The 144,179-nt window shown below is 45.4% G+C and overlaps 1 protein-coding gene across 2 annotated transcripts; it reads right to left on the bottom strand.

Moving 5' to 3' along the window:
* Window positions 1-26,453: 26,453 nt before the first annotated feature.
* On the bottom strand, window positions 26,454-141,829 carry tnfrsf21 (tumor necrosis factor receptor superfamily, member 21). 2 transcript variants are annotated; one of them, XM_072499138.1, is made up of 7 exons: window positions 141,311-141,829; window positions 105,269-105,914; window positions 102,696-103,127; window positions 77,075-77,340; window positions 31,483-31,548; window positions 29,612-29,819; window positions 26,454-27,876 (listed from the first exon to the last, which is right to left on the bottom strand). In XM_072499138.1, exons 1-7 carry the CDS (start codon window positions 141,392-141,394, stop codon window positions 27,647-27,649), a joined length of 1,932 nt encoding a protein of 643 aa, XP_072355239.1. In that variant the 5' UTR covers window positions 141,395-141,829; the 3' UTR covers window positions 26,454-27,646. The 2 variants fall into 2 exon arrangements, with proteins under 2 accessions (XP_072355239.1, XP_072355241.1); XM_072499140.1 differs by lacking the exon at window positions 31,483-31,548 and having other exon boundaries at window positions 141,311-141,827.
* Window positions 141,830-144,179: the final 2,350 nt, after the last annotated feature.

The raw sequence follows: 144,179 nt of genomic DNA, 5'->3' as shown, positions 1-144,179 counted from the left end.
ATTGGCTGCACAGTGCTGTGTGCTTACTGGTCATCCTGTGTGTCAACCACTGCTTGACTGCATCTCATTATATACATGAGTGGATATTATGACATCTCCCCCTTTATTTTTAGATAAATAAATACTAAGGTGTGCGTGCGTATATGCCTGACTATATACAAAAGGTGTGTAAATGAACGTATATACATAGGAAGGTGTCGATAGTGCAGATACATGGCAAACGAAACAATATTTACAGAGGTTAAATCGATGAAGTCACAAAATGTACAAAAGTTCAGTCTATAGATTTAGTCTTTGTGGTGGGCGATGAATTCTTGTCGATCACCGCAGAGGTGGATCAGGAGCCGCCTGCACATGGATAGGCGGGATCGCTGCCATCGCAGTGGTTGCATGGGCCGGCAGGATTGCTGGTAGATCGGTGGCCTCATCCGGAGGAAGCATCGTAGGTGGCGGGGCACTTCGGTCAGGTAGCGGGCGTGGAACACTTCGCAGTGCTCGTCTGTTGCGCCGTAGCAGGGAGCCATCAGCCATGCGGACAAGGAACAATCTTGGGGCCACTTGTCTGATCACAACAGCTGTAGCTGACCAGCCGCCCTCAGGCAACTTGACACAAACATGATCAGTTGGAGCCAGCTCGGGTAGATCCATGGCATGAGCATCGTATGTGGCCTTCTGTTGGGCCCGTGACTGCTGCATTTTCTGTAAGACCGTGAGATGGTCAAGGTCTGGAACATGGATGGCTGGAACTGTGGTCCTCAGAGTGCGATTCATGAGCATTTGCGATGGAGACAACCCAGTGGACAGTGGGGTCGTCCTGTATGCCAGCATCGCCAGGTTGAAGTCGGAGCCTGAGTCTGCAGCTTTGCCAGCAACCGCTTTACAATATGGACACCTTTCTCAGCCTTCCCATTTGACTGCGAGTAGTGGGGACTGGAAGTTACGTGACGGAAGTTGTAGGACTGTGCGAAATCAGACCATTCCTGGCTGTAAAAGCAAGGACCGTTGTCGCTCATTACCGTGAGCGGAATCCCACGCCTGGCGAACGTTTCTTTGCAGGCTTTGATTACCGCCTTCGACGTGAGGTCAGACAGTTTCACCACTTCTGGGTAACTGGAGAAGTAGTCGACCAGGAGTACGTAGTCACGCCCCTTGGCATGGAAAATGTCTACACCTACTTTGGACCACGGAGAGGTCACGATCTCGTGCTGTTGCAGCGTTTCCTTGGGTTGAGCTGGTTGAAACTTCTGACAAGTAGGGCAGTTGAGGACTGTGTCGGCAATGTCCTGGCTGATGCCCGGCCAATAGACCGCCTCCCGAGCTCTGCGTCGGCATTTCTCGACCCCAAGGTGACCCTCATGGAGTTGGTCCAGCACCATAGCCCGCATGCTCTGAGGAATTACGATCCTGTCGAGTTTCAGAAGGATTCCCTCCATCAGGTCGTCTTTTACGTTATAGAACTGGGGACATTGTCCCTTCTGCCAGCCATTGGTAAGGTGCTGCATCACACGCTGCAGCAGAGGATCCTTGGCCGTCTCCTCACGAATTTGGACCACCCGTTCGTCAGAGGCCGGAAGGTTCGAGGCACACAACTGTACTTGCGCTTCTATGTGGTAGATGAAGTCACTTTGTTCACACGGTGTGGTAATGGACCTGGATAGGGCATCTGCAATGATCAGCTCTTTGCCTGGCGTGTAGACAAGTTCGAAGTCGTAGCGGCGTACCTTAAGAAGAATTAGCTGTAACCGAGGTGTCATGTCATTTAAATCCTTCTGGATTATATGGACGAGAGGCCTGTAGTCCGTTTCTACTGTGAATTTTGGCAGGCCGTAAACGTAGTCGTGAAACTTGACTATCCCTGTCAGGAGGCCCAGACACTCCTTCTCAACCTGAGTGTACCGTTGCTCAGTGCGCATCATGGCCCTGGAGGCAAACTCCACTGGAGCCCAGGACGAGGAGTCATCTCGCTGAAGGAGCACCGCCCCAATGCTGTCCTGGCTTGCATCAGTCGATATCTTGGTTTCCTTGGTTGGGTCGAAGAACGCTAGAACCGGGGCTGTGGTGAGCTTTGCTTTCAGCTCACGCCATTCCTCTTCATAGAACATAGAACATAGAACGATACAGCGCAGTACAGGCCCTTCGGCCCACGATGTTGCACCGAAACAAAAGCCATCTAACCTACACTATGCCATAATCATCCATATGTTTATCCAATAAACTTTTAAATGCCCTCAATGTTGGCGAGTTCACTACTGTAGCAGGTAGGGCATTCCACGGCCTCACTACTCTTTGCGTAAAGAACCTACCTCTGACCTCTGTCCTATATCTATTACCCCTCAGTTTAAAGCTATGTCCCCTCGTGCCAGCCATTTCTATCCACGGGAGAAGGCTCTCACTGTCCACCCTATCCAACCCCCTGATCATTTTTTATGCCTCTATTAAGTCTCCTCTTAACCTTCTTCTCTCCAACGAAAACAACCTCAAGTCCATCAGCCTTTCCTCATAAGATTTTCCCTCCATACCAGGCAACATCCTGGTAAATCTCCTCTGCACCCGCTCCAAAGCCTCCACGGCCTTCCTATAATGCGGTGTCCAGAACTGTACACAATACTCCAAATGCGGCCGTACCAGAGTTCTGTACAGCTGCAACATGACCTCCTGACTCCGGAACTCAATCCCTCTACCAATAAAGGCCAACACTCCATAGGCCTTCTTCACAACCCTATCAACCTGGGTGGCAACTTTCAGGGATCTATGTACATGGACACCTAGATCCCTCTGCTCATCCACACTTCCAAGAACTTTACCATTAGCCAAATATTCCACATTCCTGTTATTCCTTCCAAAGTGAATCACCTCACACGTCTCTGCATTAAACTCCATTTGCCACCTCTCAGCCCAGCTCTGCAGCTTATCTATATCCCTCTGTAACCTGCTACATCCGTCCACACTATCGACAACACCACCGACTTTAGTATCGTCTGCAAATTTACTCACCCACCCTTCTGCGCCTTTCTCTAGGTCATTGATAAAAATGACAAACAGCAACGGCCCCAGAACAGATCCTTGTGGTACTCCACTTGTAACTGAACTCCATTCTGAACATTTCCCATCAACCACCACCCTCTGTCTTCTTTCAGCTAGCCAATTTCTGATCCATATCTCTAAATCACCCTCAATCCCCAGCCTCCGTATTTTCTGCAATAGCCTACCGTGGGAAACCTTATCAAACGCTTTGCAGTCGGGTTGTCGGGCTCGTTGTCCACTCGGTTGTGGCGCGCATGCGCAGGGACCCGGGAAAAGCGCACGAAACGGCCACTCTCCTCGACGCTCAGGCCCTGCATTTGTGCAATGGCCTGCACCCGTTCCGTGGGAGGCCAGCTTTGCAATTTCTACCGCCCTGATGTGGGAGTAACGATTCTGAGCATGCTCATGGACAACGCACGTCTCGATAGCGACAGAGGGTCAACTGTTTGACTTTCAGGAGCTACTGCCGAAGGGAGTCGGAGTGGATCCCGAAAACGATCTGATCCCGGATCATGGAATCAGCCGTCGAGTCATAGTTACATGATTGCGCTAGGAAATGAAATGAAATGAAAATCGCTTGTTGTCACAAGTAGGCTTCAAATGAAGTTACTGTGAAAAGCCCCTAGTCACCACATTCCGGCGCCTGTTCGGGGAGGCTGTTACGGGAATTGAACCGTGCTGCTGGCCTGCCTTGGTCTGCTTTCAAAGCCAGCGATTTAGCCCTGTGCTAAACAGCCCCTGTTTAGGATGCGGAGATGGGTCACGAAGGACTGAAAAGGTTCATCCTTACCCTGAAGCCTCTGCTGGAAAACGTACCGTTCAAAGCTCTCATTCACCTCAATGTCGCAGTGGCTGTCAAACTTCAGCAGGACTGTTTTGAATTTTGTTTTGTCTTCGCCGTCAGTGAACGTAAGGGAGTTGTCGATGTGGATGGCGTGGTCCCCCGCGGTAGAGAGAAATAGCGCGATCTTCCTGGCATCCGATGCTGCTTCGAGGCCGGAGGCCTCGATGTACAAGAGGAACTTTTGCTTGAAGATTTTCCAATTGGCGCCGAGGTTGCCGGAGATGCGGAGCTGCGGAGGAGGCTGTTGTTTTCCATTTCACTGGATGGCTGCTTGCTGGTCGATGCTGATTCACTCGAGGTAGGTCCGTCAAGATCAGTATCACTCTGGTACCATGATGTGTTAGGCAGGTAGATTCGATGTGGACTGCACTCGATGCAGGGAAGTTAGAAACAGACATCTAACACTGGAGAAGATCCAACACTGTTTTATTCAACGATAGAACTGCTGTACATATTCAGCTGTGGGTCGACACTATACTGAACTGACTGGAGACCTTGTAGTAGCCTGACCAGACTTAGTAGCTACCGCATGGTGTTTGCACTGTGCTAGCTCGTGGACTCTGACAGTCTCAGTAGCTGGGTCCCGAGAGAGCGGGAAACCTAGTGCCCTCTGGCTTTGTTGTGGTAGTGTCCTGTCTGGTGATTGGCTGCACTGTGCTGTGTGCTTACTGGTCATCCTGTGTATCAATCACTGCATGTCTGCATCTCATTATATACGTGACAGGGGGGAGCTCTAGAAACAAGAGACACAGTCTCATACAAAGAAGTGAGAGCCCACTGCAATGCAGATGTCCCTATAGCAAGTGAGTCATCCCTCTCCCACAGACCAGCCCTTCCCAAGATATCACCCCATATCTTTTTGTCTTGCAGGATCCCCATCAGACAAGAGCCGGCAATCCGGGCCAGCCAGGATCACTGCTCCCCCATCTTGAGCCACAGGACACCCCAGAGCACCAGTTCAGGGAAGACACTGATGTCTCTCCTCTGCTGTCACCGGCACCCTTCAACATCATAGAAACTATCACCTCAGTGGAGCATTTTAGTGAATCTCCTGGGTCATCCTCTGGTGAGCATTGCACACATGGTGCAGCACATCAGGTGGAGGCAGGGACTCCCGAGGACATGGATGGTCAGAGGGCTGCCCGAAACCAGGGAATAGCTGTTGACCAAACAGATGATGCGCTTTTGGAAAAGGTAATCCCATCACTATTGCCGATGCAGAACCAGAGCCAGTATCTATAGGAGGGTGTCAGCAACTTTCCAGCTCCTGCAAGGACAGCTGGAGGAGTCCAGCTGCCTTCAGGTGCAGGGGATGCTGCCGACAACGCGTGGCACCCGGATCATCCATGGTGGAAGGCCTGGGGCAAGACATCAGGGCCGTGACTCAGGAGTCTAAGGCTTGGGCCCAGTCACAGGTGGACATGTCTCGAGTGCAGATGGACATTGCTGCGACACTCCAGAGTTTGGCCCATTCAAAAAGCGTCATGGCTGAGGGCATCAAAAACATTGGCAGGGAGCTGACTGACCTTAACCAGTCACAGAGGCACATGTCACAGGCGCAGAGGGACATGTCTGAGGCAGTGAAGGACATGTCTCACTCACGGAGGGGCATGTCACAGTCTCAGTGCGCCATGGTGAGAGCATCAAGACCATGGGCGGGCCTCCAGGACTGGCAGTGCCAGGTGATGATGGGGCCTCCAGAGTTCATTCTGGCCTCTCCTCCATCCCGTGGAGTCGCTCATGGGCCAGCAAGCACCCCAAGGGAAGACAAAGTGGTGGAGCCCATCCTGGCACTGGAACACCTCAGCCCTTCCAAATTCCCCCCCACCTGACACTGGTGCACCTGCTTGGCAGCGGGCAAAACAGGCCGACACGCCATCACCCGTTGCATTCGAAAGTTGGATGGGCCCTTGCAAGTCCAGGACTCCAGAGGATGCCCACCAAGGGCATCATAGGGCAGAGGGTGAGACAAGCAGCAGGCCACCTCCACTTGTGATGTGCTGGCTGGGATAAAACCTAGAAGGAGGGTTGGCCACGAAAGATTAGAACGATAGATGACATGTAAGATGGTACTGTAATGCAGAGTAGATAGTAAGGGGGAAAAGACACACATCTTGTAAATCGTCACAATTAAACACTTTTGCACCACCAGTCTGATCTGCCTCTCACCTCGGTCTCAAGGCTGTGAACTGTGAAGGATGGGCTGGAGCTGGCTATTGTATGGCGGCCGGGTAGGCGGGGTGGGGGTGGGGGTGGGGGTGGGGGGGGGGGCTAAGGGCAGGGTTTGCATGGGTGACAAATGGATGAAAGAGGTGCCACCGATGCGGGAGTGGGTGTAGCTTCCTACCGCCGCTGAGGACCCAAGCATCGGAACGGGATTGGCAACCAGCGCTGATCCCATTTTTCAGCCGACGTTCCATTCTCCACCGGATCGGGAAACCCGCTATCCTTGTCGGTGATGCACGATCAATTGCACAAAGACCTGAGTTGGGTACAACTGAGGCTTTATTGCTCTAAGATGTGTGGCCTCCCACAGCAGCTGGCGAAATGGCTGCAGCATGGCAGACACACATATCTATACTCTGCCTACTGGGTGGAGCCAGCAGGCAGGGACTACCAACGAACCTGTAGTACAGGTCCTACCATACATCACCTAATAGAGGTGCAACAGTGGTTTACCACAGTCGGGCATTGGGGAATCCAGCCCCACGTGTTTATCAATACTTTGTTATGAAAGCAAAGCTGCTCTTGTAATGCTTCTTTACATCCTGTTGGTGGTGCCCTGCATACAGCATGAATGCTATTAAAGGACTGCAACTCTGCAGAAGCAATTTATAACATCAACATCAACATTTTCTGGAATCATCTACAGCTTGGGGCTTCCCACAGTGGGAAGCCTCATTGACCGGCTGCCGAGAAGGAGAATCACATGAGCCCGCCGCACCATAAATCTTGAGGCTGGATTCTCCTAGCTCCCCCAGCGCCACATTTCTGTTTCAGCACACCGGCGGGATGCTCCATTACGCTGGAGGGTCAATGGGGTTCCCCATTGTGGGGCAGCCCCAGGCCATTGGGAAAACCCCAGGCTGCCGGCAAAACGGAGCATCCCGCTGGCGGAGAATCCCACCCATGAACTCTTTTCTGCTCTATAATCACCCTTTCTTTGGTTCTTTCGTCCTCTCCGGAAAGATTGAATTGCTTTATAAGTACAAGTTCACAAACATCAGGGAACCTCTGGTACATGACCAACTACCAATTTTCACGTAAGATTACAAACTGAATGTTGGCAGACTTTATTCATGGGAGGCATTGTAGAAAATTGAATTCCATTCTCTCCAGACAGCCGCAACACATTTCCAGAAATGATCAGCAGGTCAGGCTAATTATCCTCAATGATTCAAACATGCTGTGTCCATTAGTGCCATTTAACTCCTCCCTGCACTCCTTGGAGACTTGGGCACAGAAAGAGCAGATGGAGTTTAATCCGGACAAATGCGAGGTGATGCATTTCGGAGCATTAAACCTAGGTATAAATTATACTGTAAATGATAGATCCCTTAGGAACATCAACATTCAGAGGGATCTGGGCATGCAGGTCCAAAATTCCCTAAAAGTGGCAACACAGGTGGTCAAGGTGATTAAGAAGGCATATGGCATGCTTGCCTTCATCAGCCAGGGCATTGAGTACAGGAGTTGGGAAATTATGTTGCAGCTGTACAAAACCTTGGTTATGCTGCATTTGGAGTATTGCGTGTAATTCTGGTCACCACATTATCAGAAGGACGTGGAAGCTTTGGAGAGAGTGTAAAGAAGGTTCACCAGGATGTCGCCTGGTCTCGAGGACGTTGGCAATGAGGAAAGATTGAATAAACTAGGACTGTATTCACTGCAAAGATGGACACTGAGGGGAGACCTGATAAAGGTCTACAAAATTATGAGAGGCAGTGGATAGTCAGAGGCTTTTTTCAAGGGTGGAAGTGTCAATTCCAAGGGGGCAGAGGTTCAAGTTTTATTTTAATATATTTAGAGTACCCAATTAATTTTTTTCCAATTAAGGGCCAATTTAACGTGCACATCTTTGGGTTGTGGGGGCAAAACCCACGCAAACACGGGAAGAATGTGCACTGTCCACACGGACAGTGACCCAGCGCCGGGATCGAACCTGGGACCACAGCGTCGTGAGGCAGCTGTGCTAACCACTGTGCTGCCCTCAGGTTCAAGTTTAAGGGAGATGTGTGGGGGTAGGTTTTTCACACAGAGGGTGGTGGGTGCCTGGAACGCGCTGCCAGAGGAGGTGGTGGAAGCAGGCACACTAGCATCTGGATGGGGAGAAAGTAAAGGGATACGGGCCGATTTAGGGCAGAAGATTTTGTTTTTATTTAGGGCATCATGATCAGCACAGGGCATCATGATCGCCACAGGCTTGGAGGGCTGAAGGGCCTGTTCCTGTGATGCACTTTTCTTTGTTCTTTGTTCTCTTGGATATCTGATGGCCATTTTAGCTGCCCTGCTACTTTCTCAAAAGTGGTGAAAAATGACTCCAAGTCACTCTCTTAAAATTTGGGAATGAATTTGGCCTACGTGAGGGCCTGAGAAAGTGGTTCTGGGGTAGGGAGATAGGGGGTGCTACAAGGTAGAGAGAGGTTTCCCTCGCACCCTCCAGCTGTCATGCATCTCTCTCCTTCGGAGCTGCTAGCTCCATATCCAATTTTCAGAGCTGGAATTTTTCTTTCATTTCACTCTCATCCTTTTCTCCCACCTGAAATTCTAGCTGCATCCTGAGCTTTTCCAGCTCAAAGTTAGCTAGGGGAAGGGACTCAGAAGGTGAAGTTCCTTATCTAACTGCTCTGTTAGATACGCGAGCTCAAAATACCCCAGCAGTAACTGGATCAGTTCACTTCTTTTGAGCTTACTGGGAAATTTCAACCATCTGTCCAGCTGCAGCTCCAGCTCCAGCTGTTTTATGCTTAGGGGTGCCAATGTCTCACCACTTAGATGTCCTTGTTTTACCCACATCGATGCATTAGTGCTAGGGAAAAGGAATTTGCAGTGGTAATTTCCTGTGTTGTTAAAAAAATAATCATTCCAGCCATGGAGTTGGCAACCAATTGGCTCTGGTCTTAAATTTGGACTTGGCAATTTTCAATGGGTCATCTTGGACTTGAGCTCCCAATTTTATTTTGGAGACAGAAGGAGGTCCATTCAAATGGCACTAATTTCCTCTTACCTCCTGTCCAGCGTTTTGAATTAGTTTTTTGTTTTAAGAATAAGTGGTGGCATATTTTTCTAACCCCTCTGATTTTGTGAGATTTAATTTTACTAATAATCCCACATCATATCCTAGTTAGGATTGACTCAGTGGGTTAGCTTATTGTGCACATTCAAAACCTGAGAAAAGGAGTGTTAGCCACGTCCTACTCCACATTCAGATAGTAAAGGGAAGGATAAAGAAAATTAAGTTTTATCGCACAAAGACCTTTTAGGACCAGCCTCAGACGAGGGGCGAAATTCTCCGACCCCCCGCCGGGTCGGAGAATCGCCGGGGGCTGGCGTGAATCCAGCCCCCGCCGGTTGCCAAAGTCTCCGGCACCGGAGATTTGTCGGGGGCGGGAATCGCGCCGCGCCGGTTGGCGGGCCCCTCCGCTCGATTCTCCGGCCCGAATGGGCCGAAGTCCTGCCGATAAATTGCCTGTCCCGCCGGCGTAAATTTAATCACCTACCTTACCGGCGGGACAAGGCGGCGCGGGCGGGCTCCGGGGTCCTGGGGGGGGCGCGGGGCGATCTGGCCCCGTGGGGTGCCCCCACGGTGGCCTGGCCCACGATCGGGGCCCACCGATCCGCGGGCGGGCCTGTGCCGTGGGGGCACTCTTTCCCTTCCGCCTTCGCCACTGTCTCCACCATGGCGGAGGCGGAAGAGACTCCCTCCACTGCGCATGCGTGGGAAACTGTCAGCGGCCGCTGATGCTCCCGCGCATGCGCCGCCCGGAGATGTCATTTCCGCGCCAGCTGGCGGGGCACCAAAGGCCTTTTCTGCCAGCTGGTGGGGCGGAAATTCCTCCAGCCTCGGCCTAGCCCCTCAATGTTGGGGCTCGGCCCCCAAAGATGTGGAGCATTCCGCGCCTTTGGGGCGGCGCGATGCCCGTCTGATTTGCGCCGTTTTAGGCGCCAGTCGGCGGACATCGCGCTGTTTCCGGAGAATTTCGCCCGAGGTTCCCCAAAAGTTGTTGATCTGGACGAGACCCCTTAATCTGTCCCATCCAGCTGGGATCCCCCCAAATTGTAAAACCTGGGTGAGAAAAATGACTGGCTCCGTGTCTTTATTCAATCCACCCTCTGCTGGTAGCAACAAAGAGTTTAATCTAACAAGGTTCCCTTTACATACCCAGTAGTTGTGTGTATGAAGTAGTCAACTAACTTAACTGGGCCTCCTTAGAGTTAAGATAGTAAGTTCAGTAAGTGCTCGGGGGCAGTGCATGATGGGGTGCAGGGGGTTTCCAGGTGAACTCCTTTAGGCTTTTACTCTAAGTGTAGAACTATACGGCAGAGAAAACAACCATTGCCTTCGACGGCAGCTTCAACGCTGTTTTGTTTGGCCGACATCTTCCTTCGCCAATTTCTCATTTGCAAAAGATGGCACTTGTGCAGAGGCCCTGCCTTGGTTACTTATCATCTGCAGTGTGACAGAGTTACACATGCGTCATGGGCACACACACATGCACGAGCCTGGTCCAGTCTTTGGATGGTTTTTCGAGTACTCTGTCCGGAAGCACTGGTGAGGAGGGGGTTCCATTGTTCCTTCGAGAAACACCCTGCAGCCATTCCTGTCAGTGACTAGTCTGTACATCCTCACCCATCTTTGGGGCTGTGTCCATTTTGAAATATAAAACTCAGGTCTACTGAGTCCAATTTTTCTATGTATAATTCCATGTTTTTTTCCTTTATCCTCATAACTGACCACAGAGAAAATGAATATTGGTTCACGCGTGTTCCAGAATCCCAACGTCAACGTCCAATGAGGAAGACTTTCATGTTGGCATTTGATGGTCGGCTAGCTGGGGACCAGTATTGTAAGATTCACTTTTCCGGATGACATTGATGTCGCAAGATGATGTAGGCATGCAGAGATTGCATACGTTCTGTAGGCAATGATGTCAAATCTTCCAATAGTCTCAAGATAATTGGGCCGGTGTTCCAATCTGGACAGAACTTCTGTATGGCCTGCCAGTTGGATGTTAAACAACAGCTCAGAAGGCTAATATTGAGCTGCTCAAAGTCTTGGGTCATGTGACCTTTTTTCTCCATAGGGGCTTCAACAAAGAATGTTTCTCCAGCATCTGGGATTTGGCTTTGATTTCAGGACTGATAATGGCTCAGCCATTATGGGTTGAAAGGGGTGCCAGTCATGTTGAGGGCCTAATGTTGGGAAGCCATTGTCTCAACAGTCCCCCAGACTCCATTGGCATATCTGGCTTATCAAATGCAAATGGCATTCATAGAAATATAGAAAATAGCAGCAGTAGGCCATTCAGCCCTTCAAGTCTGTTCCATCATTCATGATTATGGCTGATCATCCAACTCAATAGCATGTTGCCACCTTCCGCCATATCCTGTGATCCTTTTCTCTCCAGTGCTGCAGGTAACTGCTTCTTGAAAACATACAAAATTGTGATAGAGAATTCAACAGGCTCACCACTCTCTGGGTGAAGAAATTTCTCCTGAATCAGTTCTAAATGGTCTACACAGTATCTTCAGTCTGTGACCTCTGGTTCTGGACACCCCCATCATCGGGACATCCTTCCTTCATCAACCCTGTCTAGTTCTGTTATCTAGATTTCTATGAGATCCCCCCTTATTCTTCTGAACTCCAACAAATATAATCCTAACCGATTCCTCATACATCAGTCCCGCCATCCCAGGAATCAGTCTGATAAATCTTCTCTGTATTACTTCCATAGTAAGAACATGCTTCCTCAGATAAGGAGACCAAAACTTCACATAATATTCCAGGTGAGGTCTCACCAAGGTCCTGTATAATTTCAGCAAGACATCCCTGCTCCTGTACTCGAATCCTCTTGCTATGAAGGCCAACATACCATTTTCCTTCTTTACAGTTTGCTGGCTTAGCAGATTGGAAAACTGCAAACGTAACACTACTATTCCATTGTAGCCAGCAGAGTGCCGCAGGAAGCAGTGCTGGGCCCTCAACAATTTACAATCTATATTAATGGTTTGACTGAGGGGAACAATATTTTTGTCACTGAATTTGCCGTTAGAAAGATAGGTAGAAAACAAGTTGTGCAGAAGATACAGAAAGTCTGCCAAGGGATAGAGATAGGTTAAGTGTTGTCAAAAATCTGGTAGATGGAGTATAATGTAGGAAAATGGGAGGTTATCCACGTTGGCAGGAAGAGTAGGAAAGAAGAATATTATTTAAATGGAAAGTGGCCGCAGCAAGCTGCAGTGCAGAGGCCACAGGATGTCCTTGCAAGAGATTCACAAACATTTAGCATCAAAGTACAGCAAATAATTAGGAAGGCAAATGGGGGTAGCACAGTGGCGCAGTGGTTAGCACTGCTGCCTCACGGCGCCAAGGTCCCAGGTTCGATCCCGGGCCTGGGTTACTCTCCGTGTGGAGTTTGCACATTCTCCCTGTGTTTGCATGGGTTTCACCCCACAACCCGTAGGTGGATTGGCCACGCTAAATTGCGCCTTAATTGGAAAAATTTAATTGGGTTCTCTAAATTAATTTTATAAAAGGAAGGCAAATGGAATGTTGACTCTAGTGCAAGGAGGGAAGTCTTGGTTCAACTGTACAGCACAGTGGTAAGACCACCTGGAGTACTGTGTACTCCTTAATTAAGGAGGAATTAACTTGTATTGGAAACAGTTTAGAGAAGATTCACTAGGCTTATTCCTGGGATGAAACGGATGTCTTATGAGGAAAGGTTGAGCAGGTTGGGCCTACACTCATTGGAGTTCAGAATAGCACGAGGTATCAATTAAGCATGTAAGATTCTGAGGGGGTTTGACAAGGTATTTGTTGAGAGGGTGTTTGCCAACGTGTGGAAATCTCGAACTGGGACCACAGTTTAAAAATAAGAGATCCCCCATTTAAGGGAGGAAATGAGGAGGAAAGTCTTCTCTCAGAGGGTCATTAGCCTTTAGAATTAGAGAGCAGTGGAAGCTGCATCATTGAATATATTCAAGACTGTGTTGAACAAATTTTAAATCTGCAATGAGTCAAGGACAGGCAAAAAATGGATTTAAGGTCACAATCAAATCAGCCATGACCTTCTCGAATGGCGGATCAAGCTCAACGAGCCAAATGGTTTACTTTTGCACCTATGATGAAAACCAGGTCAATATTTTGGAGAATTTGATTTTGAATGGCTGGGAATAAAATTTAAGAAAAGAAAATGAGCAATGACAGTGACAAATAATGAAGTAGAACAATAATGAAAAACAGCCAGAATTGTGTTCAACAAATTGAAGGGAAAATATATTTTGCCCAAAGGTAAAAACAAACTAAACACTAGTGAGATTCGATCAATGAACAAAAGCATAAGGGAACAATTGTGGGCAGCACAGTGGTTAGCACAGCTGCTTCGCAGCTCCAGGATCCCAGGTTCGACTCCCGGCTTGGGTCACTGTCTGTTCGGAGTCTGCACGTTCTCCCTGTGTCTGCGTGGGTTTCCTCCGGGTGCTCCGGTTTCCTCCCACAGTCCAAAGATGTGCAGGTTAGGTGGATTGGCTCTGTAAATTTCCCTTAGTGTCCAAAAAGGTTAGGTGGGGTTACTGGGTTACGGGGATCGGGTGGACGCGTGGGCTGAAGTGGGGTGCTCTTTCCAAGGGTCGGTGTAGACTCGATGGACTGAATGGCCTCCTTCTGCACTATAAATTCTAAGATTCTATGATTAAGTACAAAGAATTTGGAGAACAGCATGATAAGAGAGTACAAATAGATTAGCAAAGAAGTCAAAATCAATTAGGAAGGGAAATTATCAAGGAACATAAAACTAAATAGTAAAATATTTTACAGGCCCATCAATAAAACAAGGAAGGCTATAATGAGAAAATAATCATTAATGAACAGACAAGATATTAGCACAGATAGAGACAGCAGAAATATTAAATCAATATTTCACTTCAGTGTTGGCCAGGGAGATTAAACAGGTAGACATGACATTGAACGATGAGATCATTGCATTAAAAAACGTTTTAAATAAGCTAATGAAACTCAAAGAAGGTGAATCCAAATGGATTGTACTCATGAATTTTAAAATAATCTAGGGACAAGATATCAGTGGCATTATCACGCTTCTCGAAAAACACGCAGCGCCAGAGAGCTGTACAGTTTCTACGTTAATCAGAAATTGAGTTTCACCAAGTTTGTAAACCTATGAAATATACCTGGGAATGGAGGTAGGGAAGGCAGCAAATGAGACCTTTTACAACTATTAATAAACAAAAATAACAGGCACGGTGGTACAGTGGTTAGCACTGTGGCCTCACAGCGCCAGGGACCCGGATTTGATTCAAGCCTTAGGTGACTGTGTGTGGTTTGCATTTTCTCCCCATGTCTGCGTGGGTTTCCTTCGGCTGCTCCAGTTTCCTCCTACAGTCCAAAGATGTGCCGGTTCGGTGGATTGGCCATGTTAAATTGCCCCTTAGTGTCCAAAAGGTTAGGTGGGGTTCCTGGGTTACAGCGATAGGGTGGAGGCATGGGCCTAGGTAGGGTGTTCTTTCAGAGGGCCGGTGCAGACTCGTAGGCTGAAAGACCTCCTTCTGCTCTGTAGCAATTCTATACATTTAAGGAGAAGCTGATGAGGGAGAGTTCCAATGATAGATGAGGAAAGATGGGAGAAGTAAATACCAACATGGACTAGCTGGGCTGAAAGGCCTGTTTCAGTGCTGTATAACCTCAAATTCAGATTTTCAGCCTATCTAGATTTACAAGGAATGGCATAATGGAAAGTTGGTGGATTCTCTCAAATTAACAGAATCAAAGATGATAGTGGCTCCTCATATCAATCCTATAGAGTGAATTTATTAGTTCATAGGTTGGGAGTGTCACTGGTTGGTCCAGCATTTATTGCCCACCTCTAGTTGCCCTTGTGTGGGCAAACTGAGTGGTTTGCCAGGCCATTTCAGAGGGCAGCTGAGTCAACCACAGTTCTGTGGATCTAGAGTCTGGATGTAGGCCAGACCAGGTAAGGACGACAGCTTTCCTTTCCTAAAGGACATTAGTGACCCAGATGGGTTTTAACGACAATCAACAAATTCAAATTTCACCATCTGCCATGGTACGATTCGAGCCCTGGTCCCTAGAGCATTATTCTGGGCCTCTCCTTTACTCGTCTAATGAAAAATACCACTACACCGTCCTTTGTATGAACAGAATGAATGAACAGCGAGGGTTTGAACTTAATTAATCTACAGACAAGATCTGACCAAAGCAACACAAGTATGCCCAGAAGTGGTCATTAGCTCGGAATGAGCTATTGTGTGGTGGTCCGGACTGCCTTATTTGAAAAAAGAAAGCCCTGAATAGAAGTCACATACCCAATCAGGAAATACCCAACTGCAGCAGAACATCTCCAGTTGGAAAGCTATCCATCTGTTGTTGTTCTTTCACTACCTAGCTAATCTGGAGAGCAGTGTGCTAGTGCGGCTAATAGCTTTAACGCTCTGCCCGGAGAATTGGGCATCATCACAAAAACCTAACACTGCATTGATGAGATTACACTCCCCAAGGTGGAGGAGTTCCTCACTCCCTAGTCCTGGTCATCCCAAACCGAGATGCTTTTAAGATGAAAGCAAATTACTGCGGATACTGGAATCTGAAACAAAAACAGAAAATGCTGGACAATCTGAGCAGGTCTGGCAGCATCTGTGGAGAGCGAAAGGAGCTAACGTTTTGAATCTGGATGACTCTTTGTCAAAGATCACGCATCGGCCCATACGGGCACTGGGAATGGCCCAAGGTCCTTCATGCTCATCTTCCGTGGGTAGCCCCTCACCTCATCGGAAGAGAGGTAACACTTCCCCGTGTTCTCTTGGTCCAGCTGATGTCCCCCCTGCAGCGCCAAGTTGTGGAGAACGCAGAAGATCACAATGATGCTGCATACCCTCTGGGGACAATCCCCCCCCCCACCCCCGACCATTCCAGGCACCAGAACTAAATCGTCAGCAGTCCAATCATCTACTTGGCCAGCACACATAATGATGCACGAGACCCATAGTGAGTATCCGCAAATGAAAGTGGCCTCAGCACTCCTCAGTCACCCTGAGTGGGTGCCCCCTGTCCCTGAGCTCCCTCCAGCTACTGCTCTCCCTCAAAAAGCTGTATGAAAGCGCCCCAAGATGTAACGGTCATGTACGTTCCCTGGGAAACGGGCACAGTCCTGCATGATGCACATTGCATGATCATAAATGAGTTGAACATTGAGGGAGTTGGACATTCCACCTTTGCAGTTCATGAATGGTGTCCCATGATGCCATGGAGGCCACAAAGCCACATGGGTGCAAGCTATCACACCCTGCACCTGGGGCATGCCTGCCAAATGGGCAAAGCCCATGGTCCTGGCGTCCAGGCTCTCCTGGTCCCAGTCCAGGTTGATACACATGTGGGCCTTCGCATAAAGGGCATTTGTTACCTCACTAATGTGCGAGGCTGACAGGGAGGTGCCACACAGATTCAGTGTTGCCCTGAAATGAGCCACTTGCACAGAGAGCGGTTACTTTAAGAGCCATGGACAGTGGGTATCATCCCATTCCATAAGACCATAAGACATAGGAGCGGAAGTAAGGCCATTGGGCCCATCGAGTCCACTCCCACCATTCAATCATGGCTGATTTCAACTCCATTTACCCGCTCTCTCTCCATAGCCTTGTCGTGTCAGCAATCAGAAGACATGGCAAAGGTAGTCCGTCATCCTCTGTGGCAGGCGTAGTGTTCTCCAGCACTGAGGCTCTGAGATCTCTCCTCTCACACTGCCAAAGGCGGCACGATAGCACAGTGGTTAGCACCAGAGGCGGATCTACTCTGAAACTAATGAAGCTTAAGCTTCAGGGCCCCTAATCCCAGAGGGGCCCCAGAAGCGACTTTACAAGGCAGTCATAAATTAATTGGAAGGACTTCACTGACAGCAGATAAGTCAGTGTTGGGCCCCAGGTTAAAAGGAAAGTGATTATTCTGCTGCAAAAATCCGATCAGGAAATGCTGAGGAGCAAAATTCGCCTCCTCTTCCTAATGTAGATGTATCTCGATGAAGAGTGTCACCCTGCATAAGTGTTTGTGTTAATGCCAGTGTGTGTGTGATTGGGTATTAAAGAATGCTGATGTGGCCTGTCTCACGGAACTGCTCTCCCCTCACACACTGTTCACTTGGTCAGTTTCACTAGGGTCACATATTTTGCAGCTGTGTATGGGAGGAATGAGAAAGAGCTGGCTCCAAACCTCAGCACAAACACTGGCGCCCTGCTTTGCTAGTTTTGTCTTTTGCCATAGTGTTGATACATTCTGTCCCAAGGCCCTTTCTCTGCCTTCTTTGAAACGCAAAGCTCACTCAGCCTGGGAACTCGCGGTGTGAATTCAGATGTCCCCCTTTGCCGGTTTGCTATTTCATTATCCCAGCCTTCATCTCAGTTTTTACCAACAGAACTCCATCTGTTGCTGTGTAATTCGTACACAAGTTAACACCCTGGTCCTGTGCTGTCAGCTCCAATATGCCTAGATATGTTTTTTAATGCACATATTTCATTTTGTTCTCCGACACTTGGGATGTTGTGAGTGTGTACGGTGGCCCATGCAGCCTCTGCTTTTGTTTCATGCGTTTTCAGGTTTGCCGTAACATGTTGTGATTGCTGCACTTGACAATCAATGATAAACAGACAAAAGAAAAAAACCCTTTGCAGTCCTGTGCGCGAGACCAAACCACAATGTGTCCGGTGAAACATTATACAGACAGGTCTCACTGTACCAATGTTCATTATCGAGTCAGAGATACAGGTCTCACTGTGCCAGTGCTCATTATAGAGTCAAAGGTACAGGTCTCCCTGTACCAGTGCTCATTATGCAGCGAGAGATACAAAAGGTCTTACTGTATCAGTGTTTATAATAGTCAGACGCACAGGTCTCACTGTCCCAATGTTCATTATAGAGTCAGAGATACAGGTCTCACTGTACCAATGTTCATTATAGAGTCAGAGATACAGGTCTCACTGTACCAATGTTCATTATAGAGTCAGAGATACAGGTCTCACTGTACCAATGTTCATTATAGAGTCAGAGATACAGGTCTCACTGTACCAGTGTTCATTATAGAGTCAGTGATACAGGTCTCTCAGCACCAATGTTCATTATAGACATGTATCTGAAGGTTGTCTTCTGCTATCATCTTTACTTTCATTTGTTGAAGAACTCAGAGAAAATTTAGCCGATAGGCCTGCACACTATGAATCAGAAGCAAAAGGTTTGTGTGAAGATGTCACCTCAAGTTATTCTGATGCTTCTAAACGCATTGTTACAAGGAAATTTTAAGATGGAACAAGTGGTATTGCTTCTTTGAGAGGAGCTGACAAATTTAGGATAGAAGTTCTATATCAACTCTATGGCTGCTTGATAATCCAGTTACGCAGGAGGATTGACCCAGATGAGCAGATTGCGAAAAGGTTCAAGTTCCTCTCAGAATTGGTGAACAATTCTGAAATTGATGAGGACAGTATTAAACTTATAATATCGTATTACAAAGATGATATTGACCACAAATTAGTAAACAAGTGTTATCAGTTCAAAGAATATTTGCACCTTAGGAAATCCCAGAACACAGAAGAAAACACGACATCTAAAATGCATTGCGCAGAAGTTCTTCAGCTTATTTGTGAGCAACACCTAATTGAAGTGTTCCCCAATATTACTACTGCGCTTAAGCTGTACTTGACAATGCCTATCACGAGCTGTGAAGCAGAAGGAATTTTTCAAAGCAAAACTTTATAAAGAACAAATTTCAGTCTACCATGACTGAAGTGCTTAAATTCTTTATGCATATTGTCTCTAGAAAATGACATTGCAAGGAAGCTCTCATATGACAAAACTGTACATGAATATGTTGCTAGAAAAAACAGAAAAAAGAGTATTTTGTAAAATGTGCTTCATGTAGTATGTATTCTCATGGGTGTCTAAAATAAAAGATTATATTGACTGTGGTCTTTTCTATGTTTTATTTCATCATTCTATGACGCATCATGTATGTATATAACATTTCCCTAATTTTCAACCCCCCATAACTCGAAAACTATAAGGCATAGGATATTTTTATTCACACCAGTGACTTTCACATGTGCTATAATCCGGTACGACAATTTTAATCAAAATCTGAAATGTAGTGGTTAAATTTTTTTTTAAATTGTGGTGCTCTGTCGTGGAACAACCCCATTGAAGAAGATAACAGTGGTTACCCAGACCTCATTGCTGGTTGCGAAGGGGCCCCCATAACCGTTCACGCTTCAGGGCCCCAAGAATGTAGGTCCGCCACTGGTTAGCACTGTTGCTTCACAGTGCCAGGGTCCCAGGTTTGATTCCTGGCTTGCGCCACTGTCTGTGTGGAGACTGCACATTCTCCCTGTGTCTGCGTGGGTTTCCTCCGTGTGCTCCGGTTTCCTCCCACAAGTCCCGAAAGACGTGCTGTTCGGCAATTTGGACATTCTGAACAGGCGTTGGGAGTGTGGGGACTAGATGCTTTTCACAGTAACTTCATTGCTGTGTTAATGTAAGCCTACTTGTGACAATAAAGACTATTATTATTATATATCCCCACAGCTGTCCCTCCCATATCCACCATGATTGGCCACCGGGACCTTCGAGAGTCTCAGTGGCACATCTCCCCTGACATTCCCAACCATGCCGACCCCCTCAAACCTTGCATTAAGTGACATGGCAATTCAGTAAATGCATGGGACCAGTGTCTCATGGGGTACCTCAAAGATGCCTCCAGTCATGAGCTAGAATGGAGTGAGTGATGATGGACTTAACCACAAAGCCTTACACTGGGGTTCACATCAGTCTATCCTGTGTGATATTAACTCGTTTAAACTTTGTAGTTCAGCTATTTTGTGTAAACCAATGACACAATATCAAACAAACTGAAGGACAAAGCAGCCCTGTAAAGGGATACTACCTTAAACAAAAACAAATCAAACATCAAACAAAAACTAAAATGTGATTAAAGGAGTCGATATGTCACCCCAGTCTCTGCGGTGCCCAACGAGCACAGAAGGCCTCGCTGGTGCCAGTGAGCATGACATACACCTTCTCCAGTGATATCCAGCCGTGAATGAAGCCACAGTACAGGGGCAGACAGTCGGGTCAGATGTGGCCCTTAGAATCCCATTGCCTGGAGCTATCAATGGGGAGTTTGGCTAGGAGTAGGCTCATGAGGAAGTCTTCCAAAGATGTGCAGGTTAGGTCAATTGGCCATGCCAAATTGCCCTGAGGTTAGATGGGGTTGCAGGGTTACGGGGATCGGGTGAAGGTGTGGGGTTAAGTAGGGTGCTCTTTCCAAGAGACGGTGCAGACTCGATGGGCCGAATGTCCTCCTTCTGCACTGCAAATTCTATGATTCTATGATACTTTCCCAGCCCTCTCCAAACCGGGTGCCCATAGGTCAGGATCTTGCGGCTGAAGTGGAAAGAAAACTGTAACAAAAGGTTTTTTTAATAACTGAAAAAGTTGTGCAGTAGCATTCCAAAGAGTCCAGCCATGGTTTCATTTGCTGCCGACGTCAACTTCCTTTCCAGGGGAGGAGATGGAGTCGTAGTGGAGCAGCTGTGGCAGTGCCAGCTGCCACCACCTATGTGTCTTTAGGGGCCTTAAGGCGGCCAGTCCTTCCGACATGACCCACTGCCTTGCAGGCATGGGACCGCATGGCGTCCACGGCCCAAAAGTTGCTGTAGGCGGCCGCTTCATGGTTAATGTAGAAAACTCCCTTCTGCACTTCTCCCAGGCGAATAAAAACCTGCCATTGGAAGGTGTAAATGTGCCAGAGGGAGGCTTCCTTAAGGCCGATCCTGATCGGTGCCCATCCGGACCATACCTCCCCCAGTAGATAGAGGTGGTGGAGAAGGTGCTCAGCCAGAATAAAGGGAAGAAACTATCCTTTGGACAATGGCCTCAAGCGAGTCCACAGCCAGCAAGGTTCCTCCCGCCACGAGCCTCTTTTCTAGGGAGTGGTGGACCACCCACTCGGCCGTCAGAGAAAAGGTCGTTTTGCCCTACATTTTAGAGGCCACGACAATGGTCGAGGAGCCAATGATCCTGGCCCATGACTTTCTGCTAGCCCCTAGTACCATGGTGGAGTGGGTGTCGCACAAGATGGTGGGTGCCGCAGTTTGGGTGGAGGCAGGGTGACGAGCTGGTTTGTCATGTCAGTGGAGGGAAGGGTAGAGGGAAGACAGAATCTTAAGCCAGGAAGGGCCCAGCTTTAGTGCAAAAATAAAGTTCTTTTCACCTCCCACGCCCGTCTCAACACAGTCAACAAAAAATTAATAACGCTTTCCCCCCTCCATTCAAAACACCACCAGTCCCCGACCTTCTGGGGTCAGAAAAGTCTGCTACCCGGGTTACACACTGCAGGTCTTTTGAATCCTCAGGCTCCAGTTTACCGGCACCCCCGAGAGAAGCTGCTCCAGCAGGAACACTGGCTCCATGCTGCAGGTGGCAGTGCTCAGGCAAATTAGGCCCTGCAGCACCAGTCTGCAGGCAAGCAATGCAGCGCCTCTCTCCTCCCGTCACCCCACTAGCAAAGCAAAGCAAATCCAGATGATAGAGATTCTATTTCTTTACTAGCTTACTTGTCGTCCACAGAAGTCCTCCTCCTCAGGGAATGGCTGTTTAGCAACACCTCCAACTGAGCCTCCAGTCAATTGGAGTGAAGTTTCGCTCTTCAGCTTTCATTGGCACAATTGACGATTCAATGGAGGGTGAGGTAGCATATTAGGAAAATGACTGCCTCTTGTGACAGACGAGGCACAGCTGATTAGAATGAAGTCTGCAATTAGCATGACAAGCAATGCCTAGAGGGCACCCTCAATTCCCCCAGTTCACATCCCAACACTTAATTCCTGACCGCCCAATTTCCCAAATTGGGCGTGATCCTCTAGGAAAAATGTCTAAATGTGGTAGTGAGCGGGAATTGCCGTGGGTTCCACGGTACTTGGCCTGGCGAGGCTGGGGGTGCAATACATTAATTGGTCCACTTAACGTGGCCCCAAGGGCTTCACACCGCAAACAAAATCTCGCCAGCCAATTCGCCAGTACCACGCTTATCAGCCCTCTGCTATCGAGGTTCAGAAGCACTTAAACAGCACTTGCACAGCCAACCCCATTCATGGCGCCTATACGACTGGCCTCAAAGGTTTGGAGACATGGACCTGAGGAGGCTCCTAGATGCGGTCAAGGGCAGGAGGGATGTCCTGTTCCCATGAGGTTCTCAGAGGGTGAACCACAGGGCAGCCAGTGCCGCCAGGGTGAAGTGGCCATTGGCGCCTGGGGTGACGTGGCTGTCAGCTCCAGAAGCATGACCAGGAGGACTGGCCTCCCGTGCCGCAAGAAGGTCAATGACCTACACCAGACTGTATGTGTGTTGACATCTCCCATGTCCTCCGAAACCTTCTCACCCCCACGTGACCCCCAACCCTCCCTTCGCATGACACAGTGTCAGGCGGACCTTGATAAGGTACAGAGAGACATGTCCCGGATTCAGATGAGAATGGCCGAGGCATTGCAGAGCTTGTCCCAGTCGAAGGTGGGCATTGCAGAGTGTGGCCAAATCACGGAGGAGCAGCGCCAAGAGCGTCAACACCATGGTGCAAACATTGGGGAACTTCCAGGGTTGACAGCGTCAAGGTGATGCAGGCGCAGCCGGGGCTCTGTCCCAAGGTGAACTCCAGGGCCCTACGGGCACCGACCGGGAGAGGCGCAACGTGGCAACCCGGACCCATCCTATGGACTGGCGGTGGTGGCCACCAGCTCCCCTGCATTTCCACCCTCTGACAAGATTGCGTTTTGCAGCCAGCACCCGAAACCACCAAGTGCACTAGTGCCCTCTGGCTCCAGAGGATGCCCACCAGTGGAATCGAAGGCCACAGGATGTGCTAAGCAGCTGGCTGTCAATACACCCAGATGTAACGGTAGAGCAAGAAAGGGCAAGTGGATCACAGAGGGCACTGGGGGGGGGGGGGGGGGGGGGGGGGGGCGCGAGAGGCCATTTGGGGGAGGGAGGATGGGGATAGTGGGGCAGCACCATCAGGAGAATGGGTCTGTGCTGTACACTTGTATGAAGAACATTAAAATACCCTCACCACAACCAGTATGACACCCGAGGCTCTTTGTTTCATGATGCAGACAGATCATTAATCCCATACCCCCAGACATGGGGCCCTGCCCCACCCGACATGCCCTGCTCTCACACACTCAGCAGTGGACATGTGCCCAGGGTAGGGACCCATCCCCTGGGTGATCGAAGGTTGGCTGCTGCGACTGTGGTGCTGCCTCCGCGGTGTTCCGGCACAGAGTTCATGCATGAAGCAGTGATTGGGTTGCTAGGCAATGAGCCCCACATGCTACATGACCTGCCCACTCTTGGGGATCCAATTGGGGTTTGTGAAGTGCTCACTTAACCACGATTGCCAATTCCCTATTAACAATAGCCTTCAGCCGCATTGCCAGAGGCGTTGCCAGTCAGTGGGAGTAATGTGTGTGGCCGGAGGGCAAACAGGCAGGGACTAGGGTCCAGGGGTTAACATGGAGGACCCACACACGGCTGACCCTCATCCCCGTTCCCTTACCCTCCCCCCCACTGGTGCTGTGTCCCGGTTGTTCCCCCAGCACCCCCCTAGCACAGAGGCAGCAACCCCAGCGTCCCCGGGTTCATTGCCGGTGAGCGAAGATGGCTGCTCACCTCCTCAGTTCCCCGCTGCAGCCCATCCGGCAGGTTCACGATTTTCAAAAGCAGTACTAATCGATGCCAGCGTGGGCACTTGCTGTGGAGACCGTTGGATATGGGCTGGCTCCTATGAATTGTATGGAAATAGGGATTAAGTGGTGATTATTGATTTCTCGCTGTGTTTCATGGGATCCCGATTTAGTCTATGAGAGTGGACCAGTTGCACTGCAAATGGTTTGGGGCACAGCCTAGTTCTCATTTTTTGGACTCTCCCACTATTCACCGGCCTCGTCACACTCGAGCAAAACGAGGCCACTGAATCGCGCCCTTAGAATCAAAATTACAGCTCAACTTTTTTGTCCTCACAGTGCTGAGTGTGGGACTCCTACTGCAGTGCTGCTTGCCCAGTGAAGGGGATCTTCATTCCTCATGTGTACCGATGTACAGTGGAAAGTACTTTTCTGCGTACAGTCCAGGCAGATCATTCCATACATAAAAATAACAGGCCATGATAAATACACACTGTGTCTAGACATTGGGTGAAGCATATAGAGCACCACAACAGTAGAGAAGATGCATGGAGATCAATTCAGTCCATAAGAGGCGATTCAGGAGTCTGGTAACACGGGGAGAAGCTGTTTTTCAATCTGTTAAGTGTGTTTCAGACTTTTGTATCTTCTGCCCAAAGGAAGAGGTTGGAAGAGAAAGGCAGGGATACACCCCATTTTTGAGTCTCCACCATATCCTGGCAGCCTGGCCTCTCCTGGAACCCCACCCAGTTATCTCACAGTCACTCCCAATGCTGAAATGCTGTAGTCACTGCCTCCCACCCACTTTCCAGCTTCCACTAAGGATGGGCACTCCCTCAGCAGTGATTTGAGCACAAACCCAGCAAGGAGGACACAGGAAGCGATGCCTGCATGCCAGCCACCAGACCCCCCTCAAGCACAGGGTGCCCTGGAATGAAGGGAAGGCATGGCCTGCTAGTGACCCCTCCCTAGTGAGTGAACTCCATCCCCCAGATGAACTCATCTGTGTCCCCCCACATCCTGTTCAATAGACCCTGAGCACGCTGAATAATCATGGTTCCCTGAGCACCTCAGATTTCCCCTCAGAGATGAGACTGCTGGGTTATCCTGCCGGGGTGGGGGGGCTCCAAAGTGAGTGCTCAATAATGACATGCTAATTCATTAAATTTAGATTCCCAGGCTGCCACGGTGTGATGCGCACTACTCCACCGGGGTGTCTGGGGAGGGGAGAGGATAAGTGAAAATATAAATCTCAATCACGTTGAAGAGAATCGTGTTTTTTGATTCTCGACGGATTTTCAGTCTGCGTCGCATTGCACACTAACCACAGTGTGATTCCTACGTATGTGTTGTCTGATGATGTTGTTTGAATATAGTGCCGATGTGCTTCGCACTCTATGACAATGAAGATAATTAAGATAAATAAATAACATCGCGACTGTAGACCAATCTGAACTCTACACTCCTATCATTAAGACTGTTAAGTTAGGATTAAAAAGTAGGGGCAACACGGTGGCACAGTGGTTAGCACTGCTGCCTCATGGCACCGAAGGCCAAGGTTCAATCCCGGCTCTGGGTCACTGTCCGTGTGGAGTTTGCAAATTCTTCCTGTGTCTGTGTAGTTCACACCCCCACAACCTGAAGATGTGCAGGGTAGGTGGATTGGACACGCTAAATTGCCACTTAATTGGAAAAAAAATTTTAAAATATTTTCTCAAGTGATCTTTAACAACCCTTCATATTAATATTATAGGAAGGCTAAACTTTTTTTAAAAAACCATTTGTATTTTCGTGACAATTATCGAAATTAATGGAATCGAGCTGTCTCGCCTACTATATGTATTGGTGTTTATCCTAAACCTTTGTAACTATCTGTTCCTACCGCCTTTTTGGGGACCAGTTTAGCTCAGTTGACTGGATAGCTGGTCTTTGATGCAGCACAAGGCCCGCAGTTTCAATTCCCGTACTGGTTGAAATTATTCATGAAGGCCTCACCTTCTCAACCTTGCCCCTCGTCTGAGGTGTGGTGATCCTCAAGTTAATCCACTACCAATCAGCTCTGCCCCTCAAAGGATGGCCGATGATCAATATATTCTTCAATTTAACAGTCAGTGCATCAATCAGAAATGTTGGTTGCACATTTCAAAGCCTCAGAAAGGCTCAATGTAAAATACGCTTTTTCTGCTGTTTGTGCTAAATCGCTTATATTTAATCTTCTAATCTATGTGACCTCAGCCTCAGGATATGGTCTGTTTCTTATTGCTGTTTCATCCCTTCATAATTCTAAATGCTTTAATCAAATTAACCCCAATCTCTTCTGTTCTAACAAAAACACTGGAAAAGCAGATTGCAGTCATCTAAAACGGCAGGCACCTCGAGGCTGCGATGAAACCTCTTCTCAACCCGCCAAGGCCCGTCTGTTATTCACCCACTAGTGGGGCAGATGTACGGAAGAAAACAAGATCAATGTGACAACCGCAAGTTCCCATGTCTGAAAGAGACTGCCTGGGAAAAACAGCAAGCCATACTGAATGTTCCGTTACCATCTTGATAGATAAATTGAGCTAAAACCAGAGCATTGACCTTCGGTCTCAGGACAAATCACACTCTTCATTGTGGAAAAAAAGCAGTTTGAACTTTTATTAGGATGCATCTTGTTAATTAATATATTGAGTGGAATTAAATGCAGCACGATTTTACCAGATAATAATAAACACTCAATTATTTGTACCCTGAATAAATTAGTATCATCCTAGACCGGCAACAGACTTGTTCAGAGTAGTTTTAAAAAAAAATACCAAAACAAGCATATCCTTTTCCCACCTTTGCTGAGCAGGTTGCTAAAAATAGTTTTGTTCTCTTTCACATACAGCAAGTAGTAGGTGACAGTATCAGTGCCGCTAAAGTTGTCAAAAGATCTCCCTTCGAGCACCAGTTCTGCTCGATATGTAACCAGCAAATCATCCCAACTGGTGAAGCAACTGGTCAACATTTCCTCTTTTGGAAATAGAACCACAAAATAGTTCCTCTCAGAGTATTCCCCCAGCTTTGACAATTTTAATACAATATCCTGGAATCATTTTATAGCATTCTATTTAGCAGTTTTAGTCAATTTCCATTTTATCCCCTTTTTACACAGCCATTGAAAATAAGTGTAAAAGTTAAAGTTAACTAGTATGACAGCTTGCTTCAAGTACTATGTTGATTATTAGATTGTATGTATCATTGTGTGAATCAGAGCTACTTCTGCAGCCATTTCAGCAGCAAAAAAGTAAAACCAGTCAGTAAAAGATCAAGAGCAACCTTTGTGGAAAAACAAAATAAAAATGATTTTTGCATTAAAAAGCAGAAAGTGAACATTTAGCAACCAGACTTCAGCGCACTTGAGAAAAATAAATTGAATCAAAGCAGGCTCCATAGAAGACATCACTATTCCAAATTTACTTCAGGAATTGTTTAAAAGTTAGTGCATGAGTACACAGATTAACCCATATCAGTTAAATATAGTAAATATAAAAAATGCACACAATTTGCCTCGGAATGATATTTCAGTTAATGAAAATAAACAATGAAAGGAGGATCAAATTACTGGCGTCTACATGCCAGATGGATGCCATGCTTCTAACAATGGAAGCAAGCTTCCAATTCCAGGGTACAAAGTGAATGACCCAAGAACATCACCACTTTCATGGGTGAAATGCCACATAGAGCCTGAGCAAGTTCAAGCTTTGTTTTATATTACTGGCACTGATCAGCCATAACCACCATCAAGAAGTATGATCAATTACATACAATGCTGCACAAGATTAAAGGAGGTCAGGTAAGTGGCTATAAACAGAGTCCAGGAGTTTCTGGCTGGCGTCCTGACTCTTCCCTCCCGCGATCTCGAAGAGCTTGTCCAGTTTGTCCTCCGCGTGTGGAATTTCCTCTATCATCCCGAGCTCCTCTTGGTTAAGAATGTGAAGCGTATCGTCAAATATAGGCTGCAGGTCACAGGGATCCAAACGTACCTGTCGCAAAATGGTGTCTTTCTTCTCTGCAATTTAGGGAAAAAAAAGAGGAGGATATTTAAGCTCATCTGAATGCTTTGAAATAATTCCCTCCAAAATAGGTCCCGAGAGGAAACATTAGGGACTTTGGAGTTTGCCTTTAAACCAAAAATTCTCTCACACCTGTCCCCCATCATCATAAAAGTACCAACTTCCGCTAGAAAAAAATTCACAGATGTCCTCCAATACCTCACCCCCACAGGGCCCACTCTACATGGAAAAGCAGAATGGGCAAGGCTAGACATGCAAACATTACCAGGCTGTTCAATTCTGAGGGCATCACAGTTAAAAGGCCACTGACATGAGTCACCAGAATAATATAATTCCTCTAGCTGATTTTTTTCTGCTCCTGAGCCCAGAGTCACAGGGTTCAATTGTACCCAGTTCAGATCAATTCATGAACCAGAGACCAGTGGTTATTCCAAACTGACCAGTTTCTTTACTAAGTGGTCGTCAGGTAAGGCTTTTAAAGTTTTTTAAATCTGTTTCACTTCCCATTGCATCTTCAGTCTTTATCCAGGAAATGAAGGCAATTCAGATTTTTATTTTAAACTTGGGATTGCTGCTTGAATCAATTATTTTGCTGAAGTAAGAAAAAAAGACCCTGGTGGCAAATTGCCAAGGAGAGAAGAAGCAGTGTAACAAGATATGGTCACCAGTATCCCACCGATGTCTATTACAGGTTTTCTAAAGGTATTGAATATCACGGAGGTAATAGTTTTAAAGCTGCCCCTACCACTACAGCTGCAAGTATTTGTGGAGAAAGGTTGTTACTGGCTTCCGTAGGAATCGGAGTGACTGCCGAAAGAATCATTGCACAAGTGCATTGGAGAAACAATAGATCGGGGCTGGTGGCATCTACTTTTTAAAATCAGCATCATCTCGGATGGTTGATTTGCAGTTTTAATTGTGAATTTAAGAATGTAGGAGCAGAGGTCGGTCACTCAGCCCATCGTGTCTACTCCGCCATTCAATGAGATAATGATTGATCTGATAATTCTCAACTCCACTTTCCCACCTTATTCCAATAACCCTCAATTTCCTTACTGATCCAAAATTTGTCTATCACAGCCTTGAACATACTTAATGACCTAGCCTCTACAGCTCTTGCAGTGAAGAATTCCACAAACTCACTACCCTCAGAGAAGACATTTCTCCTTACCTCTGGCTTAAATGGGCGACCCTTTACTCTGAGATTATGCCCTCTGATCCGAGAGTCTCCCACAAGAGAAAATATCCTCTCAGCCTCTACCCTGTCAAGCCGCCCCGAGAATCCAAGATGTTTCAATACATTCACCTCTCATTCTTCTTAACTACAATGAGCAGAGGCCTCAACCTCTCCAAGCAAGAAAAGCCCTCCATGCCTGGAAACAACCTAGACAAATTCAACATTCTCTTAACTGCCTCCAATGCCAATACATCTTTCCTTGGGTAAGGGAACCAAAACTGTTCACAGTATTCCAGGTGTGGCCCTGTATAGTTTTTAGCAACTTATTTAAAATACGATCATAGTTATCTACAAAACGAATGTTGCATATGGAATTTTATTGAATTAAATGGACAGCTCTGAATAAAATAGGAAATCATATTAAACAGCAGATGACATCATTCTCTACTTTAAATGAGGTTTCAGTTCTGTATCTTCAAAACTGAAATGCAAACTCCGCAGCATAAATAATAGATGAACTTTTAGGAACCATTATAAATACGATGCAGTTTTACCTTTGGAAATGAAAGATCCAGTTCTGCTGAGAACGGAGGAAGAAGTACTGGAAGTTGAGTCACAGCGAAGGAGGGGCTCTGATTCATCAACAAAAAACACTCTTGTTTTGTCAGCTGAAGATGGCTCAACAGTTGTGTTGGGAACGGCAGGATTTGGAGGAACGCCATTTTTGCTGCCGAGAACAGAGACAAGCTTCTCGAGATCCAGCTGGGAAAAAAAGATCATTTCAGATTTCAAAATGGTTGCTGGATAAAATAGTTTGAATCAAAATGAATCTGAGCACAGGCATATAGGAAACAACCAATTTATTTTAAAAAAAAATTAAAGTACCCAATTCTGTTTTTCCCCAATGAAGGGGCAATTTAGTGTGGTCAATCCACCTACCCTGCACATCTTTGTTGTGCGGGTGAGACCAAAGCAGACACTGGAAACAAAGAATTTAAATAGTCATAATTCTTTCCTCAGCCCATAAGATTAGCGCAGTTCCTAAGCCTGCCTTACATTACTCAAGATTACAATGAGATTATGAAATGGGAGATTTGTCTTTCAAGCAAAGACTACAAAAATGGTGACATTTCTGCTTTTCATCAAATTGGTACCTGATTTTTTTTAGGTGGAGCTACAAATCAGGATTACATGCAAGCTGAACAGCAGAAGCAGCATGCTGTAGACCAAGCTGAGCAATCCTACAACCAACAAATCGGGCAAAAGCTTGTAGTTCTGCCACATATCAATCATGAATGGCGGTAGACAATTGAACAACTCATCGAGGAAGGTTCCAAAGACGTTACCATTCTGAACAAAGATGAAACACAACATGTTGCGCAAAACTGAAGCAATTTCAACCATTTTCAGCCAGAAGTGCCAAACAGACAATCCATCTTGGCCACCTCCTGTGGTGGATAGCATCACGGGCATCAGTGCTCAATCAACTCAATTCACTCCAAGCAGTATCATGGAGCAGCTGAATATACTGGATACAGCAAAAGCTACCAGCGCCGACAGTGCCCTGGCTAGAGTACTGAGCAAGTACCAGCCGTGTCCAGAGTGAAGCTGTTCCAGTAGAATTATAACATTAGCATCAACCAGACAACGTGGAAAATTGCCCAGGCAGTCATGTCCTGTCCCACAAAATTTAGGACAAATCCAACCTGGCCAACTAACCACCCTGTCAGTGTATTCACAATCATCAGCAGAGTGGCAATGCTATCGAGCAGCACGCAGAAATAACCTGCTCACTGATGCTCAGTTTGGGCTCTGTCAGGGCCACTCAACTCTAGACCTCACAGCCTTGGTCCAAAAGACAGATGAATTTTTAACAAATGCTGAAAAGATTATTTGTAGTTCGGAAATTGTGCGTTTTAAAGCTTCGCCGTGAAGATGTAAACAGGAAGATTTAAATTACTTGTGTAGTTTCTCCAGATCAAAGAGGGGTTTGAAAGCACCTTGTAAACGAGGGAAGATTTTAAAGTGTCCGTGTACTTTCGGAAAAAGTTTAATATTAAACCTCATTAGTTCACAATTTCGATCTGGTAAGAGGACATGTGTGTCATATTGCCATGGGATTACGGTGTTTATTTTGTTAGGCCGTTTTCACAGCTTGTGAGGCCTGGGAGAAAGCAGCATATGACTGAAAGAAGCTAGGACAAAGAAAATAGAGGTCATCAGGGACCTAGAATTTTCCAGATTTAGAATCACTGCGCAGGAATTGTGAAAGGGGCCCATGTTCAGAATGAGAAGCCCAAATTAATGAGAATTAAAATTGTCAGATCTGCCTAATGAATCCAGTGGAAGAGGTTGGCGGTGAAATCCTCAGATTGAGTGAGTTTTGGAAGTCGAAGTGCCAGACTGGGAAACTTAGGAGACACACCATGAATTCCTGGGACCCGTGACAAATTGGCTTGATTCCAGGAAAGTTGAATGACCACACACAAAACTAAGGAAAAAATAAAATGGATTTGATGTTTAACTTAAAAAGTGGAACAAGGGAGTTCTAATTAGAATTTTGGTTCAAAGTATAACTTATTCACAGGGTGTAGAGTTAAATTAATAGTACCTATTCTTCTTCTTATGTGTGATACTGTAAAAGATTTCCTTGCAAACATGAAATCTTGTGTAGTCTATTCAGTTCATAACTGAGAATTCAAATTTATTTTTTAAAAGTGACCAATCACTCTTGAGGTTGTAACAAATTCAAGAGGAGAGGTGAAAGTTGACTTTTCCTGACATCAAGGCAGCAAGTGTGAGCTGAAGTGGCAAGTAACATTCATGCCACACAAGTGTCAGGCAATGAACGTCTCCAACAAGAGAGAATCCAACCATCTCCCCTTGACTTTCAATAACATTAGCGGCGCTAAACACCCCATCATCAACATCCTGGGAGTTACCATTGACCAGAAACTCAACTGGACGAGCCATATAATAATAATAATCTTTATTAGTGTCACAAGTAGGCTCACATTAACACTGCAATGAAGTTACTGTGAAAATCCTCTAGTCGCCACACTCCAGCACCTATTTGGGTTCACAGAGGGAGAGTTAAGAAATTCCAATTCACATAAGGAGCACGTTTTTTGGGACTTGTGGGAGGAAACCGGAGCACCCGGTGGAAACCCACACAGACATGGGGAGAACGTGCTCAGTGCTTCACTCCAGAGTCCCCAACCCACTTCTGTCCCCAGTTCGTCCTCCCATTTCCATCTGGTCTCATCCAGTGGTGTTCAAGCTCTGTCCAGTAGTTATCGGTATATTTTCCCACTGAGTTCCCCCTCCTTACTGTTCGTGGTCATCAGGTCCTCTAATAGTGTAATCTCCGGGGCCCTGGGGTATCCTACTATCTCATTGCGGAGGAAATGTTTTATTTGTAAGTGTCTCATTTCCTGCCCTGTCGGCAATTCTCATTCCTCCATCAGTTCGCTCAGCTTCGCTAGTCTGTGCCCTACGTAGAAGTCCCTATCAGGGTTCCCACGTCCTGTCTCCATTTTTAAAACATTATTGTAAGTTTGGCAGTGCCAGGTCTCCCTTAATTTTCCTCCTTTGCAGTGTTGATTTGGGGACTCTTGGATTTACACACACACCTTTCCACCACCGGCAAGGCACAAGTCAGGACCGTAAGGAATTTTCACCATGACTGCAATTCCAACAGTATTGAACCATCTTTTGTTTTGCCTACTGAACACAACTTTCAACAGACACCATCCAGAACAAAAGCAGATAATTTTATCAGCACTCTTATCTACCACCCGAAACATCCACTCATCTTACCGCCATATGCAGTGGCAACACAAGTAGCATCTCCAAGATGCACTGCAGCAAATTGCCACGGCTCCAAAGACAGCACTTACATGACCTCTACCATCCATAAGAACAAGGGCAACAGAAAGATGGCAAAAGCACCACATGTAAGTTTCCCTTAATCAGAAATCATCATGACACAGAACTATATTCTCATTCACTCACTGTCACTAGGTCAAAATCCTGGGACGGATTCAGGGAATAGGAGTTTTTGAATGTTATCCAGCAATTTAAAACAAATAATGTGGTCCAGATCCTGAAGACCCATGATCAGGGAAACTAGATGAACCAGTTTCTTGTTCCTTTTTTTGCTGCTAGTGTTTACATTTGAGATCATAAGTGAGAAATCTAAAAGGCAAGCATAATTGTTTACCCTGAGGATGACATATCTCTGATAAGTAGATTAGCATTTTGTGACAAGTATTCACTTCCTGCCAGAACTGTGAGTTCCTAGTTCTTTGGAGTAGTATTTAACCAGAAGGAAGTTGAAATGATTCAACATTACTCAAGGAGCATGATGTGCTTTTTCCCAAAACTTAGCAGCGCTCCTTCAACTTGGTGTTCAAAAACATATATTGTAAATTACGTCCCTGTTCAGTATTTAGTTGCTTACACTTAATTTAAAAGGCTGTCTATATCAGCTAAACATTAACAGGGTCTTTGCACTATGCAATATCAATTCATTTATTTTAAACTTCTGAACATTGGATTTAGCAATTGATTAAATACTTAACAATATCACTACTGCTGCTGCCCCCAGCTTTTTCTAGGGCACAAGGTTACTTTTAGACACGTGATGCCAATGTTTCCCAGATACTGGTTATCAGGGTACTCAGTCAGTGTTTTCCCCTTACCTTGAACAAAAACACACTAAACATTACTTTATAAATTAATTACATATATCAATCATGTAAATAAAATTGTATTTTGCACACCTAACTTTCATCTTGGGGGGTGGGGGGGGAGGGAAGGAGGTGGAAAAGAGGGTGACAAACACCGGACTGTAGCCAATTAAAGTGACAATTGCTGGCACTCTTCACATGCTGTCTGGATTTTCCAGATAGTGGAAACTCCACCCCACCTGCCCTCCTCCAGATGTGGCTGTGGCCCATAAATGGATTGTGATGGCCTCCTGGCGGCAGGCTGGGGAAATCAGAGGCGCATCCTACTAAGCAGCCCAGCATCGATGCATTGAACAGAGAGGGCTATAGCTGCTTGCCCCAAGCCGCCCAGTGGAGATGTTCCTCTTTGCAATAATGCACAGGTCTTCAGAGGGTGTCTCCATCTTGAGGCGCTCTCACTGTCTCTCATCAATGGTTGCATCACCCACCTCTCCCATTGGCCCAGAGCCTCAGAGATTCTTCCAATGCCCTCCTGCCTAGCTGCCATTAATTTGGCCGAGGACCGCCCCACCCCCCCACCCCCCCCCCCACCCCCCCCCCCACCACCACTCACTCCCCCACTCCCTCCCCCCCACTAGGGTCTCACTACATCTGGGAAATAATTGGTCACGTGAATTCAAATTCAGTCCTCGTGTCTCCAATCAGCAAACAACTCTGCAGCAGTCTTAAAATAGTCCATTTTCAGTAGCCAACCCTCCTGCCTTACAATAAATAGAACCCAAAATATGAGTGGTAAATAAAACATTGCAACATAGTGTTTTAATATTGCTTCAAGAGCGGGGTAGAACAGTGAGTCTGGGGACAAAGTGTCGGCTATTGGGGGGGGGGGGGGGGGGTCAATCAATGCAGAGGAGGCCCCTCTCGATTGAAAATATGCTAACATTAACTTTCTTCAAAATTGGAGCCATAAGGCCCATTGGTATGACATTAATAATCTGAAACATTAGGGCGGCATTGTGGCGCAGTGGTTAGCACCGCTGCTTCACGGCGCCGAGGACCTGGGTTCGACCCCGGCCCATGGTCACTGTCCATGTGGAGTTTGCACATTCTCCCAGTGTCTGCATGGGTCTCACCCCCACAACCCAAAGATGTGCAGGGTTTGCCATGCTAAATTGCCCCTCAATTGGAAAAAAAATAATTGGGTACTGTTAAGTTTATAAATAAAATTTAAAAATAATCTGAAACATTGAAGCTCAGGAACAAAATTAAGGCGTTTTAAGGAAAATAACTTATGAAGTGATAGCCAGCAAAATTTATATCAGGCAAATTTTTTTTCACCAAGTGCTTGGACTTGGAAGAAGCAGTAATCTCTAATGGATGTTCAAAATCCTGTCTAAATAGCTGGACTTCCAGAATGTTTCAATTATTTTGCACGAAATCCCCAAAAATAAGTAATATTTGGAGATGTGCAAGACGCTGGTTGCAAAGGCATCAAAATTGGTTGATTGACAATAATCAGTGGGTACGAGTTGAGAATGATACTCTGCTTGGAGATAGCATGATTAAAATCTCCGTTGAAAAGTATGTTTTAAAAGCTCAGTTGAAAAGTATGATTTTAGGAGAGGATTAGTTCACCAATGGTGGGGAAAAGGTGGTGAATTTAAGGGAGACAAGGGTTTTGGGATGGACATGCAAGGTGAGGGGTAAGCAGGAAGGTGGAGTTAGGGACACAATCAGATCAGTCATGATTTTGTTGAATGGTGGAGCAAGCTCAAGGAATGATATATATATATATATATATATATAAAAAAATATAAAAGAGAGAGAGACTTAGAGAAAAATAAGTTAATACGAGACAACTCAACATGGCTTTGTCAAGGGCAGGCCACGTCTGTGAAATTTAATGGAGTTCTTGGACGAGGTGACACAGGCAGTGGGTGAAGGTAGTGCCATGGATGTTGTATATTTGGAAAGCATTTGATACAGTGCCACATGGCAGGTTGGTTAGCAGATTGGTGGGTCCTTGGCAGCATGGAGTACAAGTTGGCTAAGAGATAGGAAACATAGGGCAAGTGCAGATGGGCATTTCTCAGACTGGAGACGAGTTGAAAGTGTTGTTTCCCAGTGTGGGGACCGTTGCTTTTTCCGATTTATATAAATGATTTAGAAGTGGGTGTTGAGAGCAAAATCTCTAAATTTGCAGATGACACTAAGCTAAGGAGAATACGGAATTGTGAGGATGACGCTGAGCGATTTCAGAGGGACATTGAAAAGTTAACCAAATGATCAGATACTGGCAGATGAACTTCAATGCAGCGAAATGTGAGGTAATGCATTTTGGTACAAGAAATATGGGGAGACAATATAGGCTCAACAGTACAATTTTGAGGAGAGTACAGGAGCAGAGGGACCTCGGTCAGGGTTCAAGTGCATAATTCTCTGAAGGTAGCCAGGCAAGTTGAAACAGTTAAGAAGGCTTATTGCAGCTTCCTTGGGTTTATAAATAGAGGCATAGAGTATAAAAGCAAGGAAGAGATACTACACCTCTATCATTGGTCAGACCACATTTGGAGTATTATGTTCAGTTCTGGACACCTTATTTAAAGAAGGATGTTAAAGCCCCGGAGAGAGTGCAGAGGAGATTTACGAGAATGATACCAGGAATGAGGACTTTTAGATACAAGGAAAGATTGGAGCAAGGAGAACAAGAGAAAGAGAAAGAGAAAATCGCTTATTGTCACAAGTAGGCTTCAATGAAGTTACTGTGAAAAGCCCCTAGTCGCCACATTCCGGCGCCTGTTCAGGGAGGCTGTTACGGGAATTGAACCGTGCTGCTGGCCTGCCTTGGTCTGCTTTCAAAGCCAGCGATTTAGCCCTGTGCTAAACAGAGGTGTTCAAAATTTTGAACAATTTTGACAGGGTAAAGAAGGATATTCTGCTTCCACTAGTTGGTATGTCAGTGACTCAGGGTCACAATTTCAAGATGGGCAGCAAGAGAGTTAGGACCGAGACAAGGAGAAACTTCTTTACTCAAAGAGTTGTTGGGGTTTGGAATGCGCTGACTGGGAGAGTGGTGGAGGTGGATCCCATAAGAAGTTTCAAAAGATCCCATAAGAAGTTTCAAAAGAGAGCTGGATGCATATTTGAAAGTGATGAATTTAGAGCGCTACGGACATAGGGCTGGGGAATGGGACCGGCTAGGTTGCTCATTTGGGAGCTGGTGCAGACACAATAAGCCGCATGGCCTCCTCCTGCACTGTAAATAACAATCAAAATAGTCTCTCTGCTCCTTTATGTACAGATATTAAAAGAACACAGGTCTTGGGAGAGTTATAAAACTGCAGGATACTAAAGATGGGCACGGGTGAGGCAATAAAGGATTTGAACACTGGGATGACAATTTTAAAATGAGAGGTGCATGGGAGACCTGGAGACAATGTTGATCAGCAGAAACAGAGGTACAGCAGTAAGGTTTTGATGTGCTGAAGGTTTGAGGGTGAAAATTGGAAGCATTGAAATAGTTCAGTCTGGACATGACAGAAGACAAATGAATGAAGGCTATGGGAGCAGTTGAAACAACTAACTACCCTCGGAGAAAAAAATTCTCCCCATCTTAAACCGCGTCTCCAGTTCTCGTTTCCCCTACAAGATGAAACACTTACCCGGTCAAGTTTCTGAAGGATCTTACATGTTTCAATAAGATCAACTCTCATTCTTCTAAATTCCAATGGGTATAGGCTGAAATTATTCAAATTTTCTTCATAAGGTAAGCCCTTCATCCCAAGAATGAGTTGAGTGAACCGTCTAATGGAATTATATATTTTTTTCAAACAAGGAAACCAAAATGTACACAAGTGTTCCAGATGTGGTTGTATTAAGATCCTGTACAGCTGCAGTAAAATTTTGCGACTTTTACATTGCAGTCTACTGGTAACATACCCAATCACATTTTCCCCAACGACTTTGGTCTTCCCAAATTTTATATTTGGCTGGATATTAGACAAGCAGGCTGTGGACAAGATTTAAACTTGTTTCAACACCTACCCACTTGTATATATGTTGTGGGGGAGTTGGGGGTGGGAGGGGGGAAGATATGGTATAAATATTTTGCAAACAATGAGAAAAATACTTTTCACTGCACACGTGACAATAAACAAATCCAATCCAATCCCTGTGTGTGTGTGTGTGTGTGTGTGTGTGTCATTGAGGCAACGTCACTGGACTAGTAATCCAGAAGCCCAGGCTAATACGCTGGGAACAAGGCTTCAAATCCCACCAGCTGCTGTGGTGGAATTTAAATTTAATTAACAGATCTGGAATGTAAAGCTGGTCTCGGTGGTAAGATCCTCCGCTGATGTTATCTGGGAAAGTATCTCAAAACTCTGAAGGATAATGTGAAACACTGGTTCTACGTACAACCTAGTGAGCAACCAGCCCAGCCTTTGTGTAAACAATTAATAAAGAATATTCATTAAAGAGAAAAATAACACGACAAAAGACAAATATATGGTGCTTCCAGCATCCACAGTATTTTGCTTTTAGCAAAATGTTGGCCTTGCCAGCAATAGCCATATCCCATGAAAGAAGAATAATTTCAGTACAAAACACATTAGCACAAAGTGCTCGACAGGAGTGCTACACCAAATTAAACTAACCATGTCCTAAACAGTACATAGAACATTTTCTTTGAGCAAATCTTATTTACACAGGTAAGTTCAAAAAACCTGACAAAAATAATGACAGTATAATTAGTAAAGATGTAGAAAAATAAAATGCTCAAAATAGAGATGAAATGAAAACTTTATTCCCTCCTTTGGGTTGATTTGGATTGGATTGGATTTGTTTATTGTCATGTGTGCCGAGGTACAGTGAAAAGTATTTTTCTGCGAGCAGCTCAACAGATCATTAAGTACATGAAAAGAAAAGGAAATAAAAGAAAATACATCAAAGAAAATACATAATAGGGCAACACAAGGTACACAATGTAACTACGTAAGCACTGGCATCGGATGAAGCAGGGGTGTAGTGTTAATGAGGTCAGTCCATAGGAGGGTCGTTTAAGAGTCTGGTAACAGCGGGGAAGAAGCTGTTTTTGAGTCTGTTCGTGCGTGTTCTCAGACCTCTATATCTCCTGCCCGATGGAAGAAGTTGGAAGAGTGAGTAAGCCGGGTGGGAGGGGTCTTTGATTATGCTGCCCACTTTTCCCAAGCAGCGGGAGGTGTAGATGGAGTCAATGGATGGGAGGCAGGTTTGTGTGATGGACTGGGCTGTGTTCACGACTCTCTGAAGTTTCTTGCGGTCCTAGGCCGAGCAGTTGCCATACCAGGCTGTCTTGCAGCCTGATAGGATGCTTTCTATGGTTCATCTGTAAAAGTTGGTAAGAATTAATGTGGACATGCAGAATTTCCTAAGTTTCCGGAGGAAGTATATGTGCTGTTGTGCTTTCTTGGTCGTAGCATCGACGTGGGTGGACCAGGACAGGTTTTTGGTGATGTGTACCCCGAGGAATTTGAAACTGCTAACCATCTCCACCTCGGCCCAGTAGATGCTGACAGGGGTATGTACAGTACTTTGCTTCCTGAAGTCAATGACCAGCTCTTTAGTTTTGCTGGCATTGAGGGAGAGATTGTTGTCGCTGCACCACTCCACGAGGTTCTCTATCTCCCTCCTGTATTCTGACTTGTCGTTATTTGAGATCCGGCCCACTATGGTCATATCGTCAGCAAACTTGTAGATGGAGTTGGAACCAAATGTTACCACACTGTCGTGTGTGTACAGGGAGTAGAGTAGGGGGCTAAGTATGCAGCCTTGCGGGGCCCCGGTATTGAGGACCATTGTGGAGGTGGTGTTGTTGTTGATTCTTACTAATTGTGGTCTGTGGGTCAGAAAGTCGAGGATCCAGTTGCAGAGTGAGGTTTTGGAGCTTTGATATGAGCTTGGCTGGGATTATGGTGTTGAAGGTGGAGCTGTAGTCAATAAATAGGAGTCTGATGTAGGAGTCCTTGTTGTCGAGATGCTCTAGGGATGGGTGTAGGGCCAGGGAAATGGCATCTGCTGTGGACCGGTTGCGGCGGTATGCGAATTGCAGTGGATCAAGGCGTTCTGGGAGTATGGAGGTGATGCGCTTCATGACCAACCTCTCAAGCACTTCAGTACGACTGAAGTCAGGGTCACCGGACGGTAGTCATTGAGGCACATTGCTTGGTTATTCTTTGGCATCGGTATGATGGTGGTCTTCTTAAAGCAGGTGGGACCTAGGAATGGAGTAGGGACAGGTTAAAGATGTCCACGAACACATCTGCCTGCTGGTCCGCGTCCGCGCAGGCTCTGAGTGCATGACCAGGGATCCCATCCAGGCCCGTCGCCTTCCGAGGGTTCTCTTTCAAGAAGGCCGATCTGACTTCGGAAGCTGTGATGATGGGTATGGGTGAGTTATGGGCTGCTGGTGCACTCGACAGTGAATTGTTAGTTTCCTGCTCGAACCGAGCATAGAATGCATTGAGTTCATCGGGGAGGGGTGCGCTGCTGCCGGAGATACTGCTCGGCTTCGCTTTGTAGCCGTTATGTTGTTTTGGCCTTGCCACAACCGCCGAGCGTCTGTTTGTGATTCTACCTTGGTTTGATATTCTCTCTTGGCATCTCGGATGGCTTTGCGGAGATCGTACCTGGATTTCTTGTATAAATAAGTGTTGTCTGACTTGAACGCCTCAGACCTGCATCTTGCTTTGATGCTGCCTAACCCGAATATTTTCAGCACTACAACCTGCAGTATTTTGCTGTCATATTGGGTAAAGATATAAATTGATCACTTCCTGGAAAAGTGATTTCAAACCAGAAACTCCTCGTGGAGTCAGATATAAATTACTCTTAAAACAGTAATCATGCTCACTGCAAGAGTTGGCTACCTAATGAAGTTGGCCTAATTTTATAAAGTGATACAGCTTCAAAACAATTGGTTTATAAAAACAACAGGCAGTGAAACATGGGTGTGCATAACAACGCAGTGAATCAACATACTGTAAATAGCAAGTCTACAAGAATTAACTAGTCAGAAAATGGCAGCTTCTGCAACAAGGTGCAACGTCAAATATATGCTCAGGTTTGGAATGAAAAATCAATATCAGAGTCACTGCTCTTAAAAAAATGTACTTGTATGTAGAAAAAAAAAAATCATTCTCTAAAAGCATTGCTTGCCAGTGTAGGTTGTGCTACAATTTAGTAGCTCAGAGTAACCCAACACTCGGATTTTTCTGTCCTGAATATGTCCCACAGAACTGACCAAAGTCTCCGACTTTCAGAGTTGGTTCCAGGGTAATTGCCATCAAAGTTCAAACTTCCCGGGCAATTAGGACGGAGGTCAGCTCGTTAAGACTTCTGCAGGGTTCCGAAATGTATCTTAGTAGTATGTTTGGTTGCTGATGATCTGGAGACCGGAAGATCTGGGCCAGCACGGTAGCATAGCGGTTAGCACAGTTTCTTCACAGCTCCAGGATCACAGGTTCCCAGCTTGGGTCACTATCTGTGCGGAGTCAGCACGTTCTCCCCGTGACTGGGTAGGTTTCCTCCAGATGCTCCGGTTTCCTCCCACAGTCCAAAGGTGTGCAGGTTAGGTGGATTGGCCATGCTAAATTGTCCTTAGTGTCCAAAATTGCCCTTAGTGTTGGGTGGGGTTACTGGGTAATGGGGATAGGGTGGAGGTGTTGACCTTGGGTAGGGTGCTCTTTCCGAGAGCTGGTGCAGACTCGATGGGCCGAATGGCCTCCTTCTGCACTGTAAATTCTATGATTCTATATATTTTGGACAAATGTATAACTGGATATATCAGTATTTCCACTTCCGACAAGCAACAACCATGTACATTTTACACAAATTTAAAAATGAACCAGGAGGCACAATTTACTTGATGTAGTGCAAATACACAACTCATTGTAGAATTCTGTGCAGTTAAATTACCATTTATGCTGTGAATCCCACACCATGAAGGTTTGATTCTAAGAGATGTTGTGAGAAAGTATCTCTCACTGAGGAAAAAGTAGGGGTGAGAGGAATTGGTTGAAGTCCCAATCAGTTGACAAACCTCTGAATAACTAATCTAGAATATCAGTGACAAGATCTGGCAATGGACCTCCCTCACATTTGACCACAACTGGTGTAGAGTCGGATAGCTCATCAGGAAGCACTATATTTTAGGTCCCGTCCAATTAAAAGGTTGTACATTACTGGCAGTGATGTAATAGAGCAACAATACAGCTTCAGAGACAGTGAAACATCTCGAGAAGGCTGTGACCTGCTCTTAGCTGTTGCTTTTTCTGATGTTCAGTCTATTTCCGCCTTGCTGGCTTGCAGTGCACAGGATAGGAGGAAGTTGTAAATGACTTTTAAATAAATTGGGCAACAGATTCCTTTTGATAGCAAAGTTCTGAGATCCACCCTGCCTTACTCAAGCCCTAAGTCATTCTAGCAGCCATGATGTAATAAACTGGAGGAATTTAAGTTAAATTCAGGAAACAAGTTTTCTTTTCAGACCAAAAAAATGTTATTTTTAATGCTTCAAAAAGGTTATTCGCAAGGAGGAAGAAGCATATATATATCATATGGGAAGTTATGATCTTGGCACATAATAATAATCTTTATTAGTGTCACAAGTAAGCTTACATTAACACTGCAGTGAAGTTACTGTGAAAATCCCCTCATTACCACACTACGGCGCCTGTTCGGGTACACGGAGGGAGCATTCAGAATGTCCAATTCACCTAACAAGCACGCCTTTCGGGACTTGTGGGAGGAAACCGGAGCACCCGGAGGAAACCCATGGGGAGAACGTGCAGACTCCACAGACACATCAAACTGGGTTCCTGGCACTGTGAAGCAGCAGTGCTTGCTCACCACTGTGCTACTGATATACGCAGCAAACATAATAAATTAACACTAATCAAGTTACAAAATGAATTCCAACAACCTCCACTCAGCAAAAAAAGGCAATCAGAAACAAGCGGGTTATTGGACCAAATGAGGAGAATTGACTCACAATCGTCTGGACATAGGGTGTTATTTTAAGTACCAATTAAAATATATATTTCTTAACTCATTCATGGGACACGGACAGCACTGGCAAGGCCAACATTTATTGTCTATCTACTTGCCCTTGAGAAGGTGGTGAGCTGCCTTCTTGAACCACTGAAGTCCAGGAGGTGCAGTACATCCACAGTGCTGTTAGGGAGGGAGTTCCAGGATTTTGATACAGTGACAATGAAGGAATGGAGATATATATCCAAATCAGGATGGTGTTTGACTTGAGAGGGGAACTTGCAGGTGATGGTGTTCTTATGCATCTTCTGCCTTTGTCCTTCCAGGTGGTACAAGTCACAGGTTTGGAAGGCGCTGTCAAATGATCCCTGGTGAGTTGCTGCAGTCAGTCTTCTAGACACCACTGGGCATCAGTGATGGTGTGGGTGAATACCGAAGGTGGTGGATGGGTGAAAAAACAAGTGGAATACTTTGTCCTGGATGGTGATGAGCCTCTTGATTGTTATTGGAGTTGCACTCATCCAGGCAAGTGGAGAGTTTTTCATTACACTTCTGACTTGTGCTTTGTAATGGTGGACCGGCTTGACAGATCCAGGAGGTGAGTAATGCTCCACAGAATCCCAAGCCTCTGACCTGCTCTTGCAGCCACAGTATTTATATGGCTTGTCCAGTTCAATTTCTGGCCAATGATAAACTAGAGGATGTTGATAGTGGGGAGGAGATTCAGCAACAGGATGCCACTGAATGTCATGGGAGAAGGTTGGATTGGGACGGTCATCGCCTGGTGCTTTGTGGCACGAATGTTACTTGCCATTCAACAACCCAAGCCTGACAATTATGGGCAAGGGCTTCTTCAGTATCTGAGGAGTCATGAATGGTGTTGAACATTGTGCAGACATCAGCAAACATCCCCAATTCTGAACCATAGGCTGGTCACAGCCCAGAAGGTGGCCATTTGACCTGTCATGTCTGTGCTGGCTCTCCTGATCATAACCCAATTTCCTCAACTACATTCTCAGGCAGCAAATTCCAGATCCCAATCACTTGATGTGTGAAAAAGATTTTCCTCATGTCGCCATTGCTTCTTTTTCAATTACCTTAAATCCGTGCCCTCTGGTTCTTGATCCTTCCACCAATGGGAACAGTTTCATCCCCATCTACTCAGTACAGACCCCTCATGATTTTTAATGATCTCAAAAGAATTTTGGAATCAGATAAATAACACAGCTGTCTCTGGCTGGCGATCTGAACTGCCTGGCGAAGAACCCCCACATAAAATCTGGCATCATGAAGGTCTCGCATTGCTCATAGACTGTAAAGCCATATTCTGAAGAGGCCATTAGAAGAGATTCATTGTTCTTCAATAAAAAGGTGTCTTCTGCTAGTTCAGAATCTTGATGCATCTGCTAAATTATGATTACATTTGACGTAGACTTGTAATTCCATCAGCATCTATACCTTTTCAAAGGGGGCAGAATGAAGTGAAGTGTTGCATATCCAAAGCAATAGAGTAACACTGTAATTAGGAGGTAGCAGTTAATTGGATATACTACTTTATAAATGACACTTACAGTGACAGGAAGTTTCAGGTTGGTCCATTTATGGAAGATGACCTTTTGGTCATGAACACAAAGTTATTGCAAGCCGAAATGCAATATAGGTAACCTTTCAAAGTGCAAGCACCCAAGAAAGAAATTATATACCACTGCATGCAAATCTAGTCACACTTATAGGCAGGTCACTCAGGTCAGACAGAGTGCACAATTACAAACCAGATGGTGGTGGACTACATTTTGGAGATTCATAAAACTATTTTAAGTCACAGCAAAGACGAAGGAGTGTGTTATTGATCCACGAGTAGCTTTAAAATAACAGTGAAGCTAGTAGTTCGAGCACAACCACTGCAGCAACTTAAGGTGAGGGCTGGAGCATGGTTAAACTCAGAAGCACTGCTCCACCATTCGCTTTATTAATTGGCATCTCATTGTCTTCCTTACCACTGAAATACATTGAAAGACATGTAGTTCTTGTACTTGCGAGATGAGGTTGCCTTCCGTTTTATTCCAATAAACACTTGAACAAAGTGAGAAGTGTCAGTTATTGCCAGCTGACCTCTCCGGCACTGAAAATAAACTATTACCAGAAACTGAATTCCCTATAATCTGTAAAAATGCTCTATCTGTGCGCAGCCTGTGTGTGTGTGTGTGTGTGTGTGTGTGTGTGTGTGTGTGTGTGTGTGTGTGTGTGTGCACTTGAGTGTGAAACACTGTTAAGTCAAACCAACTGTGCATGGATGAAAAATATTTTTAAACACACTCCAAGGGTAGGAATAAACATGTGCATTTCCATCCAAAACAGAGATTACAGGCCGTAAGACGACAAATACATTCTGTCTATGACACCTTGTCATAATCCATCGGCCATTTTTTGCCCAATCGACTAGCATTTGCATCCTTATCACAGCTTATTTTCTCACTTAACTTTGTATTATCAGCGAATTTGAACACATTACACTTGGTCCCCTCACTGACAGAGGTTATGAAGCCTGTGAACCAATCCTTGCAGCATTTAATTAGTTATGTTTTGCATAGGGGCAGCATGGCAGCACAGTGGTTAGCACTGTCACTTCACAGCTCCAGGTTCCCAGGTTAGATTCCCGGCTTGGGTCACTAGCTGTGCGGAATCTGCACGTTCTCCCCATGTCGGTGTGGGTTTCCGCCGGGTTCTCCGGTCTTTTCCCAGTCCAAAGATATGCAGGTTAGGTAGATTGGCCATGCTAAAATTGCCCTTAATGTCCAAAATGGTTAGGTGGGGTTCTGGGCTATGGGGATAGGGTTGATGTGTGGGCTTAAGTGGGGTGCTCTTTCCAAGGGCTGGTGCAGACTCGACGCGCCAAATGGCCTCCTTCCGCACTGTAAATTCTATGATCCCAAAAATCACCCATTCATTCCTATACTATTTCTATTTCGTCCAGAAAGTATTTAACAAGGTGCCACATCAAAGGTTACTGCACAAAATAGGAACTTATTTTGCAGGTAACATTTTAGCATAAATAGGAGATTCTACCTTTCAGTTCATGAGAACCACACTGGAATATAAAGAATCTGGTTACAGGTATGATTGCCTTGTTCAGTCAAATCCCAGATGCACTGTTTCACTAGTTGTGACCTCATCAACTGGGAATTTCAGTAACTTGCTACATAAAAGTTGAACAACTCGAAGCAGACAAAGGAAAGCCCAACCAACTGCAGACGCCGTTAGAATTTCCACCACAGCATTTTATAGGCCGATTTATTTTGATTAAAAACAAATAGTGAAGGGCTTAGATAGGGTGGACAGTAAAGAAAATTTTCTCTCGTTGCAAACTCCCAAATTTAAAATTTCTATAGTTGAAATTTCATTACCCAGTGAGTCATTAAGAACGTGGAATCCTTTATTACTAAGAACAGTTGACACAGAGACCTGTCCATCGTACAAAAGACATTTGAAACAGAGAAAGGTACAAAGCTATGGGGACAGGACAGGGCAATGAGACTTGTTTGGATTGTTCTCGTAAAGAGTCAGCTTAGAGCTGAATGACAGTCTCCTGTTCTGTAAATTTCTAATGGCGAACAATGTTGAACAGTGTGTACTCACTGATATTCTCAGTGCAACTAGCCTTTCTCTTTCACTTTTCCTATGTTACATCAGGTCGCCACAATGCTGGTTGTTCACTCCTTCATAAATGATGGTTGCTTCCTCAATGCAACTATAACTTGCACAATCACTTCATGTAGGGCATTTGAAACTTAGTACAGTTTGACATTGACATCGTTCATTGCAAACAATTTTTTCGAAGTCTGGATTGTTCCCACCTTCCTGTCAGTTATCAGCAGTGGTGGTTCTTTATGCAAGTAGTACCTCAAATAATGTGTCCTGCCCAGGTAACACTTCTGAATTTCATCCCCTGGTTAGTGCAAACAGGTGTTGCAGACTTGTGCTTGTGAATCTAACAGTGGTGCCACTCTCCAGTTAATCCTATACCAGATGCTCTTCCAGTTTGAGCCAAAGATGCAGAGCGCGGATCCAGGTATCAGTCTTTGCAACATGCTGTGTTTAAGGTTAGGCTGCATTGTGATTAATTCAACATAAATTATTTTAATACGGTGTCAGAATAAAAAGGCTGTCTGTCTTGTTGGACATAAGACGTCCTTAAGGAATAACCTTTTGGCTCAGTAGCAGTATTGCAGCTTCCAAGTCAAAGTGCAAGGTTCAAACCTCCCACCAGGTAGCCCAGTTCAATGGAAACCAGCAACCCAGTAGGTTTGAATGTCCTGCATCCACAGTCCTCACCATATGGGTTGTGGTGAGATCTTAACTCTTTCTGCTATATAGGACTTTTCAGCTGGTATAAAGATAGTTGTGGATGGAGCATTAACACCAGCATGTTAATCAGCCTTGAATCCTTAAACATCTCACACTACAATATTCCAGAATAACAGGAACATTGCATTCTTCAAGTTGTTATTCTGCACTTTAACACAAGGATTCAACCAGTGAGGCACAGAACAGTTTCCTGCAGTTCAGAAGAAAAACAGAATTTGTACTTCATATTCCACCACCAAAAATTCAATAGATCAGAAAATTTACAGTGCAGAAGGAGGCCATTCAGCCCTTTGAGTCTACACCAGCCCCCGAAAGAGCACCTACCCAAGCCCACACCGCCACCCTATCCCCGCAACCCATTTGGACACTGCGTGGCAATTTAGCGTGACTAATCCACCTAACCCACACATCTTTGATCCGTGGGAGGAAACCCACGCAGACACGGGGAGAACACGCAGACTTCACACTGTAGGCAGCTGAGTTGGCCAACTCCCGATGTAAAATGGAGAACAGCAAAGGATGTAGGGAAATTCAGCCAACACAGGCAGAAACCAGCAGGTGCAAGTTTGCTGTGCATTTAACTCTGGAAAAGCCCAGACAGCATCGATACTAGCAGCCATCTGCATAATAATGTAGCAACCATCTACATACTAATAAGCAATCCCCGGGAACCATAGCAACATTTGGTACAAAGAAAACTAAGCCAGACTCCCCGGCGCCAGCAGGAGCCAACACAAGAGGTTAACGGACACCTCAGGATCGCCCATCGATCAGGGAACCGCTCCAGTATTGGAGAAATCGAACCAAGCGATTGGAACGAAGCCCAATCACCTAGAACCAGGTACAGGGTCCGCCCCGAAAGGCGGGAAGCCCCTGGGGACTATAAAGTTAAGCCTCCAAGTTCAAATCGTTCTTCTTGACCGGGTCACCCAGCAACGCGAACCAACATTGACCGTGACCGGTTCAACTGCCACCGAGAGATCGTAAGTCTTAAGTCAACGCTCGCTCCGAGATAGGCGCTCCTAGCTATCAATCCGTACCAACTTCGAATCCCGCAGACGCAGAACCCGAACGAAAGGCCATTTGTTCCCCTGACCTGGTGGGCCAGTCCAAAGTTAAGTACAGGCCTGTTAGTCGTAGAAGTAGCTTAGCTGTAGAATTTGTGCACGAGTAGCGATTACTGTCTATAATAAATGTGCTTTGATTTAAATCTTACTAATCGATGTATTGAGTTATTGGTCATTACTCGAACTTGAACCTCGTGACGGTATCATAAAGATACCTGGCGACTCGAGAGCAAAGGTTATAAAACAGAGCCAAGTGAACCAACCAAAAGTTAGCAACAACATAGACAGTGACCTAAGCCGGGAATCGAACCCAGATCCTTGGCGCTGTGAAATAATAGTGCTAACCACTGTGCGGCCTCGCCACCATTCAAATCAAAGCAGACACTATCACAAACTTCCTTTACGGAAAAAGTCAGGAAAAGTTATCTTGTTGAAACTCAAACTTGCTTTTCATGTTACTTATGTGTGAATTCAATCAGACCCTCCCAGATTGATCCACCCCGATCACTTAGTGGAAATCTCATCATGTATAGTTAATCTAAAACCCAGAGTCAAAATAGTGCAACAAATTGAAACAAAGAGAAAATGTTTTGATACATACATACTCCTAAAAAGTCAATTATCCAATAAAAATTCAAATACATTGCAAGCCTTTTCAATGGCTAAGCAGTGCGTGTATATTTCCTTGTGGAAGAATTGGTGGAAATGTGCAATGTGCGTAAACAACATTCTTGTGCATGGATGTGTCTCTTGTTAAAAAGTTGGCATAACCAAGTTCTAAAGGCCATGTTTATAATCAACATTCTTTGCATCATAAATATAGTGATGGAAACCAGTTCAACTCAACACCTTCAATATTAGCTCATACTGAAGTGTTGCAATAACAGAATGGCCCTCTGAGAAGTGTGAAAAACATTTTTGCTTTCGAGCAAAGATATTAATTAGTTTTAAAACTAAACTCAGACAACATTAACCGAATCATAATTCTCCAGAGCTTCAGGCAATTCTGCCTCAATCAAATAATTGGAGTTCACTCATCGAAGCTCTGCAACTACAATGGCCACCTTTTGGTCAGGACAAACCCATGCCAAAGCGGGAAATTTTCTTTGAAGAAATGCTTTGAGAAAATACAAACTAGCAGATTTTACATGCAGACAGTCACTTCAAAATAAAACAAGCCAGCAACTGACAGCTGGACTACTTCTGTTAAAAGGATCGAAGATAGATGGTGAAGCAAAAAACAATTATTTTCCTTGATGGCAGGCTCATTCACAGTTTTCCATTTCTGTCCCAGTTAACTCTCTTTTTATGCAATCCCAGGCCTTGATCAAACAATGTTATCACCTGTGTATCTTTAACAACATAACCAACAAACTAATAATGAAATCTGACCAGTACCTATATCGAAAATTACGAGGTGGCTGTTATATTACTGGGTCTAGTAATATTGTTACTCGTTGCTGTTGATGCCGATGGTCTGATGGTGTGATCCTGAAGAAACCACGAGTCTTCAACTTAAGCAAACTAATTTATTAAAGTAACAGTTGATTATATCAGAGTTCGACACTCTACAGAACTATTCTAGAAATCAAGTAATTAAATATTGATAGAATTAACTGATTCACAACTATAAATACTAACTATACGGAGAGCTATCTACCATACACTACTGCTTACTAAACACTCCTGGGTAGAAAGAGACCAAGATCCTTTAGGAGCTGCTATTTATTCTGGATCTTGTAATGCCCTCTAGTGGTAGTGTTACAACTGGATGTTATAATTAACCCTTTAGTTATATATACATATCATTACAGTGGCCACCCTTGAATTTCAACTGCTGGTCATTACCCTATCCACAACAATGCTGCAGGCTGCTGCTGACCAACATACACTCACTCAAGTATTGTTTCTACTCTGGGCACTTGAGCACAAACAAATCTAGGCTGCCATACAACTGCAGGACAGAGGGTGCATGTTATAACATCAGAGGTAGCATCTTTCAGGCAATACATAAATCTGAGGCCCGGCCTGGTCTCTCAGGGGATTTCACGGCAGTATTTCAAGAGATATGGGGGGGGGGGGGGTATCCCCAGTGTCCTGGCCATTATTTATCCCTTGATCAACATGACTGAAGGGAACCAGCTATTTCTGATAGGTAAAAGGGTCATTGATTTAGCCATTTTAATGTAAATACAAAAGCCAGTGTCAAAATTCACTTTTAAAAATGAACTCCATCATAAGACTGCAAACACAATCTCAGATTATAAGGTGTACAGCTTGCAATAACGAAAGCAGGGATATGAAACATTTACAATATCCACAGTCTAACTCAAAGCGAATGAAACAATTCAATGAAGATCACAATAAGTTAACATGGATAAAATAAATCTGCCATTGTCCAAAATGTGAAAAAGTATAGCAGTCAGCAAAAACAACAGTAGAAACCAGAGCTGATTAAATGTGTAAATCACATTCCAATACAAACCAAACATCTAAAGATGCAACATATTTACAACTATGTTGCACATTGATGCTTGACAACTAACCATTCAACCAAATGCATTTGAGACTCAGCCAAGCCAATCAGCACATTACAGTGGTAGGGACAGGTGGAGTCAGACTGATAACATTCTCCATAAAGATAGAGGTCCGGGCAGCCATTTTCTATTCCGGGATCACTCTATACCTTTTACCTAACTATTCGCTAGCCTTATTTCGGATTTTCATATTTCTACTTTAACTCTAAAGTCTGCGCAAGCTGTTTGCTTTGAGCAAAAAACCATTACTGTATTTTCAAGTTCAATTTGTTGTAAGCCACTAAGTTAATTATATCTCTTAAAGGCCTTCTGCAGGGGCTTTCCCGAGAACATTTGATTTGTTACCACAAGATGATCTCAAACTCTCAATATAATCAATAGATACAATAAAATATTTCATTTCGCACCCGAGACGTGTAGCTTAAATTTCTACGGAGTCAAAAGTTTATACACGACTACACTTAAACCGCATGGTAGATTTCAACAATGGCGAAATCAAATGAAATGGCCATTACTTCACTGTGTGGGAGCTTGCTGTGCAAAAACTGGCTGCCTTGTGAAGTACTTTGGGACATCCTGAAGTAGTGAAAGGTGCCATTATAAATACAAGATCTTTCCTTCTTTCCTCTATTTCCTGAAGGTGGTGACCCATGTTCATGTGCTAATTCCATAGCACCAGCAGCACTATTATGAGCCAGTCTGCAATCACTGGCATAATCAAACAAGCCAATAAGGTTCTCATTTTCCAGAAGATTCCCTGGGATACATCTGAAACCCTGGAGGCTAAATGTACTTTCAGCACCTGAGATCAGCTAACTCAACACCAGGGATTTAATATGGCATGTAAAAACAATTCAACAGATAAATAAATAGAAACTACAACATGGAAACAGGGCATTGATCCCAAACACTTAAGTGTTTACTCTTCACACAAGCAAATAATTTTAATCACATTTATGGCGCCTACTCCAGTATCCCTTCTCCAAATACACAATCGAATCTCGAGTGTGTGCACACTTTCTGATTCAGTTACTAATGTCAGAAGTGAATTACGCATTGGCCACTTATTTATGACCACTTGACCACTGCTCTTCCCTTCTAGACACATGAAAACATACTGGTAAAATGGGACATTCTTTGTGTTCTTGAGATGCAGACATTGCTGGCAAAGCCAGCATTTATTGCCCTCCCTAATTGCCATCAAGGAGGTGGTGAGGAGGCATCTTTGTGAACTGCTATAGGCCATCTGATGCAAGTACACCTTCAATGCTGTTAAGGAGCAGCAAGTTTAGGATTTTGATCCAGAGACAGTGAAGGAACAGCAGTATATTTCCAAGTCAGGATGTTGAGTTACTTGGAAGGGGGAGGGGGTTTACTGGGTGGCGTTCCTGGTGCTATGAATTAGCTGCACCTGTCCTCTAATCTTCACAAAGTTGCCATTATTTGGCAGTGGTGGCTGTCCCTCAATTTGAGAATGATGTCTACTTGGCGTTGTGGGTTTCTGCCATGTGACTAAATAGGTTAATTCTTGCCGCATGGAACTTCGGAACATGGGCAGTGTGTCTCACAAGCTAATGGAATCCAGAGTGCAGGATTTGCTTCTTTTCTTCTCTGCAGTCATGTTGTCTCATCAGTAAGATATTTTGTCTCAAAGGTGTGATGCAGCTTGACGGACAAGTTGTTGCCATTCTGAATGAATGGCAGCAAGCTCCTCCCAGTCATTGTCAATGCTGCAACTCTTCAAGGGGAGCTTCAGAGTGTGTTTGAAGTACTTGCTTTGTCCTCCCCTTGAATACTGATCATTTAAGTGTTGTGAAAACAGCACTGGGGGGGGGGGGGGGGGGGATGCTTTGCAGCCATCCAGACAGAGTCCAGCCCATCAAAGTTGATTTTTCAGGAGTTTTGCCCAAATGTTTGAAGAGCTGGTTGGTGGATGCTCATATTTCATTGATACACAGTCCTGACCTCACTGAATTAGGAATTAGGAAGATCATGACTAATCGGTTAGTTTCAAATTCTGTATTCCCAGCAGCATAAAAATCTTTGATACCCTTGCCTAACAAGAATCAATGTGCCCCCATCTTAAAAATATTCAATGACCCTGCCGCCAACGCCTTCTGAGGCAGAGTTCCAAAGTCGCACAACTCTCAAATAACATTTCTCTTCTCTGTTCTAAACAAGTGACACCTAATTTTAAAACAATTCTGGACTCACCCACAAGAGGAAATAATCCACATCCACTTTGTAAAGACCGTTCAGGATCTGACATACATCAATCAAATCACCCCTCGGTTTTCACAACTCCAGTGGAAACAAGTATGTTCAATCCCTCATAAGACAACCCACTCGATCTAGTAAACCATCTCCAAAACACTTGGTGCAGTAGCTTGCAGAAGGGTCCAGTGGCTACAATTATGTCTGAAGCATAAACTGTTCATGATTGTTGGAATCACACAATTCCAGAACATCACTGCAGGAGTTCATAGAATCATAGAATTTACAGTGCAGGAGGCTATTCGGCCCATTGAGCCAACACCGGCCCTTGGAAAGAGCACCCTACTGATGCCTACGCCTCCACCCTATCCCCGTAACAACACCTAAATGTTTGAACACTAAGGGGCAATTTATCATGGCCAGTCCGCCTAACCGGCACATCTTTGGTCTGTTGGAGGAAACCGGAGCACCCGGAGGAAACCCACACAGACCACAGGGAGAAAGTGCAAACTCCACACAGACAGTCACCAGAGGTTGGAATTGAACCCGGGACCCTGGAGCTGTGAGGCTGCAGTGCTAACCACTGTGCCACCGTGCCGCCCCGAGTTCCCCACGTAAGCATCCTCAGTCCAACCACCATTTTCTATTTATCAAATGGTGTTCCTTTGATTGCAAGACCGGTTTGGCAAGTGGCTGGTAACATTCCTGCCACTTTAAAGTACAAAGAATTAAGCAGTTCAAACAGGAAACAACTATCCTAACCTTGAATGACATTACGAAGTCTTACAACACCAGGTTAAAGTCCAACAGGTTTGTTTCGATGTCACTAGCTTTCGGAGCGCTGCTCCTTCCTCAGGTGAATGAAGAGGTCTGTTCCAGAAACACATATTGACAAATTCAAAGATGCCAGACAATGTTTGGAATGCGAGCATTAGCAGGTGATTAAATCTTTACAGATCCAGAGATGGGGTAACCCCAGGTTAAAGAGGTGTGAATTGTCTCAAGCCAGGACAGTTGGTAGGATTTTGCAGGCCAGATGGTGGGGGATGAATGTAATGTGACATGAATCCCAGGTCCCGGTTGAGGCCGCACTCATGTGTGCGGAACTTGGCTATAAGTTTCTGCTCGGCGATTCTGCGTTGTCGCGGGTCCTGAAGGCCGCCTTGGAGAACGCTTACCCGGAGATCAGAGGCTGAATGCCCTTGACTGCTGAAGTGTTCCCCGACTGGAAGGGAACATTCCTGCCTGGTGATTGTTGCGCGATGTCCGTTCATTCGTTGTCGCAGCGTCTGCATGGTCTCGCCAATGTACCACGCTTCGGGACATCCTTTCCTGCAGCGTATGAGGTAGACAACGTTGGCCGAGTCGCACGAGTATGTACCGCGTACCTGGTGGGTGGTGTTCTCACGTGTAATAGTGGTATCCATGTCGATGATCTGGCACGTCTTGCAGAGATTGCCATGACAGGGTTGTGTGGTGTCGTGGTCACTGTCCTGAAGACTGGGTAGTTTGCTGCAAACAATGGTTTGTTTGAGGTTGCGCGGTTGTTTGAAGGCAAGTAGTGGGGGTCCCTCAACCGGGACCTGGGATTCATGTCACATTACATTCATCCCCCACCATCTGGCCTGCGAAATCCTACCAACTGTCCTGGCTTGAGACAATTCACACCTCTTTAACCTGGGGTTACCCCATCTCTGGATCTGTAAAGATTTAATCACCTGCTAATGCTCGCATTCCAAACATTGTCTGGCATCTTTGAATTTGTCTATATATGTGTTTCTGGAACAGACTTCTTCATTCACCTGAGGAAGGAGCAGCGCTCCGAAAGCTAGTGACATCGAAACAAACCTGTTGGACTTTAACCTGGTGTTGTAAGACTTCGTACTGTGCTCACCCCAGTCCAACGCCGGCATCTCCACATCATTGAATGACATTGCCAACACTAATTTCCCTCGCTGCGATATCTTGAAACAATATGTTATCGCATTGCGTCTTAGTAAATCATACATTGATTTGTATTGATTGATGACAAATAAAACCACAAAAAATATGCAGTGGATATTCACTTAAGTTTGTTTAGTACTGATAAATAAAAAATGTAGGCACAGGTTCAGTTTTTGAAGTTTCAGTTTGAATTCTATCGTGTAATTAAAACAGTTCGAAGGATGCTAAATTTTCCATTCAAAAAAAGTACTACAGGTGCAAGTAGTTATTTAAATATTGCAACATGTACTGGACTTTGGGTTATGCTTGAGGGCCTTATAAGAATCGATCCCAACGCATGAGGAACATTAGCTCCTCATCGCCAACATTTATAATGGCAACACTCCAAAAGGGAATAATGCAAAAGAACTTGGCAATACAGGTGGTTAGGTCAAGGATTGGGAATTCAAATCACCTTGCCAAGAAGCACATTCAAGCATGCATACATTAAACAAAAAGGATTAGAAACATCAAACAGAACAAAATCTCCTTGTACTCAGAAAATCATACATTTTATGTAATGTTCTATATACAATCCTTACCCTTACAGCTGCTGTACAAACAACAGAGATGAGGGAACATGGACCGGACCCCAAGAATATGTTCTAGACTAACTACAACGTGTACCTTGTAGATTTTTAAAAATTGCTTCATTTTATCTAAAATTCCTGGTCTTTGTTTTAAAAATTACATGCTAATTTTGTGTTTTTTATCAATTTGAACATTTGGCACTCTTTAGCCACAAAAGCCAATCTCCATTAGCTTGTCGTAGACGCAATTTGATGTGACATTGGAAATGCAGCAGCCAATTCTCCCCACAGCAAGGATCCACAAGTAGCAGAGCTGGCCTCACTCTGAGCTCACTTGGCTAGACAGCTGGTTTGTGATGAAGAATGAGGCCAGTTTCAATTCCCATATCGGCTGAGGTTATTCAAGAAGACCCCTCCTTTTCAACCTTGCCCCTTGCCTGAGGTATGGTGATCCTCAGGTTAAATCACCACCAGTCAGTCTCCCCCTCAAAGGGGAAAGCAGCCTATGGTCATCTGGGACGATGTGACTCTACCTTTATATCGAAAAAATGTATGAAGACTGTAAAGCAAGTGAAAATTAAGTTAAGAGTGGAGAAAATAATTTGTCAAATGATGACAACGATAAAATGGAGACCCGTACATCCAGTGCAAAAGATAAGCGGCAACCATACAAAAAAAAACAGCTGAGCACACCACATATAAAAATGGTCATGGGGCCGGTCAACCTCTCAGCTATGGTGCTGAAGGTTTCTACTCCACAACGAGCCAAACACCCAAACCAAGCTGTTCCAGAACCGACACAATGCTGACATCTACCAACCAAGGGAAAATTGTACCAGTATGTCTTGTTCCACAGAAATCTAATTTAGCCAATTACCATCCAGTAGTTTGCGCTCAATCACTTTTTTAAATTAAGGGGCAATTTAGCATGGCCAATCACCTGGTCTGCACATCTTTGGGTTGTGGAGGCGAAACCCACGCAAGCATGGGGAGAATGTGCAAACTCCACACAGACAGTGACCCAGAGCCAGTATCGAACCTGGGACCTCGGCGCCGTGAGGCAGCAGTGCTAACCATTGCACCACCGTGCTGCCTGGTTTATTCTCAATCATAAGCAAAATGATAGATGATGTCATTCACTGCGCCATCAAGCAACAATTACCAAGGATCGGTTGACTGACACCAGGCTTTTGACCTGCTTCTAAAGGCAAGTATTTATGTGGCTGGTCCAGTTCAATTTCTGGGCAATCGTGCCCCTCCCCCACGTGGTTATGTTCAGGGCTTAACAATAGTAATTCCACTACGCCAAAGATACTTGGGTATCCTTGTCAATAAGGCGCAGAAAGCTAATATTCAGGTGCAGCAAGCAATTAGGAAGGCGAATGGTATGTTGGCCTTTGTCACAAGACAATTTCAATACAGGAAATGCGAAGTCCTTGGAATTGTATAGAACCTTGGTTGCAATGAAGGTTCACCAGGCTTATCCCTGGGATGCGGGAATGTCTTACAAATAGACATTGGGTAAAATGGGCCTGTATTCTCTCAAGTTTCAAAGAATGAAAGGTGATCTCATTGAAACCTTATAAAATACTTAAAAAAGATTGCCTGTGTGACTCACTTTAAATTGGAATAACACTAATGTGGATTATTGGTGTGAAGTGTTAGCAAAAGGGAAGTGGAGGACTGGTGTCCAAACTAGGTTACCAGCTGTGTTCAAGGATATGCTTTGAAATGCAGAAGTCAATGGAATTTGGAACTAACTAAATGAGGGTAGAGATTATCATGTTTGGCAAATGGCTATGCAGTAAAAAAGTTAATGATGGGCCACCGTTGAGGTGTTAAGAGCATCCTGTTCAGGTCTGTGACCATGGACAGATGAAGCAGCAAGATCAAAGCACAATGGCACCATATGAAAAACCTGAGCTGCTGTCTTTTCTCGGAGTGAAGAGATTCATTGCACAGATTTGAAGATGACATCGATAGCAAAGGGAAATTATGTCAAGAGATGCCCGTGTCCCTCGCACAGGTGGAAAGCAAGAACAATTTGAATTACTATGCCAATTGCTTTTGTTTGTCAATATAAATTCAATTGCTTCATAATTATCCTGAGGACACTGCATCAAAATGTCTCCTCATCTGAAATGTATTACTTATTACAATAGATACTGGCTTGGACACCAGGGATAACACGTCTGTTCTTCTTTATAAAAGAAGCAACAGCTTTGGAAGGGGGAAAAGCGGAGGGGGGAGTGGGGGGGGGGGAGGGGGAGGGAGAGAGGGAGGGGGAGGGGGAGGGGGAGAGGGAGAGGGTGAGGGTGAGGGGGAGGGTGAGGGGGAGGAGTGAGGGGGAGGGGGAGGGGGAGGGGGGAGAGGGAGAGGGAGGGAGGGGAGAGGGAGAGGGAGAGGGGAGAGAGGGAGAGGGAGAGGGAGGGGGAGAGGGAGAGGGAGAGGGAGAGGGGGGAGGGAGGGGGAGGGAGGGGGAGGGAGGGGGCGGGAGGGGGCGGGAGGGGGCGGGTGGGGGAGGGTGGGGGAGGGTGGGGGAGGGTGGGGGAGGGTGGGGGAGGGTGGGGGAGGGTGGGGGAGGGTGGGGGAGGGTGGGGAGGGTGGGGGAGGGTGGGGGAGGGGGGAGGGGGAGGGAGGCGGGTCACCCAAGATGAAGAGCGAGTAAAGCAATAGCATAAAAAATGGAAGCAGATAATTCAGAAGTGACATGAATACACTGGTTAAACAGTACAAAGACATTTTGGGTTGGCTATGCATTTTTGTCTCAGAACTGAACGATGGGAACTGGATGGAAGGGGTGGGGGGGGGGGGGGGGCGGGGGCATGTGGCGTGATGTTTGTGGCAAACAATAGAGACAGAGTAAAAATGAATAAACATGTCATGGACCAGAGGGAATAGCAGATAACCCAGGACAGATAATGTTACAGAAATGTAATAAAAACATCCAGGGACAGATTGAAAAAAAAACACAGAATTGTAAGGCCAGAGATGACAGAGAATAAGTGGGAAATTGAAAACCAGACTGATTGTGTGTCTGTCTCCCTCTTTCCTTCCCTTGTGCTCAGTGAGCTCGAGACACAAGTGAGGGACAGTAATTACTCCTGAAAATCTGACAGAAAATCAGACAAATAAACACACAAAGGGCAAAGAATTTAGACAGAAAAACTGGCCATTGAGCATCGAGTAGGAAGCATGGTGAAACAGAGACACACCCAGAAAAAGGTCAGTATATTACGGACAGTCTGAAGCTGGCTGGGGAAGAGTGCGAGTGCAAGATCACAAGCAGGCCCAGGGGAGCACATACACACCATGAGAAAGGGGCAGAATTAGGTCTGAGTTGATCACTATACAAGATATTGGACAGTGATTCATGGAATAAATACATATAAATCATTTTATATTTTAAAAGTTAATAGCAGAACATGAAGACAATTTTGATCATCTTTGCTCAACTGGGCCAATCTGAACTCAACTAGGCTCTGGCGATGCTACTCTGCGCTCCTGCCTATTTTTGCTATGATAAATTTAAGATATCTCACCATAGATTTGCAAAAGCAATGCTGCCAATCTTTCCCTCAGTGTTATCTTTCTCTTCAACAACGCAGCTGTCTCACCACCCTCAAAAAATACACAAGTGACTTACTGGCCTAAACCAACTGCCCTGCAGTTGCTTCCAAGTGATGAAAGAAGCAGAGTTTCTATTTCAACATTGAATATAGGTCAACATAAAACTCAGCCCTGTTGACATCAAAACACAACCACTTTCAGAACAGGCAAAGTCTCTTGTCTGGACCTAGTACACCACTTAAATCGATTCTAATTCTTTGACACCATGAAAGATAAAACAAAACATTATCTTTAAAAGGAAGTGATTCTACTTAAGTTTCGTTCTTGAATTTTGTAAAGCATGTTAAATCAGTTTAACTGTTTCACTAACCAGCTTTGAATTGCAATCATAAGCAATTATAAACATGTTTTTGATTAGATGAATGGGTGCAAAATTGGTTGACTGGGTGATGCAATGCATCAGCATACTATCCATCCAGTTTGCCACACTAAACTCACTACCTATTGGAAATAAGCTGTGATGTGGAGATGCCGGTGTTGGACTGGGTGAGGACAGCAAGGAGTCTTACAACACCAGGTTAAAGTCCAACAGGTTTGTTTCAAATCACTAGCATCTGGAGCGCTGCTCCTTCCTCAGGTGAATGAAGAGGTGGGTTCCAGAAACATATATACAGACAAAGTCAAAGATGCAAGTCGATGCTTTGAATGCGAGTATTCGAAGTATAGTCTTGCATCTTTGACTTTGCCTATATATTATATATATATATATATATATATATATGTTTGTTTCCATTCCCTTCCTTGACCACTCGGTCTCCATTCCCTTCCTTGACCGCTCGGTCTCCATTCCCTTCCTTGACTGCTCTGTCTCCATTCCCTTCCTTGACCGCTCGGTTTCCATTCCCTTCCTTGACTGCTCTGTCTCCATTCCCTTCCTTGACCACTCGGTCTCCATTCCCTTCCTTGACCGCTCGGTTTCCATTCCCTTCCTTGACTGCTCTGTCTCCATTCCCTTCCTTGACCGCTCGGTCTCCAGTCCCTTCCTTGACCGGCCTGTCTCCATTCCCTTCCTTGACCGCTCTGTCTCCATTCCCTTCCTTGACCGCTCTGTCTCCATTCCTGGTGATAGACTGGCGACTAATATTCATTACAAGCACACCAATTCTCAACTATCTCGACTCCAGCTCCTCACACACTACTTCCTGTAAGGATTCCATCCCACTCTCCGAGTTTCGCCACCTCCCGTCGCTTCTGTTCCGATGATGCCACCTCTGAAAACAGTGCTGCTGACATGTCTGCCCTTTTTTTAATAAACAGAAATTCCTTCCCCTCAGTGTTATCAGGACCCTCAATTATGTCCAACCCATTTTGCACACCTCTGCCTCCCAGAACCACAAGTGTCATCACTTTCCATGCCATCAGCCTCCGCATTCAAAGGATCATCCTCTACCATTTCCACCAACTGCAGCATGATGCCACCAAGAAACACAACCATCCTCAACTCCTGCCCACCCCCTCCCCCTTCAGCATTCCACAGGGACAGCTCCCTCCATGACACCCTCAACTTCTCATCCCTTCCCTTGAAAATCACAGAAGGTGCAATACCTTTGCTTCCTTTGCAATCTTTGCCTCCTCCCTATCCAAGGATCGTAACAGTCCTTTTAGGTGAAAGTGATTCACTTGCACCTCCTTGAATTTGGTCTATTCAATTCGCTGTTCCCAATGTGTTCCCCTCTATATTGGGGAGACTAAATGTAGGCTGGGTGACTCCCCCTTTGCATAATACCTTTGCTAGGTCTGCAAGCATGACCACAACCTTCCTGCCACTTGTCATTTGAGTCCACCATTTTGCTCTCATAGCCACATGTCCACCCTTGGTCGGCTGCAATGTTCCAGTGAAGATCAACGCAAACTGTAAAAACAGCACTGAATCTTCAGATTAGCCTTCTGGACTCAGCACAGAGTTCAACAACTTTAGACTGTGAACTTTCTCCTCCATTTTGACCCTTTTTTTCTTAATCCAGATTTTGCTTGTCCCACATTTACCGGCCACTCATATATCACCTTTTCCTAAGCTTCCTACTTTCACTGAGCACTGACCTTTGTTCTCCTATTAGTCTAGTGGGCTAAACAGCTTGCTTGTAATGCAGAACAAGGCCAGCAGCGCGGGTTCAATTCCCGTACCGGCCTCCCTGAACAGGCGCCGGAATGGGGCGACTAGGGGCTTTTCACAGTAACTTCATTGAAGCCTACTTGTGACAATAAGCAATGATTATTATTAACACATTCTGCTTTCCTGCCACCTTTATGTCACAATCAGCACCTTATATAGCCCTGAATACAGCCATTAACACTTCCTTTGTCTTGTGCCCTAAAGATCTTTGTGCAATCTCTCCTAGCTCCCACATAGCACTGACCTACTATTTCACTACACCCACCCCTCTTAAACAGTATGAACTCTATCACATTTCTCCTTTTCTGGGAAGGCAAATGGTTAGGGTGACGAAGAGTCTACAGAGGGTTATAGACAGGTTTGGGGAGTGGGCAAAAACTTGGCAGATGGAATAAAATAGAGGAAAATGTGAAGTTTTGCACTTTGGTAGGAAGAATTTGATTTGAGTTATTGTCATGTGTACCGAGGTACAGTGTAAAGTATTCTGCGTACAGTCTAGATAGATCATTCCATACATGAAAAAATATAGGATCTGCATAAATAAATAAAGGAGCTAAATATTATTTAAATGGAGAAAGACTGCGAAAATAGCAGCAGAGGGGCATTGGGGTCCTCACAAAAAGCTAGCATGCAAGTTTAACAGGTAAATAGGAAGGCAAATGGAATGTTGGCCTTTATTTCAAAGTAAGAAGTCTTATAACACCAGGTTAAAGTCCAACAGGTTTGTTTCAAATCACTAGCTTTCGGAGCACAGCTCCTTCCTCAGGTGAATGAAGAGGTATACAACCTAGTGTTGTAAGACTTCTTACTGCGCTCACCCCAGTCCAACGCCGGCATCGCCACATCATCTTTATTTCAAAAGGAATGGAGTATAAAAAGAGGAGTCTTGCTAAAACTATAGAAGGCACAAGTTAGACATCACCTGGAATAATGTGAACAGTTTTGTAGTGATCTCTGTATGTGCATGTACATAAGGGGTTAATGTGTAATCAGTAGAATCAGATGATCATTGAGAGCAGTACTAACAGGAGTATAAAAGCAAGCTCATTCTGTTCCTCTCGCTCTTTTGGGTGTACCGTGACAAGAGAGCAGGAGTGTAGATTAGCTCAGAGTGTTAGTGTAGTTAAACATAGTTACAGTCTTCAGATCTTGTTAACCTTAATGCTAGTATTAATATTAAAGTAAAGAACTCACAAAACTATTGTTTAGTTACTCAATAAATCATTTGTTATTACTGGACAACTTAAGAGTCTTTTTCATCAAGGTTCAGAAAAAAATCAGCAACAACGTATTGAATAACATATATTACATTCAGTAGTATAACATAACATACTACCAGAAGTGAAATAAAACAAGCTTTGGTCCCCTTATCTCAGGAAAGATATACTGTACTGGAGGCAGTCCAAAGAATGTTCATTAGGTTGATCCAGGGTATGGAGGGAGTTTCTTATGAAGAGAGGTTGAGTAGATCGGGCCTGTACTCATTGGAGAGGAGAAGAATGAGACGTGACCTTATTGAGACATATAGGATTCTCGGGGGGCTTGACATGGTAGATGCTGAAAGGATGTTTCCTCTTGTGGGAGAGTCTAGGATCAGAAGGCACAATCTCAGAGTAAGGGGTGGCCCATTTAAGACAGAGATGAGGAGGAATTTCTTATGCCAGAGGGTAGTTAATCTGTGGAATTCTTTGCCACAGAGAGCTGTAAAGGCTGGGTCATTAAGTATGTTCAAAGCGGAGACAGATTTTTTAATCAATAAGGGAATCAAGGGTTATGGGGATAAGGCAGGAAAGTGGAGTTGAGGATTATATCAGATCAGCCATGGTGATGCAGACATAATGGGCCAAGTGCCCTATTTCCGCTCCTACGTCTTATGGTCTTAAGCTCTGAAGTGTCATACTGACTTGAAACATTTTGCTGCTTCTTTCTCCACAGGTGCTGCCAGACCGGCTGAGGTTTTCTAGCATTTTTTGCTTTTATTTCAGATTTCCAGCATCTGCAGTATTTTGCTTCTATTTGTAGGACAGAGATCGTGGTGTGAAATTGTTGAATTCAATACGGAATTTGGAAGTGCCTCATCAAAAGAGGAGGCTGTTCCTCAGACTCGCATTGATCTTCATTGGAGCAGTGCTGCAGGTCGGAGACAGAAATGTCAGCACGAGAACAAGGTAGAGAAATAAAATGACAGATGCTTGAGGTCATGCTTACAGACAAGACAGAAGGGCTCTGTAAATGGGTCCCCTAATCTCCGTTTGGTCCGCCCACCCAATGTAGAGGAAACCATACTGTGAGCAGCGAACACGGTAAACTAGATTGAAAGAAGGAGGTAAAGGGGTAGGTGCTACCTCTTCTTGGTTTGCATGGAAAGGTGCCACAGGACAGGGACAGGCTATTGGGGGTGACTGAGGAATAGCTAGGGTATCATGGAGAGAAATGGCCCCATTGGAATGCTGAAAACGGAGGGAAAGATGTGTTGGGTCGTGGCATCATGCTGAAGGTGATGGAATTGGTCCATTGCATATGGAAATGTAATTTTTCAAAATTTTTTAAAAATTCTTTCATGGGATGTGGTAATTGGTGACTACGCATTTGCTCGTATCTAATTGACCAAATCTGCTCAGTTGAAGGAATATACGCCCACACTTTCCCTTCTGAATTCATTATATCCATCAAGGTCACAAATTGGTTCCGCCCTAATGTCCAGTTCCTCTTCCGCCTTCAGGTCAGAATCCTGCCTCTTGGCAAATTGGGATTTCAAATGCAACACAGATGAAACTACAGGGGTAAAGCAGAGCAAGCTTTCTCTGGGAAATCATGCATTTCACTAACTGTAATTGGATTCCAAAAGACAAAGAAAGGAAAACGTATGGCACAAATATCAAATCACTGGAAAGAAACCTTCATCCTGAAAAGAAATGTCTGTACAAAACAGCTCTCAGGCCCAAATTCAATCATCCAAAATAGTAGAATAAAATGATTTGCATCATTTTCCCAATCTAACTCCACAATTATCAAATTCTGAATTTTTGAATTGATTCAACAACATTCAGTCCCACAAGTGACATTGCTCATAGACCAACGAATGGAATAGCAATTATTTTGAGGATAAATAGGTTGACTGGTAGAAAAGGCGGATTTTGAAAGCTACCATCACCCAGTAATTCATTTACAATTTCCAGACTCACTCATCTCAAATTTCCTGTGGGTGTGCATTTCATTAGCTTTGTCACGAGTGCAGTATTGTGCTTTCACTGGGATACTGTAATCCCAAAAGTGAAAAACACTTGCAAAAAGAATTTGAATGATACATTATGGTAAACTGGGTTGCTTTCTTGAGAAGCAAATGTACATTCTTAATGAAAATATATTCAGATATTTGCATTCAGAAAACCCACCTACTGCAAGCAATCACTAGTCCCCTTGTTAGAGATGCAAATATTTCAAACAATTGTGAATGAATCAGATGATTAGTCACTTTCATTGATGATGGCCAGTGAGGTAACATGAAGTTTGGTGCTCTTCATTCTTTGAACATTGTTCACAGACCACACACAAACATTGAATGCCACCATTCACTTGTGCGGAAAGTTGTCCACAGAAGACAATAAATGAAGGAGAGGAGAAAAATTACCAGGAACACTAATTTTTTGCTTGGGTAACCATCGCTCATGCTTAGGGTACATATAATTTGGCAGCAAACAAAAAGCAGCATAAATTTCATACAATATTTACTCCAAGAAGTACCAGATCAGAGAAAAATAAAGGAAGTTAGTAAATTCGAAAGAATTCATATTGTACATAGGAGTTATTAATGGAATTAGTGTTATTGCGGACTTGTCTAATTTTCTCACACAACCAGAATAAAATGTAGCACAGATATTGCTTGTGGGATCTGATAGGTGGCATACTAGTATTGCCATTGGACTGGTGATCCAGAGACCCTGGGGTCCCAGGTTCGAAGCCCACCATGGCAGATGGTGGAAATTGAATCCAATAAATATCTGGAATTAAAAGTCCAATAATGACCATGAAACTAATGTTGATTGTAAAAGAAACCCAGCTGGTTCACTAATGCCCTTTCAGGAAGGAACTCTGCAGGCCTCACCTGGCCTGGCCTACACGTGACTCCAGATTCACAGCAATGTGGTTAACTCTTAAATGCTCTCTGAAATGGCATAGTAAGCCATTCAGTTCTATCAATAGAATTGCTATAAAATGGAAAGAAACCGGATAGACCCATCATCAACCTAGGCACTGGAAGTTACAACAGCAAACCCAATTTTGTCGACCCTGCAAAGTCCTCCGAGCTAACAGCTGGAGGCTTGTGCCAAAATTGAGAGAGCCATCTCCCAAACTCAGAGAATTTACAGTGCAGGAGGAGGCCATTCGGCCCATCGAGTCTACACTGGCCCCTGAAAGAGCACCTTACCCAAGCCCACACCCTATCCATGTAATCCAGCAATCCCCCATAACCCAGCAATCCCACTTAACGTTTGCACACTACGGGTCAATTTAATGGGACCAATCCACCTAACCTGCACATCTTTGGACTGTGGGAGGAAACCGGAGCACCCGGAGGAAACCCACGCAGACACGGGGGGAACGTGCAGACTCCACATAGACAGTGACCCAAGCCGGGAATCGAACCCGAATCCCTGGCGCTGTGAAGCAACAGTGCTAACCACTGTGCCACCGTGATGCCCAAAACCTGTCAAGCAACAGCCCGACCGAGTCATAGTCATGGAATCATTCCTTACAAATAACGTCCCAGACACACAGTCAAGTGGGAGTTGCCCTGGGAGTTCTCAACATCGACTCCGGATGCCGTGAAATCTCAAGGAAACCTCCTGCTGATTATCACATACTGTCCACTGTCAGCTGGTGAATCAGTTCTGGAGGGACTACTGAGGATCATCAGGGCACCAAATGTGCTCTGGGTGTACATCACCAAGAGTGGCTCAGTAGTACCAACACCAACTGAGCAAGCAGAGTCCGAAAAGACCTACATCTTGTTGCGTGGCAGTGCCATCGTGATAAATGGAATAGGTTCAGAACCAATCTAGCAAATCGAGACTGGGCATCAATGAGGCTGTTGGCCATCAGCAGCAGCAGAATTGTTCTCAACCACAATCTGTCACCTTATGGCCCATATCCTCCAGTCTACCATTACAACCAAGCCAGGTAATCAACCCTGGTTCAATGAAGAGTTGAGGAGGGCATGCCAGGCAGACCGAAAAATGTGACAACCTGGTGAAGCTACAATTTGTGTGCCAAACAGCACAAGCAGCGAGTGATAGACAGAGCTAAGCAATCCCATAATCAACGGATCAGATCTAATCTCTGCAGTCCTGCCACATGCAGCTGGGAATGGTGGTCGACAATTAAACAACTACTGGATGAGGAGGCTCCACAAATATCTCCATCCTCAATGATGGAGGAGCCCAGCACATCTGTGCAAAAGACAAGGCTGAAACATTTGCAACAATTTTCAGCCAGAAGTGCCGAGTGGATGATCCATCTCAGTCTCCTCCAGAGTTCTCCAGCAGTTGGTCTTCAGCCTATTCGATTCACCCCACATGATATCAAGAAACGGCGGAAGGCACTGGATACTGCAAAGGCTATGGACCGTGACTATATCCCAGTAATAGTACTGAAGACTTGTGCTCCAGAACTTGCCGCACCTCTAGCCAAGCTGTTCCAGTACAGCTACAACACTAACATCTACTCAGCAACATGGAAAATTGCCCAAGTGTCTCCTGTACACAAAAAAACCAGGGCAAAGTCAACCCAGCCAATTACCACCTTATCAGCCGACTCTCAATCATCAATAAAGTAATGCAAGTGGTCACCAAGTGCTATCAAGCAGCAGCAACCTGCTCACAGAGTTTGGGTTCTGGCAGGGTCACTCAGCTCCTGACCTCCTTAAAGCTTTGGTTTAAACATGGACAAGAGCTGAACTCCAGAGACGAGGGGAAGTGGCTGCCCTTGACGTCAAGACAGCATTTGACCGAGTATGGCATCAAGGAGATCAAACTGAAGCCAATGGGAATCAGGGGGAAAACTCTCCATTGGCTGGAGTCATACCTGGCACAAAGGAAGATGGTTGTGGTAGTTGGAGGTCAATCATCTCAGTCCAGAGACATTACTGCAGGAGTTCCTGAAGATAATGTCCTCGGCCCAACCATATTCAGCTGCTTCATCAATGATCTTCCTTCCAACACAAGGTCAGAAGTGGGGATGTTTGCAGGTGACTGCACAATGTTCAGCACCATTCGCGACTCCTCAGACGTCCAAATGCAGCAAGACCTGGACAATATCCAGGCTTGGGCTGACATGTAGCAAGTTACATTCATGCAACACAAATGCGAGGCAATAACCATCTCCAATAAGAGAGAATCATACCATCACCTCTCGACATTCAATGGCATTACGAACGCGCCGAATCTCCTTAGGCAGCACCTTCCAAATCTACACCACTACCATCTAGAAGGACAAGGACAGCAGATACATGGGAACACCACCACTTGCAAGTTCCCCTCCCAAGTTTTTTTTTTGAAAGATATTATATTTTATTCCAAACACAAAACAATATCAACTCTACATCCAACAAAGCAAAGTATACAGTTTGCCAGTTTTGGAGCTTATAATCCCCCCCCCCCCCCCCGCGACAAATACTCCTCAAATATTGTAATGAATGGCCTGCACCGTATGTCGAAGTCCCCTTCTGACCCCCTTAAGGCAAATTTGATCTTCTCCAGCTGGAGAAACGCATCTCCCAGCCATGCTGCAACTGGTTTAGCACAGTGGGCTAAACAGCTGGCTTGTAATGCAGAACAAGGCAGCAGCGCGGGTTCAATTCCCACACCGGCCTCTCCGAACAGGCGCCGGAATGTGGCGACTAGGGGCTTTTCACAGTAACTTCATTGAAGCCTACTTGTGACAATAAGCGATTATTATTATTAACCCCGGTGGTGTGTCCGACCTCCAATTCAAGAGTCCATCTCTGGGAAATCAGAGAGGCGGAGATCACAACATCTGTCCCCTTCCCCTCCTGCAGCTCAGGCACCTTTGACAACCCAGATTGCCACCAGAGTCTGGCTTTACCTCTACCCCCACTACCCTGGATAGGTCCCAAACACCACCTCCCAGTAGCTCTCCAACCTCTCCCATCCTTAAAACATGTAACCACGATTAGCTGGCCCCTGCCCTTCTCGCATTAATTTGTTACCCCCAGGAAGGACCCACTCATCCAAGCCCGAGTCATGTGGATCCTGTGCACCACTTTAAACTGAATCAAACTCATTCTTGCACAGGAGGAGGTTGAGTTCACTCGTTGCATTACCTCATCTCAGAACACCCTTGCTATCTCCCTCCCAGACTCCCCCTCCCACTTCATCGTTTCCATCAGTGCCTTGCCCTGTTTTCCCAACCACCCATGAATGTCCCAGATCCTGCCCTCCCCCACCTCAACTGGCAGCAGCAATTTCTCCAGCAGCGTGTACTCCGGCAGTTGGGGGAACGTTGGCAGCTCCTTTCACACAAAGTCCCGCACCTGCCAGTACCCAAACCCGCTCCCCCTCAGTAACTCAACCCTCTCTCGCAGTTCATCCAACCCAGTGAATTTCCTCTCCCAGAACATATCCTTTACCCGCTCCAACCCTTTCTCTTTCCACCGCCTATACATCCCATCCATCCCACCTGGCCTGAACCTATGGTTCCCATACAGTGGCGTCAACATCGACATTTCATCCAATCTAAAATGCCTCCTCAATGATTCCAAATTCTAATAGTCAACTCCACCACCGAACTCCTCGGAGCTAGCAGCAACAGGGCCGTCATCAAGGCTCTCAACCTCGATCCCTTACAGGATGCCTCCAACCTGATCCACTCTGCAGCCCCCACCATCGTCTCACCTTCTCCACATTTGCTGCCCAATAGTAGTGCATCAATAGTAGAGCACCACCCTCCTCCTTGCCTCTGCAGCAGAGCCCCCTTCACCCTTGGTACCTTCTCCGCCCACACAAATTCCGAGATCAGCACTCCACCTTAAGGAGAAAAATCAGGAGGGACTGAAATACAAACAGAAATCTTGGCCTGCCAAAGTCAATTACAGTGGGCACTCCTGCCTCGTCACCCTATATGACCCGAAATACCACAAGCTTATCTCGTTCATTTGCACACGTGCCATGGGGGTTGCATACAATAATCAAACCCATGCCACAAACCTTGGTTCAAACCCAAACTGTCCCAAAATCTCCACTCTACCTGATCAAATGCCTTCTCCCCATCCATCGATACTATCACATCCAGCTCTCCACCCACCACCCTCCCACCCACCAACAGAGTTATAATTACATTCGGCAACCTCCTAATGTTACTAGACAGCTGCCTCCCCCTCACAAAATCCGAGACCACCTCCGGCACATATGCCTCCAGCTAACACCTTCGCCAAGACTTTCACATTGGTATTTAGCAGTGAAATTAGCTTAAAGGTCCCACATTCCAATTGGTCCTTACGCTTTTTCGGGATCAACGAGCCGCTAGCTCCGAGGAGTTCCACATTGACTAACTCTTCAGTATATGTAGTATCCTTAGCAAAATTCTACTGGCAAAAAAGAAGCCTCCTTAGTTTTGGAAATGGTAAGGAGGATGGCATATGTAAGTTGATGGGCTGTAGTTTCAGATGCCATGGGATGCTTACGTTTTCAAGGTGAATTTGTCTTTCCAACATTTGCATCATTCCTCAACTTTCGCAAAAGGACCCCATTAATTGCAGAAATTTGGATCAAGTCTGATGGGAACACTCAGATTGTCAGTCCTACACAGCAGAATGGATCAGTCTCATCCTCTAATCTGTGTCAAGGGCATCGATGATGGACTAGTTGCTTGGACAATGTCATCGGCATCAGATGCACACCCAATGACCATTGACCGATCCTCTCTAATTGCACTGATCTTGTTGATTTATTCAAGTGTTTCCTTAATGAACCTGATAAAAAAAGCAACTTTGTGTACATCTAGAAACTTCTTCAAACTAAGGTTTGTTGTCACTGTGCAAAGCTACAGGAAATTAAAAACACCAGAAAACCTGCAAAAGCTGATGATCCTTCATTACAATATAGGTGAATGATTCAGGTTTTATAGATTGAAGAAATAAAGTTTTAGTTTTTGGCATGACAAAACATTTGGGAAAGCCTTACAATATCTATATCACTGCAATTAACAACTTGCGGAAGCATGGAGAATGTGATGTGATACAATATCAGAATTCAGGAGAACTGTGACCATGTTTCAAAAGTTATGCTAGTTCCTTTGATGTAACATATCTCAGAACAAAATCATTCAAACTGCAAATGTACAATTCACAATTGGCTTGCCATACAAATTCAAAGAATTGTTTTTCACATCATAAGCTTTTGATGGTACACTGGCAATCTGATGGGGGATGCAAATCTATTTGAACTTTGGTTTAGAAAACAGATTTTTATGCTATGAAAGAAATTCAAATTCAGCAACATCAAAGCTGTTGTTGCATGGAACACAAAGAACTCTGTGCTTCAGAACAAGTTTGAAACCATGGAAATGAGAGACGGGGCGGGAGAAGATCAATGTGGAAAGGGCAGCAAAAAGGTCCAAGTTACTTTGCATAATGCATGTTAGCAGTTCAGCAAATGACAGAACAATAGATATATAGCAGACTCAAACTACAAATTTTAACAAGAATCTAGCATGCCAATTATATTTCTTTTTAGGGGATACAAATATTCCCTGGAATTTTGAAACGCATAACATTCCGACAGGGCTGGACCGACTGGATGCAGGGATGTGTCTCCACTGGCTGAGGGGTTCGAGAACAAGGGGTTCTAAGGAATTCAATGAGGCTTCTGAGGCATGACCTGCCCCTCACAAAGCCATGCTGACTATCTTTAATCAAACTATTTTTTTCTAAATAATCATGTATCCCATCTCTCAGAATCCTTTCCAATAGTTTGCTCAACACAGATGTAAGACTGACTGGTCTGTAATTCCCAGGGATTTTCCTATTCCCTTTCTTGAACAGGGGAACAACATTCGCCTCCCTCCAATCATCCGGTACTACTCCAGTGGAGAGTGAGGACGCAAAGATCATTGTCAACGGCGCAGCAATCTCCTCCCTCGCTTCCCGTAGTAATCTTGGGTAAACCCCGTCAGGGCACTTATCTATTCTGATGTTTTTCAAAATTTCCAGCACATCCTCCTTCTTAATATCAACCTGTTTGAGTCTATTAACCTGGTTCACACTGTTCTCATGAGCAGCAAGGACCCTCTCTCTAGTGAATACTGAAGCAAAATATACATTTAGGGCCTCCCCTATATCCTCAGACTCCATGCACAAGTTCCCTTCACTATCCATGATCGGCTCGACTCCCACTCTGATCATCCTCTTATTTCTCACACAAGTGTAGAACGCCTTGGGGTTTTCCCTAATCCTTCTCGCCGGGGCTTTTTCATGCCCCCTTCTAGCACTCTTCAGTCCAATTTTGAGTTCCTTCCTGGCTACCTTGTAACCCTCTAGAGCCGTGCCAGATCCTTGCTTCCTCAACCTGACGTAAGCTTCCTTCTTCCTCTTGACTAGTAGCTCCACTTCTCTTGTCATCCAAGGCTCCTTCACCTTACCATTCCTTCCTCGTCTGAGTGAGACAAAACTAACCAGCACTTGCAGCAAGTGTTCCTTACACAACCCCCACATTACTGTTGTGTATCCGCCCCCCCCCCCCCCCGAGAACAACTGTTCCCACTTTATGCTTCTCAACTCCTGTCTAGTAGCAGTATAATTTCCCCTCCCATAATGAAATACTTTCCCTTACTGTCTGTTCATATCCGTCTCCATGACTGTGGTAAAGGTCCAGGAGTCGTGGTCATTGTCACCAAAATGCTCTCCCACCGAGACATCCAACACCTGGCCTGGTTAGTTGCCAAGCACCAAATCCAATATGGCCTCCCCCCTCGTTGGCCTATCTACATATTGAGTCAGGAATCCTTCCTGTACACACCTGACCAAATCTGCTCCATCCAAACCATTTGCGCTAAGGAGGTTCTACTCAATGTTAGGGAAGTTGAAGTCACCCATGACAACAACTCTGTTACTTCTGCACCTGTCATAATATGCACCCATGCACATCATGAGGTAAAACAGGCAGTGACAGACACCCAGGTTAGCCAATCAACATACAGGACAGAACACAACCAATCACCAGACAAAACACCAGAGGGGGGCTTCCAACTGTAAAACACACGAGGCATCAGCACTCCGCCTCTTTCTACTGGTGACAACAGTAGTGACAGTCAGGGTGTATATATCAGTCAGCACCTTCTACACCTGGATCAGAGCTAGCCTGGTCTAGTAAGTTAGAGTTAGTACTCTTAGAGTAGTACAGTGTCAACCCACAGCCAGCTGTGTGCATTGTTACAGAAGTTCAATAAATCGTATTGAACCAAGACCTATGTTTGGTGTATGCTTTACCGTTCATCTGCATCCTGTTGCAGTCCGTGTTACCCCAGGGTGAATAACATGACATGATACCAGGAGTCTACTTCATCTAAGTAATTTACCTTGAATAATTCAGTGACGACCAGCAAGTGCCTTCCAGCGGCATGGAGAAGATCCAGACCCCTCCACAACTCCGGATCTCCGGAAATTTCAGCGCCAACTGGCGGGTCTTCAAGCAGAAATTCAGTCCATACATTGAGGCCTCGGGCCTCGAGGATGCGTCTGTTGCCAGAAAATTCGCACTGCTCCTATCGACTGCGGGGGACCAGGCCATCCAAATCTTCAATTCGTTCACTTTTGCCGACGGCGAGGACAAGACCAAGTTCCAGACCGTGTTAGCCAAATTCGACAGTCGCTGTGAAGTCAAAACGAACGAGAGCTTTGAGCGCTATGTCTTCCAGCAATGCCTTCAGGGTAAGGATGAGCCTTTCCAATCCTTTCCAACTCATCTCTGCATATTAGCGTAATCCTGCAACTACGTGACACCGCTGATTCCCTCATCAGGGATCAGATCGTGTTTGGGGTCCACTCCAACGGTCTGTGGGAGCAGCTCCTCAAAGTAAAAAACATGACCCTGCCAGTAGCCATTGAGACGTGCAAAGTGCATGAACAGGCAAAAAGTCGCTACTCCAGCCTTAAATCGGAAGAACAGGACGAACTTGCCTCCCACGAGGCAGAGAGTATACAGGCCATCACCTGAATGCGGCGCCTTAGCATCGATGAAGGCAGCCATTTTGTGCGTTTTTCCCGGGGTCCCACGCATGCGCACCACGGACGGGAGAACGAAGCGGCCGAAGACCACACTGCGCAGGTGCGACGACGCACGGAGCGTTACGACGTCAACGTCATGACGTGCTCAAACTGCGGCACTGCCCACTTAAAGCGGCAATGCCCTGCAAGAGGCAGGAAATGTTTAAATTGTGGGAAGCCTGGCCATCATGCAGCCTTGTGCAGGTCTGTACCTCCGATCGTGGGCCAGCGATCCCAGTTCCAACGCAAACGAGTTCGAAGTGTGCAGCAAGAGCTGCTGGATTCAGAACCTGGTAACCACGGATCCAGAGGACGACTGCCTGGAGTCCCCATATCGTGTGGGCATCATTATTACGTATGACAAGGCCACCTCATATTCAGCAACACGCCTACCCATCCTCAACATGGATTCTGCAGACTCAGCTTCTGACTTTAACCTTGCGCTCCTGGCGTACAGGGCAACCTCACTGTCCACCGGTATGTCTCCGGCACAACTCCTTATGAATCGTGGCCTGTGGACAACTGTTCCGGCCATTCATTTACCTGACCTGGATCACTTCCCAGTGCTGTAAAAGGTGCAGCAACTCAGAAACCGGCAAAAGCTGACATACGATGCTCATGCTACTGATTTGCCTGTGCTCTCTCCGGAAGATGCTGTTCACATCAAGTTGCCTGGTGGAGGCTGGTCAGCTCCAGCTGTTGGTGTTCGACAGGCTGCTCCCAGGTCATTCGTGGTTCACATGGCTGATGGATCCATTGTCAGGCGCAACAGAAGGGCACTACGCAAACTTGCCTGCCCACCACCGGATCTCACGTTCCCAGCTGTTGTTATACCTTTTCCGGACACTTTGCTCCACAAGGCCACCAATCTGGCTGCAATCCCGCCTGTCAAGGTGCTGTCACCGCCACCTCCACCTCTCAGGCGGTCGACAAGGATCCAACGCCAGCCCCAGAGATTGGACTTATAAATAGTTCCTTTGTACATATTGTTCTGTATCTGCACACGAGACACATTACATGTACATGTGCCTTCACTCGCCATTTGCTGTAAATAGGGAGATCTGTAAATATGTCGTACATGCTCTAAGCAACCGACAATTTTTTAAAAAAAGGGAGGATGACATAATATGCACCCATGCACATCAGGAGGTAAAACCAGGCAGTGAGAGACACCCAGGTTAGCCAATCAACATCCAGGACGGACAGAACACAACCAATCACCAGACAAAACACCAGAGGGGAGCTTCCAACTATAAAACACACGAGGCATCAGCACTCCGCCTCTTTCCACTGGTGACAACTGTAGTGACAGTCAGGGTGTATATATCAGTCAGCACCTTCTACACGTGGATCAGAGCTAGCCTGGTGTAGTAAGTTAGAGTTAGTACACTTCAAGTAGTAGAGTGTCAACCCACAGCCAACTGTGTGCATTGCTACAGAAGTTCAATAAATCGTATTGCAACAACGCCTACGTTTGGTGTATGCTTTACCGTTCATCTGCATCCTGTTGCAGTCCGTGTTACCCCAGGGTGAATAACACAACAGCACCTTTCCAAGATCTGCCGCCCAATCTGTTCCTCCATCTCTCTGTTGCTATTGGGGGGGTCTATAGAAAACTCCCAACAAAATGACTGCTTCTTTCTTGTTTCTGACATCCACCCATACTGACTCAGTAGACAAACCCTCCTCGACTACCTCCTTTTCTGCAGCTGTGATGCACTACTTAATTAACAGTGCCACTCCCCCTCCTCTTTTACCTCCCTCCCTATTCTTCTTAAAACATCTAAACCACGGAACATCTAACAACCATTCCTGCCCCTGTGAAATCCATGTCTCCGTAGTGGCCACAACATCGCAGTTCCAAGTACTCATCCATGATCTTAGTTCATCTCCCTTATTCCTGACATTGCTTGCATTGAAACAGACACACTTTAACCCATTCCACGGAGTGCAACTTTGCCCTATCAACTGTCTATCCTTCCTCTCAGACTCGCTGCATACTATTTCTGCCTGTTCAACAGCTACCCTATCCACTAATAGGTCAATACTTCAGTCTCAAACAATCAGACATACATCTTCAAACCTCACCACCAGTTCCATCCCTATTCCAGATAATGGCTTGATGATGAAGGAGGATCACAGCCATGCTGTTGTATTTGATCCATTGATGAGCTTCCAACCAGACATCTCCTTCACCAAGACTGCCTACTTCCACCTCCATAAAGCTGTGTGATTACATCACTGCCTGAACTCAACTGCTGCTGAAACTTTCATCCATGCCATTGTTAACTCTAGGCTATTCTAATGCTCTCCTGCCATCCTCCCAACTCCCGGCAAGCCCTGCTCACCCAATACCATGTGCTTTCTGACCAACATGGCCTCCTGGTCCAGCATTGGCCGATTCTGCAATTATTATCCTCATTTTCAAATCCCTCCATGGTCCTGCACACTATCGTACATCCGTAACCTTGTCCAGTCCTACAATCCTTCATGATTTACTCACATCCAATTTTGACCTCTTGCTCGTCACTGATGTTAATCATTGAATCACTGCTGGTCATGCCTTCAGCTACCTAGACCATGAAGCGCTGGAATTCCCTCCGCTTATCTTCTTCTTTAAAATGCTTCTTAAAACATGCCTCTTTGACCAAGGGTTTGGTCATTGGTCTTAATATTTCCTTATCTGGCTTGGTATCTTATTTTGTTTGATTGCGCTCCTTTATCAGGATGCTTTTAAACTGTACTGAAGTCCCTAACATTAATGAATACAAGTTTTTACTATTATTTTTATAGAGTCATGTTTATAGAATCATAAGAGTCTTTTTCCAATCTGGAACACTTGTGTCAGACAGCAAAATAAAGCACAGCTGCGACACGTAATAAATTCTACTGCAGATGTTATTTCACATATCATCCAAAATCTTACCAGGAACCTTTTACCAGAAATCTTTTACCCAAACATTCCTGTTTTCATAACTTTATTGTCGAAACATTGGCCCAGAGCAGTCAGTAAACATGCATTCAGTTGAATGCCAAGAAAACAACTAAAGCAGAAGCGGAAGCTTAAGCAAGATTTTTGATTTAAAAAGGACATTTAAAATTCAGTACACACGCATGCAGTTTTGAAACCAGAGGAAGATAAGATTTGGCTCAGCTACTGTCAAATTATCTGAATCTACATCTGCAAGACAAGGAAAGCTATCAGCACTTTTGGAACTGCAATGCAGAAATATACAGAATAACAGAGAGTGGGGTGGGGGCTATAGACCAAGAAATCCACGACTTTGATTGGAATCATGCTCCTATAGTCTTGCTTGTATCCCGCAAACCTTACCTCCCTTTCGAAAGGCACTTACTTAGCTCGTAACAATCTGCTTCACTTTTTTTCCCCTGCCAGGAGTCCATAATGATCACATTTTGTGCAAGGCAACTTAGTCTGACTTGGCACCTTACTCCCAAATTACTAAAATGTTACCTGGCTAAAGCTTGACAAATTCACTTAAAATTTCCTTGGAAAGTTTCACTTGATCGCACACTATACACGTCTTATTTTATTCAGTTGGTCTCAGTGGACACATACCTGGGAAGTATCTTCCATTAGTCCCCTGATGTTTTCCACCACGTCACTGCGCTTGTAGTGACGAAGAGCACTAATGAGTTTTGCCAGATTGGCTTCAGGATCTCGAATGGTCCAATGTTGTAAGGCTGCATACGCTCGTTCGTGATCTCCTGAATACCCATTGGAGAAAGCTGCTACTTCTCGTTCAGTTGCATTGGCGAGAAACTGGTATATGTCCTTCCACTGGCTACCAATCTGAGCTGCCACAAGTTTCAGAATGTCAACACCTAATTCAAAGAACATGAACAAGTTAGTAATAGCTTTGAATATTACCTCAATGTGCTGTTATTGACATATTTGATAATTCTTTCATTCTGTGGAAATGAGCTTAAACTCTAACAGGCAAAACAAAAAATTGGCAGTCACACAAACCTCTTTGCAGTAATCTAGATATTTGACATATGTAGAAAGCCATCAGCTTAACGAGTTCTAATGCTAATTCTTGTGGAGCCTATATAGACAGTGTTTCAATTGCTTGATATGAAGTTTACTCTCATTCCGTAGGTACATCTCAAGATCCCAGAAAGTCAAACAAATCAGATAACTTTAGCTATGAGCACAACTGAAAATTAGCCAACTGAAACCATGCAGTTCAGAGGCATAGAACTCGAACTGTCAGCTATGACAAAATGGCAAACAGGATTATATAGGACCAAGTGGGAGGAGTTCCAATCTCATTCCCAACTTTTCCCATTCCCAATCCCATCAAAGAACCAAGCTGAACAATAAAACTCAAACAGTGCCTTGATGTCTCGCGGAGCCACATAGATATCAGATTAATCAATCTGCCACAAATAATTTACTCTTCAATTTTTCCTTGCCATGTGTACTATCTACTTCAAAAAGAACGGAATGATAGCACCCTTCTTTATCTTCCACTTCCAGCTCATTGGTACATCAATGAGCTGGAGGGGGCAGCACGGTAGCATTGTGGATAGCACAATTGCTTCACAGCTCCAGGGTCCCAGGTTCGATTCCAGCTTGGGTCACTGTCTGTGCGGAGTCGGCACATCCTCCCCGTGTGTGCGTGGGTTTCCTCCGGGTGCTCCGGTTTCCTCCCACAGTCCAAAGATGTGTGGGTTAGGTGGATTGGCCATGATAAATTGCCCTTAGTGTTGTGTGGGGTTACTGGGTTATGGGGATAGGGTGATGGTGTTGACCTTGGGTAGGGTGCTCTTTCCAAGAGCCGGTGCAGACTCGATAGGCCAAATGGCCTCCTTCTGCACTGTAAATTCTATGATATCTATGATATCAACAAGTGCCAAACCTGAACCAAAGCTCTCATCAGCAGAGAGATTGAGAACTCTTCATGAACAGAATAGTCATCAGGCCACACACCATACAAGTGTTTTGCCACCATCATCCTCACAATAAATCAATAAACAGTACTTTCATTATTTCGAGGTGCAAAGTGTCAAACCTTGGATATACAAGCATGTGGTCTTGTACCCAGCTATAATTTCAAGACTCCATTTCCCCATCGGCTATTTAATGAAAATTTCCCTTCAATATGGTGGAAATATACATGCAGGAGAGCTGATGATACGACACTGATCATTCTAAAAATCCAAGTCAATTGCTATGCGTCAGACTCATCAACAACGGACTAACTTACATTCGGAACAGAGGGGCTTTGGATCTGCCTGGAGATCAAATTTTTTATTCGTTCATGGGATGTGGACATCGCAAGCTGTGTCAGCATTTATTGCCCATCCCAAGTTTTTTAAAAAATCTATATTAGTGTCACGAGTAGGCTTACATTAACACAGCAATGAAGTTACTGTGAAAATCCCCTCGTCGTCTCATTCGGCACCTGTTCGTGTACATTGAGGGAAAATTCAGAATGTCCAATTCACCTTAACTAGCACATCTTTCAGGACTTGTGGGAGGAAATCAGAGTACCCGGAGGAGCACCCGGAGACAAGGGGGGGAAACGTGCAGACTCCGCGCAGTGACCCAAGCGGGAATCGAACCTGGGACCCTGCCGCTGTGAAGCAACAGTGCTAACCACTGTGCTACCGTGCCACCCACTGCCCATCCCTAGTTAACAGTCAACCACACTTCTGGAGGTCTGGCGTCAATTGCAAGCCAGACCAGACAAGGACAGCAGATTTCCTTCCCTAAAGGACATTAGTGAACCAGATGGGTTTTTCCGACAATCGACAATGGTTTCATGGTCACCTTCAGACTTTTCATTCAGATTATTATTGAATTCAAACTTCACCATCTGCAGTGGCGGGATTTGAACCTGGTCGCCAGACCATTACTCTGGGTCTCTGGTTTATTAGTCCAATGACAACACCACTATGCCACTGCCTCCCAGGTATTAGCAACAGGGTGAGTATTTTCATCCTGAAGATGCTACCACTTTGTCACAAATTCATTTTGCTGTTTGTTTCTGGATCTTGCACAGATATTGACAGGAAAATCTAATTTAATTGATAACCAACCTTCTTTAGTCAGCAAGTTCTCATACCCTTGAATCTCTTAAATCTCTCTTCTCCAACTCCTTTTCTCTTTCACATTAAAAAAAAATACTGCCTCTTCACATCTCTATTTAGCTCATCTTTCATTTATTTGTGAATGTGTCTCAGTGAAGTGTCTCGAGATGTTTTGCATGTGTTGGGATCTGGGACGAGAACCCAATAATTTGTAAAATTATGAGGAAAGGATACTTGGCCATAGGAATGATAACACTGGCCAATAGGTATCTTTTATGTTAAAACAAATTATAACAAACATAATCAATCACATTAGCAACAAAGTAGCAGCATTAGAGTTAACAGTTTTAAACAAAGGGAAAAAACCTTTAACTTACTCCCTACATCTGCAATGATACTTATATATTATCCCAATTAAGCAAACCAACATAGTTATTAGGTTTATACGCTTTTCTATGTGCAAAGGCCCTGGAGAGAACCTTCCATGAGCCAGGCGAAGCCCTGTCTTGTCAGACTAAAATCCTGTGGCAAATTGCAAAACTACAGACACACCTGGTTCCACCATTAATTACATCTTAAGGTATTCCCCAGTCTCCTCCCATTCTGATGCCCAATGACCTGTTTATCCAGGACTAAGCACCATCCCTCATAATTTATCTACACCCCAGGGATCCTCCAAAATCGAAACAATGTTCTATTAGCCATCTAACTATATACAAGTAAATGGTTAAAACCAATGATCACTTTATTTTTATGACCACTTAATCACAGTTTTCCTAGCTATACTGCCTTTACACACCTTAAACCAAAGTTTTCAACATTGCTGCAACAAATATGAAATATAATTATAAAAAGATTCTTGCATTCATCACACAAGCCTAAGGTACATCATCCATCTAAGTTGTTTACGTAGTACCGTATATTTACAGATGGGAAGTAGAAGATGAATGATGATTACATTAAGGAATAATTCATGCTGAATACATGCCCAATGCTCCTATTGCATTAAAATCACAAGTCACTAACTGAAAGGACAAAGTGGGTTAGTGAGCAAATTCTCTGCTGAAGCTATTAAAAATCAATTTTAGAAGTAAAAGTTTAAAAATATGTATTTTGAGAATGGTCTTAGATCCATGTTATTTGCACCAGAGGTATTGGTTCTGGAGAATGATGCGGAACTATTGCTGAGTGCATAGGAAGGAACGGAGCCCAGAAAAAGCTGGAGAAGAAGTATCGGAATAGGATGTTGTGGACAACCATGTCAAAACGCCAGACCGACATAGAAGAATGAAGAGGAGGAGTTTAGTGCCATCACATTCAAACTAGCTGCCATTCATAATGTTGATAGAGTGTCGCCATTCTGTGGCAGAGTGGGAAACTGATTGGAGTGAATTCAAATATGAAGTTGTGGGAAAGAGGAGCATCAATTCAGGAAGCAACAACTCTTCTGAGGAAATTGGAGAGGAAAGTCGGGTAAGAGATCATTTGAAAGGGGGACAGCACCCAAGGAGAGGGAATGGTCAACGATATCTGCAAACATGGGAGCTTGGAAAGGAATTTGGATGGCCAGTAGGTTGGCCAGAAATCGGGTTGCGGGAGCAGGTTGTGGGTCTCATGGACAAGTTCAACCTGAAAAACAATTCGAGCAAACCAGATCAATAAATTCTTGGATACTTTTACTCATCTGTCTCAACTTTAAGACTTTATTAGTCGGTGCAACCTCATCCCGATGTACATTTGCTCAGAGAGGATCCTATATTACCCAAAACAAGGGATTGTTTTGTACAATTAAATCCAGACAAAAAAGGTATTAACTTTGATTTTGTTTTCAAATTGTTTACCATCCTAGTGCTTCATAATTTACACGCACTATTAACCAGCAGCTAAAGACCTAGCTGTTGCCAAGAGACAGAGCTACATGTCCAATTAAACAACCATCACATTCCTCTTTTCCACAACCAGACCACCAGTCCGTCTCCCCCCCCCCCCCCCCCACAGCCATCCAATCATAACAGCTGCCATGGATTTTACAAGACGGCCAGCAGAAACTCTGGTTTCTCTGAATTGCTGAAGACAGCGCCTGTTATTGAAGCTTCGAGGCTGCCAGGTTGCATAATGCTCTTGTTGCCAGGGGACACAAGAAGAAAACTATTTGCATGCCGCATCAAGCTTCTTGGCAGTTTGGTTTCAATTTCAGTCACATCACCTGTACATCTAAATAACTTGGTACGGTTACATTTTTTTCTGGGATTTGTTGCAGGAAATAAGTGAACATCCAGGGATAAAAATGAGTAGAAAAGGCTTTGGAAAAGGTACTGCAATAAAAATGATAAAGATTTGCGAGAAGTACAAGTATTAATGATTTTATTTAACATTTTTATTATTTGATGGATTTGTTGCTTGCAAGCCACTATTTGGAGAATTTCAAATTGCTTACATTTAGGCTGGTCAGAAATACAAAAGCAAGATTCAGAGATGTCAAATATCATGAACCTTAAGGCAACGTTTGCAGTTGTCAAAAGACAGGTGTAGCCCTCATCGGTTAATTATGCTTGTGCATCTCAATTACATTTTGCAGAAATTAAACCACCGCTGCTTCATGCTGCGGAACTGCAGAACCCAACATACTTATCTTGTCCTCCCAGAGATGTGAACAGTGGTTTTTCACCTGTATTAGCCAATTTACATTCAGGAGAGATTTCTTTGCATTGGGACTCCTTGGAATTAAAGAAATTTGGTTTCAATTGTAGTCACATCCCTTTTAAATCTAAATCACTTGCTATCGTTTTTACTGTCAAGATTTCCTGGAACAAGTGGATATAATTGTTGAAGCAACGATCAATGAGGGCAGCACGGTGGTGCAGTGGATAGTACTGCTGCCTACGGTGCTGAGGACCTGGGTTTGATTCCGGCCCTGGGTCACTGTCTGTGTGGAGTTTGCACATTCTCCCCATGTCTGCGTGGGTCACACCCCCACAACCCAAAGATGTGCAGGGTAGGTGGATTGGCCGTGCTAAATTGCCCCTGAATTGGGAAAAAAAAAATAACTGGGCACTCTAAATTTTTTTAAAAAGGAACAATCATTGAGTAGCCAGCCTAGATTGCAACCAGTGCAAATTCCATTTAAATCCACAGGCGCCGTTTATTCACAATGTCGCTGGGCTGCTCCAGCTAATGCATTAAGTACTCTCACTTCCTGCTGTTTACAGATCAACAACACAGCAAAAGTGATCCTGGCAGAGAAAATGCAACTTCTGGAATAGACAAATAGATTCATCATAATCTGGGAAAGAGGCAAGGGAACGATTCATGTGGAAACAAATATGAACCGATTATACTTTCTTCAACTGCTTTTGCATTTCGGCAGTTTTTTTGATCTTCGCTATTTATCTTTTGTATGCTGCCAACAAACTGCACAATGTTTGCCACCTTATTATTGGTTTTAATTCTTGCAAGGAATACAAGCATTGCTGTCAAGGCCAGCATTATTTTTTGATCTGTCAATGCAATTTGAGAAGATGGTGGTGAGCCACCTTCTTGAATCCCTGCAGTCAATGGGGTGTAGGAACGCCCACAGTGGTGTTTGGAACGGAGTTCCATAATTTTGACCCATCAACAGCGAAGGAACGACACTCTAATTCCACGTCAGGGTGGTCTATAGCTTGGAGGGGAACTTATAGGGGTTGGGTGTTCCTCTGCAGCTCCCACCTTTGTCCTTCTCGATGGTAGAGATCATAGGTTTGGGTGATGCTGCCGGTGGAGTTTTGGCAAGTTGGTACAGTGCATCCTGTATATAGTGCACACTTTTGTCACTGTATGTCATTGGTGGAAGGAGAAAATGCTTAAGGTGGTGGATGAGGTGCTAATCAAGCGGCTGCTTTGTCCATGACGATTTCAAGCTTCTCGAGTGTTGTGACAGCTACAATCATCCAGGCAAGTGGAGAGTATTCTATCAAATCGAGAGGTTCCTCCAAGTTGGTCTCTTCTGAGCAATGGTCTCCCAGGCACTGACGTCCATGTTGATTTTCTTGAGGGAAGCCATCAGGGTGTCTTTGAAGCGCTTCCTCTGTCCTTGTTCAGCATCCTTCCTTAAGCTTAGCGAAGAAGATCTGCTTTGGAAATCAGAACTCTGCCATCCTAAGCACATGGCTGGCCCAGTGAGTTGATTTTGGATGATCATGGCCTCAATGTTGGTGCTCTCGGCTCCTTCAAGGGACATTCTTCATTAATCTTGATGAAGGGAAAGGCCGGATCTTGCCCTGGGGCGGGTTGGCAAAGGACTCGAGGCTTCTTGAGGTTGAGGCTGAGACCGATTCTTTGGTATGCTTCCGTGAAGGTGTCAAGTATGGCTTGGAGATTCTCTTTTTGAGAGTAGAGATGGGCAAAGCATGCACAGAGTTGATGTAATAACAAATAACTGGTCTCCAGCATTACTTGGCATCTGTAGTTGATGCAGTGTGAGCAAAATAATCGATAGGAATAGGAGTAGGCCATTTCGCTCCACGAGCCTGTTCCCGCCATTCAATGAGATCTAAATGATCATTTAAGTACACACTTCTGCCTTTGCCCTATAACCCTCAACATCTGTGGATATTAAACATTTATGCGAACATATGAATTAGGAGCAAGAATAGGCCACTCAGTCGATCGAGCCTGTTCCAGCATTTAATAAGATCATGGCTGATTCAATTTTAATCTCAACTCCACGCTCTGCTTACTGCAGATAACCATTCACCCTTTGCTGACAAAAATCTATTTATTTCTGTCTAAAAGATATTCTGCCTCAAAGAACTCTGCCTCAACCGCCTTTTCAGGAAAAGAATTCCAAATTCTCACAACTCTAGGATAGGAGAAAAGAAAATTTTCTCATTTCTGTCTTAAATGGCTGACAGAATTTTTTTTGCTTTTAAATAATTTTTATTAAGGTTTTCATAAAATATCAATAACAAACTGAAACAGGAACCAAGCAGGGTTAAGTACAAAACACAGTCTAGAAAAGCAACCCTCCATACCCCCCTCCCCCCTGTACATAAATAATAAATTAACATTAACACCCCGACTTAACACAACAGGTATATACGCCTCCTCAGACCCTCCAGTGTAAATAACAAAAACAAAAATAAAGTAACCCCCCCCCAAGAGTTGCTGCTGCCATTGACCAATGTCTACCGTTCTGCCAGGAAGTCTAAGAACGGTTGCCATCGTCTAAAGAATCCTTGTACCGACCCTCTCAAGGCGAATTTCACCCTCTCCAATTTAATCAACCCCACCATATGGTCGATCCAGGGTCCGACGCTTGGGGGCCTCGCATCCTTCCACTGAAGAAGAATCGTTCGCCGGGCTACCAGGGACGCAAAGGCCAGAATACCGGCCTCTTTCGCCTCCTGCACTCCCGGCTCCTCTGCGACCCCAAATATTGCAAGCCCCCAGCCCGGTTTGACCCTCGACACCGTCCTCGCTACGCCCTTCCAAACTTCCTCCAGCGCTGGGCATGCCCAGAACATATGGGTGTGATTTGCTGGGCTCCCTGAGCAGCTAACACACCTGTACTCACCCCCCCAAAAAACGGCTCATCCTTGTCCCAGTCATGTGTGCCCTGTGCAGCACCTTAAGCTGTATGAGGCTGAGCCTCGCGCACGATGAGGAAGAGTTCACTCTCCCTAGGGCATCTGCCCACTTCCCTTCCTTAATCTCCTCTCCCAACTCCTCCTTCCACTTACCTTTCACCTCCACCACCGAGGTATCCTCCTCCTCCTGCATCACCTGGTAAGTTTCCAAGATCTTCCCCACCCCCCCACCCCCGAGAGCACCCTGTCCTGTACTGTATGTGGCAGCAGCCGCGGGAATTCCACCACCTGCCGCCTGGCAAACGCCCTTACCTGTAAGTACCTGAAGGTGTTCCCCGCGGGGAGCCCGTACTTCTCCTCCAGCTCACCCAGGCTCACGAACTTCCCGTCCACAAACAGGTCTCCCAACCTTCGTATCCCTGCCCTGTGCCACCCCGAAAACCCTCCATCTGTTCTCCCTGGGAGTAACGGGTGGTTCCGCCATATTGGGGTCCACACCGAGGCCCCAAATTCCCCCGTGCCGCCTCCACTTCCCCCAAATTTTGAGGGCAGCTGCCACCACCGGGCTCGTGGTATACCTCCTAGGAGGGAACGGCAGCGGCGCCGTTGCCAGCGCCCCCAGACTCGTACCCACACAAGACGCCGTCTCCAGCCTCTTCCATGCAGCCCCCTCCATCACACACTTGCGCACCATCGTCACATTGGCGGCCCAGTAGTATCCACAGAGGTTGGGCAGGGCCAGTCCACCCCCTATCTCTACTCCGCTCCAGGAACACCCTTCTCACCCTCAGAGTCCCTCGCGCCCACACAAACCCCATTTATACTCCTGTTGACCTGCCTAAAAAAGGCCTTCAGGATAAACACGGGGAGGCACTGGAACAGGAACAAAAACCTTGGGAGCACCGTCATTTTGACTGACTGCACCCTACCCGCCAAGGACAGCGGCAACGCGTCCCACCTCTTGAACTCCTCCTCCATTTGCTCCACCAGCCTTGTGAAATTAAGCCTATGCAGGGCCCCCAGCTCCTGGCCACCTGGACCCCCAAATACCTGAAGCTCCTCTCCGCCCTTTTTAGTGGGAGCTCGCCAATCCCCCTCTCCTGGTCCCCTGGGTGAACCACAAACAGCTCGCTCTTCCCCATGTTGAGCTTGCACCCCAAAAAATCCCTGAATTCCCTAAGGATCCTCATTACCTCCGACATTCCCCCCACCGGGTCCGCCACATATAGCAGCAAGTCGTCCGCATAGAACGACACCCTATGCTCCTCTCCACCCCGCACCAACCCCCTCCAGTTTCTCGACTCCCTCAGTGCCATAGCCAGGGGTTCAATCGCCAGTGCAACCGAAAATACTTGGACCTCCTCCTGTTTGTGGCCACACTCGCCATCGGGACCTCATACAACAGCCTAACCCACCTGTCAAACCCCTCCCCAAACCCAAACCTCTTCAGCACCTCCCACAGGTACTCCCACTCTACCCTATCGAAGGCTTTCTCAGCGTCCATCGCCACCACTATCTCCGCCTCCCTCTCCGGCATCATGATAACGTTCAAAAGCCTCCGCACATTCACGTTCAACTGCCTCCCCTTCACGAACCCAATCTGGTCTTCGTGGATGATCTGCGGCACAAAATCCTCAATCCTCGTGGCTAAGACCTTCGCCAGCACCTTGGCATCTACATTTAGCAACAAAATCGGTCTGTAAGACCCACACTGCAGGGGATCCTTGTCCCGCTTCAGGATCAAGGAGATCAGTGCCCGGGACATTGTCAGGGGCAAAGCCCCCCGTCCCTTGCCTCATTGAAGGTCCTAACTAGCAACAGGCCCAACAGGTCCATATATTTTTTATTGAATTCGACCGGGAAACCAACTGGCCCCGGTGCCGTCCCCGCCTGCATGCTTCCTATACCTCTGGTCAGCTACTCCAGCCCAATCGGAGCCCCCAATCCCGCCACCAGTCCCTCCTCCACCTTCGGAAACCTCAATTGGTCCAGGAAACGGCCCATCCCTCCCTCCTCCCGTGGGGGCTCGGACTGTACAATTCCTCATAAAAGTCCCTGAAGACCCCATTGATGCCAACCCCACTCCGCACCACACTCCCTCCCCTGTCCTTAACTCCCCCGATCTCCCTAGCTGCGTCCCGCTTCTGAAGCTGATGTGCCAGCATCCGGCTTGCCTTTTCCCCATACTCATAAATCGCCCACTGGGCCTTCCTCCACTGCACCTCCACCTTCTTGGTGGTCACCAGGTCGAATTCGGCCTGGAGGCTGCGCCTCTTCCTCAACAATCCTTCCTCAGACACCTCCGCACACCTCCTGTCTACCCTCACCATCTCCCCCACCAGCCTCTCCCTCTCGCCCCGCTCCCTCCTCTCCTTGTGGGCCCTAAAGGAGATCAGCTCTCCCCTAACCACCACCTTCAGTGCCTCACATACCATCCCCACTCGGACCTCCCCTTTATCGTTGGCCTCCAGGTACCTCTCTATACTTCCTCGGACCCGCTCGCTCACCTCCTCGTCCGCCAACAGCCCCATCTCCAAGCTCCACAACGGGCGCTGGTCCCCCTACTCCCCCAGCTCTAGATCCACCCAATGCGGGGCGTGGTCCGAAATGGCTATCGCCGAATACTCGGTATCCTCTACTCTCGCTATCAGCGCCGTGCTCAAAATTTAAAAAGTAGATTCGGGAATAAGCCTTATGGACATGTGCGAAGAATGAAAATTCCCTAGCCCCCGGCCATGCAAATCCCCAAGGGTCCACCCATCCCATCTCGTCCATAAACCCCCTCAGCACTCTAGCCGCCGCCGGCTTCCTAACCGTCCTAGACCTGGAGCGATCCAGTGCCAGATCCAGCACCGTGTTAAAGTCTCCCCCCATTTTCAGGCCCCCCACTTCCAAGTCTGGGATCCGACCCAACATACGCCGCATAAAACCCACATCGTCCCAGTTCGGAGCATACACATTGACCAGTACCACCCTCTCTCCCTGCAACTTACCACTTACCATCATGTACCTACCACCATTATCTGCCACAATGCTCGACACCTCGAATGACACCTGCTTTCCCACCAAGATCGCCACCCCTCGATTTTTGGCATCCAGCCCCTAATGGAACACCTGACTTACCCACCCCTTTCCTCAATCTTACCTGGTCTGCCACCTTCAGGTGTGTCTCCTGGAGCATAACCACATCCGCCTTCAGCCCCTTCAGGTGCACGAACACGCGGGCCCGCTTGACCAGCCCATTCAGTCCCCTTGCATTCCAGGTTATCAGCCGAATCAGGGGGCTACCCACCCCCCTCCCCCGCCGACTAGCCATAACCCCTCCTCGGCCAGCCACGCGCCCGCACCCCACGCCCGTTCCCCACGGCAGCAGACCCCTGTCTCGACCCCCCCACTCGCTCCAACTCCACCTTGACCATCCCACCCCCCCCCCCCCCCCCAACCCCCACCTAGGACCCATCCCAGCTGCTTTACTTCTCCCCCCCATTGCACTTCCGCAAGTCAGCTGACTCCTGCTGACCCCGGCCACTCCCGCTTCTCCTTCGACTCCTCCCATTGTGTGACACACCCTCCTCTTCCGTTCCCCATCCACAGGCTCTTCCCCCTCCCCCTTCCATCCTAAGCGCGGGAAGCAACCCTTGCTTCCCCGCCCCGGCCCCACCCCTCCAGTCTTCAGCGCGGGAAAAAGCCCGCGCTTTCCACCTACCTGGCCCCGCCACCTCTGACGCAGCTCCTTTTCCAGGCCCAGTCCCCTCACCCCCGACTCGGGCCTCATCTCACCGCCAGCCATCCACACCTGTTCCATTTGCTTACCCCCCCTCCAAGAGCCCTTCCGACCAACCCAACCGAAACAGTGCCCAACCTGCCCTAACCACCCTCACCGACCAGAAAGGGAAAAACACAAAGAGAAAGAAAGCAAGAGCAAAGAAGCCCCCCTCAAAAAGTAATTTATCAACCGCAGTCCCCAAACGCCCATCCCGACCCTCAATCTATGTCCAACTTCTCGGCCTGAACAAAGGCCCACGCCTCCTCCGGAGACTCAAAATAATGGTGCCGGTCCTTATAGGTGACCCACAGTCGCGCCGGCTGCAACATGCCAAACTTCACCCCCTTCCTGTGCAGCACCGCCTTCGCTCGATTGTACCCGGCCCTCCTCTTCACAACCTCCGCATTCCAGTCCTGGTATATTCGAACCTCCATGTTCTCCCACCTGCTGCTCCTCCTTCTTGGCCCACCTGAGCACACACTCCCGATCAGCGAACCGATGAAACCGCACCAGCACCGCCCGCGGTGGCTTGTTAGCCTTGGGCCTCCTCGCCAGCACTCTATGGGCCCCTTCCAGCTCCAGGGGCCCTTGGAAGGACCCTGCTACCATCAGCGAGTTCAACATGGTGACCACATAGGCCCCCACGTCCGTCCCCTCCAGCCCCTCCGGGAGGCCCAGAATCCGCAGATTCTTCCGCCTCGACCGATTCTCCATCTACTCGACCCGCTCCTGCCATTTCTTGTGGAGCGTCTCGTTCACCTCCACCTTTACCGCCAGACCTAAGATCTCGTTGTCGTTCTCGGAGATCCTTTGTCGGGCCTCACGGATCACCACCCCCTGGGCTGTCTGTGTCTCCAGCAGCTTAGCAATAGAAGCCTTCATCGGCTCAAGCAGGTCCGCTTTAATCTCTCTGAAGCAGCGCTGGATACCCTCCTATTGCTCCTGCGCCCACGCTGCCTGATCTCCGTCCACCGCCATTTTGTCCTTCGTCCCTCCCTTCTTCGGGTCCACCGCCACCTTTCTTGTCGTCCCGCTCCTAGTTAAAGCCATATACTGACGGGGAGCTGTTATTAACTCCTTCCCACACCGGGAAACGTCGAAAAAGTGCCGTTGGGGCCCCTGAAAAGAGCCCAAAAGTCCGTTTTTGCGGGAGTTGCCGAATGTGCGACTTAGCTCCGCATAGCCGCAACTGGAAGTCACAGAATATTTTTAAATAGTGAAGTCTTCTAGATTCTCCCACAAGAGGAAACATCCTTTCCACATCACCATCAAGTCCCCCTGGGATCTTATGTTTCAATCAAGTCCCCTCTTATTCTTCTAGGCTCCAGCAGATACAAGGCTAGCCTGTCCAGCCTTTCCTCACAAGACAACCCACCCATTCCAGAATTAATCCAGTAAACCTCCTCTGACCTACTGCCAATGCATTTACAGCTTTTCAGTACTGTACACAGTATTCCAGATGTGGCCTCCCCAATGCCCTTGAAGCATAGGCACGGTAGCACAGTGGCAAGTACTGCTGCCTCACAGCACCAGGGACCTGGGTTCAATTTCGACCTTGGGTGACTGTGTGGAGTTTTCCCTTTTCCCCTGTGACTGTGTGGATTTCCTCTGAGGACTCCGGTTTCCTCCAAAAACGTGCAGGTTAAGTGGATTGGCCATGCGAAATTGCCCTTTGGGTGGGGTTACAGGGCGGAGGTTTGGGCATAGGTAGAGTGGTCCTTCGAAGGTCGGTGCAGACTTGATGGTGCGAACAGCCTCTTTCTGCACTGTAGGGATACTATGACAACCTCACTACTCTCCATTCAATTCCCATTGCAAGAAACTATAACATTCTCTTCGCTTTGCAAACTACTTGCCCTGCCTGCATATTTACCTTTTGTGATTCATGCAATAAGACACCCAGATACCACTGCATCGGAGCTCTGCAATCTCTTACCATTTAAATAAGAAGCTTTTCTTATTCGTCCTGCCATAATGGAAAACCTCATCTTTACCCACATTATATTCCATTTTCTAAATTTTAGCCTACTCCTCACTCTCATGTCTTCTTCACAACTTAGCTTCTTACCTATCTTTGTGTTGACAAATTTTGCAACCATACCACCTGTCCCGTCATCCAAATCATTTATGTAAATCATAAAATGTTGAGGCCCCAGCACTGATCCCTGTGGTACACCACTCGATATATCCAAATCTGTTGCCTATTAGTTAGCCAATCTTCTATCCATGAATACATGTTACCCCCGACACCATGAGCTTATATTTCCGCAATAACCCTTTCATGTGGCACCTTATCAAATGCCTTCGGAAAATCTAAATACAGTGGGCACAATTCTCCCATCGGGAGTCTAAGTGCCGACGCCGGAGTGAAAACCGGAGTGTTTCACTCCGGCGTCGGAGCCCGCTCCCAGCCCCCTATTCTCCCGCCCCCGGGGGTCTTGGAGCGGCGTTGCATCATTTACACGTGCCAGGCCTTGGCACCGTGTAAACAACGCGGCCGCGCCACGTAAATGACATCACCCGCGCATGCGCGGGTTGGCCAGCGCCAACCCGTGCATGCGCGGTTGCCGTCCTCCCCGAGGCCGCCCTGCAAGAAGATGTCGGATGGACCTTGCGGGGCGATGGAGGAAAGGAGGTCCTCCTTCAGAGAGGCCAGTCCGCCCAGTATATCCACGGGGTCCCCTTGATCCACAGCATGTTACTTCTTCAAAGAAAGCCAATAATATTTTTTAATTTTTAGAATAAATTTCGAGGATCCAATTTTTTTTTCCCAATCAAAGAGCAATTTAGAGGGGCCGGTTCACCTGCCCTTCACATCTTTTGGGATTTGAGGGTTAGACCCATGCAGACACGGGGAGAATGCAAACTCCACACGGACCTACCGCTGTGAGGCAGCTGTGCTAACCACTGTGCCACCCTGACTCCAATAAATTAGTTTAACAAGATTTTCTTTGCAGAAAGCTATGTTGCCTGCCTGATTACCCTGAATTTATCCAAGTCCCCGTTATAACATCTTTAATCATAGCTTCTAACATTTTCCTTATGGCAGAGCTAACTAGCCTATAGCTTTCTGCTTTCTGACTCCCTCCCTTTTTGAAAAAAAAAAGTGACAATTCCCGTCTTCCAATCAAATGGAATCTGCCCCAAAGAGAGCATTTTGGAAAATTAAAACCGGTGTGTCAACTACCTCACTGGTGCCATGTGAAAGTACCTTTAAGAAATGGATGTTTATAAATGGGTATGTATATAAATATCTGTAGTGAGAGTATCCTTAAGAGATGGGTGTTTATTACTGCAGTGATGTCAGAGAGTGGGTGGAGCTGGGCTGTTAGCTTTTTACTTTCGTTTTAGGCTGTTTGCTGCAGGGTGTGTTTTAGTTTCTTTTTCAGAGCTGGATAACAGCACTCACAGCCAGAAGGGGTATTAGTCTCTCTCTCTCTCTAATCTAAAAACTGCAAATCAATCCTGGTGATTTAAAACTAATAACTGCTCTCAGTAGTGACTTTAACATGATGTGCTTCTGTTTTAAAGGTTTTTTAAAAAAAACGTCTTCTGGATGTTAAAAGGAAAGCTTAAAGGATTACTTAGTGTTGTATTCTTTGGGGGTTGTATTTGAATTGATGGTTGCTAAGATGTTCACTGTTTGTTTTAAAAAGGTTAACTTGAGTTCATAGAATAAACATTGTTTTGCTTTAAAAAATACTTTTCTATTTCTGCTGTACCACACATGTAGAGTGGGCCATGTGCTCCCCATACCACAATCTAGTAAAAGTTGTGGGCCAGGTGAAGTCCATGATACACTTTGGAGATCTCTAAACCCTGGCCCATAACACTAGCCACTTCTTTTGAGACCCGAGGATGAAATCCATCAGGACCCAGGGATCTGTCAACCTGCAGTTCCAACAATTTGCTAAGTACTGCTCTCCTGGTGATTTTAATTCTACAAAGTTCCTCCCTCCCAATTCCTGATTTACAGCTATTTCTGGGATGTTATTTGCATCCTTTAGAGTGAAGACCGATGCAAATTACCTTTTAATTCATCTGCCACACCCTTATTTTCCATTATTAAATCTCCAGGCTCATTTTCTATCGGACCAATACTCACTTTGTTAACTCATTTGGTTTTTAATTCATCAGAGCTATAAAAAACACAACTAATTGAGCATCAATGGCCATTTGCATTAGAGTTCCAAATTTCTACGATCCTAAACATGCAGAAGTGTTGCCTAAATTTACTCTGTCCAGCTCTCATTTTCAGCCTATGTTCCCTGGTCCTAAACTCCCCAACCAGTGGAAATAGCATCTCACAATCTACCCGATCTGTTCCCCTTAATACCTTACTCCTTAGTCTTCTAAATTCCAGGGAATACAATGCAAGCTTGTCTAACCACTGCTCATTTTTTTTTTTACCCTTGGGTCTGTACCAATTCGACTAAATCCAGCTGCACTTCCTCCAAGGCAAATATATCCATCTTTCTTAAGGTGTGGTGCCCAGAACTGTTCATAATGCTTCACGTGTGATGTAACCAGGGCTCTGCATAGCCAAAGTGCCCATGTCCTTGTATTCTAATCCTCTAGATATAAAGGCTTACAGCTGCATTAACTATCTTGATTAGTTTCTGTACCTGTTCATGACAGCTTACCATGAAACTGCCACCGTAAGTCTCTTTGGTCCTCCACGATTTCTAGCTTTTTACCATTTAGAAAGTATCCTGTTGTATCCCTTTTAGATCTGAAGTAGATGACCTCACATTTGTTTACATTAGAATCCATTTGTCACAGTTTTATCCACTCAACCCATCAGCAACTCTGATTCAACATCAGTTTCCTTGGGATTTCCAGCATGCTTGACTCTTGATTGTAAATGGTAACAAGAGTAATTATTTATCACATCTGCCACTGCCTGATTTTCACTGACAATATTGTTACCAGTTTTTAAGGTCCACATTGCTGTTGACCACTATTTTTCAAAATGTAATGATAAAGACAGTGCTGATTTTGACATTGTTTGCAAGTTTCTTTCCATACACCCTTGCAGCTCTTACTACCTTTTGTAACTCTTCGCTGTTGTATACCTCTTTAGTTGTCTGTGACACAGTCTTTGAGCAATTAGAGTTCTTACAGCCTGAACATGTTTTGTATCAACTTAAAATTCTTCGAGTACTTCCCACTAACAGTTTGTAATTAACAAACTGGCTCAGTGAGTTTCACCGAGCATTCTTATCTCAAAGCTGATCTGTGATTGAGTTAATGTTTCCCTTTAACCAATGTGGCTCAATTGGCTTATTTTACCTTTCTTGGAAGTTTTAACTCAAACTACTGAAGATCATTTTTAGCAAGGGGAAGTGTACAGCCTAAAATGATGGAAACAAGTGCTGATAGATTCCTCTCACAATCTCTGGCTACGACTCCTTTAGAATGCAATGCAGATTTACCCATGAAACTGGCATTAGGTTCAACAGAGTACAACTTCTGTGAACTTCACTGCTTTCCCATAACTGTGGATGAAATAGCAGCAGCTCCACCCTCTAACCAAAGAATATTAACATCAAATTCAATCTCAACTCCTCCCCACAACCATTTGAAAAGGGAGGATTAAAGACCAATTCAAATGCCTGACACAGGTCTGATTCCCATTCTATAGCTACTTTGGGACAAAAGAACACTAAGACCCCGTCTGCATAACTTTGTAACCGCCTTTATTCAAGCCAATGAAACTAGTTTTCGTCTCGGGTTTCTCACCCTTAAATGAATGTGAAATCCTATCAGCCTCAATTTCATTTCATGTCCTGAGCAGTCTTCCCGAGACGATCCTTTACTATGAGCTCATCAATTAATCATGTCTCAGTATACACTACCAGGTCCGAAATAGCCTGCTCTCTAGTTGGTTCAACAATATATGACTGGATTCACCATTTGGGAGACTATGTGCTCCCATCGAAATCAAACACCATGGGTGGGTTTCTCCGTTGCCAGACGCCGATATCGTAATCGGTGATTATGCAGAGAATCAATTCCGAAGTGGAAATCGGGGCCGGTTTGACGGCGGTCCACCATGCTCCGCCCCCTCTGAAATGGTGTCATCACGTCACGCGCCACTACAACGGTGTTGGCGCGTCATCGACCGGCCCTCCACGATACTCCACCTCCGCCCCCAATTTGTCGAGTTCCCGGCGGCGTGGGACAGGTGTGGTCTCAGCCGTGTGGGAACACGGCGTGGCGGCAGCGGACTGTGTCCAACGCTGTCACACTTGGTCGGGATCAGTGCGGCTGGCCGGGGTGGGCTGTGGGGTCGCAGATGGTGGGTCAAGTTCGCACATGGCCTGCACCATGTTGTACGGCGCAACTGCTGCAAGTCATCAGACGTGCGCATGCGCGGCAAGGGACCCGGCCATTGTCCTCCCGTTTTCGGCACGGGATCACGGAATTTCACCCGGCGCCGGTGCTAGTCCCTCACCTGCCCTGGAATCGCCCCTCACCGGTCCTGGAATCGGTGAGGGTTTCACACAGATTCTTTGATTGTAAAAGACCATGCATGCTCCACTGGCATCAGCACTTAGCATTGAAACAAAGAATCCAGTCCCGTATGACTTGCGTTCCGTTGGGGGCGCTGCTTGTTCTTCGATTCAAGAAATGCAAATAGGCGGACCAGTACTGTGCTGGTACAAATTGTTAGCAATTCCCGGACCAGCACTTGGTGTAAAGACTGGGGCCGAAAACGCACTAGAGCTGCTTTTCAGCACTCCGTTCATCAAGTACTCATTGCAGCTACGAAGATGGGTCAGAGAAGACCCGCACCACCCCCCAATTTCAAGACTGAAGTGGACCCACTGCTCGATGTCAGTGAGGAGAGGAGGGACACCGTCTTCCCCAGGGTGGGCCGCAGACGCAAGCCCATCCTCCTGAACAGCATCTGGGAGGAGTTGGCAGAGGCAGTCAGTGCTGCCAGCCTCACCAAGAGACGACAGCTCGTGGGCCACTTGGGAGGCCTGATAGGAGCACTGTGCCACTGAAGGTTCCAAAGGCCATAGTGCATGTGTCCTTTGGTTGGGGTGAGCTTTGCTATTCCCTTACTTCTGTACTCTGGGAATGCACTTCTGATGAGTGCACTAAAAAGTGCCAACACCTGGTGGGCCAGTGATTAAGTATGGCCACATCCACCCCATTGTTGATATAGCTGGGGTCTGAGTGTTTCGATAGGGGCAGCCTGGGTGGGCTCCCACATCACCAGAGGCTCCCTGAACATTTACAGAAATGTGAGCGACTAGGAGCCTGTAAGTAGTACGGAGTGTGTATAAATCATATACTGCCGGAATGGCGGTCTGAGACAAGCCACCCAATCCCAAGGAGGACACCCAGAGTCCATGGACTTGGCATCAAATCGTTCCCTTCCAGTCCCCCAGGCCTGGGCAGCCACCCATCAAATCATTCCCTTCCAGTCCCTCAACAAATCCAATAATTTGAGAGGTTTCTTTAGCCCCTTACTCCCTCTCAAAATTGGTGGAGCCCAGTCCACACTTGTAAATAGTTGCACCAATTCATACCCACGTGACCTTCGCCTGAGATGGGCGGAGAATGAAGACCGAACCCACTAATGAGACGTGGGTGCATGCAAATGGCAGTTTTCCATGGGCCCACTGGTGCGGGGCACAACCCTCGCTAACGCCACCAGCAATGGCGTCGGAACAGGCGCCGGGGGCAAATCACGATTTTTCACTTGCGTGCTATTCTCTGCCCGATTGCAATTCTTACTGCCAGCGGTGGGAAATGAGAATTCAGCCCATTTTATACGAAGAAACGATCCCAGACACACTATAAACCCATCCTCCAGGCGACCTTTAGTAACATAGCTTCATCACTTCTTTCTTAAAAGGATAGGAAGAAAGGAAATGTCGAGTACCCTTGAGTATTCAGTTCCAAGCCTTGGTCAACGTGCAATACATATCTGCAATTGTTATCGTTACCATGTCTATTTACATATATTTGTGCCATCAATTCAGCTGTCTGGATACAAACATATGAATTAGGAGCTGTGGACCACTCAGCCCCTTGAACCTCCGCCATTCAACAAGACCATGGCTGGTTTTTTTTAACTGCAACTTCACATTCCCGCCTACCCATGATTACCTTTCACCCCCTTGCTTATCAAGAATCTATCAAACTCTGCCTTAAGGATACTCTCTGCCTCAACCACATTTTGAGGAAGAGAATTACAAGTGTCACAACCCTCAGAAACTCTTTTTCCTCATCTCGGTCTTAAATGGGCGTACCCATAATTTTAAACAATGACCCCTAGTTCTAGATTCCCCCACAAGAGGAGACATCCTTTCCACATCCACCCTGTCAAATACCCCCCCCAGTGTCTTCTAAGTTTCAATCATGTGGATGCATGCAGAGTTCATAACAAGGTAAAGAACATTTAATTCCGTACTATTAAACTACTTCACCCCACCTTGGCCTATTTGCTGTGTACTTTTGTGGGTGTAGATTCTGTATTTTTCTACACCTTTCTTCACAAGAACAGTGGGAGATGTTTATATGCAAGACTGACATACTTTACCACCAACTGAAGATGCCAAGGGGGTCTGAAATATTGCATTGGGGAGAAATGGGCAGGTGAAAGTTCTGCATTCATAGAATTTACAGTGCAGAAGGAGGCCATTCAGCACATTGAGTCTGCACCTGCCCTTGGAAAGAGCTCCCCATTCAAGCCCACACCTCCACCCTATCCCCGTAACCCAATAACTCTTCCTACCCTTTTTGAATACTAAGGGTAATTTAGCAGGGCCAGTCCACCTAACCTGCACATCTTTGGACTATGGGAGGAAACCGGAGCACACGGAGGAAACCCACGCAGACACAGGGAGAACGTGCAAATTCCGCAGACAGTGACCCAAGCCGGGAATCGAACCCGAAACCCTGGAGCTGTGAAGCGATTGTGATAACCACTGTGCTACCGTGCCGTCCCATTCGGGTCATGAAGAAAAAAATTCTCATGATAAATACTTGTTGAATTAACCCAATCAATAGTTTTGCACCTTACATCTCTGGTGCTATTTGCGTACAGTTTTATTTTGTCCAACAATGTAAAAGGTTCGCACTGTGTAAAATAGCATTTTCCTCAGCACCATGGAAATGATATTTCCGTGGGCAAAAGGTCAGATTAAGTGTTGGAGACCCATTTGCTGAATGGCACTCATCTTTCATATATTGCTCCCAATTGGCACGAGGAACATGAATTAGCCACAGAAATAGCAAAAACAATACAAATGAGGGCGGCAAGGGGTGGAGGACTGTATTATCCCAGTAAAACTTTCATAGTAACCTTCCACTACATCCTGTGAACTATTGAGTGTGAAGCAAGGGGTCGTCTTGTGGATAGATCAGTGGCAGAGAAAAGCAAATACCCTCGCTCCAGGATGTCAAGACAATGCCGATTTTCTGTCTGCTTATCTCCATCAAATTTTAAATGAGAGGGGGCTGTACCTGAGCAATAGCAAACATTTACAATTGGCAAACAGGGGTGGCACCCAAGCAATGCTTATATTAAACCGTTTATATTTCATTAGTTCTGCAGCTGATGTTGTAAACAAAATGTGCATTGAACAAAACACATAGCAAACTGATGCAGCTGATACCAGGAAATCATCGCGGCCAACAAGCAAAAAGCACAATTGCGTTGCATCTCCTTTCATTAAGCTGTCAATACTTCCTCTGCGGTCTCAAGCTGCAGGGCGTTGGTTAAACAAACTAACATATCAAAGGAAGTTTCGAAAGGCACTGGACAAGGAAGGCAGAAGCTTTTCTGAAGTTTAAAACAAATTGAGACAGAAAACAATGAGAACAACAAACAGACACGCTCTCATCTGGGCTGACACTGAAACACACTTGGATGGCCCAAAAAAAATCATCTAATTTCAATTATCAAAATTAACAGAGTAATATTTATGTTAATTTACAGCAGCTGAACACTTAGACAAAATATCCTGATCAGAGAAAGCCAGCATCAAACTGCAAAAATGCAAATGACATTTAATGAAGCGACTCGAATTGGTCGAGGTGGTAACAAATGTACCAGATAGGAGTGTCTATGGAAGATACCTAGATACATAGAAGATAGGAGCAGGAAGAGGCCTTTTGGCCCTTCATCAGGATCATGGCTGATCATCCAACTCAATAGCCTAATCCTGCTTTCTCCCCACAGCCTTTGATCCCATTCTCCCCAAGTGCTATATCCAGCCGCCTCTTGAATATATTCAAAGTTTTAGCATCAACTACTTCCTGTGGTAATGAATTCCACAGGCTCACCTCTCTTGGTGTGAAGAAATGTCTCCTTATATCTGTCCAAAATGGTTTACCCTGAATCTTCAGGCTGTGACCCTTGGTTCTGAACACACCTATCATTGGTAACATCTTCCCTGCATCTACCCTGTCTACTCCTATTAGAATTTTATAAGTCTCCATGAGATCACCCCTCATTCTTCTGATCTATAGCGAGAACAATCCCAACCTAGTCAATCTCTCCTCATATGACAGTCCTGCCATCCCTGGAATCAGTCTGGTAAACCTTCGCTGCACCCCCTCGAGAGGAGACCTAAACTGCACACAATACTCCAAGTGTGGCCTCACCAAGGCCCTGTACAATTGCAGCAACACATCCCTGCTTCTATACTCAAAACCTCTTGCAATGAAGGCCAACATACCATTTGCCTTCTTTACAGCCCGCTGCACCTGCATGCTTACCTTCAGCGAATGGTGCACAAGGACACCCAGGTCCCACTGCACACTCCCCTTTCCCAATTTACAACCATTCAGGTAGTAATCTGCCTTCCTGTTTTTGTTTCCAAAATGAATAACCTCACACTTATCCAAATTTTACTGCATCTGCCATTGGTTTGCCCACTCGCCCAACCTGTCCAGATCATGCTGTAGGATCCCTGCATCCTCGTCACAATTCACCCTCCCACCTAATGTGGTATCATCTGCAAACTTTGTGTTACATTTTGTTCCCTCATCCAAGACAATCCATATGAGGCCATGAACAAAAATGTGAATATGTGGGCCAGAATTTTACATCTCAGGCAGGAGGGGAGCATGACATTTCAGGGATGTGATTCCCTCCTGGTTCCAAGGGATTAAGAAGGGGAAAATAGAGTACGAGAGCAAGCTCGCGGGGAACATATAAATTGACTGTAAAAGCTTCCTTTGGAATGTGAAGAGAAAATTGGTGAAGACAAATATGTCCTTTATAAGCAGAAACTGGGAAATTTACATCAGGGAATAAAGAAATGGCTGTCCAACTAAATACAGACTTCGGTTTTGGCTTCACAAAGTACACAAGTAACGTACCAAAATTGTTGGGGATCACAGGGTTTAGTGAGAGGAAGGAGCTGAAAGAAATCAGTATTTGCAGGGAACTGGTGTTGAGGACATTGATGGGATTGAAGACCGATAAATCCCCAGGGCCAGATAATCTACATACCAATGTACTCAAGTGGCCCTAGAATTGGTGGATGCCTTGGTGGTCATCCTCCAATATTCTATAGACTCTGGAACAGTTCCTACAGATTGGGGGGTAGCTAATGTAACCCCACTATTTAGAAAGGGAAGTAGAGAGAAAACAGGGAATTGCAGGCCAGTCAGCCTGACATCGGTAGTAAGGAAAATTCTGGAGTCCGCTATGAAAGATTTAATACAAGAGCATTTGGAAAACAGTGGCAGAATCGGACAGAGTCAGCATGGATTTATGAAAGGGAACTCGTGCTTGGCAAATCTACTGGAATTCTTTGAGGATGTAACGAGTAGAATTGATGAAGGGGAGCCAGTGGATGTGGTTTATTTTTATTTTCAGGAAGCTTCCCACAAAGTCCCACAAAAGAGATTAGCGTGTAAAATTAAAGCACATGGGATTGGGGGACATGTAATGAAATGGATAGAAAACTGGTTGGCAGATAGGAAACAAAGAGTAAGAACATAGAACATAAAACTGTACAGCACAGTACAGGCCCTTGGGCCCACGATGTTGTGCCGAACTAGTTTGAAACTAAGATCAAATCAACCTACTCCCAATCATTCTAGTGCACTCCATATGCCTATCCAATAACCGCTTGAAAGTTCCTAAAGTATCCGACTCCACTACCGTAGCTGGGAGTGCTTTCCACGCCCCAACCACTCTCGGAGTAAAGAACCTACCTCTGACATCCCTCCTGTCTTTTTCTGAATGGCAGGCAGTGACTAGTGGGGTGTTGCAGGGATCGGTGCTAGGACCCCAGCTATATCATTAACATATATTGGGAACATATTGGGAACTAAATGCAATAGTTGCAAATTGCAGATGGCACAAAGCTGGTTGGGAGGATGAGCTGTGAGGAGGATGCGGAGATGCTTCAGTGTGATTTGGACAGTTGAGTGAATGGTCAAATGCATGGCAGATGCAGTATAATTTGGATAAATGTGAGATTATTCACTTTGGTAGCAAAACAGGAAGGCAGGTAATTATCTGATTGGCTATAAATTGAGAAGGGAAAGTGAAACAAGACCTGGGTATCCGCATACACCAGTCACTGAAAGTAAGCATGCAGATGCTGCAGTCAGTAAAGAAGGCAAATGCTATGTTGGCCGTCATAAACAAGAGGCATTGAGTACAGGAGTAGGAATGTCTTGCTGCAATTCTACAGGACCTTGTGAGGCCACACCTGGAGTATTGTATACATTTTTGGTCTCTTTAGCTGAGGAAGGATGTTCTTGCTATGGAGAGTGTGCAGAGGTGGTTTACCAGACTGATGTCTGGGATGGTAGGACTGGCATACAAGGAGAGATCGAGGTGGTATGATTATATTCACTGGAGTTCAGAAGAATGAGGGTGGATCTCAAACCTATAAAATTCTAACAGGACTAGACAGGGAAGATGCAGAAAGAATGTTCCCAACGGTGGGACTGCCCAGACAAAGGGTCATAGTCTAAGGAGAAGATCAAGCCATGATCTAACTGACTGGCGTAAACGTCCAATTCCTGATCCTATATTCTCAAGTTATGCTCTAGTCTTGAAGACACTTCCTGGTGATACATTTAAAAAACATGAACAATGGAGACTGTGGGAAAATTCTTTGATATCAACTTATTTTGCCACTGTAATCTGAGAACAACTATTGATGCTTCGGACTTGATCCATTAACTTTTAATGACACACTAACGAGAGAACTATAAACTGTAATAATTAAGAGCTAGTGAAGTGATTAACAGAACACAGACCTCATGGATTATCATATTTCTCAGTCAACAACACACGAGGGAAACAGAGAAAAGATGGAACATTCAACAACGCTGCACACGACACTGCTGGGCTTAGATGGCAATGATGTGAAAGCTAATGGAATGGTACAGTAAACTAAGGTTATGTGCAGTCTGCTCAAAAGGCAGGTCCCCGTCTCATAGTCTGCTGATGCTTCATCCTGAGCTGTTTCTTTGGCGGTTTTTGTCAGTTATGGTTTGTCATTGCCTTCCATTCTCAGGGACAGGGGAAAGAGGCAAATCCCTAGTCTGTATTGGCCAGAACAGGAACTGAACCCACACTGTTAGCATTGCTCAGAACCACACCCAAGCCATCCAGCACCCGGAAGCTGTTTAATTCTATATCAATAACAGAGTTAACATCATAATGGATGATGAAAACGAATATTGAAACCAGAGCCCCAAAAGCAGGTTCCATTTCCATGCTGGTGCAGGGATGGATCCGGGAACTTAAATATAATGGCATTTCGAAATTTCAAGGTTACTGCAGTTGAAGTTTTATATCTTTGTTTGCTTACCTTGTCCATTAGAATAGTAAATCCACTTTTCTTTATTTGGAGTCGGGGAAATAGGCTTCTTGAGACCAGCTTTTTCAACGATGCTGCTGGGGTCTTGTTTGGGGCCTTTCTTCAGCACATGGGAGCTTTTCTTGATACTGCAGACTACTGTCACCACCAGCACCAACAGCAGAAAGAGAACAATCATCCACGGTAAATGCTCATTTATGTCAAAGTGCTTGTGTGCGCTTGGCCTTGGTGGGCCTTTCCTGAGAGGTCTGGAATCAGCACCAGCTCTCGAGGATTCCATGATAGGCTGAAAATTCTTCGAAGCGGAGAGAGCTGAATTTGAGCGTAACTGGGGAGAATGCCAAAGCTGTGCTTCTTTGGTCACTCCACTGATTAAATTTGTGGTTGTAGATGTAGCCGTGGTGCTCAATTTATTAGGAATACCTGCAAAATATTTAAACAAAATGGGTTCCTTTACCTCAGAAGGATCAAAACTTATTAGTCAAAAAAAATCAATCTTCCAAAACGTTCATACGGTTATCTCAACATGTCGCTGAACATCATTAACAACTGAACTAATTCACAAAGTTAATGTACCACTGCTGTATACCCAGTATGTATTACTCCAGTAACATAGAAGAATGTTGAAGAATATGCACTTAATAAAAGGTGCACAGTCAGCCTATTTCAGCCAGGGTGACTGCTGCAGTTCTGCAAATGGCTTCAGCATTTTTGATAAATAAACAGGCAAATCAGAGAATGGTTTTAGCTCAACAGGCCAAGTGGCCTGCCCAAGTGGTCAGCAGACAAAAAAAAAATTGAGATCACTGCAAGAGGGCTGTAAAATATCACCAAGGCACTTTACAGCTGTGTTAGCTGGTATTAGAGCAAGTTAGCCAAAGTTTTAATAGAACACCTTAAAGAAAGGAAGGCAAAGACTTTAGGAAATGAACACCAAAGTGCAGGGAGCTGACTGCACAGCAGCCAACAATGAGACAAGAGAAAACTGGAGATGCAGAAGAGGTCAGAATTAGAACAACACAGAATCTGAGGATTGCAAGGCTGGAGTTTAAAACAATGAGGAGTGACCTGAAGTATAGAAGATCCTGAATGGTCTTGACAATGCTTCCTCTTGGGGCGAGTCCAGAACTAGAGGACACGGTTTTAAAATTCCGGGTCACCCGTTCAGGACAGAGGGGGAAATTTATTTCTGTCAGAGTTGTGAGACCTAAAGAAGGCGGTGCAGCAATCTCATTGTATATTTCTGCGGCAGAGGTAGAACGACTCCATTGCCTAACAAAAATCTAAAAGTTATCAGGGTAAATGGGAATGTAGAAAATTAAACATCAACAGACAACCATGATCGTATTGAATAGCAAATCAGGCTCGAGACCCTGAATGGCCTATTTCTGCTCATATTTTGTATGATTGTATGCATGTAACAGATAGGGAGAGAGCAAGGGAACAAATAGACTTGAATACATAGGTGGCAATTTAAAATTCAAATTGTTGTTAGTCAAGAAGCCAGTGTGGGTCAGTGAGCACTGGTGTATTGTAGAACAAGGACTTGAGGCAAATTAGGATACATACAGCAGAGGTTTACCAAGAGATGAAGTTGGGAGGCTGGCCAAGAGGCTATTGGAAGAGTTTGCATGTAACAAAAGAACAATTCAGTGTTTCACCAGCACCTGGGCTGAGCCTCAGTCAGAGACAGGTTATATCTGGCATTCAGGGACAGCTAGGAAAGATCCTGGGCAACTCCACTGGTGCATGAGCAGGAAGATAAGACATTGCATGATATTCTCTGACTACAACTGGACAATTAAGAATGGAACCAAGCTAGGGAAGTCCCATCCAATGGACAGAGGAAAGGCATTTTAGAAGGATGGTGTAGTTGACCATGTCAAAGGCTTCAGGCAGGTTGAGAATGAGGAGGATGGTTAGTGCATTGCTCCCAGTCAGACAGAATATCATCTATGATTTTTGAGCATTTCAATGTTGTGGTATGGGTGGAAACATGATTGGAGAGGTTCACAAACTGGGTATTACCTTTACTGTCAATTAGAAAGTTGCCAATTACGGCGTGCTAATCGTGTTTCAGGGCAGAAACAGATGTACAATAAACAGTTCACATCTCACTCAAGTACAGTTATTTTAACTTGATCACCTCATATGGTATTGGCTTTGGTTTGAGTCAAAAACATTAATTAGCAAATTTATCAGATTCATACATTTAGTTTGAATAAATAGGTCCAAAGATTTCAATACTAAAGTCACAATATTTGTTTCTAATCCACCACAGCTTTAAAAAGCACAAGTTCTGAGACTGAAATATGGGATCTAAAAAGAACTGACTGCATTTCTTCAAATGCGTTTTGCCTTGCTGTAGTGCGATCCCGTTCTAGATATCTTGGATCTGACCGTCAGATTTCAGTAATTGTGCTGCTGAACACAAGATGCTACACTTACAGAATTCATTGATTTCTTCAGAAGGACAAATCAAGTTAATGTGTACTATACGTGATGGGGACTGTACTTCAATTTCCGTGCATTAGCCTAGGTGTATTTGAATCACAAATAATTACCTGATGGAGTGGAGGCATCAGGCAGTACTCCATTGTGGTGGTGAGCGGACTCTGTGCTTGGTGCGTTGGTAGCTGTGCTCAGAGTTGTGCTTGGTAAGCCACAGATGTTATCCCTTTTTCGGTTTCCTGGTTCCAAGATCACCAGAGCCTGTTCTGAACAATTGGTGAGTGTTTTGCACCTCGGACTGGAAGGCACATCAGAGAAAGTGCCACGAGGGCAAGGTTTACACTTGACATCTTCTGTCTCACTTCCCTTCTTCTTCACGCGCCAACCAACTGCACAAACTGTGTACACTACACAGATTTTGTTAGACAGAAAAGTACCAGGTGGGCAAGTGCACTCACGGTCAGAAAAGGCAGTACAGGGGAATTTCTTAATCATTGGAGTCACACAGGGCCTGCAGGTGTGACACTGATCAATGCCATTCTCATGTTTCGTGAAAGTGCCGTTTTTACAGGGGCTGCAGACACGCAATGATGATGAGGTGCAATGTTGTGCCACGTGGGTGCCTGCAGGGCACTTATTACAGTAAATTTCTTTCCCTGTTGAACGATCATGGTGACGGTATTTACCAGAAAGAGATAGAGCAGCCTTTGGAGTGGGTTCTACTTGAGCTGTAATGTCACCAAGCAACAGGAACAGCAGCTGAAACAAAACAGAGGTGAAAAAGAAAGTCAGTCAGACATTTTGTATCAAGCAAAATATTTTTTGGAAGTCTCCCTGCTTAAGTGGATACATTAAATAAAAGCAAATCGTCCGTGATCTGCCCAACATTCATCCAAAAACAAATTACACAACAAGAACATATCAATTAACAGGTTATACATCTCAATGCACATTGAATTATTCCTCACAAAGAGTAGGGTAAAATGCAAAACTATCCTCAATTTGATAGTGGCTGGCAATGCCACCTGTACAAACCTCAAGATGTTTGGTGCAGGACAAATGCTAACAAGCAGAGTGAAGGGCATTCTTCTGAATTTGGGGCTGAAGGCCATTGCTGGGACTAAATAAAGGGTGCATGATTCAACATTTATATATGTTGCATCTGTCCTCAGAACATTTAATGCTGACAACTGTTGCCTTCATTATAAAGCATCTCATTCCCAGCAGCATCACCCTCTTGCTTTGTGAAGCAGAAAGAAAACATTCACACTGCAGCAACATTGCATGTGCAGAGGGTGGCACGGTGGAACAATGGTTAGCATTGCCGCCTCACGGCAACGAGGAACTGGGTTCGATCCCGGCCCCGAGTCACTGTCCGTGTGGAGTTTGCACATTCTCCCAGTGTCTGTGTGGGCATCACCCCCACAACCAAAGATGTGCAGGGTAGGTGGATTGGCCATGCTAAATTGCTGCTTTATGGGGGGAAAAGAATTGGGCATTTTAACTTATTAAAAAAAAACATTGCATGTGCAGTTCTACCCCACCCAGTATTAGATTCCATCTATTCAGCAACAATGAAATATTATCAGAGCAGATCTGGGAAATTGAAGTCATCCATTAACTCTCTTTGACAAAATATAGAAAAATGGAATACGAGGCACATCGCCAACCCATCTCAAATGAATAGATAATTCCAGTAAGAACATTAACCAAACAGAAAAAGGCAAAAAAAAAATGCCTGCAGTTCTTCTGCCAACAGCCTCAACTTCAATTCCTCACTAAAAGTAAAGATTCTGAGCCTTACAAATTATCTCCAATAACTATTGAATAATAATTTCTATAGCAGGCAAATAAAAAAAGATGAAGACATTAAATATTCATACAAAACCCAAAATGTGCGCACAAACAACCACCATCCTGATGGTGCTCCACAATGAGACTCCTCCCACTCATTTATTTTGATTATTTATGCTTAATCTTATGATTTTTTTTTTAACCTGTCTGATAGCTCTTCTGTTACGTGCACTGCACTTTCCTACATACCAGCACCAAGGGCTTTGCTGTGGTCTAACAACAGAAGCAGAATTCATGGAGTTATGGCAGATCATGGAGGCCTCAATTGTGAAATTACACTTAAGCAATAATAAAATTCCTAAAGGTGACCAGCTGGCTCTTTACTCCTCTGGAACCCAGCTTTCAATATAGGCCAGATTAACAAAACACCCCAAAGTAAAAAAAACTCAGGCTTGTATTTACAAAATTCTTTGCACGATGTAACTTATTTTAATGCACTGACTTGCTACAACCTTACAAACAAAAACGGATGATGACTGGCTATTTTATGGTGGGTTGGAGGAAGGGATAATGGCTGCGATAATGGGAAGAATTTTGTAAAACTCTGAGCACCCAGTTATTAAGACAGGATGGAATATAAAATTGAAGAGAGAAGGTATAGGTAAAAACTGTAATGAGTTTATAAATAAAGACACACAGTTGAGAGAATAGAATGAATATACTCATGCTTTTGAGCAGCAAACTTCAGGGCCTGATAGCAAAGCTTTCTGTGTAGAATCAAGAAATGTTACGCTGCTTAGTAGAATGATGCAACCTTATAGTATTGAGTTTGTGTGTATATACACATGTGCATTGTAATTTTTCAGATGCAATACAGATTTCATTAGTTGATTTGCAGATTAAGGTAATGGAACACTGTACACCACTCGTTAAAGCTCAGCAAAAAGTGAAGCAACCGTTGTAATTTGCACACATCTAAAAATAGCCCCGACAGGTCTGCACATAAAATATTAGCCTATCAATTCGTATACTGAGCCCCTTGTGTATTTTCTGTTGTTATTCCAGATCTTTATTTAAACTAATGCCACGAAGCTCCAGGTTAGTAAAGTAACCACTTTATTTCTTGAAATGCAGACAAAGCCACAGATAGATTATAGATTCTTCACTATTTGCAGCCAGACTTGAATTTAATGTCAATGTGAAAAAAGTTTGTTACAGCTTTGCATAGATTTACTGAAAAATGAAATGCAAGTCACCATAGTCCCCCGGGGCCATAGGCCGAAAGAGTGACTGGTGATGATTTAACCGGCGCGTCATCACACCTCAGGCGACGGGAAAGATCGAGAAGGCAGGGCTTTCATGGATAACCTCAGCGGGTAAAGGAATTGAACCCGCATCATGAACCAGCCGCCCAGCCAACTGAGCTACGCAACCCCCAGTGAAATCATGTGCATTGGCTATGAAACTGAATCACAAAGGATGTGATGAGCTGTTCCAAAGTCAAAATGCAGCTGATGCACCAAATCATGCATTTAATCTTTTCGATATGTACAAAATCAACAGTGGCGGTAACTATCCAAGCAAATACTGGAATAAATGTAATGCTTGTGGAGAAGGTCAGAAGTAGATTTTAAAGTTTACTCAGGACTGCTTCTTGGTTCAATACATTTGCAGTCCAACAGGCATAGAAGCACAGCTTAACTTAAATCTCAAAAATTAAGGAGGGCGATAACCAATGTTCGGGTGGTAGAATAACTGGGAAGTAGTGATCACAATACAGTTAGGTTCAACATACTTGCATATGAGGGGCGGTACAGTGGCACAGTAGTTAGCACTGCTGCCTCACAGTGGCAGGGACCCGGGTTCCATTCCGACCTTGGGTCACTGTCTGCGTGGAGTTTGCACTTTTTTCCAGTGTCTGTGTGGGTTTGCTCCCACAGTCCAAAGATGTGCGGGTTAGGTGGATTGGCCATGCTAAATTTCTCAGTGTCCATGGATGTGCAGGTTAGGTTATTGGTTACGGGGAGGGCAAGATGGACATGGGTAGAGTTCTGAATGACTTCCTTCTGCACTGTAGGGATTCTATGCTTCGATAATAAAGGGATATGAAGGGTAAAAAAAAGGATTCTGGACTTGGGAAAGTCAAAGAGGGTTTGGCTCAAATTATTTGGTTGAAAAATTAGCAACGGTTAATAAATTCGCTGTGGGAAAACTTAAAATAGATGTAGTACTTACAGTAAATACAAGTTTTCTTCAACAGAAATTAAAACTACAAACTTTAAAACAAAGCACCTGATAAAGTTAGGTCAAACAATATGAGAATTACAAGAACCATCAAAAAGCAATAGTGGGAAGGTGGAAAAAATTAGAAAGCCTAGAAGAGCAAAGAAAGATTTATCATAGAATCATAGAGGGCTACAGCACAGAAAAGGCCATTCAGCCCATCGAGCCCGTGTTGGTCAAAGACTATTCTAATCGGATTAGAACAATTCTAATTTGGTTTTCCAGAACTTAGCCCATAGCATTAAAACATAGACATAAATAAAGAAATTGTGAGGAGGAGGCCATTCAATCTGATTCATTATGATCTTGGCTGATCATCCAACTCAATAGCTTGTTCTCGCATAATCTTTGATCCCATTAGCCAATGTACTTAACTCAATCTTGAAAGCACACAATGTTTTGGCCTCAAATGTTTTCTGTGGTAGTGAATTCCACAGGCTCATCACTCTCTGGATGAAGAAATGTCTCCTCACCTCAGTCCTAATGGTTTACTCCGTATACTTTTAATTCAAGTTCTGGACTCCCTCACCATCAGGAACATCCTACCTGCATCTTCCCTATCCAGTAGTTAGAATTTTATAGGTTTCCATGAGATCCCCCCTCATTCTTCTGAACTCCAGCGAATACAATCTTAACAAACTCAATCTCTCCTCATGCTTCAATCCCGCAAGGGCAGCAGTGGTTAGCTCTGCTGCCTCAAGGCACTGAGGTCCCAGGTTCGATCGCAGCCCTGGGTTACTGTCCGTGTGGAGTTTGCACATTCTCCAGTGTTTGCATGGGTTTCGCCCACAACCCAAAGATGTGCAGGGTGGATTGGCCATGCTAAATTGCCCCTTAATTGGAAAAATGATTGGGTACTTAAATTCATTTTTAAAAATATTTCAATCCCAGCATCCCATGAATCTGTCTGGTAAACCTTCTTTAGACTACCTCCACAGCAAGAACATCCTCCCTCAGATAAGGACACAAAAACTGTATACAATATTCCAGGTGTGCCTCACCAAGTTCCTGTATAATTGCAGCAAGACATTCCAGCTCCTCTACTTCAATCCTCTCGCCATGAAGACAAATGCATCACATACCTTCTATACTGCCTGCAGCATCTGCATGCTTAAATTCAGCGACTGGTCTATGAGGACACCAGGGTCTCATTGCACTTTCTCCTCTCACAATTTGTAGCCATTCAGATAATAATCTGCCTTTCTGCTTTTGCGACCAAAGTGCATAAATACTGCTTCTGCCATGTATTTGCCCACTCACTCAGCTTGTCCAAATGACACTGAAGGATCTCTGTGTCCTATCCTCCTTACAGCTCACCTTCCCACCCTGTGTCACTTGCAAATTTGGAGATAGTACATTTAGTTCCCTCATCAAAATCATTAATGTATATTGTGAATAGCTGGAGTCCCAGCACCGATCCTTGCAGTACCCCACTAGTCAATGCTTCCCACTTAGAAAAAGACCCATTTATTCCTATTCTTCGTTTCCTGTCTGGCGACCAGTTTTCTATCCATCTCAATACACGACCCCGGATCTCATGTGCTTTAATTTTACAAGCTAATCTCTTTATGTGGGACCTGGTTGAAAGCTTTCTGAAAATAGCCCACATCCACTGGCTCCTTCTCATCACCTCCACTAGTTACATCAGAATTCCAGTAGATTTGTCTTTTGTGTGCTTTGCATCGCAAGTGCTCATCCAAATACTTCAATGTATTAGGACCCTGCCTCGACACCCTTCCAGGCAGAGTCCCAGACTCCTATCACCCTCTGGGTGAAAAGCTTTTTCTCACGTCCCCTCTAACTGCCCCACCCCTTACCTCAAATCTATGCCCCCTGGCCATTGATCCACCAAGGGGAAAGTTTATTCCTGTCTATTCTATCTGTACCCCTCATAAGTTTACACATCTCAATCATTAGAAAATAATAGGGAAAGGAAATTGGGAAGACTTGAGATGCACATAGCAAGTAACAATTTAAAGAGAGGCTTGACCACTCTAGGATGAATGGAATCAGTTATGGAGGATAGGAGAATGGAGATTATTTAGGTAATAAATATTTTCAGTGTATACAAATGTTGGTGGAAGTGAGAAAACAGGTTTGCCAGAGGAGGGCAAGAGATACTTGTGGAAGGAATTGGTTCTGAAAAGGCATAGCAAAGCTCAAGATGGAGAAATACTCAGAGCCAGAAAACTTGCATGCTGGACTGCTCAAAGGTATGAGACAGAAGGTAGCCTAGACTCCAAACACAACTCTTTGAATTCTCCTTAAATATACAAATTGTGCAGCTGTCCCAGAGAATGGCCTTCAAGATCAGCTCGTACCAATGGTTGTGGTCAAACACTTTACAATCCAGAGTTCAAGGCAAAAATCAACAAGCATTTAGAAATATATAGACCAAGGACAGTCAGCACAGATTACGTAATTAGGAATCACTGCTGAAAAATCACTGCTGAAAAAATAAGGGGGCTCTCTGGCTTGCTCTGCCATTTTATAAGGTTATGACAGATCTGATTGTATTTGATTAATCCAGTAGTTAAATATATGGGACAGTGTTTGCATGCAAGAGCTATGTCCCCAAAACTATTTATAATTTGTAGGATGTAATTACATGCATAAAATACTATTAATATTGGATAAATTAAGAATGTGGAATTATGAAACTGACAAAAATTGTAACATTGCAAAAGTTCTTTTAAAAGAAGAATACTGTAACCGCCAATGTTATAATAGTGACTTCTTCAGAAGTACTTAATTGGCTGCAAAGCATTTCGAGAGGTGTACTGATTATGAAAGGTGCTTTATAAAACAAAAATCAGCTTTTTTTTAATGTTTTAAAAATTGGTGCTGTTGGAAATACAGTTCATTAACATTTACAACTTATTAAAAGCCATGTTTACACTGGCACGGAAGTATTTTAGCTTATAGATATTTAACCCCTGCTAAGGTCACTCATTCACCAATCCCCCCCATCGCCCCTGCACTCTGCCCCATTAACAGAGGATTTTTGAGGTTGGACTGCACAAACCCATTTTCGGATTAAAGCAAAGCAAACTAGATGTTTCTGAACCATTTCTTAGATAAAGGTCCATCGTTCAAGTAATATAGAGGGGAGTCACAGAATTTACAGTGCAGAAGGAAGCCATCTAGCCCATCGAGTCTGCACCAGCCCTTGGAAAGAGCACCCTACTTAAGCCCAGGCCTCCACACTATCCCTGTTACCCAGTAACCCCACCAAACCTTTTTGGACACTAAATGCAATTTAGCATAGCCAATCCACCTGAACTGCACATCTTTGGACTGTGGGAGGAAACCGGAGCACCCGGAGGAAACCCACGCAGACTCGGGGAGAAAGTGCAAACTCCACACAGACAGTCACCCGAGGTAATGGAACCTGGGAGGCAGCAGTGCTAACCACTGTCACCCTACTCAAAATTTCACTGATATTGTATTCTCCTTCTGTGTACCCGAACAGACGGCAGAATGTGGCGACTGGGGGCTTTTCACAGTAACTTCATTGCAGTATTAATGTAAGTCTACTTGTGACAATAAAGATTGCTATAATAATCTGGGAATTCTTGATGGAGACACTGGGAGCAAAGAAATTCCATTCCTCAAAAAAATGTTTAAAACTCCATAAGATATTGTGCCCCACAGTGCAGAATGCATCCCCAAGCTGTATCTCCCATTTTATAATTTAAATTGTATTATGGAGAAGATAAACAACTCGGCAAAATTAATCAAAATTCCTCCATCCTTAGCACGGAGAGAAAATGGCCATATATAGATGATCAACTGCATTAATGACCAAAGACAACATAAATTCAATGGGCAAAGTTTGCTGAAAAAGCCAACTATTATTCCTGAACAAACCAATTATAAATTGAAAGAATAAGTCCGAGAAATACTATTGGGACTAAATGCTGACATAGGATCTGATGGCCTATATCTTCAGGTCTTAAAGGAAGTGACTTGAGATAGTGGAAATATTAGTGGTTACAATTCAAAATTACATTGATTCTTAGCGATCTCAGCAGATTGGAAAACTGCAAATATAATGCCCGTATTCAAGAAAGGAGAGACAGAAAACAGGAAACTAAGGACTAGTTAGTCAAACAACTGTCATTGGGAAAATGCTGGAATCTATTATGTAGGAAGCAACAACAAGACATTTGCTAAATTATACAACAATCAAGCAGAATCCACGTGATTTTATGAAAAGGGAAATCACGTCTGGACAATGTATTGGTGTTCTTTAGGATGTGGATGAAGGGGAAATGAGAAATGAGTGGATATTGTGTATTTGTATCTCCAAAGGCCATTCAATATGATGCCGCATAAAAGGTCACCACAGAAAATAAGAGGTCATGGTGTTGAGGTCACTTTCAGGTTGACAAACTGTAACAACTGGGGTGCTACAGGGGGCTACAGGGATCAATCATGCACCCTCCATTATTCATGATACATATTAACTTGGATGAAGGGACAGGGTAGATCATCAAATCTGCTGATGATACAAATCTAGATCAGTAAGACTGGGAGGGATTACGGGCATGGGGGGGCAGGGGGGGGAGAGCGGGGTGTAGGGCCTGGGTGGAATGATCTTAGAGGGTCGGTGTAGACTCAATGGGCCAAATGGCCTCCTTCTGCGCTGTAGGGATTTTATGATTCTATGAAAGCAAGTTCTGAAGAGGGCACAAAACATTTGCAAAACGGATATCGATTATTAAGTGAATGGACAAAGAAAATAGGCAAATGGTCAACAATTAGCAGATGAGTCTATAATATGAGGAAGAGTGAGGTTGTCCACTTTGTCAGGGGATACAAGTGAAGCAAAATATTATTAAATAGAGACACTGTAGAATTCTGAGACACAGAGACCTGTAACTCGTCCACAAAAAAAGTTAGTATAAAGGTGATGGCATGTACAAGTTGACAAACTCTAGATTGACATTCCAGGAACCACACGCGATATATAGTCGAGGGCTGATGTGCTGGACAATGTGATTGACTGCAAATTCCAACCAATTAGGGCAATGAAGCAAAGAGGAAACATGCGCACACCCTGAAGGAATGGAAATGAAAATAACAAAATGGGTATTCTGTACATCCAATTTCTCAATTCCTCCCAAGACAAATTAAATTAAATGGCACACATAACCTATCATCATGACACATGTACTTGAGATAAAAAAACAAACTTTAGATTCACTGGAATTATGTAACTATGTGGAAACAAAGACACAAGATAAATGGAGAGGAGTTAAGATTTTGAAATGAAACAATAACAAATACTGTTGAAATAAACTGAGGTTATCTAAGGGAGAAAGTTAAAGTTATTATCCTGCAGTGACAAAGTGTTTCCACTGCTGAGACCAAACATCAGTAATGTTGCAGCCAAAACAGATTAACTAGGAGCAATACACCAGTGCTCTGAATCTTCCTTCATGTTATCATTGTGAAGAACTGCACAAGTGTTCTTATTTTCCACAATGTTTCAAATTTCAGATTCATGACTATTGAACGTAAGTGGGCAAGGCAGAGAGCATTGAATAACTTTCGACCGCAGAAATTTGCTCACCATTATCTGAATGTGAATTAACTTTTATACCACCATTAAAATCGCATAAGTGCTTCATTCACATGGGCATCATATACCACCAAATCACATGAGGTCAGGTGATCAAACGTTTGGTCAAAGATATCTCCCCGTGTCTGCATGGGTCTCACCCTCACAACCCAAAAGGATGTGCAGGGTCGGTCAATTGGCCATATCTTTTTATTAAAACAGTAAAAATATATACAAGGCCAACGGTACAAACACTAATTTTGTGTTGGAGAAACAGGGTGCCCTCCCCTCAGTACCAATGTAAGGAGAGGGGGTGTGGGTGATACTCTGATTATTAAAACAGTTCACAGCACATTTCTACAAAAAACAAATGGAGTGACCAGATACGCTCGCCTCTACCAACAGAAGGGAAAGGAGCGAGGTGGGGAGGAATGGAGTCGGGGTGTTGGTGGGGGGGGGCGGCCCAATAGGACATTGCCTGAACTATCTACGGAGGCAGAAAAACAAAAGAATCTTCAATTATGATGTGCCAAATTCCGGGATACCCCCGGAGGGGGTGAGGGGCGACACAGTGTCAGGCACAAGTGAGCCCTGCACCCCACTGCAGAGAGCCTCATGTGCGAAATTGTCCCTTAATTGGAAAAAAGTGGGTACTATTAAAAAAAATTAAAAAGAGGGAGTGAGGCCATGGAAGGAATTGAAAATAAAGATAAGAATTTTAAAATAAAGACATTGCTTAACCGGAAGCCAATGGAGATCAGCAGGAACAGGGGCAATCAATGAACAGAATTTGTTGTTTGAGTTTTGGATGACCTCAATTTTACAGATGGTAGAATGTGGGAGAGCAGCCAGGAACATATTGGAATAATAAAGACGAGAAATAACAAGGGCACAAACGAGGGCTTCCACAGCAGATCAGCTCAAACAAGGGGGGAGTTGAACAATGCTGCAGAGGTGGAAATAGGCAGTCTGAGCAATGGTACAAATGCGAGATTGGAAGTTCATCTTGGAGCTAAACACGACAACAAAGTTGTGAACAGACTGGTTTAATCTCAGACAGTTGTCAAGGAGGGATGGACCAGCCTCGGCTTCCTTGACCGGGTGTCGTTTAGCACTGGTTTCCACAAATGTGGACCTGGCGTACTGGCACTTTTTGGGGAGGGAGGTCCTCCTCGGTGGTCAGGCGCACCCAGGTCGTCACGCTCTGGTCACAGTTGTGCCCTGGCACTCTAAACACTGCTCGGGCACCATATTCCTGGGATGGCACCCAGGTGGTACTGCTGGGATGACAGGGTGCTGGGGCTGGCAGTGCCAGGGTGCCCAGGTGGAATCTTGCCCATATCAGGGATCTGGCCTGGGGGTGCTTTGCCCGAATGAGGTGGGATGCAGGAGGCTCAAGGACCCCCTCAATTGGAAAGTTGGGGCATTGAGGGGAGGTTTTAAAAACGGCAACCAGATCTCTTCCTGCACTGACAAGCTGAGCTCATTAGTGTAGGAAACAAGTCGAAGTGCGGCCTCGGTCGGGCATTCCTCACCGAAGCCCAAATAAAAAATAGTAGGAATGAACCCAGCAGTTAGAGAACAAAGTTTGGAGTGGGCTTTAGCCTTGAATATTGCTAAAAAGAGAGACATGTTGTCAAAGCTTTTTGACTTGACTCATCAGGACAAACTCAAGAATGCCAAATTTCAAATGGTCATGGCAAATTATGGTCAGAAAACATCAGAAAAGGTGCTGAATGATTGGCAAGTCAACTCTGATTGGCCAACAGAGGGTCGGGAGGGCATTGGCAACAGCACCGCTCAGTCCGATGGTGGTGGCGAGGTTAAAGATTTGGAGACAGTAGAGGCAGTACTTTAAGTTGTGGGTGGGATCGGGAGAGATGCCGATTAGGAGGAACCATAGGTTTGAGCCAGGGAAGTGGGATGGGAGATTTCAGAGATACGAGGAAAGGGGAGTTAGGGTATTAAACAATTTGTTTCTGGGGGGCCATTTTGCGAGGCTGGAGGAGTTGGGGGAGAAATATGGACTGGGGCAGAGGGAGATAGTTAGATATCTGCAGGTCTGGGATTTTGCCAGGAAGGAGATTCAAAGCTTCCCGTTAGCGCCGGCCTGCACATTGTTGGAGGAGGTATTGACAGCAGGGGGAATGGAGAGGGGGGTGGTATCGGTGATTTATGGGAAGATAATGGGGGAGGATAAGGTATCATTGGAGGGGGATTAAAGTGAAGTAGGAGAAAAAGTTGGGGGAGGGTATGGAGAACGGGCTGTGGTGTGAGGTGCTCCGGAGGGTAAATGCCTCAACCCCGTGTGCGACGTTGGGGCGGATATAGTTGAAAGTGGTATACAAGGCACGCCTCATGAGGACGAGGATGAGCCAACACTTTGAGGGGGTGGAGGATGTATGTGAGCGATGTGGGAGGAGCCCCGCAAACCACGTTCACATGTTCTGGTCCTGTCCGAAGCTGGAAAGATATTGTAGGTAGGTTTTGAAGTTCATCTCGGAAGTGGTGCATGTAGGTTCGAACCAGGGCCCCTAGAAACCATATTCGGGGTGTCGGACCAGCCTGGACTGCAGGGTGCATGTCTTGGACTTTGTCTCGCTGATTGCTCGGAGGTGGGTCCTGCTGGGGTGGAGGTCAGCTTCTCCACCCTGTGCCTCGGCGTGGCAGGGGGACCTGCTGGAATTTTTGATGTTCGAGAAGGTGAAGTTTGAGTTGAGGTGGAGGATGGAAGGGTTCTACATTGCATGTGCTTTGTTTATCCTGCACTTCAAGAATTGGATTCCATCGAACATTGCGGGGGGAGGGGGGGGTTGCGGTTGAGTGTATTGTTTAGGGATGGAGGGGGTAAGTTTGGGTTTCTATGTTGAAGGGATGCTGGTTAGGGGATTGCTATTATATGTGTCATTGTTGGTTATCTCTTTTTGGGTGTATATTTGATGAGAAAGTGGAAAATAAGGAGAATAAAAATGTTTTTCAAAAACTCTGATTGACTAAGGAATTGCCATGGAGACAGCAGCAGGGAACTCTCGGCTCCCCAAGCCTCTGGAATTTTCAAAAAAAGGTAGCCATGATGTGGAGATGCCGGCGTTGGACTGGGGCGAGCACAGTAAGAAGTCTTACAACACCAGGTTAAAGTCCAACAGATTTGTTTCAAATCACTAGCTTTCAGAGCATTACTCCTTCCTCAGGTGAATTACCTCAAGAATTCACCTGAGGAAGGGGCAGTGCTCTGAAAGTAGTGATTTGAAACAAATCTGTTGGACTTTAAGCTGATATTGTAAGACTTCTTACTGTTCAAAAAAGGTGTAAGGCCTGAAGCAATAACTTTTGTTTGCAGAGAACAGGTCCTTGTGTTATGAATGCATGTCACTTCTAGCAAGCTGAAATGACTCTCTTTAAAACATTTCAATCTTCAATTGGAGAAAATTCACCACTGGGTGTTGGATAGGTAGTCAGATAATTTAGCAACAGTGGAGGAGTCAACATGGGCAACAAGAGTTTGGATGCCTGTCCAATTACTATCAAGTCCACACTATCTTTTTAACCAAATTCTTCCGCTGCTTACAGTAGAAGAGCACATGATGATAATCTAAATGTTGCAGTTCCTCAGTCTTAACATGTGCTCATCTCAGTTATGATCAGATACTGTAGCTGCCATGTTGTAATGTTTCAATTAAATGAGGGATGAAAAGATGATACAATGGATTTCTGTAGCAGAATATACCGTATCAACATGGATGGATATTTGCTTCACAGTTGTCAGTGTCAGCAATAATTGAAAGAATAGCCACCAGTACCAACATGCCTTTTAAATTGTACATTTAACACTTCTAAAAACAAATTTGAAATGTATTAATCTCATGAATACATCTTGAGATATAATTAAATATGACCCCAAAGGAACCAAAGGTGGAGTGGACACTTACACAATTAATCACAGAATCATCATCCTCCAACTTCAATAGATTGCCAGACCTGAAAATCGGTTCAAATCTTTGTGGATGATTGACAGAAGTGCACACTGAACTGGATACTGCTACCCCAGTGTTACCCCTACCAGTTTAACAGTCAAGTCAGCGATCACTGTCCTGGTTCATTTGTGAACAATTATAATTCAGGACATCTATTTACTGTAGGGAACTAAAACCCATGAAACTGAACCGTACGCGGGTCAGTCTGCTCGATAAAAACATGTGGACTTTTTTTCTTTTAAAAGCCTTAAAAAGCTAAGAATTCAATTAGCAACTCCGACATAAGTTTGGTCTTGTGTAGTACCACTTTTGATGAAGATCCTTTTATAATTCAGACTGAGATGTTTTCAAAACATGAGCTCAAACAAAAAAGTCATGGGTTTTAAAAACGGTACCAATAATCTGATAATCACTTCATATGCAGCACTTATGACAAAAGCTGCCACTCCTAGATAGGCCTCTTCCGCCATCTGGAGAAGTACGCCATATAAAGCTACCCATGCTCCAATGGATTTGATTTACTGCATGTTCATCACCTTGTGACAACACAAGGATGCCATCACCAGTAACCAAAAACAAGGACTTGTATTTACACCCTGGTTTTAAATGTAATGAACCAACCCAAGATGTTTCACAGAAAGGTTACAAAGCAAAATTTGACACCAAGCCACAAAAGACATGGAAAGATGGTGGAAAGATGGTTGAAAGATGGAGTTCTTTAAAGGAGGAAGGAGAGGGAGAGCCTTCCAGTGGTTCCCAATACATTTTGATATGTTCACAACAGGGGTACCTGGTAGCTTGCGAAATGTATTTGCTGGGGCAATTTATCTCATCAACTTTTATTGTCATGTTCAGTTCAAGTGCAGCGGATGTTTCAATCCCTCATTACGGCTGGAGTCCGTAAAAGCAACAAACAAGACTTCTTCATACCCCATGGCTATCGGCAATGTCAAGTATAGGAGAAAGCAGGGAACAGTTGGTTGCCGTTTTGATTCCTGGTCTGTACTGACTTGCTGAATCCCAGATGGAACAGCAGCTCAGATGCTACAATTGTACTTTAGAACTACCACCCGCCCACACCCCCTCCCCTCCCGAGTAGACTAATTTTCAAAATATTGTAACACAAATTAATTGTTAATTATGCCCTTCCACACATCAATCCCTTCCCCACATCTCGCCTGAAAACAATTATCTCCAAACATGAATTTTTTTACCTATTGTTCTCGTCCGTACCAAACAGTTTAAAAAATGGAATAAGCTTTGGGATTCACTGAGCACTTCCCACGTGTGATTCATATACTAATAAAACTTGTGTTTAGTCAACTGCAATTGCAGGATTGTTTCCAACACATTACACACCCCTTCAATTGCTATTGTCACACTCACGTCTTATGCCCGTGAGCGTATGAAGCTAATGGACATTTTTTACTTCAAAACAAGTACAACATGGCACACGGACAACTTTCCTTTACCCAAAATGGAATCCAGGAGGTCAGGTGACTTTTGTAATTTCTGCACAAAGAACTAACCCCTGACTCCCAAAAATCATTCAAATGTAAATGTGGGTGGATGTCTCTTCCCTTGAAAAGGCATTCCAAATACGAACCAACTTGTGAATTTACAGCTCCTATTGTCTGATTGTTTACAGAAACTCAAACTCAATACTTCCCTCAGACTAAGCATCTGCGAGCTCAAAACCGGAGTAGTAGTGGTGGTTGGGGGGGGGGGGGGGGAGAGGAGGAGGGGGGAGAGAAGGAGGACAGTTTATTGCAAGCAGGTGCACCTACCACTAATTTTCCCATTGTGTGGCACTCAATTCTGACATATCATCTGTGTGGATAATAGAAGTGTTTGTCATGTGGACACAGGAATTAAACTGACTAGAGATAATTTTGCATCTTATTATTCCAAACTAGCCAGAGGCAAGTGAGTCTGGAGACCAATAGGACAAAAAAGGAACACCCTCCAACTGAAGACAGAACACTGCTTAACAAGCAGTCAACCAAGGCAGTGAGAAAAGGGCTAATTTGATCGCCCAGCAAAAAAACATAACTCTTTTCGACAAGAGCTAGGCTACAACTTCATTTGAAAAGCCAGAGACTTACAATTTATATTTACCTCCAAAGAATCATGAAATTGGGCACGATGACCCCATCCAGGTCTGAAATATAATACAGGACCCCATCCAGACCTACCATTATTTAATCTAAAAGGTCAAAGCTGAACACATGATTTATTTCTCGTTATGCCATTAATAATCTTTTTTTATAGAAATTTAGAGTACCCAATTATGTTTCCCCAATTAAGGGGCATTAGTGTGGCCAATCTACCTAACCTAAGGGTGGCACGGTAGCACAGTGGGAGCACTGTTGCTTCACAGCTCCAGGGTTCCAGGTTTGATTCCCGGCTTGGGTCACTGGCTTTGCGGAGTCTGCATGTTGTCCCCGTGTCTGCGTGGGTTTCTTCCGGGTGCTCCGGTTTCCTTCCACAGTCCAAAGATGTCCAGGTTAAGTGGATTGGCCATGCTAAATTGCCCTTAGTGTCCAAAAAGGTTAGGTGGGGTTACTGGGCTTTGGGGATAGGGTGCAGTTGTGAGCTTATGTAAGGTGCTCTTTACAAGGGCCGGTGCAGACTCGATGGGCCGAATGGCCTCCTTCTGCACTGTAAATTTTATGATATGATTCAATGATTCTAACCTGCACATCTTTTGGTGGTGGGGTGAGACACACGCATACACGGGGAGAATGTACAAACTACACACGTAGTGACTCAGGGCCGGGATCAAACAGGGTCCTCAGAGGCAGCAGTGCTAACCACTGTGCCGCCCTCCCATTACTAATCTTAAGTGCCTATAAAACCCATCTTTTCTCATGTGTGTGTCTGCGTTTGAGGGAGTTTTGTTGCATTTACATTTAAGATAAATCTTTCTTTTGGTTTAAACTTAGCAGCAAGTCCGCTTTGTGTCTATCCTTTGAAGTCACAACATTCAAAGGATTTAAAACACTCTCTTGAGAATATACATCTTGTTGCTAACAATCGCGAGCCCCATCTGTAACACCTTTAATTTATTCTTGGCATTAATATTTCCCAGTTCAATGTCAAAATCAACCTGCAATTTATCAGAAATTGTCGTAGGAGTTCAACTGCTGGGCCAAAATTCTGTAAGCTGCTTGAAAAAATGAAACATACAACTAACATTCTCGGCACTGAGAGAGATTCTTGCTTATGGTGCCAACTCAATGTGCAGGTAATTTGCAACTGGCTGCAACTCAAGAGTATACTAAATCTGCAGCCGAGTGCCCCAGCAGCCCCGGAGACCCATATTCACCGTCGCAACTTCCAAAGTCAGATCAGCCTACCTGAAAGTGAACATTCGGAAGGTGACGGGTCCAGACAAGGTCCCTCGTTGTGCACTCAGAGGACCAGCTGGCAGATGTGTTCGTTGACAACTTCAACCTGTCCCTACTCCGCTCGGAGGACCCCACCTGCTTCAAGAAGACCACCATCATACCCGTGCCAAAGAAGAACCAGGCAACGTGCCTCAATGACTACCATCCGGTGGCCCTGACATCAATCGTAATGAAGTGCTTGAGAGGTTGGTCATGAAGCACATCAACTCCATACTCCCAGGATGCCTAGATCCACTCCAATTTGCATATCTCCACAACCGGTCCACAGCAGGCGCCATCTCCCTGGCCCTGCACTCATCCCTGGAGCATCTCGTCAACAAGGACTCCGACAGCAGACTCCTATTTATTGACTACAGCTCTGCCTTCAACACCATAATCCCAGCCAAGCTCATATCAAAGCTCCAAAACCTAGGACTTGGCTCCTCACTCTGCAACTGGGTCCTAGACTTTCTGACCCACAGACCACTATCAGCAAGAATAAACAACGACATCTCCTCCACGATAGTCCTCAATACTGGGGCCCTGCAAGGCTTAGCCCCCCTACTATACTCCTTATACACACACACGACCGCGTGGCAAAATTTGGTTCCAACTCCATCTACACGTTTGCTGACGACACAACCATAGTGGGTCGGATCTCGAACAACGATGAGTCAGAATACAAGAGGGAGATAGAGAACCTAGTGGAGTGGTATAACGACAACAATCTGTCTCTCAATGCCAGCAAAACTAAAGAGCTGGTCATTGACTTCAGGAAGCAAATTACTGTACACACCCCTGTCTGCATCAACGGGGCCGAGGTGGAGATGGTGGACAGCTTCAAATTCCTAGGTGTACACATCCCCAAAAATCTGTCCTGGTCCACCATCGCCGACGCTACCACCAAGAAAGCACAACAGCGCCTTTACTTCCTCAGGAAACTAAGGAAATTTGGCATGTCCACATTGACTATTACCAACTTTTACAGATGCACCATAGAAAGCATCCTATCAGGCTGCATCACAGCCTGGTATGGCAACTGCTCGGCCCAGGACCGCAAGAAACTTCAGAGAGTCGTGAACACAGCCCAGTCCATCAAGCGAACCCGCCTGCCATCCATTGACTCTTAACTACACCTCCCGCTGCCAGGGGAAAGCGGGCAGCATAATCAAAGATCCCTCCCACCCGGCTTACTCACTCTTCCAACTTCTCCATCGGGCAGGAGGTACAAAAGTCTGAGAACATGCACAAACAGATTCAAACACAGCTTCTTCCACGCTGTTACCAGACTCCTAAACAACCCTCTTTTGGACTGACCTCATTAACACTACCCTCCTGCATGCGTCACACAATGCCAGTGTCTATGTATTTACATTGTGTACCTTGTGTTGCCCTATTATGTATTTTCTTTTCTTTTCATGTACTACATGATCTGTTTGAGCTGCTCGCAGAAAAATATTTTTCACTGTACCTCGGTACACATGACAATAAACAAATCCATCCATACGCATCAGGATTTGCTGTGATTGGCTCATAAAAAGGTCCTTTAAAGAAAGATCTTCCCAACACCCGGCGTCACTTGCAGCGCACGGACAGCTGTAACATTAGGCACCATGAATATGCGACTTAGCATAAATCTAGAGGCTATTGGAAACAAATTAGACTTGTACTTGCACTGCACTGGGTGGTATTTCAGAGCAGTTAAAATGTAGTGGCAAATATTAATGGCAGCTTTAAGCTTCTCTTAACAAGTGACATTTTCACCCAAATTTAAGATGCTTCAAGTAATTTTTCCAATTAGGGGGTAATTTATCGTGGTCAACCCACCTACCCTGCACATCTTAGGGTTGAAGGGGTGAGACCCATTAAGGCATGGGGAGAATGCGCAAACTCCACACGGACAGTGTCCCTGGTCCGGGATCGAATTCGGGTCCTCGGCGCCATGAGGCGACAGTGCTAACCACTGTATCACCGTGCCACCCTGATGCTTCAAATATTATCCCGTTCAATATTTTGGCTGTCAACTGAAAACAGCTCAGAGAAATACCGATCTGAACCGCTTTGAACACATCATGTTAGCAGAGGTTATTATGCCCAACAAAAACTTGGCTCTCCTCAGGAGTCAAAATACATGGCAAAGTGTTTTGTATTAAATTAGGCACTGCACAAGCAGCGCAATTATATCCTCACATGACTAAACAGAGAGAGAGACAGGGAAGGTTGAGATCTGGACAGGGAACTGACCCACAACTGCACAAGATAAAAAATGACAGACCTGAACAAGGAACTGACCTGGACAGTTGAATACAGTAAAGACTTTCGATTAAGCACAGGGAAGTGTCACACCCTCAGCAGTACAGATAATTCCTCTCCCCAAAATCATTTGAGTATTAATAGTAGAGAATCCAGCAGTTCTCTTGGTCACCTTCAAGCACTAGTATTTAATCACAAAAACATTCCCTTGATACAAGAACTTTCACTGTAGCCATGGACGGCTCTGCGATTCAACACTGAATATAACCCTCAACTTGTTTTTCCTGTCTGACCAAACTCTGTTAATTTCTCCTTGAAGAAATGACATCCCAAGTGCTCGGTGAAAAATCCTCTGAAAATGAGGTGTCATGGCTTCGAAAAACACATTTAGCAGAGATCCACAGACTAATAAATGGAAAGAAGGGGTTGGGGACAGTGTAAGAGCAGGAACGAAGAAACAGAAATCAGGTGCCAAATGTAACCCAGGGATTTATTAATTTCCAATAATAGCGAAAGGAAAAATGGTCAACAATGTTCATTGTTGAAATTTGTTTTCAGGCAATGGCATCACAAGCAAAGTCAACATTTATTTTGCATCCTCAGTTGCCATGAGAAAAGGGTGGTGAGCTTTCTACTTGATTCACTGCAGGTTATGTAGTGAAAGTACAATTATTCTGTGGTTAGACAAGGGTTTGGGGGATTTGGACCCAATGACGATGAAGAAACGGTAATATATTTCCAAGTCAGCATCATTTGTATCTTGGGAGGGGAATGTGCAGGTACTGGTGTTCCCATGCACATGTTTACATTGTCCTTGTTGGAAGCGGAAAGGAGATAATTCCATTTGAAGCTATTCAGACAGAGAAAGTTCACTTTAATGGAGATTGTGTCCTCTGGTTCCAGTTTTTCCTACAAGTGTTCATTCCTGGTGAGAAGGAAGATAGGCTGAACAGGTTGGGCCTATACCCATAGGCTGAACAGGTTGGGCCTATACCCATTGGAGTTGAGAAGAATGAAAGGTGATCTACTTGATATATACAAGATCCTGAGGGAATTTGGCAGGTTGGATACAGAGATTGTGTTTCCCCTACTGTGGAAGTCAAGAATCAAGGGACACAGTCTAGAAATTAGGAGTTCACACATTTAAGACCATAAGACATCGGAGCAGAACTAGGCCACTTGGGCCATCGAGTCTGCTCCGCCATTAAATCATGGCTAATATTTTTCTCATCCCCATTCTCCTGCCTTCTCCCCCATAACCTCTGATCCCATTATTAATCAAGAACCTATCTGTCTCGGTCTTAAAGACACTCAGTGATTTGGCCTCCACAGCCTTCTGCGGCAAAGAGTTCCACAGTTTCACCACCTTCTAGCTGAAGAACTATCTTTTCAGCTCTGTTTTAAGGAATCGTCCCTTTAGTTAAGATTGCGTCCTTTGTGTCATGATATTCAAACACACACATCATGATGGACACACTAACAGGCAAATCAGAGTACACAACACCACAACCAATCACAGACAAGAACACCAACCACATAAAAAGCACGAGCACGACACCTGGAGGTCAGTAGGTCTGGGGAGAAGGAAGCATGAGAGAGCTGTTGAAACACCACAAGCAGGGAGCCCCCCACGTGCAGAGTGCAAAGACCAAGTTGTAAATAGTGAGTTTAAATAAACAAGTGTTGTACCATCTGCAACTGTGTTGGCTCTTCTGTGTGTTAGAACACCCAACACCACATGGTACAGGAGTGGATCGATACCTGCCTACCAACCTGCCATTCTGGACATGGACCACACCGGCAAACCGCAGCCGATGCAAGTCACGGGGAACCTAGGCACCAACTGGAAGCTCTACAGGCAGCGATTTGACCTGTACATCCGTGCCACCGAAAAACAGAATGTCTCGGATGATTCGAAGATTGCAATGCTCCTCTTCTACGCAGGCCCCCACCCAAATGATGTCTTTAATTCACTGGTGTTCGAGGAAGGCGAAAACCAGGCCAAATATGACACGGTCATCCTCAAAATGGACCAGCACTTTCAAACTGAAGTAAACGAAACTTTCGAAAGATACATCTTTCAGCAACGCCTGCAAGGTAAGGAGGAGCTTTTTCAACCCTTTTTGACGCACCTCCGGATTCTAGCGCAGTCCTGCGGTTACGGCACCACCACAGAGTCCATGATCAGGGACCAGATTGTTTTTGGCGTTGCCTCCAGTGGCCTACGCCAGCAGCTTCTTAAAATAAAGAGCCTTACCTTAGCGTCTGCTGTGGAAGCCTGTGTCCTCCATGAAAATGCGACCTGCCGTTTTGCCCGATTTCAGGCGTCCGAGTTGGCACGGAGGGGGTCCCCAGCCGTCGAATCGGCAAGCCAGGCCGCCCACGACGTTGAACGCATCCAGGCCGTCGATTTCTTCCCGCCCCACGGCCCGGACGACAGCGGCCGCTTCCCGCGCTTTTCGCGGTCTCCCGCGCAGGTGCGCGCCAAGAATAACGGCCACAACGAGGGACGCACTGCGCAGGCGCGCCCACCGCAAGATCGCACTGCGCATGCGCAGTGGCGCAACGAACGCCGTGACGTCATGACGTGCAGCAAGTGTGGAGGTCTACACTTAAAAGGGCAATGTCCTGCAAAATACCAACAGTGCAACAGATGTGCCATGATAGGCCACTACGCAGCCCGCTGTCGTGCGGCTCAACCCATGGATCCGGCGCATCCTCGACAACCTCGCACACGAGTCAGGACCGTCCAGCCCACGCATCAAGACTTCCAGTTAAGTGATGCAGATGACCAGGATGACTTCAGAGTTGCCGTCATTGATGTCAACAAGGTCAATGCCATCAATCCAGACGATGAGTGGTGTGCCACCCTGACGGTCAACCGATCGCGCGTCGCCTTCCGTCTGGACACCGGCGCATCCGCCAACCTGATTGCTTACTCTGCAGTCCAGGCCATGAAGGTCAAACCACTCATCACACCATCCCGGCTTCAGATGGTTGACTATAACGGGAACGTTATCCCGTCCGTAGGATCTTGCCAGCTACAGGTGACTCACAAGGGGTACACGGCCACACTCCCCTTCGAAGTTGTGGGCTCATCAAAGGACTCGTTACTGGGCGCACAAGCGTGTAAGGTCCTTCACCTGGTACAGCGCATCATGTCTCTCTCTCCAGATGAGATATCCGACTTCCCGGATGCTGAGTTCCACGCGAATCTCCATTCCCTCCTCGCTCACAACCAGGAGGTTTTTGAAGGCATGGGGACATTGCCACACACGTACAAGATTCGACTCAGACCGGACGCCATCCCTGTCGTTCACGCACCTCGCAGGGTTCCTGCGCCTCTCAAAGACCGCCTCAAGGCACAACTGCAGATTCTTCAGGACCAAGGGGTCCTATCCAAGGTCACGGAGCCCACGCCATGGGTCAGCTCCATGGTCTGTGTAAAGAAGCCCTCTGGCGAGCTCCGTATATGTATAGATCCAAAAGATCTGAACAACAACATCATGCGGGAACACTATCCCATCCCAAAACGAGAAGACCTCACCAGCGAGATGGCGCGAGCCAACATATTCACTAAATTGGATGCGTCCAAAGGATTCTGGCAGATCCAACTGGACCCGGCCAGCCGAAGACTATGCACATTCAACACCCCTTTTGGCAGATTCTGCTACAACCGGATGCCATTCGGCATCATTTCGGCATCTGAAGTATTCCACCGCATTATGGAGCAGATGATGGAAGGCATCGAAGGGGTACGTGTATATGTGGACGATATCATCATTTGGTCCACCACTCCGCAGGAACACATGCATCGTCTTCGACGTGTCTTCACCCGCATACGGCAAAATGGCCTGCGTCTCAACCGTGCGAAGTGTGCTTTCGGCCAGACGGAGCTGAAATTCCTCGGGGACCACATCTCAAGGTCCGGGGTCCGTCCCGATGCAGACAAGGTTAGCGCCATCACAGCCATGCCACGACCGGCTGACAAGAAGGCTGTCTTAAGATTCCTGGGCATGGTCAACTTCCTTGGGAAGTTCATTCCCAACCTGGCTTCTCATACAACAAACATGCGCCATCTCGTAAAAAAATCGACGGAATTCAACTGGCACCAGTCGCATCAGCAGGAATGGGAGGAGCTCAAGCACAAACTGGTCACGGCACCAGTGCTGGCCTTCTTTGACGCGACTCGCCCTACAAAGATCTCAACAGACGCCAGCCAATCTGGTATTGGAGCGGTACTCCTGCAAAAAGACAGCACGTCATCATGGGCCCCGGTTGCGTATGCCTCACGAGCCATGACCCCTACCGAACAGCGCTACGCGCAAATCGAAAAAGAATGCCTGGGCTTGTTAACTGGACTGGACAAGTTCCACGACTATGTGTATGGCCTGCCACGATTCACGGTCGAAACTGACCACCGCCCCCTGGTCAACATCATTAACAAAGACCTGAACGACATGACTCCTCGCCTCCAGCGCATCTTACTCAAACTCAGGAGGTACGATTTTGAACTGATCTACACTCCGGGGAAGGAACTCATAGTGGCGGACACTCTTTCCCGAGCAGTGAGCACACCACCAGATGCGGAGGGGTTCGTGCGTCAAATTGAGGCACACGTGACTCTGACAGCAGCAAATATGCCAGCTGATGATCCTTGTCTGGCCCACATACGCGCAGAGACGGCGACTGACCCTCTGCTGCAGCGAGTGATGCGCCACATGACGGAAGGGTGGCTAAAAGGGCAGTGCCCCCAGTTTTACAATGTGCGAGATGATCTCACCAATATAGACGGGGTCCTTATGAAATCGCATAGGATCGTCATTCCACACAGTGTGCGCCAGATGATTCTTCGTCAACTACACGAAGGCCACTTGGGTGTCGAAAAATGCAGACGAAGGGCCCGGGCGGCGGTATATTGGCCGGGTATTAATGAAGACATAGCCAACATGGTGCTCAACTGCACAACCTGTCAGAGGTTTCAGCCGGCGCAACCTCCGGAAACACTTCTACCACACGAGATGGTGACGTCCCCCTGGGCGAAGGTGGGTGTTGACCTATTTCACGCGCTCGGCAGAGATTACATTGTTATTATAGACTACTTCTCAAACTACCCGGAAGTCATGCCTCTCCATGATCTGACGTCGTCCGCAGTCATTGGGGCCTGCAAGGAAACGTTTGCTCGCCATGGCATTCCAAGGACTGTCATGTCAGACAATGGACCTTGTTTTGCCAGCCGTGAATGGTCGTCCTTTGCCGCAGCATATGGTTTCACTCATGTGACATCCAGCCCTCTGCATCCACAATCGAACGGGAAGGCTGAAAAGGGTGTCCACATCGCAAAGCGGCTCCTGTGCAAGGCGGCTGATGCCGGATCGGACTTTAACCTTGCCTTGCTGGCCTATCGATCGGCCCCGTTATCCACGGGCCTCTCGCCAGCGCAGCTACTAATGGGTCGCTCCCTCAGGACGACGGTACCTTCCGTCCTGGCACCGACAACAGACCATGAGGCGGTTCTTCGGGACATGCAACTGCAGCGTGATCGCCAGAAAGGTCGGTACGACACACGAGCGACGGACCTGCCCCCCCTGTCCTCCGGAGACAAAGTACGCGTCCATCAACCGTATGGTGGCTGGTCAGCACCGGCCGAAGTCCTCCGACAAGTGGCTCCCCGCTCGTTCCTGGTTCGCATGCCGGATGGTTCCGTGCGTCGCCGCAATCGGCGCGCCCTTCGCCGACTTCCACGTTCACAGCCACACAACACGCCAGATCCTCAACAGGCTTCCGAGGATGACTTTGTGGAGCTGCCGCACATCACGCCCTTTCCATCGCCACCCATGGCCATGCCTGCACAGCAGCCGGTGGTTCTTGATCCACCCTTAAGGCGGTCAACCCGAATTCGTCGCAAACCCATTAGAATGGACTTATAATACAGTTCATATGTTTAATAAGTTGGACAATTTTACATGATAACCTGTTGTTGTTTATCGTTCCAGATGTCGTCTGACTGGACAACTGTTCAAAATTTTTTTTCTTCTTCTCTCGTTCGCATTTCTGTTATGTTATGGTACAACTGGATTCATGTGACGCACTCGACATCGCCCCATGTACATAGTTCCGTCATAGACACATGCTGCACACGACACACACACACTCTTAGATGCACTCACGTCACGATCATATTTATTACCACGTAGGCACATATCTTTGTAAAAAGGGGGGATGTCATGATATTCAAACACACACATCATGATGGACACACTAACAGGCAAATCAGAGTACACAACACCACAACCAATCACAGACAAGAACACCAACCACATAAAAAGCACGAGCACGACACCTGGAGGTCAGTAGGTCTGGGGAGAAGGAAGCATGAGAGAGCTGTTGAAACACCACAAGCAGGGAGCCCCCCACGTGCAGAGTGCAAAGACCAAGTTGTAAATAGTGAGTTTAAATAAACAAGTGTTGTACCATCTGCAACTGTGTTGGCTCTTCTGTGTGTTAGAACACCCAACACCACACTTTGGTTCCAGTTTTTCCTACAAGTGGAATCATCCTCTCCACGTCCACTCTATCCAGGCCTCGCAGCATCCTATAAGATTCAAGAAAACCCCCTCATCTTTCTAAACTCCAATGATTATCGACCCAGAGTCCTCGATCATTCCTCATATGACAAGCTCTTCATTCCAGGCATCATTCTTGCGAACCACCTCTGGACCCTTTCCAAGACGAGCACACCCTTCCTTAGATACAGGGCCCAAAACTGCTCACAATACTCCAAATGGGGTCTGACCAAAGCCTTATACAGCCTCAGAAATACATCCCTGGTCTTGCATTCTAGCCCTCTCGACATGAATGCTAAGATTGAGGGCGGCATGTGACGCAGTGGTTAGCACTGGGACTGCGGCACTGAGAACCCAGTTCGAATCCCGGCCCTGGGTCACTGTCATTGTGGAGTTTGCGCATTCTCCCCATGTCTGCTTGGGTTTGACCCCCACAACACAAAGATGTGCAGGCTAAGTGGATTGGCCACGCTAAATTGCCCCTTAATTGGAAAAAAAATAATTGGGTAATCAAAATTTTTTTTAAATGAATGCTAACATTGCATTTGCCTTCCTAACTGCCGACTGAACCTGCACATTAACCTGAAGAGAATCGTGAACAAGGACTCCCAAGTCCCTTTGTTCTGATTTCCGAAGCATTTCCCCATTTAGAAAATAGTCTATGCCTCCATTCCTCCTTCCAAAGTGCATAACCTCACACTTTTCCAAATTGTATTCCATCTGCCACTTCTTTGCCCACTCTCCTCGTCTGTCCAAGTCCTTCTGCAACCCCCTGCTTCCTCAACACTACCTGTCCCTCTACATACCTTTGTATCATCTGCAAACTTAGCAACAGTGCCTTCAGTTCCTTCCTCCAGATCATTAATGTATATTGTGAAATGTTGTGGTCCCAGCACAGACCCCTGAGGCACACCACTAGTCACCGGCTGCCATCCTGAAAAATACCCCTTTATACCCACTCTCTGCCTTCTGCCTGTCAGGCAATATTCTATCCATGCCAGGCTCTTACGCTTAACACCTTGGTCTTTTAACGTATTTAACAGTCTCCGATACAGTACCTTGTCAAAGGCCTTCTGGAAATCTAAATAAATCATGTCCACTGGTTCTCCTTTGTCTAACTTCCTTGTTGCCACCTCAAAGAACTCCAGATTTGTCAGACGTGATCTCCCCTTGACGAAGCAGTGCTGTCACAGTCCTATTTCATCATGCACTTCCAAGCACATCGCAATTTCATCTTTAATAATGGACTCTAAAATCTTACCAATGACCGAAGTCAGGCTAACCGGCCTATAATTTCCCGTCTTCTGCCTCCCTCCCTTCTTAAACAGCGGTGTTACATTAGCCACTTTCCAGTTCTCTGGGGCCCTCTGCCTCCAGTGATTTCTGAAAGATCATCATCAATGCCTCCACAATCTCCTCAGCTATCTCTTTTAGAACCCTGGGCTGTACTCCATCCAGTCCAGGTGATATATCCACCTTCAAACCTTTCAGTTTCCCCAGAAACTTCTCCTTAATGATGGGCACTACACTCACCTCTGCCCCCTGATTCTCCTGTAGTCCAATGTCTATTTTTGCCTCTCTTACCTTTCATATATTGAAAAAAACCTCTTCCTATCTTCCTTTATATTACGGTTAGCTTGCATTCCTACTTCATCTTCTCCCCCCCACCCCCCCACCGCTTTTTATAGTCTGCTCGCTTTTAAAGGTTTCTCAATACCTTGGCTTCCCAATAATCCTTGCCACTTTGTATGCTTGTCTTTTGCTTTTATACGGTCCTTGACTTCCCTCGCCAGCCCTGGGTGTCTTGCCTCCCCTTAGCATGTTTCCTCCCCCTTGGGATGAATTTCTGCTGTGCCTCCCAAATAACCCCCCAAAACCCCTGCCATTGCTGTTCCACGGTTTTCCCTGCTAGGCTCCCTTTCCAATCAACTCTGGCCAGCTCCTCCCTCATGTCTTTGTAGTTGCTCTTAATTAATTGTAATACTGTTACATCTGATTGCAGCTTCTCCCTCTCAAACTGCAGGGTAAATTCTATCATATGGTGTTCATTGCTCCCTAAGGGTTCCTTTACCTGTAGTTCACTAATCAAGTCTGCCTCATTACACACCACCAAATCTAGAATTGCCTGTTTGCTTGTAAGCTCTGTCACAAGCATCTCCAAAAAGACATTCCACAAATTCCTTTTCTTGGGATCCACTACCAACCTGATTTTCCCAGGCCACCTGCATATTGAAGTCCCCCATGATTATTGTAATATTGCCTTTTTTACATGCCTTTTCTATCTCCTGATCTATTTTCCGCCCCACAACCTGACTACTGCTGGGGGACCTGTATATAACTCCCATCAGGGTCTTTTTACCTTTGCGAATCCTCAACTCTACCAACAGAGATTCTATGCCTTCTGATCCCCTATCGCTCCTTGCTATCGATTTAATTTCATTCCTTACTGACAATGCAACCCCGCCGCACCCTTTGCCCATGTGCCTGTCCTTTCGATAGGACACATATCCTTGGATATTTAGACCCAGTCCTAATACCCTTGCACGACTCTGTGATGCCCACAACACCATACCGCCAATTTCAACATGCACAACAAGCTCATTTGCCTTGCTTCTCTCAGAGGTTTGTTAGCCAATGGAAGTTTTCTCCATAGAGGACAGCAGATGCTGAGTCATTGAATATATTCAGGGCTGAGTTATAGATTTTTGATCAACAAGGAAGTAGAGGGTTATGGGGGACAGACTGGAAAGGGGGTTAAGGCCACAATCAGATCAGCACTGATCTTATCAAATGACAAAGCTGGTTTGAGAGGCCAGAATGACCTACTCCTGAACCCGAGTCTTGCATGTTCAGAGGTTGCTGTAGAACATCCTATAAATAGCATGAAGAGCAGGTATCTGCATTGGTCGGTAATGTGTAAAATTGCTGGAATTGGTGTCCTAATATTAATCTTCTTGAGACCATTTACGGCTGTATTCATGAAAGCAACTGAAAAGTATTCTATCTGACTCCCCAGCTGAGCCTGATAAGTGGAGGAGAAGTTTTGGTGGTCAGGAGCTGAGCCACTCAATGCACAATACTAAACCTCCAACCTGCTGTCGTAGTGGTATAATTTATGCAGCTGACCCAGTTACATTATTACTCAATAGCAACTCCGAACAAGTTGATGGTAGGGCTTCAACAATGGTGATGCCACTGAATCTCAAGAGTCCAGACTGGAATTCTCTCTTGTTGAGGACGGTTGTTGCCGAGCACTTTGTGACACTATGAAGAAGTCACTATGTTTAATACAGAGGGGAGAAAGTGACAGTGGACTTGTCGTCCAGAGGCTAATGCGAGAGAGACATGGGTTCAAATCCTACCACATCAGGTGGTGGAATTTAAATTCAATTAATAAAATCGAGAATTGAAACCTAGTCTCAGCAATGATGACTATGAAGCTATCGTCAATTATCCAAAATAACATCTGGTTCACTGATGTTCTTTCAGGATGAAAATCAGCTGGCATACATGTGACTCCAGACCACAACAATGTGGTTGACTCTTAACGGTCCTCTGCAATGACATTAGCAAGCCACTCAGTTCAAGAGCAATTAGGGATGGGCACAAGTGCTGGCCTTGCCAGCGGCATCCACATTCCGTGAAAGAATAGAAAACAAAAACAATGTTACCAGTCGCTCATCAATTCTGTCCAGCTTTGACTGCGTGCTTTCATTATCTGAGGAAATGTTCATGAAGGGGAAAACTGCCACGATCAATGAGCATCCCAGCTCTTGACCATATGAAAGAGGGAATGCCATCTTTCAAGCATCTAATCATTGGGCTTTGCAAAATCCTTGCAGTGGTGCCCTGAAGCTGAGATGATTGGTCTGAAATGACCAGCTGACTAGGTCAGTGGAATCTGAAAAGGCAGCTCAAGGACCACAAAGTTAGTTTGGCAAGATAAACAAGTGGTCAAAAATAATGGCAGCTGAGAATATAGTGCAGACAAGTGTGATGTACTACATGCAAAAAAGAATAACTCGGCAACAACAGCAATGATAGGATTTGAATCCCATGTCTCCCTAGAATTAGCCTCCGTACTACGAGTCCACAATGTCACTTTCTCCCCTCTGTATTAAGCATAGTGACTTCTTCATCGTGTCACATAAGTGCTCAGCAACAACTGTCCTGTGAACAAGAGAGAATTGAGATACCTTACCTCGAGATTCAGTGGCATCACTATTGTTGAACGTGAGCTCACCATTAATTGTATCAAATTACTTCTGGAACAAGTTGAACAATTTGTGCATTTTAATACATTCAATATATCTAATCATTGCAGAATAACCATCAACAAAACAAACAATGTCAATACAAGTTATAACTTGTCATGATTAAATGGCGTAGATCAGAAAATATTGTGACCATGGATAAAGAAAACATACAAAATTTTACTTGGCCTCAGGGACGTAAATTTTGAAAAGTTCTTCGGACTAGAGAGGTGACAGAAGTGAAGTAAACACTGAACTTCAAATTGAATTGTAGTAAAAAGCCACTAATAAGAGATTTGAGAAATGAAGCCAAGAAGTGACACGGCCATAAACGTTTCTGCAATGATGGGAGTGCAGTTGAGGCCTTGTGGCGCAGTGGGCAGTGTCCCTGCCAATGAGCCAGAAACTCTAGGTTTGATCACATCCCAGGAGCTGATGACCATACAAGATGCATTCATAAGACAGCCAAATAGGTTCATTATCAACATGCAGATCCTTCCAACACACCTGCGGCAGGTGGTAAGCACAGCAGAGTCTCCTGCGACGTTCTGTCCTCCAGGCTATATATAGCCTCTGGCTTCACACGAACAACCCATTCCGGAGAAAGCAAAAACAGATGCAAGCATGTGTTTATTATTATTGTCTGCCTCATGAGTCCCCAGATGGGTGAATCCTAAGAAGAGCGAGGTGAGGCTGTAGGAAGCAACATCATATCAGACCATGCCATTTTTGACCATGTGCTATGTAGTGTTCGAAGCTCAAAGCAATGTACAGTGATCACACATTATTGGATTGAACCCAAAAGGGCAGCCAGACAGTGACTGGAATGATTGCCCAAGGCACAAAACTTCTGGCAGATGTTCAATACAATGACATTTTGAACTGAAAATCTTGTTTATGAGGGGAATGAAGTTCATTTTCAAGAGCCCTCTGTTTATTAAAGGTTAGTAAGGTATTAAGGGTTAGTAAAATCTATCTGTCTTGATGCTTTATAATTGGCTTTGTTTCATTCATGAATTCATCAGTAAATCTTTCTGGAGGTTGGAAGGAGCACCTGTGGGAGGATGTGCAAGATTGCAGTGTCTAGATCACATGCAAGGGGTTTCAATATACGGACACTTTCAGTCAACACGTAATCATTAGAAACAGGAGATCTACTTAGAGAAGAGAGTGGTGAATCCATCAGAGTATCTAGTGCAGACCCCAAATTTTATTCTGACCTTGTGCACAAATAATCATGTTGTATTTAGAGCAATAATTGAACTTCAAAAATATTTAATGGGCTGTAAAATACTTAGGGAGATCCTGAAGAAGCTGGAGAGGTTCCATAAATGGATTTTTTCAAATAAATTTTGCAAATGAAAATGGGAATAGAATAATTAAGTGGGCGTTTTTGACCAACGCAGATGTAATGGACCAAAGGGCCTTTTCTGTGCTGCAGACCTCGGTGACTCGATGAAAGGAAATTATTTTTTATTAAAACTGCTTGATTATTGTTATTATTTGGGTGCAACACTGGGTCACACTTATTACAAATAGATGGTCTGAGCATATTGGTTAAAACAGCTTGTAGTTATTCTGGCTGCATTATTAGTAGAATTACTGGTTGAAAAGTTAACACTACAATACTTCGAATTAAAGCCCACCAATTGCAAGCTTTAAAAATGGCCCTCTAGAGAGTGATCCTAACAAGGGTGGTAAATAATTGAATTGTTAATTTTTTTAAAACAAAGCAACTAGTCTGTGTAATCTCAGATTTCTCAATAATAAAATCCAGCGATTTAGATTTTAGGCAAATATGAAGAAATAAGGACATGATGGTAGGATAAAGTGAATCTAAAGCTATTTTGATTAGGAGTATCAACGTAATTTAGAAATGGAGATTCACTTAAGTTTGTAAACCCATGACGCATACCTGGGAATGGAGGTAGGGAAGACAGGAAATCTTACAAGGATAATAAACAAAAGTTTATTTTGTTTATTTAACTGCCTCATGGCGCTGAGGACTCGGATTCGATCCCGGCCCTGGGTCACTGTCCGTATGGAGTTTGCACATTTTCCCATATCTGCGTGGGTCTCATCCCCACAACCCAAAGATGTGCAGGGTAAGTGGATTGGCATCACTAAATTGCCCCTTAATTGGAAAATAAATAATTGGGTATTTTAAATTTACATTTAAAAATATAAACAAAAGTAGTCCTGCCAAATCAATCCGTGAATAGTCATGGACAATTAAACAACTCACTGGAGGAGGCAGCTCCTCAAATATCCCCATTCTCAGCCAGGAGTGCCGAATGGATGATTCATCTTGGTCCGCTCCGGAGGTCCTCAGCATCACAGATATCAGTCTTCAGCCAATAGGATTCACTCCACGTTATATCAAGAAACGGCTGAAGGCACTGGATAATGCAAAGGCTGTGGGTCCTGACAAAATCCCGGCAATAGTACTGAAGACTGGTGCTCCAGAACATGCCACACCCTGAGCCAAACTGTTCCAGTACATCTACAACACTGGCATCCACCCAGCAATGTGGAAAATTGCCCAGCTGTGTACTGTACACAAGAAACAGGACAAATCCAATTCAGCCAAATGACTGCCCTATCAGTCTATTCTCCATTATCAGCAAGATGATGGCAGGAATCATCAACAGTGCTATCAAGCAGCACTTACTCAGCAATAACCTGTTCACGGACATTCAGTTTGGGTTCTGCCAGGGTCACTCAGCTCCTGACTCATTACAGCCTTGGTTCAAACATGGACAAAAGAGCTGAATGCCAGAGGTGAGATGAGAGTGACTGCCCTTGACATCAAGGCAGCATTTGATCGAGTATGGCATCAAGGGTCAATGGGAAACAGAGGGAGAACTCTCTGTTGGTTGGAGTCATACCTGGCACATAGGTTGCGGTCGTTGGAGGTCAATCATCTCTGCTCCAGGACATCACTGCAGGAGTTCCTCAGGGTACGGTCCTAGGCCCAACCATCTTGAGCTGCTTCATCAATGACCTCCGTTCCATCATAATGTCACACGTGGGGATGTTTGCAGATGACTGCATAATGTTCAGAACCATTCACAACTCCTCAGATAATGAAGCAGTCTGTGTCCAAATGCAGCAAGACCTGGACAATATCCAGGCTTGTGCTGACAAGTGGCAAGTTACATTCGCACCACACAAGTGCCATACAATGGCCATCTCTGACAAGAGAGGATCTAACCACTGCCATTTGACATTCAATGGCATTACCATCGTGGAATCCACCACAATCAACATCCTGGGGGTTACCATTGATCAGAAACTGAACTGGACTAGCCACATTAATCCTGTGGCTACCAGGGCAGGTCAAAGGCTAGGAATCCTATGCCAAGTAACTCACCTCCTGACCCCCCCCAAAGCCTGTCCACCATCTGCAAGGCACAATCAGGAGTGTAATGGAATACTCTCCACTTGCCTGGATGAGCACTGCTCCAACAACACTCAAGAAGCTTGAAACGATCCAGGACAAAGCAGTCCGCTTGACTGCTCCCCCTTCCAGGTTCAAACCATCCACCAAGGATGAACAGTGGCAGTTCTGCATACCATCTACAAGATACACTGCAGTAACTCACCAAGGTTCCTTTGACAACACCTTCCAAACCCACGACCACTATCATCTAGAAGAGCAGCAGATATCTGGGAACCCCACCACCTGGATGTTCTCCTCCAAGTCACTCACCACCCTGAGCTTGAAAACTATTGCCGTTTCTTCACTGTTCCTGGGGCAACAGCCTGGAACTCCCTCCCTAACAGCACAGTGGGTGTACCTACACCTCAAGGACTGCAGCGGTTGAAGGCGGCAACTCACCACCACCTCCATTTTGGAGCATTTGGAGCGTAGTGCTACACTGTGGAGAAGATGCATAGAGAGATTGGTTCAGTCCATAAGAGGGTCCTTCAAGAGCCTGGTAACAGCGGGGAAAAAGCTGTTTGTGCATGTTCTCAGACTTTTGTATTTCCTGCCCGATAGATGTTAGAAGAAAGAATAACCCGTGTGGGTGGGGTCTTTGATTATGCTGTCCGCTTTCCCAAGACAGTGGGAGGTGTAGATGGAGTCAATGGATGGGAGGTGGGTTCACCTGATGGACTGGGCTGTGTACACGACTCTCTGTAGTTTCTTACAGTCTTGTGCCGAACAGTTGCCATATCAAGCTGTGATGCAGCCAGATAGGATGCTTTCTATGGTGCGTCTGTAAAAATTGGTAAGAGTCAATGTGGACATGCTGAATTTCCTTAGTTCCCTGAGGAGGTATAAGCACTGTTGTGCTTTTTTGGTGGTAGGGTTAATGTGGGGGTACCAGGACAGAATGTTGGTGATGTGTACACCTAGGAACTTGAAGCTGTCAACCATCTCCACCTCAGAACCATTGACCCTTTGTGAATGACCAGCTCCTTAGTTTTGCTGAAACTGAGGGGAAATTGTTGTTGTTGCACCACGCTACTAGGTTCCCCATCTCTCTCCTGCATTCTGACTCATCATTGTTTGAGATGTGGCCCATTACAGACGTGTCATCAGCAAATTTGTAGATGGTTTTGGGAGCCAAATTTTGCCACACGGTCGTGTGTATAGTATGGGGCTAAGTGCGCAGCCTTGCGGGGCCCCAGTATTGAGGACTAGCGTGGGTGAGGTGTTAATGTTTATCCTTACTGATTGTGTCTTTGAGTCAGGAAGTTGAGGATCCAGTTGCAGAGGGAGGAGCCAAGTCCTGGGTTTTGGAGTTTTGATAGGAGCTTGGTTGGGATTTGTGGTGGTGAAGGTGGAGCTGTAGTCTGACGTAGGATTCAGAGATGCTCCAGGGATGAGTGTAGGGCTAGGGAGATAGCATCTGCTGTGGACTGGTTGTGGTGGTATGCGAATTGCAGTGGGTCAAGGCATTCTGGGCTTGGTAAAAGCATGAAGTGATATGGGAACCAGACAGGGAACATGGATTTACCACTGAGTGTGGACAATGAGGATTATCACTGACTGATTGGGCCGAATGGCCCGGTGTTGTAATTATATTAAATATAAATGTGATTAAAGGACATGAAATTACCCACACAAAAAGCAATGAAGATTTTGGTAGCAAACCTGTCTGTTCCCTGAATTCTGCTGATGCCATTCTCAGGCATAAGACTGAACTTTAAGAATTGGCCTCACTCCACTGTCACCAGATAATTGAAAATTAAAGTTGAAACAGGGAAAATATTGTTTAAACATAGCACAAATCTGAGTTTCCTGAAGTAAAGGCTGCATAATGACTATGTTTAGCCTTGTTCAAAAAAAAAACCAATCTTTAACAAGTTTGGTTATGAACTCTGTTGAGTCGGCACAAATGATAACCTGTCCAGAAGAGATTGTGTATATTAAACAAATTAAAATTAAATTTCATCTTTGTTTCAAAAGTGGAAAGGATTTCAAATTTGTTTTCCAGTAAAAATACAGAATTATGTCTAATCAGTGAAATTTCACATCATTGTAACTGTGACCAACAAGCTGTTAGTTTAAACATCAAAAACTTGATGCAGTAATCTGCATCTTTGACATTTTGGCAAAAGAAAATATAACCATAATTAGTTCAAATGAAATACTTTACAGTTTAATTTGCAGGGTTCGTCTCTCCTTGTGTTTTCAATGCTGGCTTCCATTTCAAACCAGCATTACTTTGCAATGGTATTTTTTCCTCCAATAAAAACTAAGTTTAAAAAAACAAGAAAAAAATGGTGCCAAAATATCCACTACCAGTAACAAAATTATAATTCTGTCAATATAAAATGCATGATCTCCTACTGTACATGGGTACCAGTGCATGAATTCAACACTGATGTTGAGGTGGAACTAGTGTGCCATCCTTTGTAAAGAAAATTACATGCACCTAATGCCCTGCCCAGGCGCATTCCAGCATCGATATTCAATAGAAAAACCGCACAGCCTTCAACACCTCTAGCTTTTACAATCTGGATTAATCTTCAAAAAGAAATAAACAAGGTGAATCTGAAATATATCTTAGTCTCCTGAACACCCAGGCAATGACAGGGCTTGTGGTCAACAAGCCATCGCTTACCGTCAGAATGCTCCAATGCATCGTCGCTGCGGACCAAGCTACGAGAGAGGGAAGAAAGCACCACAACAAGCTAAAAGCTCCCATTGCTAAGCAGGGCTAGGCGGTAAAGAGTTTGGTGGTGGCCACTGCTGGAGCTGCCAGGCGTCCATAGCTCGCACACTGGTTCATTTTTACAGTGTTTTTGTGGCGAGCCGCCTCACTCCGCATTGTGCCACTGCCCCGCTCAACGCACTTCTACTGCGCTAGAATCGGCAACCACCCCCCCCATACGGACGGCCGCCGATTTATTTTACTGGCACCAGCGGCTCCACCACTGCAGAAACCTCGCGGCCACTTTCACCAAGTCGACAGGCTTCAAGTAGTAAGGAAGAAGCGACTGGTCGTCAATGTCGGCTGCATTTATTCCCATAGCTCCAGCGAGGCTGCTTTGTTGGTACCACGGCGAAGCGAACTCGGGCTGATATTGAATGGAAATCAACAAGCGCTCGCTCCTCTGTCGCAGTGAAGAGGGAAGGGGCGGAGCCTGGGCCCCGCGTCACCCTCAGTATGCTCCGGTCAACGTTCCATTGCCAATCAGACACTCCGACCTAGTCCCCGCCCACTCCATCCCTCACCCTCTTCACACTGACTCTGCCCCGGCAGCTGAGCCGGTTTCGCTGCCGAGCAAAACGTTCAGAAGGAACCCGGAAAGTGACCCCTTCATTATTGTTCGGACAGCATGTCTTTACGTTGAGGTGTTTCCCGTTCAGTTAGCACAGGAGGGGTTTCGAACCTAAAGCGCACAGTGGATGATTCTGCCGCGACGCTGTGGGTGGAAGTGAAGTTTAATTCGGAGAAGCAACAGTTGAAGGGGGCAGAGAGAGACGGGAGCACGCTGAAGGAGGGGCAGGGCAGACATTCGATCTGAACAGCGCACCATGAGAAAGTCATGTCATGCATGACACATTCCGTAATTTAATGGGGCCATGGATAATCTATCTCCACTTAATTTTACCACCTTAATTTTACTTAATTCTCCATATCTCTTCAGAGCCTTTGTTTTAAAAATCTATCTCATCCTTGATAACCCCAAAAAGCACAGTATTCATATCCTTTTGCCGGGAGAGATTTCCAGGTTTCTACCGCCCCATCCGAGAAAATAGTTTCACGATATATACCAGCAAATTCCTTTAATGTTTGAAACATTGCTCTCGAATCACCCCCAAATTAACCCTCTAAACCCACTTCCACTCTGGTGAATCTGTACCCCCGGCACACACACATTGCCGATTTATTTTCCAGAGGTGTGCGAAAAATTGAATGGAGCACTTTAGTTCCAATGTGGCAAAGGCATTCATAGACACGGTATGACTCAGAACAGGTGTAGGCTCACCATTTTTTTTAATTTAGAGTATCCAATTCTTTTTTTTTCAATTAAGGGGCAATTTAGCGTGGCCAATCCACCTAACCTGCACATCTTTTGGTTTGTGGGGGTGAAATCCACGCAAACACGGACAATGTGCAAACTCCATACGGACAGTGACCGGAGCCAGGATTGAACCTGGGGCCTCAGCATCGTGAGGCAGCAGTGTTAACCACTGCACCACCATGCTGCCCTGGTGTACGCTCGCCATTATAGAATCCCTGCAGTGCAGAAGGAGGCCATTTGGCCCATTGTGTCTGCACCCTATGTGTTCAGGGAAAGCTCTCCATCCTAAATCAATCCCAAAGGATTACAAGTGAAGAGATGGGAAGATGATTTCAATGTTTTTATTTTTCTCTTCCTTTGGCCCAAATCAAGTTTCACATGTGAGTTCAAGTTCCACCACCTCATTAAGAGTTTGACAGGAAGTCCTGCCCACTACAGCCCAATTTCCTCAATAGAGTCTGTGGCAACTTTAGGATCTTATCTGTTGTGCTTCATTTACATGAGGAGAAATTTTCCCCCTTGGTAAAGGGGTCAATAACCAGGAGGCATAGATTTAAAGTAAAGGGCAGGAGATTTTGAGGGGATTTGAGAAAAAACCTTTTCACCCAGAGGGCGGTGGGAATCTGGAGTTCATTGCCTGAAAATGTGGAAGAGGCAGGAACCCTCACAACATTTAAGAAGCATGTTTTGTTTTAATATTTTAATTTGGTTTTTAACATTTTATGCATAAAACAAAACAATAAGAATAACAGAACCCCACCCACTGTGCCAACCAACACCCAATAACTCAAAGAATACCCCCCATCCCTACCCCCTCCTCCTCGCAGATTATGGTAACCAACTCTTTAAAATGAAGAATAAACATACCCAAACTATTGTGGAACCCCTCAATCGCCCCCCCCCCCCCCGTCCCCCCCCCCCCCCCCCCCCCAAGGTAAACTTCACCGTTTCAAGATACAGGAACTCCATCAGGTCCTCCAGCCATACTGAGGTACTGGATGGAGAGGCTGACCTCCACCCCAAGACTAAAACATCCACTCCTGCCTACAGCTCTGGCGAGTCCGAAACCCCAAATATGGCTGCCAGGGGCATAGGCTCTAAGTCCAAGTGCAAGGTCACCACATGGTGATGAAAAATGACCCCCAAAATGTCTCCAACTTCAGGTAGGAGCAGAACATATGTACGTGTTTGGCCAGACCTGTCCCACACCGCTCTCAAATATCCTCCACCCCCTTAAACAACCGGTTCATCCTCGACCTCGTCAGATGAGCCCTGTGCTCCACTTTTAATTGTATTAGCCCCAGCCTCGCATATGAGGTTGAGGCATTCACCCTCTGCAACACCCCACATTACAACCTCTTCCTCCAGCGCTACCTCCAGCTTCTCCTCCCCCTTGGCCTTAACCCCCTCCAGCGACACCATATCCTCCTCCAAAATCTTCCCATAAATCACCGAGTTGAA

This window comes from Scyliorhinus torazame, chromosome 4, assembly GCF_047496885.1.
Source record: "Scyliorhinus torazame isolate Kashiwa2021f chromosome 4, sScyTor2.1, whole genome shotgun sequence".
Lineage (NCBI taxonomy): Eukaryota > Metazoa > Chordata > Chondrichthyes > Carcharhiniformes > Scyliorhinidae > Scyliorhinus > Scyliorhinus torazame.
This window is presented reverse-complemented; position numbering and strand designations above follow the sequence as displayed.

Bases quoted from the DNA above. Each gene is read 5' to 3' on its own strand.
- tnfrsf21 (XM_072499138.1), bottom strand. From the start codon at position 141,394: ATGGGAGCTTTTAGCTTGTTGTGGTGCTTTCTTCCCTCTCTCGTAGCT. The intron at 103,128-105,268 runs GTAATTATTTGT...AATATTTTGCAG, and splicing joins TGATGCCTCCACTCCATCAG to GTATTCCTAATAAATTGAGC. The intron at 29,820-31,482 runs GTGTGTCTCCTA...TTTTTTTCCCAG, and splicing joins ACGGGTCCCAGGAATTCATG to CTGGATCTCGAGAAGCTTGT.